Below are 114,642 nucleotides of genomic sequence, written 5' to 3'. Positions count from 1 at the left end.
AAATAGCAAATGAACTCATTTCCAAATGCATTTTTCACCTGTTCTAGGACACGTATACTTTACATGTGTTATTTTTCTCCAACGGCTGCCTGAAAGGTTTATCATCATCACAACGTGAGTTCCCTGCAGAGCTTACAGCAGACACTAGCTCTCCTTTCCTCCAGACCCTGCTTTCAAGGGGGGATCGAGGTGATTCTGGCTCTGCCTTTCAGCACGTCCCTTCCGCATGGCTGCAGAACTGGTGTGAGATAGGCACGGAGGATGAATCTCAGGGCTCCTCCTGGGAAGGCTGGGGTGCTCTACTTCTTGGGGAACTTAATAAAGAAACATGTAGCCCCAATAGCTGCCAGCAGTTATCTTGAGACCACAAAGAGAGCAGCCCAAACTGGAGTGGACAGACAGAAACTAGGTCACCAAGCCACAGCATTGGGCCTTACCTGAAGTTATCCCTCCCCATGGACTTTCCACAGGATTAAAGCCAATTAAGTATTTAAGCCGGTTTCGCTCAGTTTTTCTTAACTTTTCTGACTCCCAGTCAGAAGCACCCTAACCGATGCTGCACAGGCATTGACCATGGAACATAAACATAGATGAAGAAGGTGCCTATAATGTAAGCTTATGAAAAGTTTATAATGTAAAATAATATTCCATTTTCATGCCCTCTCGACTACTAAATGACTCTGCTCTGAAATTATCTACTCTTTTCAACACTATCAAGTTCTCCTTTCCTATTGGATCATTCTTGTCAGTACACAAACATACAGTACTATTTTCTATCTTAAAAAATCATTTTAAATAATAATTGGCCTTACAGAGGCCCTCATCTAGATTTCCTTTTCGTGTCCTGCTCCTTGGACACATCTTCTCTCTAGCTTCTAAATGCTGGGTTACCTTAGTGCTCCACCCATTCTCTCTCAGTAACCGCTTTCTGGGTAATAGACCCAAAAGGGCACAGCTCTATCACCTAGCTCTATCACACCATGTGCCCAGTCCAGCTGCTGATGACTCCTGAATGTGTATCTTAGTCCCCACCTCCATCCTACAGTCCAGAGCTGCACTGTAGATTCAGCTACTTACACATCTCTACCTGGGTGTCTAACAGGCATCTCAATCTTAATATGGCCAAAGAGAATCTATAATTTCCCCCACCTCCAAAAATGTCTCTCTCCCAGTCTTTTCCATTTCAAGAAATAGCACAACCCTTGGCCTGGGCCAAAACCCATGATGCCGTCATTGACTTTTTCTTCTGTCATGCCACATTCAGTCTGCCAGCGAAGCCTTTAAAATATATCCCAATTCAAAAACTCACCTCCCCCTCTGCCATCCTCCTGATTCAAGCCACTCCCATCTCTTACTGGATCATTGCAACAGCCTCCTAGCTGGCCTCCCTACTTCCACATTTAGTTCCAACTACAGTCTGTTTTCCTCACAACTCCAAGAGGGTTTGGGGTAGGGTGGTTTGTAGTATGTCAGTTTAGCTAATCTGAAATGACATTTAACACAGTCCTTTTCCCTGCAGGATCCTAGATCAGTCACCCAAAAGAGGAATGTGCACAAGATTTGAACAGAGGTAAAGCAGCTGCCAGTAAAAGGCTGGAGAGGTTGGCATGGCAAAGGAGAAATGCAAAGGGGCCAATTCCAAGTTGCCCTCACTCTCCTCCTGGCTTCTAGCCCTGCTGACCAGTGGCCCCCAGCCCTGCGTCATGAGGGAAAAAGTCCGTAGCCTTTTCTACCAAGTCTCTCTCTGGGAGCCCAGGGAGGGAATGAGCACATTCTTCCTGGAGGATCTGCAGAGGTTTTGAGGAAGAGATGGGTGTGAGCTGACACTGGTCCTTCCACAGTCTCGCCACCTTTCAGAGTAGAGCATTCAACTCCTTGGTGGCCACCCCGGGAGCATGAGGCCGTAGTACTCCTGAGCACAGGCCAGTCCATGCACCCGAGCTGCGTGCTCAGCCCTTCGCCGTTTAGGCCTCCCTCCTGAGCCAGGAGTCTTCACGCCCTCCCCCACACAGGCCCCTGTCGTCATACAAATAGCGGCACAGAGCCCATGTGTACAATGATTGCTACTTCCTTCATGTTTCTAATGCTTGATTTCGTTTTTAATTTAGGCTCCCTTTCCACCAGATGGTAGACTACATCCTAGGCAATTTGTTGATTCCCCAAACATGTGTCTCTTCCCTGGAGCTGTGTCCAGGTCCACCCCTCCACTGCCACCGCCCCTGCCCCCCAGGCAACCTCTGCTTCCCCCTTGACACACATTACCGTGTGAGTCTTAGTGTACAGCTGATGGTTTGATCCATGTATAGTGTCAAATGATGACCACAACAGGCTTAGTTAGCGCACATCACCTCAGAGAGATGTAGTAAAAAGAAATTTCTCCTAGTGATGAGAACTCTTGCTTTAACAACTTTCCTGTATACCATACAGCAGAGTTAGCTAGAGTAAATGTGCTTATTTATATAGTAACTGGAAATTCATACCTTTGGACCACCTTCCTCTGATTCCCCCTCCCCCACACCCTCCACCTCAGGTAACCACGAAGCTGACCTCTTTTGCTATGAGTTTGGTGGTGGTGGATTTTTTAGATTCCACACATAAGTGAAATCACACAGAATTTTATCTTTCTGTCTGACTTATTTCACTTAGCGTAATACCTTCAGGGTCCATCCATGTTGTCAGGAATGGCAGGTGTCTTGCCAATGGGTTTCAGCCCTGGGCAATTTCACTCTGGATTCAGAGAGACTGAAATATTACAATGGAACGTTCTTGGGGTGGAAGGGGTATACTAAACTTTACTCCCACGGTGGCAGGTCACCACGATCCTGTCCACTCAGAGCGAGTTTGCCTGCAGCAAGCTGGCCTCTGCCTCCGGGCCTCTCTGCCCCTGCAGCCGTCTCAGTCTCTGTCCTCGGCACTGCCACCACTCCAGCCTCCGCTCTCCTGCAGACTTGTAGTCCTGCAGCAGCCCAGAGCACTGGGCAGAGCTCTTTAATATAGAGTCAATAACGACATATTGCCCACATGTGTATAGTAAGCTAGCCGACCAGGGCCAGGTGAGAATCCTGGCCATAGGAACTTTTGTTTTTTCTACATCCATTTTTTAATTGGATTTTTAAAAATATTGAATTGTATAAGTTACGTTTTGGGTAATAGCACCTTATCAGATACATGATTTGCAAATATTTTTCCCCATTCCGTACTGTCTTCATTTTGCTGGCTGCTTTTTTCACTGTGCACAAGTCTTTATTTTGATGTAGTCCCATCTTGTTTATTTTCAGGGTTGTTGTTTGTCTTTATGTGTGATTTCCAAAAATGTATTACTGAGACTCATATCAGGCCTTTTTCCTTTTGTTTTGTAGGAGTTCCATGTTTCAGGTCTCATTTTTAAATCTTTAATCCATTTTGTCAATTTTTGTGAGTGGTATAAGATAGGCATCAGCAATCTATGCTTTAACAAGAAGACGTCAGGTGATTCTAAGGCCTGATAAAGTTTGAGAACCAGAGGATTACTTTATTATTTACGGCGAGAGACTGGGGGTAGCTATAGACCCAAAGGGGGCATTCTCAGCTCTTGGGGAGCTCAGAATGCAGCCCACTGTCGAGTCAAAATCAAATTAAGCATACATAAAGTATAAACAAGATTCTCCATCTGTAGACTGCATACCCTCTGTAGACTCTCACATATGGATCTGTAAGGATTTTTCATGCTGCAAGGACCAGAAACTCTTCCTAGAGAACTTAAGCAAATTGGGAAGACTGTTTTCTATTTTGTCAAGCGAGCTAATTGGTCAAGCTCTTCAGCCCCTTTTAGCCTAAATCCCATGCCTATATGTTATCAGAGCATCAGTAAGTAACAATTATAAATAACACTCTTACTCTGGGGAAAATGAAAATACTCAAAAAAAAAGAAGGTCCAGGAATTTTGAAACTGAGAAATTGAAAATCATCTTGAACATACACATTAAATAAACTTTTAAAACACAAGCCTGAAAAGCCTTTTAAGAAAAAAGTTCTTAAAAATCTTTATCCAGATTTTCAAAAACCACAAAAAATGTGTGCTCAACTGCAAAGTAATTTGTCTTCTCTGAGATTTTTATCACACCAGAGAAATTAACATTCAGAGGGGCAGGAAAAATGGTTTTCCCTTACATACAGCACTGGAACTGGAATGCTGTGTAACTAAGGTTGTGGCGCCATCTTCAGTTCCTGAGGAGGATCGACAACTTGACCAGAATGTTCACATTGGATTATAAAAGTAAAGGAAGTGTAGGAACCAAACACCTGTAAATGATTAGAATGAGGGAACGTGGCAGGATGGGTGGCCAGAGTGCCTTCTTCAAGTTGCTGCAACTCACCTGCTTTTCAATTTCAAGATGATTTTCAATTTCCCAGTTTCAAAATTCCTGGACCTTTTTTTTGGGTCTCTGGTCCAGAGCTAGAGCTCCCACCCCAGGTCCTGTTACTAGGAGACAGCAGCTTTAGCACCATTTGAGAACCAGAAATAGAAATTCTAGGCCCTACCACAGAACTAATTAATCAGAATAGGCATGAGTCAGGTGCTGTGTGCATTTACTGACATCTGAGCAGCTCTATGTGCTTTCCCCAACCATTTAGCCAACTATTCCTGACTTCACAAAAGCAGGGTGGGGGAAGAGGGGTAGAGAAGGCAGACAGACACCTCACCAATGGATAGAACTGCACAGCTTTGATGAGATGTCACTTATTAAATTTAAATATTGGCAAGTTATTAAAAGCCATGCCCAAAGTAAAAGCAGAGCCACGGTAATATTACAAATATTACACATTTCCCCAAAACAATATTTTGGGGACTTCTGCCTCAATCAACACGTCTGGGACTAATTTTTCCTTAGTTCTGTCAGTTTTTAATGTGTTTTGAGCCTGTGTTACTGGGAGGGACTTTCCTTCTCATGCAATCCTGTCCAAGTGCCACCCAAATAAAGCATGTGTGTTACTGTCTCACAACTCCTCGATCAAACCCCAAACCCCCAAACTTACACAAGTTCAAAATTTTACAGGTTCAAGGGGAGGAAATACCTCCCCTCTCCATGATGTTGTTACCATATGCAGAGAGCATGTGCAATGGGATATATATTCATGGAACCATCCTTGGAAAACACAATCTGTCACAAAGGCCAAGATACAAAAACTGCATTTCTGTTCAGTAGCAACCGTAAGAAAATGAAATGTTGGATACAATTTATACAAGAACAAGCAAACATCAATGCCTAGCAATAAAGCTGATAAAAAATATACAAGACCTCTAACAGAAACTACATTACAGATAGAAATTAAAGAAGTCATAAATAAATGGAGGGATCTATCATGTTAAGGGATTGAAAGAATTCTGCAGTTGCTGGGTGTGTATGTCAATTAGGTCAAGTTGGCTAATTGTGTTCAAGTATTTATGAGGGTTTCTTTTGTTATTGTTGGATCAACCCTTGTATCATTATGAAATGTCCCTAAATTCTAGAAATGCTTAGTCTTAAAATCTACTTTGTCTGATATCTAGTAAAGGACTCATATCCAGAATATATAAAAATCTCTGTAACATGAACAGGACAATTTATAAAAGGTGGTCCAAAGATTTAAATGCCCACTTCAAAAAAGAGGATAGCCAAATGGCCAATAAACTTGAAACAAGTTAAACTTCATTACTGATCAGGGAAATGCAAAATGAAACCACAGTGATTTACTGTTGATGGCTATAAACATGTAACTAAAATAAAAAAAGAAAGAAAACACTGACAATACTGAGTATTGGCAAGGACTGGAAAAATTGGAATTCTCCTACACTTTTGGCGGGAGTGTAAAAATGGTACTACTTTGGAGAACAGTTACGCAGTACCTAACAAAGCTAAACTGTTCCACTCCCCAAATGCATAATATGTGCACCAAAGACATGCATAAAAATGTTCATATAAGGACTATTTGTAATAGCTGCCAACAGAAAAGTGAATGCCCATCAATGGTTAAGATAAAGTATGGTCTACTCATGAAATTAAATATTATGCAACAGAAGTGAAGGAATTAGTATACCTACAATGATCAGTCTCCAAAGATGGAGAAAGCAGCTGTACACAAAAGGGAATCTATTGTATGTGTTCAAAATTTTTGTATGTAAAGGCAAAGTAATTTATATGATAGGAGTCAGAATAGTGGCTAATACCATTTAGGGGCTAATAATTGGAAAACAACATGGAGGTCTTCGAGGTGTGCCAATGCTTTTTGCCTTGGGAGGTCAAGAAATGATAAGCATGCACTTTCTAAACTCACTTAGGTTTATGGACTTTTCTGTAACTTAACTATATACAGAAGATGTGGCAGGAATATGGACAGTAGGGAATGTTGAAAAACTGATAAATCAAGAAATAGCTATATAGCATATTGTTTAAAAATTAAGTAATTAAAAGTTAAAAATGGTTGTCCTTAGGTGATGGGAATTGTTTTTCAGTAACTTTTGGTACTAGATTTTTTTTTAAGTGACATGCATGTGTTTATAGGTCAGAACATTTCTTTACAAAGGAAAAATTAATGATGTAGGTAAAAATATGTTTCCTACAATGCTAAAGTCCATCTGATGAAGAAATTCACTGTTTTAGGCAAATTATAGTTTAAAATACCAAGTTTAAAAGTTAAAAACTATACAAGGAAATGATAGATGCTATATTTCCATAGTTTTAAGACAAGTGCTAATAATTAAGAAAGGGGGAAAGAGGTGAAGGGAGGCAGAACATGTCACCCCAAAATATGCCACTTAGGCATAAGGACTATTATGAGATAAAAGGCACTTTAAAGAACAGCAGGTACAAGAAGGGTGCTCTGACTCTTCCCTTTTTTCTTCCTGAAAACAGGAGATAAAACACCCATATAGAAGACGTCTTCCCTATTCCAGAAGAAACTACCATTCTCATCAAGGACAGGATGTTGAGACTGACTCCTATACAAACAAACCTTATCTTTCTTAATTCTTCCACAATTCTTATCTTCCTTTAGTCTCCTCAAAGAGTTTCCTTTTCCATAAAGCTTGCTTGTTTTGCCACTTTTTTTGGGTCATTTCCTTATGAGGGCTCCTGTCACACAGAACTTACATTAAATAAACTTGAATGATTTTCTCCTGTTAATTTATTTTGTCAATTTAATTCTCAGACCCAGCCAAAAACCCTAAGAGGTTAGAGGTTAAAAATTTGCCTCCTCTCCAGAAGCAAACTCTCGGTACATTTTATTCTATTAGTTAGTGGACAGCAGTTCACATTTCTATTTTACATACAAAGTAGAAGTTTGGTACTGGAACACAGTGATACACTTGGTATTCAGTGTGCTGCTCAGGGACAAAAGTTCCTACTCTTTAGCTCATTCTTCAGTCAGTTCAAACTGCCATTTCCCAGTGCAGTCTATAAAAGACACTAATAGGAATTACGTGGAAAAAGATGTTCTGTGGTCAATCATGTTTTGGAAACAACAGATTTCTTTATTGTAGGCCTTCTTAGAACCATCGTTATGTTATCGTACACTGATTCTCCAGGAAAAGGATCTTCCTTTATGCCACGGTGAGGTATTTTAATTACTTATTAAATCTAAAAAGGAAGAAAAAATGAAAAAAAAAAAAGGTTTTTTGGATGGTAAGAATCTATTACAGAAAGAATTAGGAGGCAGCTATTAGTAGGTTTAAGGTAACCTAGAAATCTGAAAATCTCAAACTTCCCCTATACCTTAAGATCTTTCCCAGGACTGAGAATACCTTTTAAAGTCTCCTGGTTATTTGGTAGCATTTGTGAAGGTTTTATCAGGCTTCTCTAAAAGATACTCATTGTTGAAACCACATTTGACTAAACTTTTTAAGGAACTACATTGGGTGCTAAAAGGGCTTTTTGAATGTTCTTTTTGTGTTTTGTAAGTCAAGACTACATGACCTATCAAGCATTTAGATACCAGAATAAAGAGAACGTGCAAAGGTTGTATAGGATATCTTTTTTTTAATCTGAACAGAAGTTAAGTATACAAGTTTACTAAAGAGAGTGGTAAAAACTGAATATGTATTATGGCATCAATACATCAAGTTTTACTTCGGTAGCCGCTGATTCTTATAGTTAATTCTGCAAAAAAACAAAACCAGTTATGCAGAAACAAGAATATAAAATGCTCATTTCCAAATCCCAGTTTGATAAAACTGCTTCACATCCAGCTTAATGGTAATATTCAGTTTCAGTTCTCCCTGTGCAAATAATATGTGTCATCATTAATGGTACTCTGCCGAGGTGAAATCAATTTTTCTTAAGGTAGCTCAACATAATAACCCCAATATAAAAGTTACTAAAGATTTACAGAGATAAACCAGTGCCTAGGAAACATGATTCTCCCATGTACATAACAATCTTATAATGTATTTTTTAAACACAAAATCGCAGAGACAGGGTCACAGTGCATGCGCAATGCGCTGCTTCACGTAGTGCATTCCTATGGCTCATCTGGAGTTTACCACCATGTAACCACCATACTTCAAATGAATGGGCTTCTAACATACACACATTCTTTAAAAAAATCTAAAATCTTGTTAAGACCATGAGGTTGACATATTAAAGATTTCATATTTTAATATCCCAACATTGAGAAGACAAGGTGTGAAACATAGTGACAACTACTTGTAAGCAAAACAGCACATATACTTCTGTTCTATTACCACAAAGAACCCTCAAAACAAGTCAATACTGCAGACTGAGAAGGGCACATTTATTATTTAGGCAAAGAAAATTCAAATGACTGTCCTGGAGTGAAATGAACCCCAAGACATATACAAGGAATGAGTATAACTGTGGCAGCTAAAGAAATCTGCCACTGTGTAATAAATGCTATTATGCAATAATGCTGTACATTTTTGAAAATACACTGATTTGTTTCCCATAATCATGGGGCACAAGAAAATGAAACTCAGGACTAACTTGTTAGAACAGGACTAGTGATGACCCCAGTTTTAAGTAGGGTTCTTCATTGAAGGAAAAGATAGAGCCATAAAAGTCAAATTAGCTGACTTCAAATGGTTTACATCCCAGGAGGAATCAGGTTACACTGATTTAAGCCCAATTTAATTTAGGCAGGTTTTTAACCACAAGAATAAGGACATTCTTAGTACATATTAATAATTAAACCAACATATACACAATTAGCAATATCCTATATCATATTAAATGTTTTAACAACTTGTTCTGATTACTTTATAGCTAGTTAATTTGTCGCTTTAGGAAAAAAACCCTCAACTTCATTTTATAGGGTATTTTGTATTCCTAAATGAGTTCTGTGATTATTTCATTGAAGCAGGTGCAGTTCTCCGGATTTTAAGAGCCAAACTCAACTGTATCTTCTGTTATCTGTTTGAATTCATAATTGCCTCTGCCATCCATATGCAGGTAGTACTATGGGGAAAAAGCAGAAGAGAAAGAATCAATGACTAAGAGAATTTACTTTTTGGCACGAATTTATGCAGAGGTTATTACACTAGAAAGGGACTAGAAATGACTATTTTAAGCCATTAAAACCTTCAAAATTTTATATTCAGAAATGCACACGGTTCTCCAAGTAAGTCCAAATGAAGAAGTCTTCTCTTTTTAAAAACAGCAACAATATAACTGTTTGGAGTGGATATAGTACTTCCCACTTATGATAACTAAAATGCCGGGCTTCTCATTATTTCAGAAGACCCAATAAGCATCCCCCAAATAAGAAAGCTTGTTCAACTCCCCCACCACGTGTCTGAGCTACCATAGGCTGAACTGCCCTAAATGCAAGCCTGTTCAATAGGGCAGTCTTTAATACTTCCTTTATCTGGTTTTCCAAATCAACTCCGACCTCTAGCTGAAGGCTTTTTGTCTATTCTGAGATTTAGCAGAAGAGGAAAAGAGGCCTATATATCACATCCTATGAAGACTGTTAGGGCAGCAATTACAAAGCCTTCTGTTGCATTTAGTGGCTTTTTGTATTGCCACTAAACATGGCTGACATTATTCAGTTTCCCCTTTGCAGCCATAATCGCCATTAAAAATGGCACTAAACTTTTTGCCATCTAATGCTTAAGACTTTTTCCTCCTCTGTCAATACTGGATGGTAAGAAAAAGTTTACTTAATCATAGTTATATAAGATCATGCAATTTTTAGTCAGTTATTACACAACAGTTATCAAACTGAAGAACCATACACCGGTTCTCCAGTATCTCTCATATCCAACTAGGGATTGTTTACATATACTGTAGCTTTCAAAACTGACAGCTGTAATATTTAAGAAAATCCTCTTTTATTTTATAAAGCTGTAACAGAATCACCTTTTTCTTAAGGTATATGTTTACGAGGGAATATACACCAAGAAACTGTAAACCATAATCACACTGAGTTCACAAATTTAAACAAACTTTCACTATCAATATAAGAAATACAAACCTCATGGTGTTTCCAAAGAGACTTTCTATGTGACACAGTGAAGAGGGTGATGCCAACCTAATACAAAGAAAATGATTGAGGTTTCTACAAAGAACACAGAGCTGCATATTAAACGAGCATACATATTTTAAGCTATTAAGATGACTGTCTTTGGCAGCTATAGTTCAAAATCAAGGTCAAAGAGAAAAAGATGACTGATGCCAAATGTTCAAGGTAATGCAAAGAATAGGCCATCAACCACATAATAAAAACAAAGTTCTTTAATCAATTTTAAATCAATAAAATCATTAAGAGAAAAGCTGAAGAGAATTAATAGGCACTTTCATTATGTGTGTTATTTTGTTTGTAGCAGAAAATATATACCCTAGCACATTTTCTATTTCACTGAAAAACAGATGGAAAGAGTATAAGGATAGTAAAATTAGCAAAAGGCCAAAATCAAGAAAATTAAATCAGTATAGTACTGTCTATAGTCAATTTGTTTTTCAAATATATGGTCATAATCTTCTATTGGAAACCCTTGTTTTGGAATGTCTTGGAATTTGGATTTTGGAAAAGTAGTATTTATCACTCCCAAAAGTTTCTGGTGCATAATTCAGTTTAAACACATGAATGCTTCTGCAGCGAGATATATGGACATTGATTTGGGACAAAAGAATTTACATACACATCTTTTGTTAGCTTAGGCCAGGTTTTGGCTACCCAGTCAGTTTGCTATGAAACAGTGAAAACTCTTGGTTTTAAAAGCTTGCTGGATTTTAGACTGTGAATAAGGGCTTATAGTCCCGTACTTTAGATTTTAAAAAAATACCCCTACTTGATACAACTGTAGACACTCTGGATCAGTGGTTCTCACAGTGGCGGGAGGGGGGTCACTTAGGGGACAGGCAATGTCTGCAGACATTTTGATTGTCACAACTGAGAGCGCTAATGGCATCTAATGGGCAGAGGTCAGTACCCTACAGTGCAGAGGTGCAGAGGACAGCCCCCAACAGCTAAGGATTACCAGCCCAAAATGGCCGTAGTGCTGAGGTGGAAAAACCCTGCTCTAGATTCTATTTCTCAAAGTGGCTCTCTTGGGGCTGAGAGGGCTACATGCTAGGGTATCCAGGAAATTTCCATCAAGAATTCTAAATTTGAGTTTCATTTTGATAATTTTTTAAAAATTAGCTTAAGTATATTCCATATCATTTCTACCATGAGGTTTAAGTGCTCAAGTTTGTGCTTACACTTCTGCTGATACCAAGTAATGACCAAAGTGACATCACTTACAACTTTTAATGTGTCATAAGTTTGGCTGCCATATAGAAAGTTTCTCAAATTTGTTAGGAACTGCATGAAAAAGTGCTTTATTATTAATAAAGCATACATTTCTACAGTACAACAGTTATTGATTTTTGAGAGCTCACGTCAGATATTTCTTTTTTTAATGATTCTATAATAATTGGATTAGGTCTTACCTTAATGAAGGCATTCTTTATAACAGAATGACTTAAGTCAAAATACATAAGCAAAATTCAAAATACAAGATCTAGACCTCATATTATACCTTTTCATAACTAAATCCCAAACCAGTGGTTTAGTTTCAGCAAAACAGTATTACAAGTCTCTCTACTGTTGCAAACATGAAATTGTATTTTGTGTGTACTTAATTTGTAAATTTATTTTGGTTTTGTAGCTATAAATGAGCTCTAAGCTTAAGGAGTTCATACCTTGTTTTACATTTATGCATATTCAAATGCTACTATAGTAATATAATTTAAATTATCAACTGGGAGGTCCCAAAAGAATTTTCTTCTTTTAAATGGAATCTATACAGGAGAATTTCATCTTAAGTGGGGACATGTGATAGCTAGACTATCAGAGGAAATTGCAGGTTAAGCCTCTAAATCACTGATCAAATAGAGACTACACAGTTTTATGTGTAAGAGAATACCACAAACACCTCTAATACCTATACATCTGAAAATCATGAACAAATACATAAAAATTACGAATGACCAAAACTAACTCAAGAATAGAAAACAAGCCATTAAAGATATAAAATAAGGAAAACGTCCCCACAAACATGAATGCAGCAAATTCATTCTTTTATCATTATGCCAATGCTTCTCAAACTTTAATGTGTATGTGAATCATCTGGGAATTTGGATGAAATGCAGACTGATTTAGTAGGGTCTGAGATTCTGTGTTTCTAACAAGCACCAGGTGAGAGTGATGCTGCCAACCCATGGCCACACTTTGCCTAGCAGGGGATTCACACTGTATATATGCAACACGGTGTTTTATATTTACTGTGAACTCCCAAAGAACAGTTAGATAGTGTTGTCTCATATACTTTATTTACTTAAATGAAACTGTAGAACAGGTTGGATATACTGCTCTTATTCTCAAAATCCAACAAGAATATAGAAAATAGTAACAATTCCTCACAGAAAAAAAACAACAACTGATACTACTGAATAATTACTTAAAGAATGGAACCAATCTAGACAGTCACAGAAAAATGAATGAAAGAAGCTTTGGTAAAATACTGCCCAAGTCAGAGAAAAAAATGGATGAATTAAAATTACTAAATGATTACTATTTTCTTGATTGAAAGCACAGATGATATGTAGGTAAAGTAAACAGAATATATCAGCTTGTTAACTGAGTACAGAGAATGAGGTAAAAGGGAAATAAATTTAAATATATTACGTTTCAAATCTAAGATTAGGCTAAAAAAGTACAGAATCCATTTACCATTCTTTTGCTAATATCTATTATCGGTTTAAAAACTTTATTATAGATATCATCCTCTGATAGTAATTTCGTTACTTAATAACTCAGAATCTTCTCTTTGGACAGGTATTTGGTTGGACAGAGTAAACGGGGCAGGGGAACATGGACCCTCAAACTGAAAACCTACCACACTTACCTTTCGACAATGAATGTATATGTAGCCTTCCACATCCACACTAACTGCACTTGTACATTCATCCAAAATGGCAAACTGGGGTTTATGATAAAATAATCTTGCCATCTGAAGCATAAAAAAAAGTAATTTTTGTAATTACAAAAAAATGAATGAGCTAAAACAGACTTACTTTAAATATGCATTTACAGTCTAACAAAGCAAGTATGAAAATTCTTCTAACTCAAAAAAATTTACTTCCCAGGAATAGAAACAATATCAATAAACCTGTTTTATTGTCTTTCCAAACAAAGGGGAAAATTTTACATTTACAAGAGTAAACAACTCTTAAGACTGATGTGAGATGAAGTTGCATTGTAAACTAATATTAAATAAAGCTCTCTAAATAAGACTAACGGGTACATATTTTAATCAAATCTATAGATGACTCAGGTGTAAAAATGTATCTATTTTAAAACATTTTGTTGCTTAAGTAAAGCCAGTTAATAGTAAAGCTGCCAATTGATATTTCCAACAATAATTTCTAAGTGCATCTGTTTTATATTCCTGTGGTTGGTACTGGGTGTGCTTATATTGTAAAGCCTGTTAATTTTCTAAGTGAAAATCAACATCAAGATTGTTACAGCTTACATTTGATTACCAAGAATGTTGAACATTTTCTCGTGTTTATTTTCTGGGATTTATTTATCCTTTGTCTAACAGGGGCAACCTGTCATCTGCTCCTAGCAATGGTTTTCCATGTTGCAAGACCAACAGACACTTTTCTGCCCTTACCCAATTTATCTCCTCTGCAACATTCCACTCAGATGGCCACTCCCTCTTCCTTGAGAAAGTGACAGGAGACCATGGTCTTAACTGTTCTCCCACTTCTTAGGCTTTCTCAGTTTCTTTTCCAGCATTTTCTCTTCCATTTGACCATTAAATGCTGGTGCTCCTCAGGGCCAATTCCTAGGTCCTTTTCTCTTTTCCTATATTGTATCTCTCTGAGTTACCTCATCGAATCTCCTGATACCAGTTTTAATTTGCATTTGTAAACTTCCACTATAGCTCTCTCGCTCATATTTCTCTTCTAATTTCCAGATTTATATACAAAAATTCCTATTTGATCTTACTACTTGGATATCTCACAGGACTGATACTTTAAAAAATCCAAAACTCAAATGGATTTTCTAGATTTTCCCCTTAAAATCCATTCATTCATGCCCCATAATATCTTAAATATTTCAGTAAGTAACACTACCAAACAGCTGCTCAAGCTAGAAAACCTTGAGTCCTCCTTAATCTTTCCCTTCTCCCTTTCATCTCTACTCCCTCATTTTTAGTCCATTCACATTAAGTCCGTGGAGTTTGTAGTCCACTCTCTTTTCCCCATCTCCACAATCAAGCTCGCAGTCCAGAACACAATCTCTCAGGCATGCATGACCACAAGTAGCCCCCTACTTTCTCTTGTGCTCTTCCCAAATCCATTCTCCATGTAAGCAGAGAGGAGCTTTCAGAAATGTAAATCAGAGAATTTCACTTTTCTGCTTAAAACCCTTCAACAACTTCCCATTTCACTTAGAATAAAACTCAAACTGTTTACCGTGGCTGACAAGGCCCTGCCCAATCTCATCTCTACTCTCCACATTCCAGCCAATACTGCCTCCTCTCGACTACCATGACACAAAGTTTTGTAGGCCTTAGGGCCTTATTATTAGCACCTTATGTTTTCACTATCCTTATGTTTCAAACACCTTACTCTACTTCTTGCATTTTTGAAATTTCTGCTTAATGTCACCTCCTCAGACAAACCTGCCCTAATAACCACTCCCCCTCAATCCAAGGGGGTCTCCTCTGCAACACCTCTGCAGCACTTCAAATACTGTAGGTTGTATGTTTCCTTGCACCCCTAGGATATAGCATTCACATTAGTAAAGACTACATTTTAATCACTACTGTATACCCAACACTTGTGTATAAGAAACATTCAAATATTTGATAAATGAATGACTAAACCATGTAAACAGCTTTCCTGGAGATCTTAATCTATTTGCATGAGGTAAAAGAAGGGAAAGCAGCAAAAACAGACTACCAAGACATTCAGCTGTGCAGAGAATGAAAGGTACAGACTATAGGGGACCTTTGGTGAAGGCAGAGCCTGCACTTTATATCAGAGACCGGAAAATACCTAAGAGAAGAACTAGAAGAGATTAAAGGGGGGCTGGAGGTGGGGTGGGGTGTGCATGCACATAACTGAAGGGAAGGGATGTGACAGACTTAGAGGAGAGAGGGTCCAAAAACACAGACGGAGATATGTAACCTTTCTAAGAGGAAGGATGACATATCCTCTATGGATAGTGGAAGGAGGGCAGTCAGGATAGCCCACTGCAAGGTTAATTAAGAGGAATGGTTATTTGAAAGCATTGCACAAGCACCCCTCCTCTGTGTTCCCATGGTATTCTTTGCGAACCATCATCACTATACTTACTTACCACATTATCTGGAAATTTTTTCATCATGTTTCTCTCTCCCACTATGCTGTCAGCTACTTGATACAATACAGGAGGATTGTAAAATGAGTAAGTACGTGAACACTGCAGTCTGCCTGAGCTTGACCAGCCATCCCCACCAGCTTTAACTTTTACTAGCAAGCTACTTAAGTATATTGCACTTACAGTGCATCTTATTTCCTTTGTAAAATGGGCATTCACAGTTTTATCTCACAGGACTGTGAGAATTAAATGAGATGACCTGTTAAAGGGCTGAGCGTGTTGCCTATCATCTGTTAAGCCCTCAATAAAAACTAGCTGCCATTTAACGGAAAGAACAGATGCTTTCTGTTGTTAAGGAGATGAGTTATTCTTCTAAAAGTGGTACACTAGGTAATGAATGAGGTAGAAAGCTCATGATTAGTAGTTTTTAGACGACTATCATGCAAAATGAGAGTTTTTAAATGACTGTCAAGAAAAATGAGAGAGGGGGCAAAAATAAATGATTTCCAAGCCATGCTATGAGTCCTTGTAAAACTGGAAACCATGGAATTGTGGTAACACCAATCCATACCATTCTGATCTTTTCAACTGTGTTCAGAAACCTATGTAGAGAAACACCAAGGCGAACAACTGTTCTTGGGTTAAGGTTCAGGTAATAGGAGCAAACAAAAAGTGGGAAACGTAGTTAAGGTGAAGGGATCATTCATTTGCTCCTTTAAGAAACACCTCCTGAGTACTTCCTATGTGCAAGGCCCTGCGCCAGGCCCTGGGCGACTAAATCAGTCCTGGAGAGGAGAGGAAGCAGAGTCAAAGGGGACTGATGAACTACAGAAAAGGGAGGGGTCCCTACTCAGGAGGTCTCAGTGAGGCAGAAGAAAGAGGACAGTTGCCAAATGAGTAAAAGAAAATGAATTACAAAAATGGATTTGAAAAACACGAGAAGTTTTATGACAGCGGTTGGTATCTCAGGTAAGGGGATTTTGGCCCTTTATACTTTCATCCATGTTCCAACTTTTCTATTACATATTCTTTTTTGTGACTCAAAATAAGAAAAACCATTACTACACAAGCAGAGCATGAATAGTGAAGTGGAAAAAGTAACTATTGGTCAGAGAAATAAGACACCCCAACCTATGATATTTGGTGCAGGAACCCTGGCTGATGATAGCTGGGCCCAAATGGGTGTAATGGCGGTAAGGGGAATGTCAGCTGAGACTTCAGAGGAATAAAGAGAGAGGAAACTGGGTAGACAGTCCACCTGCACATTGAAGGCCAGATGATGTGCAGGTTCAGATCAAGTGTCCTGCTGTCAGACCCACCTGCACTTGAATCTCAGGTTTGCCACTCAGTAGCTGTTTGGCTTTAGTAGGCTGCTGCTTAAGCCCCATTTAGTAGATTGCTTAAGTTCTTTAAGTCTTTCCTTGTCTGTACCTTACTTCACAGGGCTGTCAGGAGAACTAAGTAGGACCTGCTGTTCAAAATCAACCCCACCCTCATCATTAACCCCAGTGTACTTTCCCGGAAGCTATAACTGAAGACTGCCTTATATTTCAGTTAGTTGAGAATCTCAGGATCTCTGAATTAGATTATAAGGGCAGGCAGCTAGTTTAATGGCTTGCACAGATTGGATTCTCAGCTAATGCTGAGAAATTATGTCATAATTAAGTTTTTCACTGTTTAAATAATGGAATAATAATCTTATTTCCCTACATTTATACTTTTCTCAGTAAAGTTTTATAAATGTGCTCACAGGGCCTCCCTTTATTCAGTAGTACTATTCCATTCCCTCAAATTCAAATCTTAACTCTCCTTTCCCAAAAGTTCCTTTGGTTCATTGATTTTACACCAACCTTCACTCCTATACAGTTTTCAGTTGGTAGACCTTTCCAGTCTGTTCTTCCTAAAAATTATCATTTTTGAAATTATAATTTATAAAATTATATAATTTTATATGCAATAATATATGGCATTAATATTTCATTAATATTATAAAATTACATGATTTATAAAAATTGTGTCCTCTTGTCTTGCCAATGTGTTTTAACCCCGGGCAAGTTCACTATGGATTCAGTGAGGCCAAAAATATGACAGTGGAATGTTCTTGGGGTGAAAGGGTTTATACCGAACTTTATTCCCACAGTGGCAGGTCAATCACTAGAATCTCGTCCACTCAGAGTGAGTCTGCATGCAGCAAGCTGGTCTCTGCCTCTGGGCCTCTCCGCCCCCACAGCCATCTCAGTCTCTGTCCTCGGCGCTGCCACCACTCCAGCCTCTGCTCTCCTGCAGCCATGCAGCCCAGAACACTAAGCAGAGCTCTTTATATAGTCAATAACAAGGTATTGCCCACACGTGTGCAGTGAGCAAGCCAATCGGGGCCAGGTGAGAATCCTGGACATTGGAAGCTTTACTTTCTCCACACATCTTTTGCTGCAACTTTTTACTTTGAAAATTTTCAATTCAACCAAAAAACTGAAAGAACAGTAAGATGAACACACATACACTCTTCACCCGACTTCTCTCTCTCCTTACAAACCCTCTGAAAGTAGCAAAACTATACATCTCTTTAAAACTTCACATTCAATTCTCCAAACACTGGCCTAAACAGAACACACCCTGTCAATGGCTTGGTCAGCAGCAGTGTCATGGGTGAGCTTTCTCCATTTCTCAAACAACTCCATCAAGGTTCATCTGGTTTTATAGGATCCTTCCCCTACTCCCTTACTCTTCCAAGATACTCCTCCAGGCCTTGAATTTTTTATCTTCAAATAAAAGCTATCCACTCTGTACCTTTTACCACACACACAGGATTCCTTAGTTACGCATTTATTTTTCTTTCTCTGGGTTCCACTGTGCCCACTTGTAATCTTGACTTATCCTTTCATTTTCTTTGAAGTCATGGTACAGGAATTTAAATTTGTTCACTTGACTTGCAACTGTTTCTAAGGTCATCTTCTAAATTACTTCCAGAAATGCCCAATCACTTCAAATTCTTAGTTCTTCAGTCCAATTTCCATTTTTGAAGGTATGGCTGATACATCTCTTTTATTTTATGATTCATTCTCACTCTAAATTAATCTCATGTTATAGCACTAGCTAGACAAATCACAGTATTAAATGGGTATTTAAACAGAATGGGTATTAGTTTGGGAAAAACAGCATGCAAAATCAGGGAATAGGAGGCAACAAAAAGGTATGATATAAACTGAAGATAATGAGTAAGCAATTCTGCAATAAGCCATTTCTGCTGTCTTTCCTTAGCTACAGTTTTCTCTAATTTCCACAAGGTTAACACTCTGGGGAAAAAAATTGCTCTGTATCTGCTCAAGCTATGGTATGTATGTATAGTTAGAAAAAGAGTTCTCTCTCTTAACAGAGGGATATTGAAAGTATCACTCTTAATATGTAGTATTTTGTAGTCATGTTTGATCAAGGTAAGTTTAGTCAATCATAACATTAAAATAGTTTCTTTTGATTACTTCTTTGTATTATAAAAATTTTTTAATTCTAAGTAACTTTAGGTAGTTGATACTGAGCCCTAATACAATGATACATGTAACAGCAGAAGGAAAGAGCAAGACCATTATAAAGAATAAAATGATAAAAATAGGGATAGGGGTGATCATCTCTAACACCTTCAGTTACTTCAGATAGAACAGCCTGAATAAGGCAGAGAGGTTTATAGAGAAAAGATACTGAAAGAGATCTTTTAACCCAGGATTACCATATAATATCCCAGGATCAATGTGGTGGTTTCCCCAACCTTTAGAAAAATAGATTATGAATTTATCAGAATTGTACATTTTCTGAATGTACAGATTTTTCAGAAAAGTTTTTAGTTCTTCAAAATGGAAACTGGACTGAAGAACTAAGAATTTTTCTGCACTTTTATTAGCATTTAAACTAATCCATACTAAAACAATTGCTAAATAAAAAGAATAAAATGAAACCGTGTGCCCTGACTAATCAAAATGCTGGACTCCAAGAGTGACTTCATGGGAACCAGTTGCATTATTGTACAATGTCTTCAGGACGTACTTACCGCCATTCTTTGTTTCTCTCCACCGCTGAGTACATCCATCCAATCCTGAACACTGTCCCAGCCTCCTTCACGTTCAAGGATATGACCCAGCTGAACATTATCTAAGTATTCCTTCAGTACCTTTCAGCAGAATGATTAAGGATGAAATCAAGTTTATTTTTAACTAGTACTGTAGTTCTGTTGCAAAAATCACTTAAAAAAAGGTACATTTCACAAAAGAGTGTGGTACAAAGACAGCACTGAACCCTTTATTTCCTATCTATACTGACTTTGACAAAATAAATTTAGTAGCTTAAAGGGAATAACAATATTGTACATAATTAAAGGATGAAGGAAATAAGGAAACAAACTACAGGGTAAGAGACAAGTTTAAACACCCATCAAGTCATATTTAAGCAAAGTGGTTAACACTTGCCTCAACTTGGAAAGTTGTAATTAATGACAAGGCTTTAGAAAATTTTGTAAGTTAGGATAAACTACCTGGCATTTAAAGTGTGTAACTGAGTAAGATAAAGAATCCGTACTGTAGTATTTTCAGTAGGTCTAGGACATAAATATTTGCTTACTAGGTCAGATATCCCCTTCCTTTTCTGATCTTCTCTTCCATCTGGATATATCACTTGGTCTCGAAGTGTTCCAAGGGTCATATAAGGTCTCTGATAGTAGGAGAGCAAAAATCATTAGAAGTGGATTTTTAAAAAAAATAAAAAGATCTTTAAATCCAAGATTACAAAATAATACAAACAAGGTCTTACCTGAGGAACGTAAAATAACTTCCCTCTCTCAGGTTTAGTTAGACGTCCCCCAAAAAGAGGCCATAGCTATAAAAGGAAAGGTATGGGGGAGGAGCAGTTGTAAATTTCACAATGTGGTAGATTACATAGCAAATAAAACCACCAAATTTTTAGTTTGATTTGTACATACTTCACCAAGAACACGGAAAAGCGAACTCTTCCCACAGCCATTTGGGCCACAAATCAGAACATTAGCTCCAGATAGAACCTGAAGGAAAATGAATCTATAAATTAATTAAGTAGAGTGAATACATACTCAATGAATATTTCCTTAGAGTTCATTAGTTCTTTGCTAATGACAAGCTTTCTATTTTGTCCATAAATGTGATACTAGGTAAAAGCAGTAGAAGATATGGTTGAAGAGATCTTTTACTTTTGGTTCCTTTCAAATTTTATTCAGCTATTTTTTTCATTTAAGAATCATTATTGATATCATCAATCAGAATACAAAAGGGCTAAAGCTTTAAAAAAACTGAGTGTTCTTGAAAACAATAAATGCTCAGTCTTTTTCTAAAAAACGGAATATGTGTTCTACATTCATTATTATTTAGCAATATACCACAAATACTCTTCCAGGTCAGTATATTCAAATTTCCTCCCATTCTTTTTTTTAATGTTTGCAGTGTATTCCATTGGAAGGATGCACCCTACTTTAAACATTTACCTTTTGTTAAATATCTAAGTCATCCCCATTTTGTTTTACTTTTCTGCAATGAACCTCTAAATCACTGAGCAAATTTACACAGTAGTAAGGAATGTTTCTATAGATGAGATTCTTCGATATTAAAAGTGCTGGATCAAAGCACAGCATAAATGCATTGTAAATATTTATAAGTGCAACCAAATTGCTCAACAACATAACTTTAAATGAGAAAATATAAAGAATGGTTAAGTTCTAAGTTTATGGTCTTACGTAAACAATCCTATGCAGAATCAGAAAACCTGGGTTAATTTTAGCTTATAGCATCACACAACAATGTGTCGCAGCAGGAAAGACAACAACAGAGAGGTAAGAGTTGCATTAGCTGTGAAGCCTGCCTTTGACAAATTTTTTAAACTTAGTAGTGATGGTTGCACTGTGTAATGTACTTAATGTCACTGATTGTTCAATAAAAAATACTTAAATGGATAAATTTTGTTATATGTATCTTATAACCACAATAAACAAAACTATTAATGGTTGAAAGAGTAAATTTTATGCTATGTACATTTTACGACAATAAAAAAAAGAGAAAGAATTAAACTTCTAAAATAGGTTGGGAATTACTACCCTATCACATAGTTGATCTATAATAAAATACATCTTATGCGGATTAATGTTAGAAAATGACCTTTCCAAATGAACTGTGCCTTCTTCTGAGAAACTATTTTAAAGAATCATTTTGATGGACTTCAAAGCTATTACCTATTTCCTTTTCCTGTTAAAGTGAGTATAGCAAATATTCCTGATAATGCAAGATTATATATAATTTTACTCTTCTATAATAGTGATGTCATTAAGAGCTTTTTAAGTTCAGAGAGCTGTTAAGTGGTTTTTTTATTACTATGTTTTATTTGAATAATGTCAGCTATATTAGAGCTTTACAGAAATGTATTTTTTTCTGAATTGACTTAAGAGTAAAGCCAAGGGTAACTTTCACTGAAAATTAAGTTCTCAATAACACTGTATTACTGAGACTCCTGGAATGATTTAATGGGAAAAAGAATGCTTTGAATCACTGTATTTTTACCAATTAAAAATATTCCATGAGAAATAACACTTCTTGATAAATCCTATTTCCTACAAATTTATCATAAATCCTCAAAAAATTCTACACAAAAATATGATTTAAATAAATGAGAGATAAAATTACACTGAAGATTTTATAGGCTGCTTTAAACACTATAAATGTGCCTTACTGAAAAGGTAAAATAAACACCTGAGTAAGTTACAAAGTACTATTTTAAAGCCCACATTATAATCTACAAGTTGTTCTCTTTTAGGGTCCCTTCAGTCTACATTTAGATAGATGAATGACTGTGCTGGGGAGTTTATAAAGGAAATAATGCATAAAATCTCCCATCTCAAAGAAGCTTATATTATTTGGTTACTATGTAACCCAAAAGACAAGGAAACATTTATTTTTGGTGGCCAAGTCTGTTTCATTATGTCTCTTCCCAGGAGATAGCAGTCCTGTGTTTCAGATGGGCAGAAAATAACAAGGTTACAGAACTGAAGGATGTTTGTTCAATAAAAGAAGGCTATGTTAAGAAAAACAATAGAAAGACAAAATTAATGAGAAAAAGCCAAAGTTAATTTAAAATACCTTATGTCAGAAAGAGACTGAAAAAGAATTCATTACATAGACTAAAAGGACAGAAGTCAAAGAAACAGCTCCCAGTGGAGGAGAAAACAAGAATCACAGGACAGATAACAGGTAGTATGGAACGTGGTCACGAAGCAGAAAACTTGCTCAAGTACGGTGTAAATGGGGACTCGAATAAGATTTTCTAAGTAAAACCAAAATAAGGGGAAAACAGTAATAGCTTATCCGAGACTGTAAAAGTAAAGCTATAAGACCTGGCTAGAAGTATACAAAATCCAAAAATAAGGGCTTTAAAGAAAAGGGCTTTTGGACTTAAATGAAAGTGCAGCTTTTTAGTGTGTTAGGCTTGTGAGAAAGTGAGTACCACAGACCATACCCACAATCTTAATCTACTCCATGTATCTATACAAAAAATATCCCAAATCTCTTCTCACTATGCTTAAGCCATGGGTACATCTGTATTGTTGGTGTAATCTATTTCTGCATAAAGACAGACTGAGAGAAAATGCAAGAAAAGACCAAGAAGATTCTTCAGTGGGGAAATCTCACGGTTAGGTTGTGGCAATAAAGGGGTTTCTGGAAATGTAACAAAGATGGGGTCCTGAGCTCTGTTTTAATCCCTAAAATCAAGCCTGATAGGTGACTGCCTGAGCCAAGGGAACACACTGAACTGACTGGAGTACCTAGAGCTAAATGAGAAAACATTTCCTTAATACTTGAAGTCATTCCATATTTACCAAATATATTTACATTTTCTCTACTTCCTCTTGTGCTTTCTGGCTTTAAATTAAATATGATTATACAATACTCATTGTTGAATAAAGTCAAAGTACTTTGTGTAAGTAACATTTTTCCTTTTTTATCGTTCCTTAAAAAGAAAGTGGAGGTGTACTTAATATATTCCTAAGAATAGGAAAACTAAAGACTTACTTAAGATTATAACAATTTAAAAACAAGTCCAATAATTATATTCCTTATTTTATAAACTATCAGACAACATTCCTTCAGTGGAAGCAGTTGAAAAGAATTCCCACACACAATGCAAATTACAGAAGGCACTCCCTCCCTCCCCACCCCCTCTCTCTGTATATATATATATATATATATATATATATATATAGGCATGTAGAGAATTCTGGAGCCATGCTGTCCAATACAGTAGCTACCAGTCACATGTGGCTACTTCAGATCAAATTCATTAAAATAAAATTTGAAATTTAAAATTAAGTTCCTCAGTTGCACTAGCCACATTTCAAAAGTACACAATATCCACATGTGGCTACTATATTAGACAATGTAGACATAGAATATTTCCATTATCACAGAAAGTTCTATTGGACAGTGCTGTTCTAGAGAAATGGTATCTCAAATTCTCAAATTGGGGAGAATGCCTACATGATAGGCAGTTACTTATGTAAGTAACTACACGTTATTTATCGCCAAGATTTTCAGATGTGAACTATTCATAAAGTAACAATAGACACAGAATCCAAATATTAACCCTTATGTCTGAGAGCCTAATGAATTATAAAAATACTTATCTTTTCTTCTTCTTTTTAATTTGGTCTGTCATACACCCAATAGTTAACAGACTTTATTGAATCAGCACCACTGTTCACTTAGCATGAGTTGTTACCTGTTTTGGGTGAGTGACTATCTGTACTGCTATTGTGCTGCTCTTCCACTATTTTCATCAGTAGTAAGAAAGTTTTTGTTTCTATAGGTTTTTATAGATCCTCCTGCACAGTCAAGACAATACCAAACCATAATTTTTAAAAATTTAAACAGACTAAAATTTTATTTCAGGTTTAAATAAACATTCTACACAGCAAATTACAATTAACTCTATCTTCCATGGCCTTCTTAAGATGGATTGTATTTGCAAAAGATTTGTTGATAGCAAAATGTGAAACTTTACTAAAGTCTTGTCAATTAAGAAAGATTCCTAAGTGTTTCAAAAGACTGACTTTTCAAAGCAATTTTGTGGACTCAGAGACTAAGTAAAGCCTTAAAATTATTTTTCATTTTACATTTTGAAGACTATTTAGGCTTTTATAAGATCATTTAAAAACTTACTTCAAAATTAAGGTCTCGGATCAAGATATCTCCATTTGGCGTTGCTAAAGGAACATGATCAAATCTACAGAGGAAATTAATAAAAAAAAAACAGCATAATTTTACATTAAACACTACGCAAATGCAGCTGAAAGAAAAAAGCTACTAAGTAGTTTAACAAATGTTTATGGTGTTAAAGAACCTTTTTGTACATACTTTATAATGTTATCAGCATTGATGATTTCTCCGGCACCAGGTATCAAAGGAATGACTTGTGTTCCTTCATTACCTTAAATGGAGAATAAGTATTAAAGCATCATATTATGTCAGCAAAAACCTAAACTACATAACCTAATATATTTATATTTACCCTTTTCCTGTTGCGAGACCATTGTGCGTTCATATTTGCCATGACTTAAATCCTTTAGTACTTGCGTTAATTCTGTAATCCGAGCAGTAAACCTGAAATTTTGAAGGAAAGCCATAATCAAAACTCCAAAGTCATATCTTTTACTTTTATTTTTGTTTTATTTTTATTGATATAATTGACATACAACATTAATTTCATATCTTTTATTTTATACAAACTTAACTGAAATTTCTAAAATTATGATTTAGTTTCAATGAAATAACCTAAAAGAAGTGTCATCACCATAATGTATTAGTGATAGTACACACGTTTCAGCAGGAACATGGGAAAAGGGAAGAGATTTCATAGGATCCCTACCTCAACAGATACTTATTTCATTAATAGGTAAGTCAAAAAAGCTGTTTGCTATCAGAATTTTAAAGAAATTTCTAGTAGATACTACAGAAAGACTAGTGCTAGTATATTCCTTAGACCCAGTGTAGAGAAAATGGAAGCTTCTGAACAGGAGATTCGCAGGGCCCTGGTATCACCCATTGTGTACAATGAGAGCTGTTTGCATATTATGGGCAGCAGGATGTTTACAAGGTACAGAGCAGCTCGTCAGTCAAGGGAGTACTGGCCCAAGGGAACGATGGAGGGGAAACATCTATTCTCTCCTCTCCTGAGTTCCTGGCACATAATTGGTCAGGCGTCTGCCAGTCACCATAGAGACCCACCTACAGAGTTCCTCTCAGTGCTAGGGGCGGAGAAGGGAGGGAGAACAGGGAAGAGTGGAGAAGGGAAGCCTAGAGGGAGAGCCAGGAGAGGATGGAGGCTGGCAGAGGGAAGCTGGGGAGCCCCGGTGCTAGGGAAGAGAGGATTAAGCCCATGCTGGGGAGCAGGAGCAGCTGCACAAGAGCCAGGCAAGACTGAGACCTATTGCTCTGAAAATAAACGTGGTATGAACCCCTTTTAAACCTCCTCAACTTGCTCATCTTCAGTTGGTCTTACCAAATTCAAAGTGAACCTGCGTGGAGCAGGGAACCCTCTCCTTCAGAGCAACACACAGGAAGTATGGACCCTGCGTTCCTGCTGGAGTAAACTGTAAAGCCACGTATAAAGCTGTCCTTTTTATATGAAGACGGCATTTATTGTATGTATACCAAATGCATGCTATCTCCCTGAAAACATGAATTTGGAAGATTCCCATCTTATGCTGAAGCAGGGAAAAGATGAACTGTTCTTAATACTAAATGGAAATCACTGTAGCAACAGTGAGAAATCAAAACTAATGATATGAGTTTGAGGAATATAAGAATGACATGCTGGTTAATGAGAAAGCACTCTACATCAGAGAAGCAAAACAGGATTTTTTGTGAATAACAAACAGAAATCTCCTAAAGGAACAGAAGTGCCCCATATGCCATTAATTGTAAAGGCATGAGAAAAGTTATTAATAAGAAAGAAGAATGTCAGCATTCCTAAGAGAAAGAGACTCCTCTAGTTTACAACTTCTTCTATCTTGCCATGAAGACCTTAACTGCCATAGGAGGAGAGAAGGAACAGAGAAGAGGAAATATGCAGATGAATAGCAGGCCTGAGTAAGATCTTGAGCCATCTAATTTCTTCATATGACCTGAAAGTTAGTGTTTTTTACATCATAGTGATTTTTACACTGTTCCATGCCCTTATATTACAGCTTGAAATACTGAAAATTTTCATTTTATGGTTCAAGAACAATTTTGCTAGACAATTGTGACCATATTTACAACTGCACCTACAGGTACCACAAGGTTAACTTTTCATTTTTTCCCTTAAAAATCAACTTCAACTTCATTCATCTTTTGCTAGGTTGCTGGTATTAAAGTTTTAAGGAAAAACAATGTATGGGGGTGTGATTTAATGAGTTACAAAAAATACATATTTGGTCATTCAGATGACCAAATTTATATTTCCCAGGTATATTTGGTGTTCATCCATAGTTCCTAAAGATACTGCAGAGCCTTAAAAGCGAAATGGGTGTCTTGTTACGTTAATAAGACTTTTGGACCCCACCCAAGGCCAGGGTGGAGGTTGAATCAGCCAATAGCCAGTGATTTAGTCAATCATGAATATGCAATGAAACCCTCATAAAAATCCCTAAGAACTTGGGCTCTCTTGGACCCTGCTTCTCTATCAAATACAGCTTCCATACTTGAGGAACCAGAAAGCTTCCACATGCCACAAAGCCAGGGCCCAAGTTCCACAAGGACAGAAGCTCCTTTATTTGGGACCTTGCCCTATGTATCTCATCTGGCTGTTAACTTACATCCTTTACAGTATCCTTTATTAAAATGGTAAACTAAGTGTTTTCCTGAGTTCTGTGAGCTGCTGGAGTAAATTAATCAAACCTAAGGGGCAAGTTTTTGGAACCTCCAATCTTTAGCGGGTTGGTCAGAAGCAGAGGTAACTGCCTGGGACTTGTGACCGGCACAAGTTGGGGGTGGAGGGCAGTCTTGTAGGATGGAGCCCTTAACCTGGGATATCTGGTGCTGTCTCCCAGCAGACAGCATCAGAACTGAGGAGAGTCCCCAGACGCCCTGCTGGTGTTCAAGAACTGCTTGGTGTTGTGCTTGGGAAGATCCCCCCACCCCCACCCCCAGACAAACCTGCACTGTAATCAGGTCTGGGAACCAGAAAGGAGTACTACTGCTGGTAGGAAAAAAATCAAAGGGGATACAAAAAAGTTCAAATGAGAAAATTCTATTCATTAACTTCATTTTCTGTGAATTAAGACAGCCATGAGTCAACATTTCCTAACTTACCAAATACTAGTGTCCATGAGCCAGACAGTTTGAGAACCACTAACCTAGTTTAATACTCAAAACAGCTATCTTCAGGAAATATGAAAAGTTCACTATCAGAAAAATCTTCCTTAATTTTCTCTCAAAATCAGCTTCCAGAAGAAATGAACTTCATTTCCTTATCTTAATCTTATCTTAATGGGCTTCCTTATCTTAAACTCAACTGGGTAGCACAATCATTAAGGAGAATATATTTTTAAAAAGTATTATTCTCTGCAATTGCTTATTATTACTAATCTTACTTACCCAGCCAATCTTGTCATTTCACGGCCAGCCAAAACTATTCTACCCAAAGCTTGAGACATTCGCAAAAGCATTCTTCCACTTTGGTAGTAATCCTTAGACAGAAATAAGAATTAGTTTTCAATTACATTTCTAAGATTAAAATCTGGCTGTATTTTTATATTTAAATTTTTAATTTATTATTATTACTACTACTACTACTTTACCTCCAGAAGTTCTGAATGTGTACTCTTGAGATGTCGAGAATGAGACAAATCTAGGAAAGGACGACTCACAACTAGGTAACCAACTACAGTGGCAAGATCTGAAATAAATCAATTAAGATTTAAAACAAATTAATACTTCACTTTTTCCACAAATCTTATTCTACCATCTCTTTTAAAGCATACTCACATTTGGCAATTATGCTATCAATGAAGCCCATAGAAAACCGAAACAAAATGAAACTATGTAGGTGTTCCACCTGGCAGAAAGCAAAAACAAAGAAAAATATGTATATAAATATACATATATATATTCTGTGTATAAAAAAATCTACCATGAGAATAAAAGAAACTATATAATTTATTCAACAAACATTTACTCAGTGCCTATGATTTCTAATTACATTGTATGTAACATTTCCCTGAGCACGAGCTGATCAGAGCAGGTGCCAAAGACTTCATAAAACTATTTGTATGCAAAAAGAATGGAAATTATATAAAGAATGCTAATGTGGTGTTCTTTCCATGTAATAGGATGATGCTACAGTATTGTGATTACAGTATTCATAAATACTGCCAGATATATAAATGCCAAAGTGATCAACAATAAAACAAAAAACAGATTGATAAGCTAATTTAGGTGAAACACTTACTGTCTGGGCCAGTCCTCAATGCTTTTTGCTTCAGTTGGAGATACCTGGTCCGTGTTTTCCCTAACACTCAGTCTGAACCAAGTGCTATTGCAAATCAATGCTGCACAGCCCTAGTTTGTAGCTTTAATCTGAGCAGGCATTATCTCAAAATTTTATGTCAAAAAGTGCTTTTCATTCTGCATTTTCAGTGTCCTCGAATTTTCCATCTGTCAAAGTATCCAACACCCTGCATGATCTGGTGCTGAGATCTGTTTTAAACTTCATGTGTTACTACTTTGCTCCTCACTGAGCTCCAGAAATGCTAATTCCTCAGAAATGCTGCTGCCTTAAGGCTTTCCTCTTGCTGTCCTCTCTGACAAAAATACAGTCTTCTTAAATACTTGTATTTTGTGACTTAACTCCTTCACTTCATGTGGGTTTCTGCTAAACCTCCTCAAGAAAGACCTTGCCACCCGAGCTAAAACAGCTAGGCAAGAGCCCCCATCATACATTACCATTTCATTCCATCTTACTTTTGGTCACAGAATGTATTACTACCTGAAATAATATAAAATATCCAGTTGTTTACATGTTTATTGTCTCCTCCACTAAAATGTGGGTTTCCTGAGTATAGGTAGCTTGCTGTTACTGTGTTCTGCAGAAGAACAATGACTGAAACACTTATTCAATGAATGCCATATATTCACATACTGTGTACTCTGTGCTGAAGATACAATGAATAAAACATACAAGTTCCCTGAGCTCATGGAGTTGGCATTCAAATGAAAGAGACAAACTAGTGAACAAAGAAAATAATTATAAATAGCAATATACCCTTTTAACAACACAGATCATTAAAATGGGAGGTAACTAGTAGAGGCCACTTCAGGGAGACTAATCAGAGAAGGTATGGCCTCAATTAGCTGTTAACTTTTAGCCTGAAATCCAAAGGATGAGAATAAGCAAACCATGTGAAGAGAGAACTGGTGAACAGCAGTGCCCTGGGAAATTACCATATATGCTTTATCATCAGTGAGGACGATTAAAGTTCAGTCATGTTAAATGTATACAAGGCAAAAATACACTTTCTGAAACAATTTAAAATTATTTCTTTAACCTTTTAAAATCACCTCCAATATTTGATTTCACAAACTTCCACTAAAATGTAAGCTCCTTAAAGGCATGATTTTGTCCATTCACCACTGTTATCACTAGCACATGGAACAAGCGCAGACAACCTAGATGGCACTCTAACTTTTGAATGAAAAATGAATAAAATTACTTGAATCCAAATTTGCCAAGTGCAAGTAAACAAAAACTGTTAGTTTTCACAAGAAACAATGTTTATATTCTAAATCAAGGGTCAGCAAACTATGGCTCACAGTCCAAATCCAGCACGCCACTTATTTTTGTAAATGAAGTCTTATTAGAACATAGCCACACCCATCATTTACATATAGCATGTGGCTACTTTCAAGTAGCAGAGTTGAATTGTTGCAGAGATCATATGGCCTGAAAAACCTAAACTGTTTATGTACTACCTGGACCTTTAAATAAAAACTATGCTGAACCCTGTTTTAAATAATAATCTTCATAGTATTTTCATGACTGCTACAGGAACAAATTATTTCTGTAGGAATCACTAATTATCACTAAATAAGATTCCTAAGCAACCTTTGTAAAAATACAGATAATTTTAATAAATTTATCCATTTTATAAATGGACAGCTTAATATATTTTTATTTTCATATTTTTAATGAAAATACAGTATAAAAATCCTTTATAACTATTTAAAAATAAATACCTTAAAGATTATAGAAATATATATATGTATCTTGTCATAGGTTCCCCCCCACCAAAAATCTTCCCATAATATATGAGTCTCAAGCATATTATCTTACCAGTTTTCCGAAGACTGAGTAAATTGTTTGCTTTTCTCTTTTATTCCCATTATAAAAGGCAATTTCTTCACTGTTAAAGAAAATAATATAACAATTAATTTTAATTTACCTAAACCTGAAAAATAAATGAAATACAGTATTTGATGACTGAATATTTGTATTTAAATGGACATTTTACAACTAAAGAGCTTATCTGGTATGTCTCAAGCCATGGACTTAAGATCCTGTGGGTAAAATTGCAACATTTCCAGAATCTCTTGCCTGGCCTCAGTAAATCTCGGTATCAATAGGTGTTTGTTTCCAAGGGGTGGAGAGAAGTAATATCTCCATATTAATAGGTAATTACAAGGGAGAGGGGGAGAGCATATCTGGACCACAGAGGTTGGAGGTGCCCCTTTTTCCTTCTGCAGCTGGGTCATGAGAGACATGGGTGAGCTAAAGTGGACTACTGTATGTAAGCAATCAATGGGTTTCTCCCACTTTATTTCTCCCTTTGACTGATTTCAGTTTCAAAGATATTTTGCCCTGGGATTTTCCATCGGAGTTACATCTGGTGGTAGTCAGCAGGACTTCTGAACCCATAGTCTGTCTACATGGGTGCAACCCTTGGGCGGGCTGCCTGTATATAGAGATGGTGGGGACATACCTGGAAACCCCCCTGTGGATGGTGGGGAGGCCCCAGTGTATGCAGTGGCGGAGGGTGCAGCTTCACCCAGGAGCCCCCCATCTGTGGGGGTTTCCAATTTGGGAGGCCCTAGTGGGGAATTGGTCTAGGGTAAAGCACCTCCCTAGATGGGTGGGCCCTTCCTCAGAACTGGGGACTGGTGGAGATACCAGAAGCTGTCCCCATCTGTGGGGTTTCCAATTTGGGAGGCCCTAGTGGGGAATTGGTCTAGGATAAAGCACCTCCTAGATGGGTGGGCCCTTCCCCAAAACTGGGGACTGGTGGAGACACAAGAAGCTGTGGTATTAGCCCTCTGTGAGAAAGAAGACTGCTTAGAAGCCCTGAGAAGCTGTGTAAGCAGCCAGGATGTGGGATGTCTTTTTCTCAAGGTAGTGGAAAGAGTTATGGAGACTTCTGCAGGAGAGAGAGGTACTTCAGCATAGCTTGGATGAGCTGTTCGATGACCTATGGGATGCCCTTAAGAAAGAGAGACAATTATTGAGATGGACCTTGCTAATGCTTTGTTCTCTATTGACATAGCACAGGAAACTCAGGAACAGTTTGCCTTCAAGTGGGAAGGCCGGCAGTTGGACATTCACTGTCCTACAGGGATATCTCCACAGTCCCACCATTTGTCACAGACTTATAGCCCAGGACTTGGCCACATGGAACAAACCGTAAATAGTGCAGCTGTATCACCACATTGTTGATGATATTATGCTCACGTCTGACTCTCTTGCAGATTTAGAAGGGGCAATTCCTAGACGGCTGCAACATCTACAGGAGAAAGGATGTGCTGTGAACAGCACCAAGGATCAGGGATTTGGTTTGTTGGTAAAGTTCTTGGGGGTTGTCTGGTTGAATAAAACTAAAGTTATCCTAGAAGAAGTCATAGACAAGGTCCAGGCTTTTCCTAACCCTACCACTATGGCAGTATTACAAGAGTTTTGGGGTCTTTTGGGCTACTGGAGAGTGTTTAACCCATACTTGGCACAAATTCTGAAGCCCTCATACTGGTTGGTACGAGAGGGCATCAGGTGGGACTGGAATGAAACACGTGCAACTGCTTTTACTGCTGCTAAGTGAGCAGTCAAGGTCCGTACAGGCCTTGAGTGTAATGGACTCATCAAGGCCCTGTGAGATGGATGTTCATGTAACTGAAGATGGTTATGGGTGGGACCTTTGGCAGCAGCTTGAACAGACATGCCATCATATTGGATACCGGTCACAACTATGGAAAGAAGCAGAAGTCCGGTACACCTTGATAGAGAAGCATCTAACTGCTGTGTACCATGCCTTGCTGGCTACAGAGCTCATCACCAGAACAGCTCCAGCCAAGGTAATAACCACCTATCCCATCGTGGGGTGGGTGCAAGACTGGACCCAAAGGCCACGGAGTGGTGTGGCACAGATGCCTATATTGGCCAAATAGGATGCATATTTAAAGCAACATAGCATCCTCTCTACTAGCTCCTTAAGTGGAGAACTCCAATGCTTATTGGGGCTGGTGACCTACACCAGTGGAAAACAGAAAGAACTTGCTTTTGAGCCATGGGTAGCTGAGAGTCCTTATCAGGAGAGAAAAGTCCCTATACCTGAAGATGCTTGGTATACAGACGGTTCCAACTGTGGGCAGCCCCCAAAGTGGAGGACTGTGGCTTTCCATCCTAAGACTGAGACAATATGGATGGAGGATGGAGAAAGGAAGAGTAGTCAATGGGCTGAGTTGCAGGCAGCATGGCTTGTGATTACCCAGGAGCCCTCCCCTACAGTTGTCTGCACTGACAGCTGGGCCGTCTATTGGGGCTTGACCCTGTGGCTACCTACATGGTACCATGCCAACCGGCTGCTTTGGGGGCAAGAGTTGTGGCAAGACCTATGGGCCTCTGGTCAGACTAAGACAGTTACCATTTATCAATGTGACTGGCCATTTGCCTTTGGCATCCCCAGGGAATGATGCAGAGACACTGGCCCAGGTGCATTGGCTAGAAGGAAAGCCTGACTGATGTAGCCTAATGGTTACATCAGTGTTTGTTACACATGGGGCAAAAGACAATGTGGGCTGTAGCCTGTCGGTGGGGCTTGCCGTTGACCTTTGAAGAAATCAGCCAAGCCCAGAAGGAGTGCCTTGTGTGCTCTAAGAGGGACTTACACCAAGTCCTGCAGCAACATGGGCCAAGAGTAAAGGGGCCGATACCCATTGTCAGGTGGCAGATAGACTATACTGGGCCGCTGTCCATATTAAAAAGATATCAGTATGCCATGACTTGTGTGGACACAGCTACTGACCTGTTGGTTGCTTTTCCTGCACGTTGTACAGATCAGCATACCACCGAAAGGGGCCTAGAGAATCTCTTTGCAGCCTATGGCCGGCCACAGGTGATTGAGAATGATCAAGGCACCCATTTTACTGGATTACAAGAGTGGGTGCAGCAATTAGGAATAAAGTGTTAGTTTCATGTACCATATAACCCTTCCAGGGCAGGCACGATAGAGAGGTTCAATGGTTTGTTGAAATCCGGCCCGAAGTTGCAAACCATTACCTACAGGGCTGGTCAGTTCACTTACAGACAGTGCTATGGCATTTGAATAAGAAGCCCCGAAAAGGAGCCTTGAGCCCTGTGGACATGCTAACACACATTGCTGCCTCTCCTATACAATGGTATGTGCAAACCAGCCAGCAATGGCTGGCCCTTCTGGCACCTTGGGGAAAAGGCCTGGAAGGTGGCTTCCTGTGTATTCCTGGAGTAACAGCAGAGTGGCCCCCAAAGATCATGGTAGTGTACCCAAAACATCTGAAGGCAAGAGCATCTTATGGGGAAGTTTTGTTTTATCTTTATAGCCACTGCATGTACCTCCCGTAGCCCTATATATTGACCCATCTGTAACTCCCACAGGGAGGGGGGTGGAAGTTGGGTATACTAGACCAGGATGAGACCCCATTCCTGCCACTGTCCTATCACAGGACCACTCTCTTGCATGCATCCTACCTGATGGACAAGATTTGCCTATGCTGGTGTCATTAAAACATGTATCTTATCACCCTTAAGGTTCTTTTCTTCTACAGTCCCTGTGGCCTGGACCCACCCCTGGCTGCAGATGCTATGTGATGATTACTCTGAACTCCCTACCCATTCAGCTATTGACCACCTGTGGAATGGATGAGCTATGGACTAAATCAGCAAAGGACTTTGAATTTAGCTGAATCCTCCAGCTTGAGGATACTTTTATATAAACCTTAAGGATCATGATTTTATTGCTGTTGTTATTGAATGTTATTAGTCTGGTTACAGTGCTCGTTTTCTCGCACAGGGGCCATTGTGGAAGATGGGGAGCAAGTAGATTGTGAGGCAAGATTTCTGAAAGGGTGGGCTATGGGTAAAACTGCAACATTTGCAGGATCTTTCGTGGGGCCTTAGTACATCTCCATATCAATAGGTGTTTCCAAGGGGTGGAGAGAAGTAGTCATCTCCATATCATTAGGTAATTACAAGGGGGAGGGAGAGCATATCTGGACCAGAGAGGTTCGGTGGGGTCCCTTTCCTTCTGTAACTGGGTCGTGAGAGACATGGGCAAGCAGAAGTGTACAACTGCTTGTAAGCAATCAATGGGTTTCTCCCACTTAATTTCTCTCTTTGACTGATTTCGATTTCAAAGGTATTTTGCCCCAGTATTTTCCCCCAGAGTTACAGACCCTGCTCCTAGATCAGCTGACTGGAGCAGAGAAATACACACTTGACTGGATCACAGATTGGACTGCAACCAAATGTGCATATGCCATATGAAACCTGGCTGGAAAAGATGTGCTGGGCTAATACTCAGAAATTCAAATTAAGAAATAAGAAGGACACTGCCATGATACATAGGCAGGCAGGGCTGGGGTAGCTGTTATAGACCATAAATTGAGTACAAATTCAGAGGGAGTGGAGAAAACAACAGCTAGAAAAAGGTAGAGAGTGAGGCTATGACATACAGCCTTGAAAGACAGAAAAACAAATTAAGTCCTGATGGTTTCAGTGCCAGCTGCCAGGATGCATAGTCCTTATTCTTGGAACCCCACCATATCCTCACAACTCTCTTTGTCTTGAGCTGGCTTTAATGGGCCCACACAGACCACAAGAATCTTGATTAAATGGAGATCCAGCAATATATGGAAACAAACGACAACAACAACACTAAGCCCCAACTTCTGTGGGACACAGCAAAAGCAGTCTTAAGAGGAAAGTATATAGCAATCCAAGCATATTTAAAAAAGGAAGAACAAGCCCAAACGAATGGTCTAATGTCACATTTATCAAAATTGGAAAAAGAAGAATAAATGAGGCCTAAGGTCAGCAGAAGGAGGGACATAATAAAGATCAGAGAAGAAATAAATAAAATTGAGAAGAATAAAACAATAGCAAAAATAAATGAAACCAAGAGCTGGTTCTTCAAGAAAATAAACAAAATAGATAAGCCTCTAGCCAGACTTATTAAGAGGAAAAGAGAGTCAACACAAATCAACAGTATCAGAAACAAGAAAGGAAAAATCACGACGGACCGCACAGAAATACAAAGAATTATTAGAGAATACTATGAAAACCTATATGCTAACAAGCTGGGAAAACTAGGAGAAATGGATAACTTCCTAGAAAAATACAACCTTCCAAGACTGACCCAGAAAGAAACAGAAAATCTAAACAGACCAATTACCAGCAACGAAATTGAAGCGGTAATCAAAAAACTAACCAAGAACAAAACTCCCGGCCCAGATGGATTTACCTCGGAATTTTATCAGACATACAGGGAAGACATAATACCCATTCTCCTTAAACTTTTCCAAAAAATAGAAGAGGAGGGGATACTCCCAAACTCATTCTATGAAGCCAACATCAACCTAATACCAAAACCAGGCAAAGACCCCACCAAAAAAGAAAACTACAGACCAATATCCCTGATGAACGTAGATGCAAAAATTCTCAACAAAATATTAGCAAACCGAATTCAAAAATACATCAAAAGGATTGTACACCATGACCAAGTGGGATTCATCCCAGGGATGCAAGGATGGCACAACATTCGAAAGTCCATCAACATCATCCACCACATCAACAAAAAGAAAGACAAAAACCACATGATCATCTCCATAGATCATGAAAAAGGATTTGACAAAGTTCAAAATCCATTCATGATAAAAACTCTCAGTAAAATGGGAATAGAGGGCAAGTACCTCAACATAATAAAGGCCATCTATGAAAAACCCACAGCCAGCATTATATTGAACAGTGAGAAGCTGAAAGCTTTTCCTCTGACATGGGGAACTAGACAGGGATGCCCACTCTCCCCACTGTTATTTAACATAGTACTGGAGGTCCTACCCACGGCAATCAGACAAAACAAAAAAATACAAGGAATCCAGATTGGTAAAGAAGTAGTTAAACTGTCACTATTTGCAGATGACATGATACTGTACATAAAAAACCCTAAAGACTCCACCCCAAAACTACTAGAACTGATATCGGAATACAGCAAAGTTGCAGGATACAAAATCAACACACAGAAATCTGTGGCTTTCCTATACACTAACAATGAACCAACAGAAAGAGAAATCAGGAAAACAACTCCATTCACAATTGCATCAAAAAAAATAAAATACCTAGGAATAAACCTAACCAAAGAAGTGAAAGACTTATACTCTGAAAACTACAAGTCACTCTTAAGAGAAATTAAAGGGGACACTAACAGATGGAAACTCATCCCATGCTCGTGGCTAGGAAGAATTAATATCGTCAAAATGGCCATCCTGCCCAAAGCAATATACAGATTTGATGCAATCCCTATGAAACTACCAGCAACATTCTTCAATGAACTGGAACAAATAATTCAAAAATTCATATGGAAACACCAAAGACCCCGAATAGCCAAAGCAATCCTGAGAAAGAAGAATAAAGTAGGGGGGATCTCACTCCCCAACTTCAAGCTCTACTATAAAGCCATAGTAATCAAGACAATTTGGTACTGGCACAAGAGCAGAGCCACAGACCAATGGAACAGACTAGACAATCCAGACATTAACCCAGACATATATGGTCAATTAATATTTGATAAAGGAGCCATGGACATACAATGGTGAAATGACAGTCTCTTCAACAGATGGTGCTGGCAAAACTGGACAGCTACATGTAGGAGAATGAAACTGGACCACTGTCTAACCCCATATACAAAAGTAAACTCAAAATGGATCAAAGACCTGAATGTAAGTCACGAAACCATTAAACTCTTGGAAAAAAAACATAGGCAAAAACCTCTTAGACATAAACATGAGTGACCTCTTCTTGAACATATCTCCCCGGGCAAGGAAAACAACAGCAAAAATGAACAAGTGGGACTATATTAAGCTGAAAAGCTTCTGTACAGCAAAAGACACCATCAATAGAAAAAAAAGGAACCCTACAGTATGGGAGAATATCTTTGAAAATGACACATCCGATAAAGGCTTGACGTCCAGAATATATAAAGAGCTCACACGCCTCAACAAACAAAAAACAAATAACCCAATTAAAAAATGGGCAGAGGAACTGAACAGACGGTTCTCCAAAAAAGAAATACAGATGGCCAACAGACACATGAAAAGATGCTCCACATCGCTAATTATCAGAGAAATGCAAATTAAAACTACAATGAGGTATCACCTCACACCAGTAAGGATGGCTGCCATCCAAAAGACAAACAACAACAAATGTTGGCGAGGCTGTGGAGAAAGCGGAACCCTCCTACACTGCTGGTGGGAATGTAAATTAGTTCAACCATTGTGGAAAGCAGTATGGAGGTACATCAAAATGCTCAAAACAGACTTACCATTTGACCCAGGAATTGCACTCCTAGGAATTTACCCTAAGAATTCAGCAATCAAGTATGAGAAAGACCAATGCACCCCTATGTTTATCGCAGCACTATTTACAATAGCCAAGAATTGGAAGCAACCTAAATGTCCATCGACAGATGAATGGATAAAGAAGATGTGGTACATATACACAATGGAATACTACTCAGCCATAAGAAAAGGGCAAATCCTACCATTTGCAGCAACATGGATGGAGCTGCAGGGTATTATGCTCAGTGAAACAAGCCAAGCGGAGAAAGAGAAATACCAAATGATCTCACTCATCGGTGGAGTATAAGAACAAAGGAAAAACTGAAGGAACAAAACAGCAGCAGAATCACAGAACTCAAGAATGGACTAACAGGTACCAAAGGGAAAGGGACTGGGGAGGATGGGTGGGTAGGGAGGGATAAGGGGGGCGGAGAAAAAGGGGGGTATAAGATTAGCATCCATAGGGGGGTGGGAGAAAGGGGAGGGCTGTACAACAGAGAAGACAAGTAGTGATTCTACAACATTTTGCTATGCTGATGGACAGTGACTGTAAAGGGGTATATAGGGGGGACCTGGTATAGGGGTGAGCCTAGTAAACAAAGTATTCATCATGTAAGTGTAGATTAATGATAAAAAAAAAAAAAGCAGTTCCTGTGTGGTGACCTCCAATGAGTTCTACACAATGATATAAAGGGCATATAAAAGTGTAGGCAAAGGGTCTGTTTGTGTTTATACAGAGGATCAAAGCTTAATTTGGCTACCCCAAAAATGAACTAAGATACGATATGAAAAAGAACTTCCAACATCAGCACTCTCGGGAAGACTCATGCCAGAAGATGATCATCAAAAAAACCCCAACGAAGATCCACGCACTGCTACAGCTGTAGATGCACTCATCCCACCAGTTCCTGGACTTGCCATGGGAATGAGGAAGGAGATATCTAAGCTGGCCTGTGCATACAGTAAAACAACAAATTTGACTGGATCTATACTGTTGGAACTCAACCAAGAATTAGGAGAAGTGCAAACTGTAGCACTCCAAAATCTTACAACTACAGACTATTTACTGTTAAAAGAACATATGGGATGTGAACAGTCCCCAGGAATGGGTTGTTTTAATTTATCTGAATTCTCTCAGACTGTTCAAGTTCAGTTGGACAATATCCACCATATTATAGATAAGTTTTCACAAATGCCTAAGGTGCCTAACTGGTTTTCTTGGTTTCACTGGAGATGGCTGGTAATTACAGGTATGCTTTGGTTACGTAACTGTACTCCTATTATGTTAATGTGTGTGCACAATTTAATTAGTAGTTGAAAACCTATACATGCTGAAGTTACTCTACAAGAAGATATGTCAAAGAAATAATCAATCTTCCCAGGTTTTCTTCCGCCTGCTACTTCTATAGCTTTTCTTCTTCCTACCTAATTACAACCCTTAAATAGAATTCGTGCCACATGTCGAATTTACCGAGTATCATAATTCTTCCAAGTGGTAAAGACACCTCAAGACAAATGCTGGGCATAGAAGCCACAGGGCATAAATACGCAAAGAAGTAAAAAGCTAACCTTTTCAAACAATAAGGCTTCTCTCTCACTTACCAACTTAACATTTCCCTGTATGGCCCCGGAAGATGACTGGTTAGCCAGAGACGGGTAAGATTCCTCAAGGGAGGAACAACCTAAGACAGGCACAGTCGCAGGGGGGCCATCAGGTGAGAAAATGGGGATCAACAGAGGTGAGGCTTAGAACCTCCCCCCCCTGTTCTGAGAGAAATCTTCTGCATACGTGGATGTTTTATTGCCCGTGTCTAGCTTGGATTAACACATAGTCTACAGGCACACACCTGATCATCTACATTTGCTCTCTTACAACACTAAACTCTGTTTTCTACCTTTATCTCGTATCTACCTACCACTTCAGCATTTTATTAAAAATAATAATAATAAAGAGAGAAATGTGGTATCCACATATAAATCAAGTATAAAAATCAAATGAATATTCATATTTGAACTGTTTATAGTTCATAATGCATGAGCAAAACCGAAAGCTTCTGTGATAACTGCCCTTGTAATGTTCACCATGTAACTTATTAACTATGTAAGAATTTGTACTCCATGTAAGAACTTGTTCGTTATGCTTCAGAAGATTGGAGACTGACGAAAATTAGGCTTGGGGTGGATTAATGATTGTGCATTGAGCATTGACCCCCCTATACGGAATTTTATTGTTGTTAACAACCATTTGATCAATAAATATGAGAGATGCCCTCACAAAAAAAAAAAAAAAAAAAAAAGAGCATGTTAAATTGTCTGCAGTTATAAAAGTAATATTACAAAATAATGCTTGAAACTCTAAAGGATGTTCATGACATATTAAGCAAAAAGGTTATTATGTAGTTTTATTTTGTAAACATATATATGTGCGCATATATCTATATTCATCAACATGTGAAAAATGGTTACATCTAGTTGGTAGGATTTAGGGATAGATAGTTGGTTTTTTCTTCTTGCTTTTAATAAACTTGTATTCTTCTTTATAAAAAAAAAAAAAAAGAATCTTGATTAGAAAAAAAGGGCATTTTTATAGAGGAAGAAACCTTCAGTATAGTTAAGTAAATCTGTCAAAGTCATACTGCCAAGCACCTGAGAGTAAAACTTGTATGTGACCCTGAAGTCTAGTCTTTCCACTCTGTTCAGTATGACGTCAACTTTCCCAGCAAAGTACCTCTTACTGCAGAGGAAAGTAAAAATTTGTAAAGCAGTCTAGAAGGTACAGTTAAAACAATCTTCAATAAATAACCAATACTTCTTTAAAGTCTTTTTTTCCTTTCAGAATTTACATAAATTTTATGTTGTACTCCAAAATAAACCTTTTTTTTCTATCATAAAAAATGTAGCTCTTCAGTCAACTCTTTCAAGTAAAATAAACTTTCCATAAGATGCATCACATTTGACCTGTATTTCCTGGTTTCCTTGACAGTGATACATAGCATCAGGGTAACAGAATCCCAGTTTAAGAAACACAGTTCTACACCTGTAATTACTCTTCTTTCTTCATTCTATCTACTTTGTATGGAGGAAGATGAGGTGATATTCTAATTCTCCTGAACTGAAACACTTTAGCCCCTATCTAAAACCTGAAAGGACCCAATATCTTTGAATACTGATAGTTGCTTCTCCAAAATCTTTCTCTTCCATGTATTCCCTTCTTCCAAATATTTTTAAAGTTACCTACTCTTTTCTGTGCACCTAAATGGTTTAGGAATGGCCTCCATCCCACAAGGGATGAGTTCCAAATGCTCTAAGCCAATCAGTTTTCTGTAATTGCTTTAGGAATTGGCCAAGTTATAATTCTGGCCAATGTGATGTGCAAGAAAGTCAGCTGTGAGGCTTCTGAGAAAGTTTCCTTGCTCTCTTACAGAGAAAGCAGAACAGAAAGCCTGTTTTTGTTTTTGGACTTTTTTCAGGGGAGGAGGGCTGGAGAGATCTAGAACTGTTTTTGCCATTTTATGATCACAAGAAGAATCAGTCTAATGAAAAGAGCAACTTACAAAGGAAGGCAAGGCCAAAAGTACATCAATGAAGAAGAGCCAGTGCCCGGAACTGCACTACCTTAACAGTTCTTAAGTGAAGTAGTAAATGTCCTTATTGCTGGAGCCATCTGAATCAGGGTTTTCTGTTTCTTGCAACAGGAAGTATCCAAGCTGACATTATCTTTCATTCTCTTGGCAAATCACCTCTTTACTCAACTGTCTCTTCCTCTGCCTCCCTACAGCACAAAACCCTACTTAAAATTGGTACCATTTTAGCAATCTAAAGAAATAAAGGAAGAGGAAGCTGTTAAAAGAGAGTAATTTCCTCAGTAATTTTGTAAATACCTGTAGGGTAGTAAATAAATCTTAGGACCCTCAAAATTAAGGTTGACTTAAGGTCGACAGATCAATATATGAGAAAATTTACTGAGCACCTGCTACATATCAAAAATTGTGCTGGAAGCTTTGTATATATTTCACATTTTATCCCAACAAAAGCCACGTATTACCTATCTGTCAGAAACAAGCAAAGTGAGACTATAAATAATCTGCCAAAAGTTAGTGTAATATATAATTGATAAGTGCAAGAGATGGATTTTGAAACTATTCACTCGGTTCCAAAACCCAGTGCTTTTTCTCCTTATTTTGGATTTCTGAACTATCTGGAAAATAGGGAGAGACACATTCAGTGAGACTGAATTATTGAGCATTCTAAACAGTCTCAAAATAAAAATATTTGTGGACAAATTGAAACAAAATTTAAAGTAGTGTTATAAGTAAATTTGTATTTGAATTGTATTCTGCCTACATTTAAAGTGAAATTAACAGAAAATGAATCAACAGAAGACATGAAAAGGTTGACCAGGGATACTACAGTTAACAAGAAAAAGGTTTAGTTTATTACTTCATAAAACTGATATCCTTCACAATGCACTTCCCTCATTCCTATCTACATCCTATGTTCTATCATACTGAAAAAACTGTTTCCTGCATTTACCATTCTGAAATTACTCTTACGTCTCCCAAATCTGATGTATCTAATGGATGCCTTCTTATCGCCCTCAGAGCAGCTCATACATCACCTCCAACTCTTCCAGACACTAAGTACTTTACTCACACTTCTATTAGGGAACTTGTGTATATTTTCAAAGAGGTAAATACATTTACACTCACATACACACAATTTCAATATTGGTGTTACTGGATTTTAGGGGGACAACTTACATGACATCAATATCCATAAAAATGAATTTTTTGGTACAGATAGGTATATTTAATACATTTCTCCTCACCTGTTTGTGATAAGCCGGGAATTAACAAATCTATACTCTCCTTCATACTTTTGCTCAGTTATTGTCATCTTACCAATGGGTCTTCTAAGTCGAGTTAAGAATAGCCCAGAAACAACCAAGTAAGCCATCATGCTTGCTGGGCCCTATTATTATTGGGAGAGAAAGATATAAAAAGTTCAAGGATATTATAGCAAATTCACTGAATGTAACATGCACAGTTTCTATAATTAACTCCAGTGACTTTGAGAGAAATTGCTCTTTTGAGTAATTTTTTCCCCTTAATTGCTTCTTTTCTGAGAAAATACATAGTAGGCCTCTATGTTTTTACTACTCGTGTACTCCTCCTCCCACCGCTATAGCTCATCCCCCAGCTCTCCCAAATTTGCTCATCTAAGAGCTCCTCATTGCAGTCCTCACTCTTTCTATGCATCTAAAACTCTCTGATGGAACTCTTCTTGATATTATCTTGATATCAAGATAACTCTCAGACCTCTTTTTCATCCTCTCTTTGAATGCCAATATTCCAAGGATTTTTCCTGGGCTCTCTTTTCTTCCTAAATTTATACCTATAATCACACCACTCATAAGAATCTAAGATATTATTTCCAAATAAGTACATCTTCACCTCACTACTCTGTAGAGCTTCAAAACTCAATTCCCGCAAATGAGCTCTAGCTTCTTTTCCCTTCTCCTACATGTTGCCTCAGCTGCCATACTTTCTAACTTGGTAAGTGACTTCATCACCCATCAACTGTCCCAAGAGAGAAGCTTCAAGCTTACTTTTCCAAGCTCATTGCAGGCACTTCCCTCATTCCTAACTATATACTATGTTCTGTCATACTGAAAAAACTCTTTCCTGAATTTAGCATTCTGAAGCTGTTCTTATGTCTGGCAAGCCTGACATATCTAATGGAAGCCTACTCATCCTCCTCAGAGCAGCTCAAACATCACCTCCAATTCTCCCACACCCAAAATACTTTATGCACACTTCTTTTACTGAACTCAGCACTCTGCATAGTAATTGCTTGACTATCTACCGTTTCTCACCAGATCATATTCCTTCTTCAATAGGAACTGTGTCTTACTCATCTTTCCACTCCTACTACCTAGCATATATACCTAGGTGGAATATAGTGTGTATTCACAATTTTTTAATTTAAATATGATTGATTCAATGCATTTCAACAATTACTGAAAGTATGGACAAAAGAGATAACTAAAACATAGTTTTTACCTTCAAGAAATGTAGAATTAGGTAACAGGAATTTATGGGATATATTTTAGGTATTATGAAAATGTATTAAGTACCATAAAAATATAATAGATAGATGTAAGAGGGACTAGGCCTATTCACCTGCTTTTGGTAAAAATAAGCTGTAAGTATGATTAATTCTAATCATATTTAATTCTAATTCTAAGAATGCTTAAACCTGTATCAAGCAGAACAAAAGCTTAAGAAGATAGACAAGGAAGTTCACATAAAATCTGCTTTCCCCATTGTTCTGGAAATGAACAAAAACCACTATATAAATTAATCACTGTAAAATATATATACACATGTACATATATACATAGAACAACCACACTGTTATAGGCTTGTGTTATAAATATGTAACAATATATTACATATTAAATGACTGAAGTCAGATTTCAATGAGAATACTCAAAGGAAATTTAAAGGTCATTCTCACCAACAGAAATACCAGAGAGGCAGGGTAATAATGGTTATGGGCTAGTCAACTGTTTATATTATAAAATATTCTTGAAACTTATAGCTATTCTAAAGGTATTTCTGATATTTATATATTCAAATTTCATTTTAAAATAGCTATCAAACCTCCTTTTTAGACGGTATTTTGCAACAATTAGTACATGTATGTTTCAATGTTCAAGCACTTGTGGTCATTAATGCCACAAAAATTTTCCAAGTATCTGACTTAAGGAAAACTAAAAAGTCAAATTAGAATACTTTTTAGGTCTCTAGAACAGCATTACTTTATAAGCAGATTTTGTTAGATGCAGGTTCTTTGAGATAATATGAAAATTCTTACAAGCTATCTGGCTAGTTACAAGTATTATAGCAATTAAAAAAAATAAAAGTAAACTTACCTGAGCTCCTATTGCACTTGTTAACTTGAAGATATACAAAACAATGTCTAAAAATGGCTGTAAAATAAATATTAAAAGATACAGAATTAAAAAGAACTAAACTGCCTAAACTGATAGCTAATACATGTTAAGTACAAAATGCTATCAACACTTAACCATAACTATCAGCATGGAGAGATCCCACTCTGTATAATGTACCTTAACATACATAGATCAATTAATACAGAAAGACACAATTCTTATTCTCAAGAAACTTAAAATGGAGACTACTCACTATCAAATGGTAAAAACATTTATCACTTTCGGTGAACTAGAAGCCCTAGTATGATAATTAGCCATTAGTAACTTAGTAATTTCTCAATGCAGTATAAAGATACTGAATTAAATGACCTGAGGTATAATTCCAAATGTGTTCCCAGCTTTTCTGGTCTCTATACTTATTCAGCTGTAAAATGCGAGGCTCTTCCTGCTCTTAATACTGTTTGATTTTACTACTTTATCACAACATCTATGTGTTGAATCTAATTTTCTGACACAAAACTGAAGCTTCGAGAACTAAAATAATACATTAATGTGCTGCTCCTCACACAGAGACAACTGGCATGCCTAAAGTTGTATATATTTTGAAGTGTTTATCATAAACCCAAATTGTGTTCATTCATTTTGTCTTATACCCACCCCTTTCTAACTAGTATTTGCATTATTACTAGAACAGATGGCTTGGTTCATTAATTGGCTTGTACCGAGATGAACATTCTCTTTTTTTGTCTTTTAAATTATCAAGGAGCAGGACATACTTGTAAAATTCAGGTACATTAAAAAGTACTGACAAAAGTGACTCACAATTTAAGTCAGAATTCAAACAATTAGATGTTAAAAACAATAAATGTACTGTGGTGCACAGGACCACATTATATCTCTTGCAGCTCTGAGAAGACCTGAGTAATAGACTTGTTCAAGTGCCAAGATGTAAAGAATACATACCAATGTCTACAGAATAACATGAAAATTTTTATATGCACCCGCAATACCCTCTCACACACAGAACAAACTTTACAATGTGGTAATGGGAGCAGAGAAAAAAGCTGAATTACAGAATATTTATAGTTGCCACAGTTCCCAGAGTTTGGGTTTGGTTGGTAAAGGCTTCTAGAGAACTGAATAAAGAACAAAATGTAGCAGGAAGTGAAAGGGCATCTTAGTCGTAGGCCCATCATGAAATGCTAGAGGCTTTTGTGGATACCTAACACTTTTCTAAGAACTGCCTATCCTCTCTCCATCCACATGGTTGAAGCAGGAGCATTATTACTCCTACAGTGTGACCCAGTCCTTGAATATAGTTTTTGTCTTAGGATGCAGTATCTGGATCAATTGTGGCCAAAGGCTAAGATACAAGCTCCCACCCTAGACCAAGAGCAGTCATGTGGATGAAGGTAGGAAATGGGGCACCTGAGATAAAGAGGGAAAGGAATGCTGGGTAGACAATCTTACAGGTGCCCACTCCATGCCCTACTTAATGCAGGAGGTAATAGCAGAGAAGATGGTTCAATGAGAAACTACTGCAAAGGTTGAAAGAGTGGTGAGATAAGTAAGATAAGGAAAAACTGAGAAAATGGAAGGAAGAAGACTAGTTAAGGCCTTTCAACAGAGACAAGAGCTTTGACGACATTCTAAGAAGTGAGGAAAATAGTAATTAGAAACTGAAATAAACTAGTATCTTGTAATTTTTTTGACTATTACTTAAATGACCTATTAAAATTAGAGATACTGAAGCAGAGAAATGGGCAGGAAGCAGTCCTAACCTAGTGTTATGGATATGGAAATATAAATATAAATTGACTTTTAATCTGTAATAATTGTCAAAAGTACACAGGCCAATTTTTGTTTTACTGAAATCAGTCTACAAGATTCCTATAAAATCTTTATAAGACACTTAATTCTCAGTTCTCTGAGGCCAAAGCACCTCAAAAATTAAAAAATTAATAATTGTGGTTAAAATTATTATAACTATAATTTTCTTATGAAAACATTTTTTATATGCCACTGTTATGTCCATCAAATCAATTCCACATAAATTTGATTAGATTCAAAATTCAACAAATTAACAAATTTAAAAAAGAGAGAGAGAAACTTACCTTACTAAGATTTGAATATAGATCAACTACACTGTTACAAAACTTTTCTACATCTTGAGTAAGCAGCTGGTCTGGATTAGCTATTCTGTTGTCCAGGTTTCCCATTTTATAGTAAGTGAAAGCTCTAAAATTGAAATAAAAAAATGTCTTTAAAACAAATGATTTTAAAAACAAAAAAAATCACATTAGACTACACAGCACAAATCATAGAAACAAAAAAGTCTAGAACTAGAAAAGGCCCTAAATATTGTCATAATTTATTTTAGAGATGAGAAAGCAAGTCCAGAGGGATGACTTGCCAGTTAATGGAAGAGCCAAGATTAGATTCCAAATAGTTGGGGTCTTTCACTATATGCTTCTGGGTTCAAGAGCAGTTTTCTTCAGAAACCCCCAAAAAGGGGGGAAAAACTGCATTTCAGTGCCCTAAGTATTACTGTTCAATTTAAGTATCTTTAATATAAAAATAAGTTATCACTTACTGGAGATACTCCTCATAGAGGTATTTAGTTAGTCTTACTCGGAAGCATAGTTTGAGTTCATTTAACCCAAACTTCAAGAAGTTATTAACCAGAGAGATCTAAAACAAACAAAAAGACATTACTGATTTTGCTTCAATTCTACTTACTAAATTATAATGTATTTCTCTGTCATTGGCTATGTCCCCAAATGCTGATTTTTAAAACTGATACTCCAAACTGATATAATTTTGTTCTGTTTCACTTAGAATTTACAAAGGTCCAAAGAGAATATAATAAACATGATAAATTGACTATATTACTCTGATAAAACTTTTATTTGGAACTTAATGTTAGAATATGTTGACATCATTAAATATGAGAAGCATCCTACTACCTTTTTCTTTTTTGTAAACAAACAAAAAGCCAAATGTGTCACCTTTCTAGCCAATGTAAAGAGCCTTGCTTTTAGGAGTCTTGACATTTATGTGTTTATCTTGTTTCCTACTACCAGCACTACAACCCTAGACAATGAAATTCTATCTATGCTGCATTTTACATTTGTTAAAAATAAATATTGTAATTTTTAATAACAACTAATGCCATTTCCCAAATTATTTATAGGGTCATCTTTACAACTCCTTTCCATCATTATTTTGAAATTAATTCTTCCATAGTCCCAAGCTCACATTTACATAGAAATATTCTCAAGAAAACACTGGTCATCTGATGAAAATCTTTAACTGATTATCTGTGCTGCTTATCTCAGTATTTTAAAAGGTCTAAAAACTGTATGTCCATCCTCAAGCTTTATTAAATCTCTGACATATTTTCTAACTGGATTTTATAAACTTCTCCTGTTTACTCCCATTTATAATGCTAAAATTCTTATAGTATCAATATAATAGAATAAAGATAAGAACCAAGCTAAGAAAATCACTTAATAAATTCCAATTTAACTTAAATTATATTAATGGTTCAGGTTACTCTAATAATTTCTGGCCTAAAGCAATGGTTCTCAAACAGTGAATTTTGCTGCAATTCCCCTCTACCACTTTGCCTCCAGGGAACATTTTTTGTTGTCTCAACTGGGAGGGACACTGCTGACATCTAGTGGTGTGTTACTAAACATTTAAGAAACCCTGGCCTAAACGTTAAAAATAAATAAATCACTCACATATGTATACAATGAAATTGAATCAAACATAATTCCTTTTAATTTTTCTATCTCATGTAAAGGTTTACAGCAAGGAATTTGGCTAGAAGTTACAAAACTAGCATTGAAATAGGAACTTAGTGCCACAAATCTTCAGAGAACTTAATAAGTAAAAATAATTTAAGATTTTAGTAACATGCAAATTTTCCCTATGTAAAGATTTTTAAAGAATCACACTTACGAGAGGCATGGCAGCGATGAAGTTGAGTAAGTATCTCTTGAAATCTTTTCTGCTACGACCAATGATACCACTGCAAACCACCACATGCAGTGCATTAGTTGCAAAAGAAGCGATATTTAACCCTAAGAAAACTAAAAAGCTCTTAAAATTACACTGAAATGTCTACTGAATCAAAAGACTAAAGAAAAAAAAGATGCTAGCAAACATTTTCTTACAAAAACATGTTTCCAACTTATGAAATTTTATCATTTAAATAGCTTGCTTGAAAATTACTCTAGAAATGGCAAAATTAAATAAGAACAACTAGTTCTTTCCTTAGTAAAAATGGTAATTTTTGAAAAGATTTAGGCTGCCACAAAAGGGGTTTAAATAATAAAACAATCAAGTTTATAGACAGGAATGGATCACTATGGATAAAACAGTATTTTTTGTTTGTTTTTAATAATTTTAATATCCTGATTTTCATTTGTATGAACTAATGACAGGCAGACAGACTAATGAGAGATAAGTAAACTATAACTATAAAAAATCAAGAGTAAATACTCTAAGCTTTTGTGGGCCATAAGGTCTCTGTTCCAACTACTAAAGTCTGCTACTATGGAGCAAAAACAACCAAGAATGAGATTGGCTGTGTCCTAATAAAATTTTACCAGAACTATCAGTCCTACTTTGCTGACCATGGAACTAAATGATAAATCACAAAGTACAATCAGTGTGGGTGCCTAAGAGTTTTGGAATGGTTCTGTAGAAGTTTCAGATCTGTTAAAGCACTTCAACTAAAAAAACTCCTCTATTATGTCTTTGTAATCTCTTTTACATATTCATCTGTTTTTTAAATATCCTCTAAGAACTTAAAATTATGGGTTCCACCATTTATTTTAAAAGTTTGAAAACCACGTACTATATAAGGGTTTTTGAGTACTGTATGTCTATGATCTACTAGAAAGACATAATGTACTTGATCACACACTGTGTTGTCAAATAATACTTAATGAACATTCACAAATGTAAATATAATATATTTTGGAAAACACTACATCAAATGAAATCTAGCTCTACACAAAAATGATTGGTATATGATAAGGATATATTTACTTTTAATGAGGAAGTAGGTGAACAATGCCAAGTAATGTTAACTGGTCTTTTAAAGCAAAAAAGTTATATGGTCAAATAAATTTGGGAAAACTAGGTTAAACAAATGTATAACATATGCACTGTAAGTCTCTGAGAGGGCTTTGTAGCTAGCATGTAGTATTTCCTCTGTCATAGCTAGGATTCCACACAACATACTTTGGGAAATGTTACTTTAGACTAATTAAAAAAAATAATAGTCCAATTTTGATATAACTGCTAAAAAGTAAAAAACAAAAAAATTAGTTGAACTAGAAGTTCAATGAAAAAAGAATTGCAAAAATTTTGTTTATAGCAATAAGATTATTAAAGATAAGAGGCAAATAAGACAGTACAAAAAGTTTAGAGATTTAAGTTAAAACTGTTTCAAGCAACCTTTATATAAAATCAGACTGCTTAGTGTTGCCCAAGCTGTAGAACACACAGGATTATAAAACTTTGGTAAAGCACATGCCATCATTCAGCAATGGTTTACCATTGGAGTAGCAGCTATAAATTTAAAAAATGGTTTCTTGAATAAAGCTTTATTTCTGCTTATTATTCCGCTGCAAAAGAAAAATAATGAGTAATTTTACAGTAGCTCCAATCATTCTTTGCTTCCAAAACATTTAAAGGATCTTTACAAAAGATAGTTTGGTAGTTTTAAAATGCTGCTGTAGTGGACACCATCAGTAGAACAAAAAGGCATCCTACAGTATGGGAGAATATATTTGTAAACAACATATCCGACAAGGGGTTAACATCCAAAATATATAAAGAACTCACAAGCCTCTATGCCAAAAAAGCAAATAACCTGACTAAAAAATGGGTGGAAAAATGAACAGACAATTCTCCAAAAAAAGAAATTCAGATGGCCAACAGGCACATGAAAAGATGTTCCACATTGCTAATTATCAGGGAAATGCAAATTAAAACCACAATGAGATATCACCTCACACCAGTTAGAATGGCCAACATCCAAAAGACTAGGAACAAATGCTGGTGAGGATATGGAGAAAGGGGAACCCTCTTACACTGTGGTGGGAATGTAAGCTAGTTCAACCACTGTGGAAAGCAATATGGAGGTTCCTCAAAAACTAAAACTAGAAATACCATTTAACCTGGGAATAGCACTCCTAGGAATTTACCCAAAGAAAACAAGTTCTCAGACTAAAAAAGACATATGCACCCCTATGTTTATCGCAGCACTATTTATAATAGCTAAGATACGGAAGCAACCTAAGTGCCCATCAGTAGATGAACGTACAACAAAGGTGTGGCACATAAACACAATGGTATACTATTCAGCCATAAGAAGAAAACAAATCCTACCATTTGCAACAACATGGATGGAGCTAGAGAGTATTATGTTCAGTCAAATAAGCCAGGCAGAGAAAGACAAGTACCAAATGATTTCCCTCATTTGTGGAATAATGATGAAGCAAAACTGAAAGAACAAAACAGCAGCAGACTCATAGACTCCAAGAAGGGACTAGTGGTTACCAAAGGGGAGGGGTTGGGGAGGGTGGGTGGGTAGAGACAGAGAAGAGGACTGAGAGGTATTCTGATTAGTACACATGGTGTGGGTGGTCATGGGGAAGACAGTGTAGCACAGAGAAGGCAAGTAGTGACTCTGTGGCATCTTACTACACTGATGGACAGTGACTGCAATGGGTTATGGGGGGGACTTGATGATATGGATGAATGTAGTAACCACATTGTTTTTCATGTGAAACCTTCATAAGAGTGTAATATCAATGACACCTTAATAAAAGAAGACGCTGTTGTAGCCAAATGAGTGAAAATAAAATATATCTTTATGATTACATACAGCAGCAATACGACAGGAAGGAGTCCCCTCCATGTCATGGAATTACCACATTTTCTACCTTACTTAAAGAAGGGGTATTGTCCCATTAAAATCTGCCCATACTCCAAAGTCATTAGCCACTGCTAAAAAATAAGCTTAAAAGATATAAAGGATATTAAAATGAAGTACATTAAGAAGCATAACAAGTCTTTTTGAGACTCTTTTTTAGCAGAAATACACAAATCTAAACCTACTCCTACTCTTTTAAAGAGGCAAAAAGGAAAAGACAGATAAATCAATTTACAATGTAGCTTTAGCAGCAAAGTAGAGAAATGAGTTAACTTTTTAAATAAAATTATTCCATATTATGGAATCACAATATTTAAAAATGTTTAATTTGACCAAATACCAAATATACATAACAGAAGCTCAGAAATATTTATTAAGGAGAAAGTTAACAATTAACTTCAAAATAACCATTTCACAATTGGTAAATTTGGATTAAGAGTATAAGGAAGTTCCTTGAATTGTTCTTGCAACCTTTTCTCTATATTTAAATATTTAGTATCAAAATTTATTTTAGAAACTCTTAATAAATTATTTTTTCATTTTTTCTACATCTCAAAACTGAATTTTAAAATGGAGTACCCACAGCAGCAGACTCACAGAACCCAAGAATGGATTAACAGTTACCAAAGGGAAAGGGACTGGGGAGGATGGGTGGGTAGGAAGGGATAAGGGGAAAAAAAGGGGCACTACTACTAGCAGACATAATGTAGGGGAGTGCATGGGGAGGGCTGTACAACACAGAGAAGACAAGTAGTGATTCTATAGCATCTTACTACGCTGATGGACAGTGACTGTAATGGGTTATGTCGGGGGGACTTGACGATGGGGAGAGTCTAGTAAACATAATGTTGCCCATGTAATTGTAGATTAATGATACAAAAAAAAAAAAAATGGAGTACCCAAAAAGTTGATTACTCTATCTAGCAGAATTACAAGCTGGGTCATGCTACATAATAACTTTCCTCTTGTCCACCATCACCAATTAAATTAATGCACCATCTACTCTCAGCAATGCCTTTTTTCCAGGGCATTAAGTCTTTGAGAAAATTTAAATTAGCATCTATTCAATTTGTTAAAAATTCCTAGTTTAGAAGGTATTTTTGGATTACAAAAACATGAAATCACAAAATCTGAATGAAAGGGAAATTAAAAAATAAACTAATCTTCTATACTTAATCATGATTGTGAAGAGTTCTATGTATATATTACTGTTTCTACATATATTTAGCATGTTGTTAATACTGGATATAAACTATATATTTTTGCTACAGGTAATTAACAATGCCATAGTTGGGGAGTCCATATCACTATTAACATATGGCATTTAAATAATAAATTTATCAAAAGAAAAAATACAAAATTCTAAAATTATGTAAAAGGGCATAAATGTCCCCTCTACATTAATTATACAAAAGACTCAAATTACTTGAGCTCATACAAAGCAAAGAGCTCATAAAAACAGAATCTAGCAATAAAATTGACCCTCCTGAAGGTGACATTCTTGGGCAAGGAACAAACATTTCAATTATGCTTATGCTTAAGATAAATTTGTTAGAGAATTCCTCAGCAGAGCACACACACACACACACACACACACACACACACACACACACAAATGACAAAACTCCCCCTACAAACACCCTTCAAGGGAGACCAGACAATAAACTAGCCCTCACTGTGTCTTCTATAAATTTTTTAGGCCTTCACTTTTAAATATGAATACACAGCCAAGAGTGACAGACTGCTTGAGAAAAGCTTCTAACACTAATGCAAAGGATCAAAACAACAAACGGAAGACCTTGAAAAAACAGAAACAATGCAGGGAGCTTAAAAAAAAAAGCCACAGACTTCAAAGAATGATTGCTATAAAAATGAACATCCATACAAAAAGATAAGTCTTGGAAATGAAATTTTAACAAAAAACAAGTTCACTGGATGATAAAGTTAAAAGATATAAGATCTCCTAGAATATAGAATAAATTATCAGAGATGGAAACAGAGAATTCATAAGATTATCAGATCATCAGTCCAGGGGGTCCAACACTCAACTAATAAAGATTCCAGGAAAAAAGTGCAGAAAAAAATGAAAATGAAGAATTTCCTTTTGAACACAAGAAAATTTCTCAGCATGAAGAATGAGCTTCTAGTTTGAGAAAGCTCATCTAGTGCCCTAAAAAATGAATGGAAAAAAAAATTCACACCTACATTCAGTAAAATTCACAAACACTAGCAATATAACATCATCAACAATAAAAAAATGATCATAAAAGCTTCCAAAGGCAGTAAAAAACCCATCGGCTGCTAAGGAAAAAGCAGTCAGCACAGGAATGTGCCTTAACATCCAATGTGGAAGCTAGATTAGTATTTAACCTTGGCTGCATATTAGAATTACCTGGGATGTTTTAAAAAGTAGTGACTAACTGAATCAAAATCCCTTATTCTTAAAATTCACCAAATGATTCTCATCATCTTGCAGCCAAGGGTGAGAACCACTGAACTCAACAGAGTGAGAAGACAAGTAAGGCTTTCAACATGCTTTCCAAATTCCAAGTTGGAATATATGAATACAGCTAATCATCAGTCAAGGTGCAAAAGAAAGACTTTATCAGATCCACAAGACTTAGAAATTTACTTGTACCCTTTCTCAGAAAAAAGCTGCCATTTGCCAAAATGAGAAAGTAAACTGAGGAAAACAAAAGATCCAGAAAACAGGTTATTTAGTGCAGAGAAAAAAATGAAAATATTCCCAAGATCATGATAAAAGTAAATTCAAACATGACTGCTACTGAGTGGGCCTAAAGTGCAATCAATCCTGATGAGAGCAGGAAGATGAGAGACTAACAAGAGATATGGGTGGGGTGGTAATAGAGAGATAAAAATTGATAGATTGATTATGTGGTGCATTTGACCATATTACAATACTGAGGTTTTATAATGTTGTCCATAAGCTTGAGATGAATTAAAAATAAGCAGGCAAAAAACTAAAGCATACAAACAGAAACTTGCAATTTACAAATGCCAGGAAAAACAAAGAGCTGTATATAAAAGAAATTACCAAAGAAGAGCATGTGACTCAGCTATAAACGATAATCAAAATCATGTAATTAATAAACTCTGACTTAACAAAAAATGCAATAACCACCTTGACAGGATGAACATGGCAAGACTGTAGTTTGTCCTCATATTTCCAAGTAGGAAAGAAACATATACTCTCTCAAACTAAAAAATCTAGAAACAGTAACACAAGAATGTTACACTAAAATGCAGAAATAAAGTAAGAGATGAAATAGTGCAAAGAATAGAAAATAATTCGTTTGGGAATGAAAGAGAAGAATGGGGCAGAGAACAGATGTGATCCCGATTAAGTCCTAAGACTATCTGACTTTAAGTTATGTTCATGTATTACTTTTCAAGCTGTTTACTTCGATTAAAATAAAAGGCATGGGACTGATGACAGGTTTCAGGGAGATCTATGTTGAATTCAAGAACCTACACAATTACACATATTCTGAGGCATGTGGTCAGGGCTTTAAATCTATGAAGATATCCTTTTTATTCTCTGAAAGAAAGAAGTCAGAAAATGTGTGGATAAAGCATTCTTCCTCATCCTACAAATCCTCTAAGAAGCAAATCAAGTATATGAGGAATAAAATCTTTATTTCAAATTTGGGAGCACTTAAAAATCTTACTGTCATTCAAAGTTTAAATTTTTTAAGAAATTTTCTGAAAAACATTGTATGTCAGAAAACAGAATTTCAAGAAAAATGTTTTACTGTGATATTCAACTTGGTATCATAAGGAATAAATTCTTTCTTAACAAATAAATGTTAATATCCCAACTAAAAGTTTTAAAATTCATAATGATCAATTACACTGATTAATGACATAGTATGTAGAAGACTATAATGAAAAAATACACACAGCACTAACTTCAGAAACTGAAGGAAATGTCTAAAAATTTTTTTTCCTTCTAATAAATATTCTCAATATAAGTCCCTGAAATGCTTTGACATTTTCCTCCAACTCACCTCATTAATTTCAGACATCCAACTTAGTGACATTTTTTAAACCCCCACTATGGCATTTATTTATACTGCATTTAAATTTTTCTGTTTATTTGTTTCTACCCGTCTATAAATTGTCAGCTCTGCAGGGCTTGGTACAGGGTGTCTCCTGTTCACTGTTATGTCTTTATCATAGAATAGCACAATGCCTAGCACATGGGAGACACTTGATAAATATCTATTAAGTAAATGAACAAATACATAATTTGACTTAATACTTACACCTAATTTAGAACCTACTTTCTCCTTATTAAGATAATGCTTAAATATGAAACAAATTATTTTCCATACATGTAGGAGGAAAGTGAGTAGAAATGTACCTTTCAATGAGTGTTCCATTTTGAATCATCCAAACATCACAGTATGTTCGAGACACCAGCATAACAGCAATAAGTACCAAGTAACCTGTCTAAAATAAACCAGGTATAATAAATTAAATAAATTTAGAAATTATAAGAAACACGACCTTGTTAAGAGTTTCTGGTTTCTAAATTCTAAGCTTTATTTTAGCTTTAATATAGTTGGGTGATATTTTACCTATTAGGCAACTCTTTACAAATTTAAAAATATAAATAGAAAAGGATAGATCATTTTGTCTTCCAGAACTCAAAAGTGAATCCCAGGCAGATAAACAACTTTCATACAATTAGTAAATTACAGAAGCTGGCAGTATAATGTAGATTACCTGAATCACAGTGTATTGTGATTGCCTTGTATTTTTAATATACAAGCCTAATAAAGAAAAATGACAATAACTCGATATACAGTTAAACTAACAGCTACTGAAGCCTAAAATTTTGCCTAAGTAGAATAAATTTGGTGTAATTTGTTAAAAAGTCTCTAATAGTGGCTCTGTCCTCATAGTGCTTTCAATTTAGTTATTAAGGCAAGATTTACACATAAAAAATAAGAAAATAGCAATTCAAGTAAATATACTTGCATTGCTTCATGTAATAACTGGAAGGATGAGAAGGTCTGGGGTAACACAAGAGGATTATGCCATTAGAAAACATTAAATAGGCCAAGCAAAACAAAGGAGAGAATGAAGATTATGAGTGTAAAAAAGGTGAAGGATCTATGGAAAATAACAGATCAAAACCATATGAATTACGATATTGCATATCCAGCAGAATTTTGGCAATATAAAACTACTGCAAGCTTCCAGAGAGAACAAAATGTTAAAAGGTGTTTGGGGAACATTACTTAAGCAATGCTACAGAAAATGGATTATCAAAGGGGATGGAGGGTGAGTAAGAAGTCAATTATCCCTCTGTGTGAAAAGAAAATGTACCCTCCAACCTTGCACACACACACACACACACTCAAAGGTGACCTTCAACTTTCTAAATAGGAAGAATAATGACAATAACATAAAAGCTAAAGTCAGGAAAAAGGGCATGCGGTAGGGAGGATATTTGTAGGATAAAGTGTTTCATTTCAAAGTTATGGGATTCAGCATTTGTTTCTTAGGCAATTTTTACAAAAACAAATATTGTTTTAAAAAATATGAAGAAACTGAAAATACAGCCCTTTAAGTGAAAGATAAGGCAGGGAGTCATAACGTGAAGTACTAAGAAAGTCGTAAAGAAGACAAAAATATCAAAGAAAATCTGGGTAACTGAGTGGTGACAGCTGCTACCTTAGTGTTTGTCAGAGTTGCCAGCAAGGTATTCCACCATCTCAAAGTTAGGTATTAAACTAAATTACATTAAATTAAATTGGTAAGAGAAGAACCTATTAACTTTAATAAACGCTATCTGTAGGTGGCACTTTAACTGTAATGTTAAGTGTTAATTCAGACAGTCTCAATCCTAAATTAATCATTTGAGGTATAAAAGTAACATTAAACAAAGATTTTTTATTTTTTCCCTTCATCTTACATTCTTGATTTAATTTTCCTTAAAATAAATACCAGATTTACTTGTTTCACTTTAGCAAAATCTGACAAACTGATTACTGACAGTCCTGAAATGTCTTTATACAAAAGATGTCCTTAGAATCATCACTATTCCCATTATTAATGGGTCCACAAAACATGTCAGAATCTAAAGATCTGCACAGATTTAGGCAGTCCTTCACCTTATGATATGTATGAACTTCTCCATATTCATATACAGTATTTTCATTTCTGTTCACAAGTCAATTAATCTCTCTATAACTACCTGCATTATTATTTGACTTTTAAGGAAGCTCATTACATTGTCTTGAGCTGGAGTTAAACTTAGATTTTTGTATCTCTCAAACAGATTACAAAATAACTCTGTGGCATGGCTAGACGTAGATAAAACTAGAAGGTTGACCAAGTTAGGCCCTTCTACCTTCCTTACTAACTCCAGAGATCTACTCAATGTCTCAAATTCATTTCATGCTCTGCAAACCCCTGCTAGCAGGTTAAGTGAGCATTAAGCCATTAACTGATAGGACTCTTTCCATAGAAGCTTACATTTTAAATAAGGATTCTTTTAAAGCCAGGTGGGTTATAAACTGAGAAAATGATTAATTATGCCTGAAGACACATGGAAATTCTTCACAAAGATCATGAACATTAAGCTCTTTTTTAAACAAATTTGTTTTACTGGGGAAGGGGGTCAGATTGTCACAGATATGAGGTCATTAGAGCATAAGAACACAGAGCCTAAGCATAAAACAGCAAAGAAGTGTCTGATGATACTGAAAGGAAGGTCCCAGTAAGATTGTGGGCTACCCTATAAGAAAAATGAAGCCAAATGTTTTCATTAGGGTTTTAGAAAGAAGGCTAGGGGAAGAAGCAAAAAGACCAATTAGGAGATTACAGTAATCCAGGCAAGACATAGTGAGAACAGAGGAAATGGAAAGATAGAAACTAAGAGAACTCAAGGATACTTGGATAAAACATTTAAAATATAAGGGAGGGAGCAAATTTACAGAGTGGCAGTGTGATCTCATTTTTATTAAAATATATGCTCTCATACAAGAAAACTATACACTAAAATAATGATAGAATTCTAAGTGGGAGGCTAACAGGCACCAAGATGAAAGATATTTATATGTATTTTCCAATTTTTATTCAAGGACCATATATTATCTCTAATTAGGGAAAAATAAAATGTTATTAAATTCTTTTTAAGAGTTTCTTAAGGTGCAGGTACCCATGTTGAGTACCTTCAACAAGCATGGTGCTGAAGTGAGGGAAAAGGAGAGCAAGCCTGATGTGATGAAGGAATGTGCATTCTCTGCAGGAATCACAGGGTTTTTGGGACATCTTACCCTTTTCCTACTAGTAACAGATCATAAGGCTAATGCTTTCTAAAATTTAAACAGTGGGCAACATTATGTTTTAAGAAGAAAAATTTGGTAGAAAAGATTGAACAGGAGATTCTTTGAAGTGAGACTAAAAAACACTGTAATACTGAGGAAAGACTATTTAGAAAGAAAAATTATCAGATCCCAGTAACGAAAAGAATGAGGTATGGGGAAGAGAAATCTTTGTCCAAAGATGATATTTCTGGCTGTATAAAAGGTGATTAAAGATGGAGTACACTGCATCATTTTAATATTTTTTAATCATTAAAAGTTATCAAATATGATGATCTTAATAAAAGGACAAAGGAAAAGATAATAAAGCTTATTCCTACAACAACTTTATTTCCTGAAAATACTTGAAAAATTCAGATAGCATTCTGGTTATCTTAAAAATACATTTAATAAACATATTCCATGTCAATGTGACTCATTAACATCTCAATAAAAAGATGTCATTTTAAATATAATCCTGTTTTTATTAATAGTATTTATAATAAAGCAATAGCATTCAGAGTAGCTGCACTGAAGTACTCCAGTATTTCACAAAAAATATTATAGCATAACATTTCATAAACAAGAGAAAACTAATTAAGAACTGGCACTCAACATGGGTACCTGCACAATAGGCAGTGACTTAAAGAAAAATATTTAGTAGTCTTCACTATGTACATAGAAAACATTTGACCTGAGCATAACAAAAGTTTTATAACTGTACTGTTCTGATCTCATGTAATCTTGAAAATCAAACACTTATCATGGTCATTTCATATGACTCACCTCTTTACAAAACGTTCTAGGAACCATGATTTTCAGAATCCGTGCGAGCCTTAAAAAAAACACTTTGTCCACCACAGCACGTTCTTTTTTTCCCTCTTTCTACATTAAAACAAAATAAAAAGCTTTTAAGAATGGTATAATAAATCTACAACAATAAAATCAAAGAACTATGTTTCATTTAAATCAATATAAACAAATATCAAGATGGATACTGCATTTACAGAGCACAGACTTGTACTTCTCTTCATATTCATACATGCTTTTAAGAAAGTAAGATGCTATCAAAACCTGAGTGAGGAGCTCCGGAGCCATGGGACTACCTGAGAGAAGAACACCACAAGCAGAAGCAGCAGCAAGTGCAAAACACCAAGGTGAAAGCCTGCTTAATGTGCTTGAGGAACAACACAGCAGCCAGTCTGGCAGGAGCAGTAAGCAAGATAGAGTGTGGAAGACGAGGTCAGAGAGACACAAACTTACTGTTTATCACCCACTTTCTGATTAACAGCATAATTTTTTAAAATCCTGAACAAGAATTTCCCTGATACTAATTACAGGAAGCTTTTAGATTCCTAATTTTATCGTTTATCATTTCCAATATGCAATCTGCCAGTTCACTCTCTCTCATAAATTCAAAGACAGACAAGCTTCCTTCACTCACACAGCTCATACTTTATCTGGGGAAACAGATAAAAATTAACCAATAAGGTGAGGTCCAGAAAAAAGATGGTGGAATAGGAAGGAAAGGTGGAAACCTCCTCCCAAAAACACACACAAAAAGTAAATACAGCAAATACATCTCAACTTGAAAATGACTTGAAGACTGCAGAACAGACCACCTATACCTGAGGAAGAAGAGAAGTCCACACGGAAAAGGGTAAAGTGGCAGAACCGAGATTCAGATCTGGACCCAGACCCTCACCGCTCCCCAGCCTACAGCCAGGAGAAAGAGGAACAGAGTGGGGAGAGTGGAGGAGCACAGCCAGGAGCCCTGCACACCTGGCCCTGGAGATCTGCTCCAGGAGCATGAACCCATACTACACTGGGTTCCAGTGATTAGTGGGGCTGGACACCAGGGACAAGTGGAATACTCCAGGAGGCTGAGGCTCCAGCCATTGTGAAGGCCAGGCATGTTCCGCCAGCCCTGAGACCCAAAGCAGAGTGACAGTTTCAAACTCTTGCCAGCAGTGGGAGGGAGGCCAGAGGGACGAGAGTTAGATGGAAATCTCTCCTCAGGAGAAAGGCAGGTGGAGGATGCCCCTCCCAGCCCTTCCTTGTCCCAAGAGATTAGGGACTGCCGGGAGGCCAGATGCTCCATCCCCCTTGCTGGCAACACAGCCCCAAGGATCTTCCCTGCATGCACTGTTTATATAATTAAGATAGACTATTATACAGTAAGAAAGCTATCCCTGAACCTTTGGCAACCACAAAATTAAAGCCTACAATAAATACACACATACATACCTACATAAAAGAGAAATCCAATTACAACACTAAAGAAAACCATCAATAACAAGAGAAGAGTATAAGAGAGGAGGAGACGAACAGATAGGAGTTATAAAAAACAGTCAGAAAACAATTATTAAAATGGCAGTAAGTACATATCTATCAATAAACACCTAGACGTAAATGGACAGAATGCACCAATCAAAAGACACAGTGGCAGAATGGATAAAGAACAAGACCCATCTATATGCTGCCCACAAGAGACTCATTTCAGACCCAAAGACATGCAGAGACTTAAAATGCAAGGATGGAAAAAGATACTCCATGCAAATAATAGGGAGAAAAAAGCAAGATTAGCAGTACCTATATCAGACAAAATTGATTTCAAAACAAAGTAACAAGACAAAAAAGTATATGACATAATGGTAAAAGGCTCAGTCCCATAAGAGGATATAACTGATACAAATATCTACGCACCCAACATAGTAGAACCTAAATATGTAAAACAAATACTAACAGAATTAAAGGGGGAAACAGATTGCAACACATTCATTGAGGAAACTTTAACACACCACTCACATCAATAGACAGATCAACCAGACAGAAAATAAACAAGGAAACAGAAGAACTAAACAATACATTAGATTAAATGGACTTGACAGACATCTACAGAACAGTCCACGCAAAAGGAGCAGGGTATATTTTTCTCAAGTGTACATGGAATATTCTCCAGAACAGATCACATACTAGGCCACAAGAAGAGCCTCAATAAATTCAGAAAGATTGAAATTGCATCAAGCAGGTTCTCAGACCACAATGGTATGAAACTAGAAATAAATTACACAAAGAAAACAAAAAAGCCTACAAATACATGGAGACTAAATATAATCAATGGATTAATGAACCAATTAAAACAGAAACCAAGCAATACATGGAGACAAATGAAAATAAAAACACAATGACCCAAAATCTGTGGGCTGCAGCAAAGGCAGTTCTAAAAGGAAAGTACATAGCAATACAGGCTTACCTCAAGAAACAAGAAGAATCCCAATAAACAGTCTAAAATCACAAAGAAACTAGAAAAAGAAGAATAAATGAAAACCCAAAGTCAGTAGAAGGAGGGACATAATAAAGATCAGAGCAGAAATAAACAAAATAGAGAATAAAAAATAGAAAAAAAAAATCAATGAAATCAGAAGCTGGTTCCTTGCAAAAATAAACAAAATAGATAAACCCTAGCAAGACTTATCAAGAAAAAGAGAATGTACACACATAAATAGAATCAGAAACAAAGAAGGAATAATCACAATGGACACCACAGAAATACAATTATTAGAGAATACTATGAAAATCTATATGCTAACAAACTGGACAACCTAGAAGAAATGGACAACTTCCTAGAAAAATACAACCTTCCAAGACTGATCCAGGAAGAAACAGAAAGTCTGAACAGACCAATTACCAGCAATGAAATTGAATTGGTAATCAAAAAACTCCAAAAACACAAAATGCCAGGTCCAGATGGCTTCACAGTCAAATTCTATCAAACATTTTTAGAAGAGCTAATACACATCCTTCTTAAGGTATTCCAAAAAGTACAAGAGGAGGGAATATTTCCAAACTCATTCTACGAGGCCAGCATCACTCTAACAGCAAAAACAGACAGAGACACAACAAAAAAGAAAATTACAGACCAATATCCCTGATGAACATAGATGCAAAAATCCTCAAAAAAATATTAGCAAACCAAACTCAAAAATACATCCCAAAGATCATACATCATGACCAAGTCAGATTTATTGCAGGGATGCAAGGATGGTACAATATTCATAAATCTGTCAGTATCATATACCACATTAACAAAAAGAAGGATAAAAACCACATGATCATCTCAACAGATGCTGAAAAAGCATTTGACAAAATTCAACATCCATTCATGATAAAAACCCTCAACAAAATGCGTATAGAGGGTACTTACCTCAACATAATAAAGGTCATATATGACAAACCCATAGCCAACATCATACTTAATAGTAAAAAGCTGAAAGCTTTTCCTCTAAGATCGGGAACAAGACAAGGATGTCCACTCTCACCACTTTTATTCAACATAGTACTGGAGGTCCTATTCACAGCAATCAGACAATACAAAGAGATAAAAGGCACTCAAATTGGTAAGGAAGAAGTTAAACTGTCACTATTTGCAGATGACATGATATTATACATAGAAAACCTCAAAAACTAGTTCAGAATAACTGAATCCAGCAAAGTTGCAGGATACAAAATTAATACACAGAAATCTACTGCATTCCTATATACTAGCAACAAACTAGCAGAAAGAGAAATCAGGAAAACTCCATTTACAATTGCATCAAAAAGAATAAAATACCTAGGAATAAACCTAATAAAGGAGGTGAAAGACCTTTACTCTGAAAATTACAAGACACTCATGAGAGATATTAAAGAAGATACCAATAAATGGAAATGTGTCCCATGCTCATGGATAGGAGGAATGAATATTATCAAAATGGCCATCTTGCCCAAAGCAATTTACATATTCAGTGCGATCCCTATCAAAATACCAAAAGCATTCTTCATGAACTAGAATAGTTCTAGCATTCATATGGAAACACAAAGGACCCCAAATAGCCAAAGCAATCCTGAGAAAGAAAAACAAAGCTGGGGAGATTATGCTCCCTGACTTCAAGCTCTACTACAAAGCTACAGGAGTCAAAACAATTTGGTACTGGCACAAGAACAGACCCATAGATCAATGGAACGGAATCAAAAGTCCAGATACAAACCCATTCATCTATGATCAATTAATATATGACAAAGGAGCCATGAATATACAATGGGGAAAAAACATCCTCTTCAACAACTGGTGTTGACAAAACTGGACAGCTATATGTAAAAAAATGAAACTGGATTATTGTTTAACTACATATACAAAAGTAAACTTGAAAGGGATCAAAGACCTGGATGTAAGTCATGAAATCATAAAACTCTAAGAAGAAAACATAGGTAAAAATCTCTTAAATATATGCATGAGAAATTTTTCCTGGATACATCTCCTCAGACAAGGGGAACAAAACAGAAAATGAACAAGTGGGACTGCAACAAACTAAAAAGCTTCTGTACAGCAAAGGACACCATCAGCAGAACAAAAAGACAACCTACAGTATGGAAGAATAAATTTGTAAATGACCCATCTAATAAGGGGTTAATATCCAAAATATATAAAGAACTCTTAAGCCTCAACAACCAAAAAACAACCCCATTAAAAAACGGGCAGAGGACCTGAAGAGACACTTCTTCAAAGAAGAAATACAAATGGCCAACAGGCACATGAAAAGATGCTCCACATCACTAATCATCAGGGAAATGCAAATTAAAATCACAATGAAATATCACCTCACACCAGTCAGAATGGCCACTATCCAAAAGATAAACAACAAATGCTGGCGAGGATGCAGAGAAAGGGGAACCCTGCAACACTGTTGGTGGCAATGTAAATTGGTGCAACCATTGTGGAAAGCAAACTGGAGGTTCCTCAAAAAACTAAAAAGAGAAATACTATTTGACCCAGTAATTCCACTCCTAGGAACTTATCTAAAGAAAACAAAATCCCTGATTTGAAAAGATACATGCACCCCTATGTTTATTGCTGTACTATTTGCAACAGCCAAGATATGGAAGCAACCTAAATGTCCATCAGTAGATGAATGGATAAATAAGATGTGGTACATGTACATGACAGAATATTATTCAGCCATAAAAAGAAAAGAAATCCTGCCATCTGCAACAACATGGATGGATCTAGAGGGTATTATGCTCAGTGAAATAAGCCAGGCAGCAGAAAAGACAAATACCATATGATTTCACTTATTTGTGGAATATAAAAACAAAGCAAAACAGAAGGAACAAAACAGCAGTACACTCATAGACACTAAGAAGTGACTAGTCATTACCAAAGGGGAGGGGTTGGGGTGGATGCAGGAGCGGAGGGGAAGGGGGATAAAGGGGTACAACAATTTGCAATCACAATATAAGTCGATCACAGGGACTTTTGAACAACTGTAATATCAAAACCAATATTAAGATTGTATATTAACAACATATTAATTAAAAAAAAAGAATGCCAATTTGTTATAAAATGAATACATGCATATGCTTATAAAAATATAAATAAATAACAAAGCAATAAATAAATAGTTACAGAACGAGTAGGCAGGATCATAAGTAAAAGAATAACTCAAACAAGATGACAGGAAAGGTATTTTTAGGGAGGCGACATTAAAGCTGAGGCAAAGTGAAGCCACATAATCTAGTGGGAAGGATAGTAAAGCAAACAGGACACCAAGCAGTTTACTATGCTCTTGACAAATACACTATAGTAAATCCTTTCAGACAAACTTTAGTCTAAGTATGCTTTCATTAAACTAATTCTAACTTGATGAACCTCATTTGAATAGTTTACATACTGAATTAGAATAAAAATAAGCTACTGTCTGCATGTCAGACACTGTGCTAAGTAGTGTATATATAAAATTCCAATAGGCACTAAGTGTATTACAGAACTGTAAACCAAGAAAGGAAGTTTGAAGGCACTGTGTTTGTAGAGTTAGATCGGGAAGACCAAGATAAGAAGAACTGGGTAAGAATCAGCTGACCCTGTAATTGTTGGAACAAGAGTTCAGATCTTTCAAACCTTACGAAGGTTACAAACCTCACCCTACTGAGTTACAGCCCAGTCTACTTCATTCACACATGCATGTACTTATTCGTTCAGTGCTATTTACTTGGTCTCCAAGGCACTGTTCTAAATGATGGTGACACAGCAGTAAACAAAACAGATAAAAAAGCCCTACTCAGTTTATTTACTTCAGCTACCCTATTCTCCCCAAGCTAAACCTTTCAACTTCAACTTAAATCTCCCCTTTTACTTCCCCCAACTGGGAAATAAAGGAAAAAAAAAAAAAAGAATAAAGAGAAGGCAATACAAACCAACTACCTTTTAAAAAAAAAATTCTACTCTCAAGTTTTTCCCCTCATTACCGCCTCCCTACCTCACTTCATACCATCTGCAGTCAATAACCTTTCTCCAATCCTAGCTTGAACTGTAGGGCCATCTTGTGACTTAACACAGAGGAATACTAACAGCTGCTCTCAAGAAATGATCTAGGGCAAAAATGAGGAAGCTTTTTTTTTTAAGTTCATTCTAAGAAAATAACATTGAAGCACTTTAAAATATTAGCAGTAACCTAGTATATAATTATTCTTCCTCTTTTTTTTCTGTTGCTACTGTCATTGCACCTATTTCTTAAGCTGTCTGAAAGCCCAACTTGATTTACATTACATTTCAATCCATGAAGGGAACTATATACTTCCTAATGTAATCATAGCATTTCCTGCAAAGAAACACCTGGATTGGAGGGCTGGCTAAGAAAGGCTGGAGAAATAGCAACACTCTATCATTTCTCACATAATAAAATTCGTATTTGAAATCAGTCTAAATGAGAATACCTACAAAGATAGTGTATTTCATAAACACTACTAGGCTCTCCTGAAAATTCATTTTAATTTCACAACTGACTTTTCCCCTCTAAACTTCATAGTACAAAAATCATTTTAATGACATAAATTAATATGTGTATTATAGAAATAGGAAATAAACCATTATGAGGTGACAAGGTCAAAGGATAATAAAAAGTTCCTATTGATGTGTCAATCAACCTAGAAAGGTGAGATCAACCAGACTTGACTGAAAAAGGCAGATGTGTGAAACAGCAAACAGAAGGCCATATGGTGCTGACAAGAATGTAAACATTCCTGTACACTGTTGAGGTGTCAACTGGTACAGTATTATATAACATCTATCAAAATGTAAAATACATATTGACTGTAAAATATAAAATAACCCAGTAAATTAACTTTTAGGAACTTATCCTACAAGTATTCCTGCACATATAGACACATAAGTGAAAAAAACTCTCACACTGTTTGTAATATAAAATATAATTTTAATATACAATTAAATTGTATAATACACAATTTAAAATTATACGATTACATAACATGCAATAATAATATATAATTAAAAACTTAAGTGTAAATCAATGAGATATCACATAAATTATAGTAAATTTATGCAATGAAAATTCTACACAATTGTAAAAAAGGAAGCAGCTCCTATTCATACAACAGAATACTATAGAGCAGCTAAATAAACCAGATCTACAACTATGAATGTACAAATCTAAAACACATTATGCTGAATTAAGAGTAGAATGATACATATAATTATTCAATTTATAAAATTCTTCAATATGCAAAATAGTATAACTATATGCAAGGGAGTACTAAGTACCAAACACAGCAGTGTTTATCTTTACAGAGTCTGAATTTTGTACCATGTATATTACATTAAAGTTAAATGAGTAAGTATTTTAAAAACAAGTCAACTCTTTACCCTCTTTTCTAACTCTTAATTTGTTTTCTTCTTAAATCTCAGGTCTTGTGAAAGCTCTTTCATCCCACCTCATCCCACTAAAGATTATAAAGAATTTTAACGAAAAAAAACTTCCTCTTTAACTGCTTTCCTTTATGTGACACATTCACTGTGAAAACATTAGAAAATTCTGATAAGCAAAAATAAGGAGTCTATACCTTCTATTTAGAGATATCAACTGTTAATATTTCTCACATGCTACCAAATTTCATTTTAGCATGAATATATATGCATCTGTATTCACTTCCCATAAATTTTACAAATGTGTTATCTGTGTGCATACTGTCTTGTATCCTCTTTTTTGCCAACCATTTAATCTAACCTAAATTCATCTTGCTCACATACATGACCAATAAATAAGTATACACTAAAAAAAGGTACAAAAAAATAGGAATTAAAAAACAAGTGAATGAATTTAGCTGTACTGACTAGTTTCAATGATGTCCTAAAACCTAAACATATGAAAATATGCAGATAGTGTACATAACCAACATAACTAAGGTTTGATTACTCAGATATAATTTAAATAAGATATTATGAAGATGGAGATATGCCACCAGACTGCAGATAGACATATCTTGCCCCATTTTTTAACACCTAAAAAAAGATTATGGAAACTAAAACAGCAATTTTTATGTCAATCTCCAGGATATAGTAGATTAGTGGTTGCCAGGGGCTAAGAGGATAGAATAATGAGGAGTGACTGCTAATGAGTATGGGATTTCTGTTTGGAGAGTTGAAAATATTCTAAAGCTACATTAAATAATAATAATAACTCAATTATAAAAAGGGCAGAGGACATTAATAGACATCCTTCCAAAAGAGACATGCAGATGGCCAACAGACACACAGAAGATGCTCAACATCACTAACTGTGAGGGATTGCAAATCATAACTACAATGAGATATCACCTCATACCAGTCAGAGTGGCTAAAATCAACAAGGCAAGAAATAACAAGTGTTGTTAAGGATGTAGAGAAAAAGGACCTTCATACACTTCTGGCAGGAGTGTAAATTGGTGTAGCCACTATGTAAAGCAGTATGGAGGGTTCTCAAAAAACTAAAACTATCATATAACTCAGTAATTCCACTTCTGGGAATTTATCCAAAGAAAACAGGATCATTGAATCAAAAAGATATATGCACTCCTATGTTCCTCACAGCATCACTTACAAGAGCCAAGATATGGAAACAACCTAAGGGTCTATCAACAGATGAATGGATAAAAATGACATGGTGTGTGTGTGTGTATATATATATATATATATATACACACACACATACATACAATGGAGCATTACTCAGGCATAAAAAGAATAAAACCTTGTTGCCATTTTGACAACATAGATGGAACTAGAGGGTATTATGCTAAGTGATAAGTCAGACAAAGAAAGACAAATACTGTATGATTTCACTTACATGTGGAATCCAAAAACAAAATCAAATGAATAAAACAGAAATAGACTCAGACACAGAGAACAGACTGGTGGCTGCTATAGGGGAGGGGGTGAGGACATGGTGAAATACGTGAAGGGGGAAAATACTGTCTGATATTTTGATCTAGGTGATGGTTACATGAGTGTATACCCATGTCAAAATGCATGGGGCTATACACTAATATTTGTGCATTTTATTGTACATACCTCTATAAAAATTTTTTCTAAATAAATAGACCTTGAAAATATTACCAGGAAAAAAACTAAAGATGAAAAAAAGAATCAAGCTAGATAGTGGTGATGGCCACATAACTCTGCGAATATAGTAAATCCACAGAATTGTACATTTAAATGGCTGGCTTTTATGATATATGAATTATATCTCAACAAAGCTATTGAAAAAAAAGAAAAAAACCAACTAATGAATAATATGTAGGGGATGTGTCAATGAAGCTGTTTTTCAGAAAGATACCAGAAAGTTATAATTTACCATAAACACTAACAGCAGTTATCGCTAAAGAAGTAAAAGCAATTTTTGGCTGAATTTTAGCAATATGTGTTCATATCAAGAGATGTAATCATGCTGACGTAATTCCATGTTAGTCAAACCACATCTGGACAACTACATTCTATTCTAAGTGTAATGTCTACAGAAAACTAACTAGTACAGGCCCAGAAGAATATATACAGAACTGAAAAAGGATCAGAAACCATGTCATGTGAGAAACACTTGCAGGAATGAGGGTTGCTCAGCATAGGAAAAAAAAAAATACTTGGAAGATAAAAACTATTTTCAAACAATATGAAAGTCTATTAGAGAAAATAGAGCAGACGTCCTCTGTTGCCACAAAAGACAAAAATAGAGTCAATCACTAAGAGGGCAGAGGGGGGAAGATTAATCTTATCATGGGCTAGAACTAATACAATTATGGCTGCTTCCTAAGATGCTGCATCAAATGAAGAGATTCCAATAAAAGCTAGAAGGGTCCTATTTCGAAAGAATTCCTACTGGATTCTTCTAATAATCCATCTCTAATATGTAGTGGATTAGAGATGATATTTAAGTTCCCTTCTAATTGTAAAACTCTATGATATTATCCTAATACAAGATTATATAATGGAATAGATGCATGAAATTCCAAAGAGTAGATGATTTGAAATTTTACCTCATTGTTCTGTAATGGTGGTTTTCCAGTTTTCTTACTGTAGAGAAAAAGAAAGGAGAGAACTTTATTTGAAAACTGTTCCCATCAAAAAATTATTTTAAGATATCCAAAAAATTTACCCAATTCTCCAAATGAGTCTCTTCTTCTTCATATATACAGAGATAGAATATATTAAATATATATTAGGTCCAGCTGCCTCTTACTAAGTGTTAATTACAGAAAGTGCTCAATAAAATGTCAGCTACTACTACCATGTATCAAGCATTATGTGGTAAGTTCTGCATACACATACCCAGGCACTTATTTAACACATTCTACCATAGAGAGCTGGAGTCTACTTGTCCATCTGTGAAATAAGTTTGCCACATGAACTGCTTTGGCCAGCAGGACATTAACAAACCAACACAAACAATGGTATGAAAAATATTTGTGCATTAAGCCCCTCTCTCTTGCTTCTGGGAAGGAGCAGGAATGAGCCATATGAGCAATCCCAGGTTAGTTGTCTAAAAGATGAAAGCCCATGTGTCATTCCCATGTTACAAATGAAAAAACTGGCATGGAAAAAAGTACGATGCCCAAGGTTCATGCTACTCAAAGTAGTTAATCTGGCACTTGAACCCTGATTACTAATTCAGGCTGCTTCTCTAAACATAATAACCAGGTTTAGGTTCTTTATTTAACACACTACCTTAATACCCTATGCTGCTATACAACATTGATCACATTTAAAATCTTGTTTGATGTATACTTCCTTGCAGTAAATTAGTTCTATGAGATCAGGAGCTATTGCAGGTTGGTTTCTCCAAAGTAGAGATGAAGTGATGTTTGGGGTAAAAAATGTTTATTGGGGATCACAGCTGTGAAAGGAAGGCAAAGAAAGCAAGATTGGATATAACTCAAAACTATGACGCAGGCCTAACCAGGTGGGAAGCTCTGAAGCAAATACTGTCCATCAGAGTACTCTGTGATAGGTTGAAAGGGCCAGGTCTTTGTATCTCTTCCTTGCTCAGTGTGCAAATGCAGGCTAGCTCCATGGGGGTCATGACCTCAGGGCAGGTGGCTCTGCAGCTAAGGCAGACTCTAAGATGTGGGCAGAAGGGATTCCCTGGTGATCCAACTCCACACATCAAGACACTGAACACTTCTTTAAGGGGAACCTGGGTAGCACATTTCCATTTCTACTTCAGGGGTCATATATTCGTCAGCCCTCCATGTTCAACATCTAGCTGGATCCAAGAATCTGTAGAATGAACACTTTTAGTAATAAGATGCAAGGCTAAAAAGCCAAACTTAACTACAATTCAGTAGATGCTCTTATTTTAAAAGTGCTTACATTTACTATTGTTTCTCTTTTCAATTGTATTACAGGATTGCTCATCTGTTTTAAGATTTTTATGAGGCTGTAAAACTGTTGCAGAAACTATATATATATATATATATATATGTATATACACACATATATATATATATATATATACAGGCATGCCCAATTAATTATGAGCAACCTTTTATAAGGCTTTCTAAATTCCTCTTTCTAAAGAATTCTTTGATGTTTCCCACAGGTCCTCAATTTTGAAAATACTAGCTATAGAAATGTATATAGACCATTTAGGTTAGATGAGAACAGCATAGTAGAATCTTATTTAATGGTTACATTTTTTCACTTGAAATGTCCTACTGAAGACTTTAGAGAAGTTCATTTACTTCCAAAAATATGATCTACTAGTATGCAGATTCAAGTCTAAAATATATTCAGTATTTTCCTTGTTTTGATTTTTAGCCTATGAAACTTTAAAAAGGTTCCACAACTGGTATGTCTTCTACTCTTGTGTATTCCCTTTGGCTATTGAAAATATTAATTTATCAGTTAAAGTACATTAAAATAAAGGTATTCAATATATCAAAGTATATTACTGATAGCACACTAAAGGCACGGTATCTGTAATATCTACAACAATCACTAAATGTCAGTTGTCTTACTACATTTCAGGGAATAACACACTGAAACTATTTTTAGTTTTAAATTTCGTGACTATGTGAATCATGACCACTTATATAACCAGTTATGCCAACAGTGATACAATGTTCAGTCAGGAGCTGCTCATCTATTTTCTTCTTGTTCAATTAATCAGCATACATTTCAAAATATGACAGCAGTCCCTGCACCTATCTTTTCATTGCCTGCCCAATAGCCCTGCCTGAGCAGAGGTACAGAAAAGAGAATCTCAGAACTAGGACAAGACATGGAAAAACAACTTCGTTGCTAGAGTTACATAAAAGAAACAAAAAATACAATATTAAATACACATATTACTGACAAGATAGACAACTTACAAAAGTGAATGATCAAGAATCATTCAAACATTCACTAATTACTTATACGCCAGGCACTATTCTACATCAGCATTTCTCAAACTTGTAGTCTTAGGATCCCAAAAAACTTCAATGTATTTGGTGTTATACTATGAATATTTATCATATGGAAATTCAATCTCAGAAACTTTAAAATTTTTATTCATTTAAAGATAATACACATATTACACATTGAATAAAATTTTTATAAAAATAGCTATGTATGACAGAGGATTAAAGATGGCGGTGTGAGAGGTGAGACAGAGGCTTCCTCCTAAAACTGCATGTAATATGAAAATATAATTAATGAAACTAATCCTGAGAGAGCAACAGGAAAGAGGACTGCACCAGACTGCATACACCTGGAGAAAAGAGCAGACCTCACAGAACAGGGTAACGTACCAAAGCGGTGGCCCGGCAGGACCCAGGCCCTTCCCCCACCCCAGCTCACCAGCCGGAAGAAGAGAAATTGAGCAGGGAGGGAGTGGAGGCCTGGGACTGCTGAATACCTAACTCCAGAGATCTGCTCTGGGAGCACAAACATACATTTCATGATGTTTTCATGATACTCTCATGATTACGGGGTTGGAAAGCTAAGAGAGGCAGAATTCCTGGAAAGACTGAGATTCCAGCCACTGTGGAAAGCAAGGATCCTTATCTGGCTGCTCTGGAACAAAAACTTACACTTGTGTGCTCGGCCCACTGGTTCAGGCAGTGAAGACAGGCATAGCAGCCAGGAAGCAGGAAACAGCTCTTTCCTCCACCCAGGCACCAATCCCACTCCCCTGCGACCCCCAACATTGCCTCAAGGGGCTGAGCAGCTCCACAGAGTGGAGCTTCTGGACACTAGAGGGCGCCATACACAAATATGAAACGCCAAAGGAACCTGGTACAGAGTAAAATTAATATAACCCCTGAGAAAGATGACAAGGACCTCATGATTCTTCCTGAAAGGGAGTTCAAAATAACAATCATTAACGTGCTAATGGAGGTACGGAAAGACATTCAAGAACTCGAGAATGAATTCTGGTCGGAGATCCAATCATTGAGGAGCACAATGGAGGGTATTAGAAGCAGGTTGGATATGGTGGAGGAGACAATAAATGAAATAGAAACTAGAGAAGAGGAATACAAAGAAGCTGAGGCACAGAGAGAAAAAAGGATCTCTAAGAGTGAAAGAACATTGAGAGAACTGTGTGACCAATCCAAACGGAACAATATTCGCATTATAGGGGTACCAGAAGAAGAAGAAGAGAGAAAGGGACAGAAAGTGTCTTTGAGTTGGTAAATGCTGAGAACTTCCCCAGTCTGGGGAAGGAGATAGTCTCTCAGGCCATAGAGATCCACAGATCTCCTAACACAAGGGACCCAAGGAAGGCAACACCAAGACATATAGTAATTAAAATGGCAAAGATCAAGGACAGACAGACTGTTAAAAGCAGCCAGAGAGAGAAACTAGATCACATACAAAGGAAAGCCCATCAGGCTAACATCAGACTTCTCAGCAGAAACCTTACAGGCCAGAAGAGAGTGGTATGATGTATTTAATACAATGAAGCAGAAGGACCTGGAACCAAGATTACTTTATCCGGCAAGATTATCATTTAAATTTGAGGGAGGGATTAAACAATTTCCAGATAAGCAAAAGCTGAGAGAATTTACTTCCCACAAACCATCTCTACAGTCTATTTTGGAGGGACTGCTATAAATGGAAGTGTTCCTAAGGTTTAATAGCCGTCACCAGAGGTAATAAAACCACAGTAAAGAAAGTAGAACAGCTAATTACTAAGCAAATGCAAAATTAAATTAACTATCCCTAAAGTCAATCAAGGGATAGACAAGGAGTACAGAATATGACACCTAATATATAAAGAATGGAGCAGGAAGAAAAAGGAGGAGAAAAAGAAAAGAACCCTTAGATTGTGCTTGTAATAGCATATTAAGTGAGTTAAATTAGACTCTTAGATAGTAATGAAGTTAACCTTAAACCTTTGGTAACCACGAATCTAAAGTCTGCAATGGCAATAAGTACATACCTATCGATAATCACCCTAAATGTAAATGGTCTGAATGCACCAATCAAAAGACACAGTCACTGAATGGATAAAAAAAACCAAGACCCATCTATATGCTGCCTACAAGAGACTCACTTTAAACCCAAAGACATACACAGACTAAAAGTGAAGGGATGAAAAAATATTTTTCATGCAACAAACGGAGAGAAAAAAGCAGGTGTTGCAGTACTAGTATCAGTCAAAATAGACTTCAAAACAAAGTCACAAGACACAAAGAAGGACATTACATAACGATAAAGGGGTCAATCCAACAAGAAGATATAACCATTATAAATATCTATGTTCCCAACACAGGAGCACCTACATATGTGAAACAAATACTAACAGAATTAAAAGGGGAAATAGAAGGCAATGCATTCATTTTAGGAGATTTCAACACTCCACTCACTCCAAAGGACAGATCAACCAGACAGAAAATAAGTAAGGACACAGAGGCACTGAGCAACACATTAGAACAGATGGACCTAACAGACATCTATAGAACTCTCCACCCAAAAGCAGCAGAATACACATTCTTCTCAAGTGCACATGGAACATTTTCAAGAACAGATCATATACTAGGCCACAAAAAGAGCCTCAGTAAATTCAAAAAGACTGAAATTGTACCAAACAGTTTCTCAGACCACAAAGGTATGAAACTAGAAATAAATTACGCAAAGAAAATTAAAAATCCCACAAACACATGGAGGCTTCACAACATGCTCCTAAATAACCAATGGATCAGTGACCAAATAAAAACAGACATCAAGCAATATATGGAGACAAATGACAACAATAATTCAACACCGCAAAAATCTGTGGGATGCAGCCAAGGCCATGCTAGAGGAAAGTATGTTGCAACACAGGCCTACCTCAGGAAAGAAGAACAATCCCATATGAGCAGTCTAAACTCACAATTAATGAAACTAGAAAAAGAAGAAGAAATGAGGCCCAAAGTCAGTAGAGGAAGGGACATAATAAAGATTAGAGCAGAAATAAATAAAATCGAGAAGAAAAAAACAATAGAAAGAATCAATGAAAGCAAGAGCTGGTTCTTCGAGAAAATAAACAAAATAGATAAACCCCTAGCCAGATTTATCAAGAAAAAAAGAGAATCTACACACATAGACAGAATCAGAAATGAGAAAGGAAAAATCACTACAGACACCACAGAAATGCAAAGAATTATTAGAGAATACTATGAAAAATTATATGCTAACAAACTGGATAACCTAGAAGAAATGGACAAGTTTCAAGAAAAATACAACCTTCCAAGACTGACCAAGGAAGAAACAGAAAATCTGAACAGACCCACTACAGGCAATGAAATTGAACTGGTAATCAAAAAACTACCTAAGGACAAAACCCTGGACCAGATGGCTTTACCACTGAGTTTTATCAAACATTCAGTGAAGACTTAATACCCATCCTCCTTAAAGTTTTCCAATGAGTAGAAGAAGAGGGAATACTTCCAAACTCATTCTATGAGGCCAGCATCACTCTAATACCAAAACCAGGCAAACACACTACAAAAAAAGAAAATTACAGACCAATATCCCTGATGAACATACATACAAAAATACTCAACAAAATATTAGCAAACCAAATTCAAAAATACATCAAAAAGATCATCTATCATGATCAAGAAGGATTTATTCCAGGGATGCAAGGATGGTACAACATTCGAAAATCCATCAACATCATCCACCACATCAACAAAAGAAGGACAAAAACCACATGATCATCTCCATAGATGCTGAAAAAGCATTTGACAAAATTCAACATCCATTCATGATAAAAACTCTCAACAAAATGGGTATAGAGGGCAAGTACCTCAACACAATAAAGACCATATATGAAAAACCCACAGCCAGCAGTGAGAAGCTGAAAGCCTTTCCTTTAAGATCGGGAACAAGGCAAGGATGCCCACTCTCTCCACTTTTATTCAACATAGTTCTGGAGGTCCTAGCCACAGCAATCAGACAACAAAAGAAATAAAAAGCATCCAGATTGGCAAGGAAGAGGTCAAACGGTCACTGTTTGTAGATGACATGATATTGTACATAAAAAACCCTAAAGAATCTACTCCAGAACTAGTAGATCTAATATCTGAATTCAGCAAAGTTGCAGGATACAAACTTAAAACACAGAAATCTGTTGCATTCCTATACACTAATGACGAACTAGCAGAAAGTGAAATCAGGAAAACAATTACACTCACAATCGCATCAAAAAGAATAAAACACCTAGGAATAAACCTAACCAAGGAAGTGAAAGACTACACCCTGAAAACTACAAGACACTCCTAAGAGAAATTAAAGAGGATACTAATAAATGGAAATTCATCCCATGTTAATGGATAGAAAGAATTAATATTGTCAAAATGGCCATCCAGCCTAAAGCAATCTACAGATTCAATGCAATCCCTATCAAAATACCAACAGCATTCATCAACGAACTAGAACAAATCATTTAAAAATTCATATGGAACCACAAAAGACCCCAAATAGCCAAAGCAATCCTGAGAAGGAAGAATAAAGCTGGGGGGATGACACTCCCCCACTTCAAGCTCTACTACAAAGCCATGGTAATCAAGACAATTTGGTACAGGCACAAGAACAGAACAATAGGCCAATGGACCAGACAGAGAGCTCAGATATAAACCCAACCATATATGGTCAATTAATATACGATAAAGGAACCATGGATATACAATGGGGAAATGACAGCCCCTTCAACAACTGGTGTTGGCAAAACTGGACTGCTACATGTAAGAGAATGTAACTGGATTATTGTCTAACTCCATACACAAAAATAAACTCAAAATGGATCAAAGACCTGAATGTAAGTCATGAAACCATAAAACTCTTAGAAGAAAATACAGGCAAAATTCTCTTGAATATAAACATGAACAACTTCTTCATGAACATATCTCCATGGGCAAGGGAAACAAAAGCAAAAATGAACAAGTGGGACTACATCAACCTAAAAAGCTTCTGTACAGTAAAGGACACCTTGAGGTCAAATGGCTTCCTACAGTATGGGAGAATATATTTGTAAACCACTTATCCAACAAGGGATTAACACCCAAAATATATAAAGAACTCACATGCCTCAACACCCAAAAAGCAAATAACCCAATTAAAAAATGGGTGGAGGATATGAACAGACAATTCTCCAAAGAAATTAAGATGGCCAACAGGCACATGAAAAGATGCTCCACATCACTAATTATCAGGGAAATGCAAATTAAAACCACAATGAGATATCATGACACACCAGTTAGGATGGCCAACATCCAAAAGACAAACAACAACAAATGCTGATGAGGATGCGGAGAAAGGGGAACCCTCCTACACTGCTGGTGGGAATGTAAACTAGTTCAACCATTGTGGAAAGCAATATGAAGGTTCCTCAAAAAACTAAAAATAGAAATAACATTTGACCCAGGAATTCCACTCCTAGGTATTTACCCAAAGAACACAAGTTCTCAGATTCAAAAATACACATGCACCCATGTTTATTGCAGTACTATTTACAATAGCCAAGATATGGAAGCAACCTAAGTGTCCATCAATAGATGAATGGATAAAGAAGCTGTGGTACATATACACAATGGAATATTATTCAGCCATAGGAAAGAAACAAATCCTACCATTTCCAACAACAAGGACGGAACTAGAGGGTATTATGCTCAGTGAAATAAGTCAGGCAGAGAGGGACAAATACCAAATGATTTCCCTCATTTATGGAATATAACAACAAAGCAAAACCAAAGGAACAAAACAGCAGCAGACTCACAGACTCCAAGAACGGACTAGTGGTTACCAAAGGGGAGGGGCGGGGAGAGTGTGTGGGGAGGGAGGGAGAAGGGGATTGAGGGGTATTATGATTAGCACATGTGGTGTGGGAAGAGTCATGGGGAAGACAGTGTAGCACAGAGAAGACAAGTAGTGACTGTGGCATCTTACTAGGCTGACGGATAGTGACTGCAATGGGGTATGGGGGGGACTTGATAATATGGGGAATGTAGCAACCACATTGTTTTTCCTGTGAAACATTCTTAAGACTGTATATCAATGATACCTTAATAAAAAATTTAAAAATTTAGAAAAGATGCTTTAAATAATGACAGGCAGTGACATACATATACAACATGCTGATTAAACTGAATTTTTACTTACCTACAGAAGTTGCTGCACTCCCCCTAGTGCTTTTATTTTTAATGCCAACAGGTAACTTATTAAGCACAAAGTAAATCACAAAGTGCACTATTATGTCTATAGTGTTATGGTACCATAATAATGCCTACATCTATTCACAAATATCAAATTAGCTAATTGTGCTTTGATGGGCTTTATTTTAAATTTTATGCTTTATTAATTTAATTGCATTAATTCAGGACTGTTAATCTAGCAAAAGGATAGCAAGTGAATGTTTAAGAAAAAAACCTTTTAGCACACTCACTACAGTTTTACCTAAAAAGGCTTCTAACTAACCATCTTAATATGCATAAAAGTTCCCACTGAAGAGCACAACCATCAGCTATCCAAAGCATTTTATCCTTCAACTCATGGGAGATTATATTCTTTACAGAGATGCTTAAAACAGAAGTGATTTCCTCCTAAAAAGAGTGTTATGATGAATGCCATGTTCTTAAGCTAGGGCCTAATGCCTAATCTTCTGACATTCCATAAAATCATTCCAAAAGAAGTAACAATAGAGAAATACAACAGCCATTTTGCATAAAATTTAATTTGTTATATATAATTCCAGAGAAAATTGCAAAGAGCCTATCTCTCTTTTTCATAATTCCAGCTTATATTTTATTGCAACAGATTAGAAGGTGATGATATTTTTCAGGTTATGGATGAGATTAATGTTGAACCTAGGAAATCACAATTGATCTAAATGGATAGGATGGCATAAGCACTTAAAGGAAAGTGGTAAAAATTATAGGAGCAGGCAGGATTTCACCAAAAAGTCATTTCAGACCGAACTTATTCTCTTCTCTGAAGGGATATTGAAAAATCTATATACTTAAGTTTATTATGCTACAAAGGATTTGATGATGGACCAGATCAGGGGTTCTCCACCTTTTCCATGTAGAGAGACCAATTCCACACATAATTCTAGGGTCTCATCTTCACAACTCCATGACCAGAAAAGAATGGCCCTTCCACAACAGCTCCAGCAGAAACATCCCAAAGTAGGATTCTGACTGGCCCAGTATGGATCAGATGCCTAATCCTATTGTCAGAGAGCCAGGTCATTATGAGAAGGAAAGTTGTAAAGAAGCGCTAGGTAAGTTAAAGATGAGAACCAATACAACACCCAAAGGGTATCAAGTAATTGAAAGGTTAGAGTGATCTAAATACACTGTTCTGTATTTAGTCCTGTCCAAAAATTTAATTTATTGGGAAAATATACAGAAGGAATATTAATTAAATATGTAGGATCAAAAAAAAATTTGAAGGGAAGAAGTGATGTGCCCCAAGATAAGTGTAAATACCTGCACCCAAGTTAAAAAAAAAAAAATCAAACACAAGTTGAAGAAAGGAAAGGGAAAACAACTGTGTAAGCTAAACATGACTGAAGAATACAGACTGTCATAAATGCATACAGCCTCACCTACTTTAACAAAACCTTAGGATCTACAAAGCAGGCAGCAGCCCATTCCATTCTGTCAGTCAGACCACACTTAGAATAATGAATTCCATTTTGGACCTCTTCTTAAAGAGGTGAAGAAATAATGAGTATCATATTCAGGAAGCAGGAACTGAAAATATACAGAGGCCTGAAACCCACGTCACATAAAAATAACTGAAACACTTCTAACTCTGAAAGTAAATTATTCTACCAATTCAAAAAGGCTTCTTTAGGGAGATGTTCTTGAGCACATTTGAGAATTTTTAGGAAGGCTCAACAGTTTTTGAGAACCTACCAAAGGGCTGTTTCACTATTCTTTTAGTTTTCTTGTAGCAAGCATGAGGAGAGCTAAAGCTATCTTTTATTTATAGAGCTTTGTTCCTGTTACAGAGTTAAGACATCTTCTCATTTAATCTTCCCAACTACTTAGGTAAGAAAATACTATTATTATTCCTGTTCTACAGATGAGAAAACAGAGGATCAAAGAGGTTGAGTAAATTGACCAAGGTCAAAGATCTAACAAATAACTGAGTAAAAACTGAAACTCATACCTAACTCCAAAGACTATGCCAACCTGCCTCCATAATAAAGATCAAGTTGCTGCATATAAAAATGTACATTCTTGCCAATTAAAGTAACCCTGAAACATTACTTTAGATATATACCTCTAAAGTACTTATCTCAGCATGGTGAACAGCTTAAAGTGGAGACATTCTTTTACTTACAAGTTCCTTGGCCATCCCCACTGTTGGAAATTTGTTGACTATTTTTCCCTCGGCCTCAGCCCTGTGGCCTGTGGCTGGGTCTTTTATTTATTCCCACAACTTTCCTGTGTACTTCAAATTTAGCTTTCTTTTCTGAGATCTGCTCCTTCCAGAAAATCAAAGCCCTAGAAGGGGCTGCTTTACTTTTCTCAATTTCAAAGGCCCACTAAAGTACAAGCATGAGCCAGGTGAGGGGCTGGAGCTGTATGAGACCCTTAGGATGAACCATCAGTGGATGTTATGGCCCCATTTGGATGCTCAGAAAAAAAAGGGGATGCTTAAGCAACCACAGATGAAGAAGACCTTAACGGATTTGCCAAGAAAAGCAACTATGTACTGAAACCAACTGATGCAGATCAGGTCCAGAAATAGTATTCTGGTCAAGATTTAAGTGGGATCTAAAAGAGCAGAAACAAAGAAGTGAAGTAAAGCATGACTAAGAGAAACACAAGCTCCCTGAAACTCCTCAGAAATATTTGGGGGAGTTAACTGTGTTCCCACCATCTACAGACTGGGCTTTGAAAAAGGACAAAGGATCGTCCCATAAGCAGGTGGACTTGACTACATCCTGATGTCTGACAGCTAGATCACACCCAGTCAAGCAATTAATAGATAATACAAGACAGGCATCTAAATTGGTGCTTCAGAAGGTTAAAAAGGGAGGATGATCATCAGTGAGATCATCAAGAGTTGTTAAATAATACTGCACAGAAGGGGTGACCTTCACCTAACCCTTAAAGGATAAGAGTTGAAGAACAGAGGGTACAGAGAGAGACTGATTCCAGGTATGGGTAATATGAGCAAAGCTCCAAAACCAGGAATGAGGGTGGGCTGTTCAGAGGATAGTACGGAGCGTGGCCTATTTGGACCAGAGTACTCACTGGCAGGCAATAGCATATAAGATCAGCCAGGTAAGATGAGACGAGATGGAGGCAAGACTCTGAAGCCCAGGATGAGAAATCTGAACTTTGACGAGCATTCACGCAAAGGCAAGGAAACTGCTTTGTTCTGGTTTTGGTTTTTGGTTTTTCTTTAAGATGGTAAAATACTTTGGCAATGTAGACAGGTCCCTTTCCCCATCTTCTAAAACTGGCCCGCAGACTTCCCATTACTCAATTCATGTTATGAAACCTCAGGTACACAACTATCACTTCTATGAAGATAATGTCTCTACTCATGTTTGTACTGGTCCCACATTTTCAACTGCCTGTCAATTAGCCTTAAAAGTTCTTAATCATCCTACCTCATCTGTCCACCCTATAAATACTTACTGAGTATCCTGTGACATGTGCAAACTCAGAATTGAAAAATGACTTGGTCCATGCCCTCAAGAAACTCAGAAAGTCTGACATAGTACAATGCAGAGTGGTAACTACAAGACCACAGGAATGCTTAGAGTATCATGAGAACAGAGGACAACAACATCTGTTTGGAGATCCGGAAAAGACAGAAAACATCTATGAGAAAGTGTTGACTGAACTGAGTCTTGAAGGGAAAATAAACATCAAAGGGTGATGAAAAATGATAGGGATACCAGTAATTACAATCAGATTGCAAAGCCTGGGAAGAACCTGTCATACTCAGACTGTTAAGCCCATATGGCTAGATGAGTAGAAGTAGTAGTAGTAAAGGACCAGATCATGAACACCATCCTCTTATACTAAGAATTTTGTATTTTAGAATAGCTGAAAGAATTTAATGAAGGAATAACATGATCATATTTGTGTTTCTTGAAAAGTACCCTGGTGGCAGTGGAAGACAGAATGTAAGGGCATTGCAAAGCTTCTTATCATAAAATGTGATAAAAATATGATAAAGGCTAATATTAACATCCAATTTATCATCATTTATTCATTCTTACCCCCCCTTTCCAGTCTTAGTTCATATCCTTCATAAAGCCTTCCCTAACTCTTCCCAAACACATTAATCTTTCCTTTCTCAGAATTTCTAAGGCGTATCTGTGTACTTCATTTGTCATCATCTTACACTTTTAACTAATTTGCACTTAAATTCCTTCTTCCTAACAAGAATATAAGCTCCCTGAGAAAAGATGTCATTTTTTTAAATGTATGTGTAATACACACACACCTCTCCATCCGATAGCACCTAGCACAATATACAACATTCTGAAACAGATACTTCCTTTGAACTGAAATGGTCTCCTTTACCCATGAGTAAAAAGATTCCACTATTCCCCATAAATAATAAACAAAATAAGATGTTTGACTAGGCAAAGCTAAGGTGAAAACATAGTACAGTGGTGGTGGGGAATGAATACAAAGGAACTTTCTGGGGAGAGAAAAATGTTCGAATAGGGATATTACACTATTGTATACATTTATTTTTTAAATGTGTAAGATTTATACAGTTCAATATATATAAATTTAATCTAAAGACCCATAAATAAAGGGTGGGAAGCAAGGAGCTACAGATGAAACAAGAAAGGCAGAATGATGATGGTACCTCTTTGGTAAAGGGTATAGAGAATTCACTATTATTCTAATTACTTTGAATTATGTGTGAAATTTCTCATAATAAAAAGTCATACATATATGATTTAACTAATGAAAAAATTCCATTAACAAAACTAAAAAAAAAAACTCAGAAAGTTAAATTACTCATTATTCTAAAGTTTGAAATAATGTTACAAAGTTACAAAGTAACTTTTAAAGTGGTTATACTAGCTCCATTACATATCTGATTCTAGGGAATATCTTTTAAGACAAACCTACTGTTCGCATAGTTGAAAAAAGGCCAAGCCACCATAGGTTCCTCAATGAAGCACTAGAGCACAAAATTAGCCCTGTTACCAACGATACCCCCAAAAACCCTGCAAAATGTAAAGTTAGAATTTTCTAATCTTCAAACTGTGCAGCTAGAGTCTGAAAGACATCCAAAAGTTTCTGGAAATGTAACACCTACAAAGTTAGATTCAACACCATTCTCAATGGTTTTAAAATAATTCAATCATTTTATCTCAGTAATGAAAACTTCATGTTAATCTGCTTATAATTTGCATTCTCCTCCCACGAAGTATTTAATGTATGAAACATTTTCGTATGCCAATGCAAAAGATTAACAATCATTTGTTAATCACAATCTTTTTGTTCAGTTAATTAACTTGCATCATTTAATCCCCCCAATGTTTACAAAACTTCTTAAAGATTTTTAAGCATTTTACAATATGAATAAACACCTAAGTTATCTGAAAAGATTATTATTATATATTAGATATACTGTTTTGCTACTATTGCCCATTAGATTATTTAAAACTTTCCTTAGTCAATAATCTCGTTTTATAACTCAGCAGCTCACTGCAGATGTGAGGGATGATTACACAGGTGAGTTCAACTTGTGAAAATTCTTCAAGCTCTACACTTATGTGTACTTTTCTCTTTGTGTGTAATACTCCAATAAAGCAAAGTTTTTTTTTAAAAAATCACATAAGAAATTCAGAGCTGCAAAGAAATAATCAATCTTCCCAGGTTTTCTTCTGCCTGCTACTTCTATAGCTTTTCTTCTTCCTACCTAATTACAACCTTTAAATAGAACTCGTGCCACATGTCGAATTTACCGAGTATCATAATTCTTCCAAGTGGTAAAGACACCTCAAGACAAATGCTGGGCATAGAAGCCACAGGGCATTAATATGCAAAGAAGTAAAAAGCTAACCTTTTCAAACAATAAGGCTTCTCTCTCACTTACCAACTTAACATTTCCCTGTATGGCCCCGGAAGATGACTGGTTAGCCAGAGACGGGTAAGATTCCTCAAGGGAGGAACAACCTAAGACAGGCACAGTCGCAGGGGGCCATCAGGTGAGAAAATGGGGATTAGCAGAGGTGAGGCTTAGAACCTCCCCCCTCATGTTCTGAGAGAAATCTTCTGCATACATGGATGTTTATTGCCCTTGTCTAGCTCGGATTAACACATAGTCTACAGGCACACACCTGATCATCTACATTTGCTCTCTTACAACACTAAACTCTGTTTTCTACCTTTATCTCGTATCTACCTACCACTTCAGCATTTTATTAAAAATAATAATAATAAAGAGAGAAATGTGGTATCCACATATAAATCAAGTTTAAAAATCAAATGAATATTCATATTTGAACTGACTGTTTATAGTTCATAATGCATGAACAAAACCGAAAGCTTCTGTGATGACTGCCCTTGTAATGTTCACCATGTCCTAACTTATTCACTATGTAAGAATTTGTTCTACATGTAAGAACTTGGTTGTTATGCCTCAGAAGATTGGAGACTGACGAAAATTAGGCTTGGGGTGGATTAATGATTGTGCATTGAGTATTGACCCCCCTACACAGAATTTTATTGTTGTTAACAACTATTTGATCAATAAATATGAGAGATGCCCTCACAAAAAAAAATATATATATATATATATATAAACACCCTTCCAATTGTAAAATAAATAAGTAACCGGGATGTAATGTATAGCATAAGGAATATAGTCAAAATATTGTAACAACTTGGTATGGTGATAGCTGGTACCTAGAATTATCATGTATATAAATGTTGAATCACTGTGTTGTACACCTGAAACTAATGTAATACTGTGTGTCAACTACCCTTCAATAAAAAAAAAAAAAAAGAAATTCAGAGCTGTTAGGGCTGTCCTCAAATCCCCTCTCCCATACTGAAAACACCTGTTCTATATGCACTGAAACATTCCCTGCAAAAATGTAATTCAAAGTTATTTTATAGCATTTAACATTTTCCTTTGACATATTCCCAGATAACAAATAACATTCATTTGCAACAGGGAGCCAGGAAAGCATACAATCCAATTGGGAAAAAATAAAATTGTACTTTTCAGAATAAATCATTTTAAAAGCAAATTAAATTTTAAAAAGTGAACAGGTACTGTATTGTCCAAACAAAGATGAACATCATTTTCAACGCTGTTAATCAGACTTAGGAAGAAAAAGAAAGACCATTGCTTCAGACCTTATTAAGATAAGGAGGACAGGAGAAAGGAGAAAGTAAGAACTTCATGGAAAGGAAGGCTCCTCGTCAGCGTTTTGGTCCGAAGTCTACTACTAATCAGACATTTTAGGCAAATCAGGAACAGGAGGTAACAGTACCTGCCCAAAGAGATGAATGAAATAAAATGCCTGAGACCAGTATGCCAAGATTTAACACGAAATATCTAATGACTGGCAAGAATGCTTGGGAAGTAACCTTTTCTCATTCATCTGCGGAAGACAAATATCTCCCAGCAAATAAAAAATGTTTGTAATCTGATTTGTAAATCTAAACACGGAAATTCTCTCGAGGGGGACCCAGTGGAGTGTAATCAAAAACAATCTTGATCCTCACCGGAAACATTCTGACCTTCTACCTACAAAGCCAGGGCAGGTACCTTGCCCTCCAAGCGGGCCACACAGCCTTTCTGGATAAAATGCCAGGACGTTCGCTGACCTACTGCAAGCGGACACCACTCCATAAAGCAACTCTGCCAAAGGACCCTGTATAATTCACAATAACCATCCTCGCGACTTTCAAGAGCAACTACTAGGGAATCGTGCCAAACCTCGTCCAACTGACTTAGACAACAGGCTCCAGCCTAGCGAGTCATATTACCATCCTCAAATCACGCATACACGTCCACAAAGCAAATCCACGGTCTGTCCGGAGATGAGAGGACAAAACTTAGAACATGCTCAGAAAGTTAATACAAAAAGAAGGTGGTTTAATTTTGCTCATGTGAAACCTTCATAAGATTGTATATCGATACCTTAATTTTTAAAAAAAAAGGTTTGGGGAGGAGGGAGGGGGCCACAACCTCGGGGCAGAGGCACAGGTTTGCTAGCGGGCGCAGGGGAGATTCGCACCCCCGGGGACCGCGCGAGGGGCCGGACAGGCCAGGGGGACGCAAGGAGCCCGGCAGTCGCCGGCGCCGCAGGGTGACCCGCACACCCTGACACTGAGCCTGGCAGCCGCCGCGGTCGGTCCTCTCTCTGCCTGACCCCACAGGGCAGAGGGACCCCGACGGCCGCCAGGCGAGATGCGAGAGGGCGCGAAGCGCGCCCTCTCGGGCCGGGAAGGCGGAGTGGCCACCGGCCTTCTTACCCGTGCAGGCCGAGGGCGCGGCGACGCTTGTGGAGCAGGCAGAGCAACAGAAACGCGGCCCCCGCCAGCGACGAGTTTCGCGCCGTCAGGTACTTGCTGAAGGCCGCCATGGCACCGCCTGGGTGAGCGAGGCAGAGAAGGGGAGCCGGCGGCGACTGCCTTAATGCAGGAAGCGCAGGGGAGACTGGGAGCAGAGGGTAGCTCGGAGGAGGGCGGTGCCGGCCGCGCAGGACCGCCCCTGGAGCGCGCCGCTGCGTCGGCCGCGCGCCGCAGACCACCTAGGGCTTTGGCTGGGCGGGAGCGCGCGCGGGCGCCACGGAGGCCGGAACAGCCCCGGAATGCGCTCTGCGCACGCGCCGATCCCCGCGGAGACCCTGCAACTGTGGGCGCAGAGTTGCTGCGGGTCGCTGCTCTGCAGCTCCTCACTTCTCCGAACTTGGTGGCTGTCCCTCCCTCACCCCTACTCCCACCTCCGCACACCCACATCCAGGCTTTCACAAGAACTGGAAAAGCGTGCCTGGCCTGCGCTGGGGATTTAGTGGGACCTGCCACTCCACCCCCACTCCCCTGTGAAGGGCTGTTACCATCCTCTTAAAGGAGACCACGGAGCAGCCCCATCACAGAGCACTCACACAAAACTGAGGGCGCTGTCATCGTTTAGATGAAAATCCAACAGTCGGAGACTACGAAGAGATGTATGGAAATGTGGGAAGGATGTCTACAAATTAAAAACCTTTTTCCAAGCCAGTAGTTTTCCAAACGTGGGTTATAAACTTTAGGGGATTGTGAAATTAGTTTGGTGGATAGAGAGCCCACTTTTTATTAAAAAAAATAGAATCAGGAAGAAAAGAACACAGAAAAATATCGAGTATCACAACGTTATTTTGAGAAATTTGTATTCCAGTCTTTGTATCTGAGTCCCAAGTAGTGATATAAAATGTATTTATGTGGGTCTGATCAAACAGAAAGTTTGAGAAACAGTTCTTCGTAAAGGAACATTCAGAAATAACAATCGTACACTGTATTAATGCTGGCCTTACTCCCAGAATCAGAAAGACAGTACAGTTTACAGCATTCTTCTTCTGTCTGACCCTATGATGTAGAAATCATTATCCCTAGCATTTGACTGGCATAGGTACAGTAACTTAGGAGTCCCTGTCTTCAGTAGAGGAAACTGGAGAAAACCAAGTGGTCAGTCAGAAAATAAATAAAACCTTGCATTATGCACACACATAAAGTGGCTTATGTGTTAAATTTGGCCCATATTAAAGTATCCTGCAAAACAGTGGATTCCTTTGTGTTTTCTCAATATAAATTGGTACTTGCCTAACAGAGATTATAACAATCACAGGGACCAGTTATAGTAGTGTGGTGGAGGATGGGGGGGATGATCTGCTGTCTAAATTTTGCTGAAGTGGAGCTTCTACAAAATTCTCCATTTGCCATGTGGACATTTTCATAACCTTATTCAACAATTAGGTAATTAGGTAGGCCTGGCACAGAGGATACAGTAATGAACAGATCATAATCGCTATTCTCCAGAGGCTGGTAGAGAAAAAAAATATGAATAAAATAAACATGGTAAATATCATATTAGAGGTATGAACAAGGCACTCTGACAACACAAAAGAGAAAATACTTAGTTTTGTCTAGAGCTTTCAGTTAACTCTTGCCTCAGAACATGATTTTGGTAGCTGAATCCTAGGACCAAAGCAGTCACTCAGGAGGACAAAAGGGAAAATCACTAACCCACTAATAAATTGAATTAATAATGTAGAAGAGTTAGGAACCTTGGAAGAAAGTAACTGTATCATCTTGGAGTCTGTAGCAGTGAAGGAAAGGCATGCTTGGTTAGTCCAAAATACAGTCTATGTAGGAAATAAATTATATTTCAGAGGAAAGATATATTTAGGAAATAGACAATAGGTCAGAGGAAAGATAAGAATGACTCATTGAGCAAGATATTCTAAAAGGTACCCTTGTTCAAGAAGCATCAGTAATTCTAAAACAATGAAATTAGTTAATATGAGCTCAGATAGTTTCATCTGTTCATAAATCCCATCAGATAAAGACCACCAAGGACAATCCTATAACCCCCAAAAATTAGGTTTATTTACTTGCTGCAGCAAAGGATACCACATGCAGAGGAATTGTGAGCCTGTCTCCAAAAAAGGGAAGAAATGGGGCATGGTGGGGAGGGGGCAGAGGGCAATGGTCATTATAGGTAGAATCTAAATGAAAATGTTTTAACAAGCTCATAGCAAATCAAATCTGTATGTAAAGAGGTTAATATCAGACCTTAGTTGAGAAGTAGACTCGGGGTTCTATTTCACTGAAAACATACATTTAAGATTAATGTAGAAGACTGTGTCCAAAAATCCCTAATCTGAACCTCTGCACTGTACATTGTTGCTTGTCTAAATCAAAGTGACTTGGATGTTTTACATCTCCCAGGCAAGAAAGAAGTGCTCTATTCTCATTAATAGGTGTTCCAAACAACAGTTCATAGCCTAGGGGTTTGGAGAACAAGGTTCCTCAGCACCATGTCCTTTGATAATTAACCAAAGGACTTTCTCAGGTTTACATTTTATAATACTAACTAATGAAGAAAAAAGGTGATTTTATTGAGAGATCTTTGGGAGCTCTGATTTTTAAAGAATTTGAGCTCTATTGAGAACAGGGAGAAAAGGGGCATATGGAGTTAAGAAATCTAGAAAGGCTCTTGAAGAGATAGATGTTGTGTTAGCCAGCCTCCAACACTGTCCCGGATGATCCTGGCTTTTTGGTATTCATGCCATTGTGTGATCTCCCTCACATGAGAGCTGATCTGTATGGTAAAAAGCGTATGGTGAAGGTGATGGCATGTGACTTCTGAGACAAGATCATAAAAGGCATTGTGGCTTCCATTGGTTTCTTGGATTGCCTGCTCTTGGAGAAGCCAGCTGCCACAGAGAACACTCAGACAGCCCGGGAGAAGAACTGAGGACTCCCACCAAGAGCCAGTTCCAGCTTACTAGCCTTGGGAGAAGATCTTCCATCTCCAATCAAGCCTCAGATGACTGCAGCCTCATGAGCAATCCCAAGCCAGAATGCTGAGCCAAGTACTCCTAAATTCCTTCCCACAAAACTGTGGGAAATAATACATGCTTATCATGGTTTTAAGCCACTAAATTTTGGGGTAATTTGTTATACAGCTGATATGGTTTGGGCCAATCCTTGAAAAATAGATGGAGGAAAGGGGCTTTAGGAGAAGATGTAATAGGAGCAAAGATACAGACAAGAAGGGACAAAGCAGATGCAGAAAGATAATTAAGCCTGGTGTGGATGGAGGTTCAAGAAAGGATGTGAAATCAGAGAAAAGTTTGAAATGCTTAATGGAGGTCAACTTGTAGAAGGTCTAAAACACCAAGCTAGCTAGGTGAGATTTTATTCTGAATGTAAGAGGGAGTCTTGCACATTTGGAGTAAGGGTAGTGACCTCGGCTTTTATTTAAGGAAGACCATGCTAGTGGTAATATGTAGGATGGATTGCAAAAGAAAATGTCAAGCAGAGAGACCAGTTTGAACACTCTTGAAATAATCTAGGTAAAAGGTTGTGAGCATGAGAGCCAGGGCAGCACACAGCAAATAGGAAAGAAATGACTTCGTTCAAATTGGATGGGAATGGACAAGATTGTTATTTAATGGGAAGAAAAATTTTTAATTGATTCCGAGATTTACTGGTTGGGTTCCTGAGAGGATGATAATATTTACCTGAGGTCAGGAGCACAGAGGTGATTCATGCATGTCAGGAAAGATAATGAGATGCAAATGAATAAATTCCTCACTAGTTCCTCATGGCCAAAATAAACTCTGAGATCCTTAGCATCCTACACAGAGGTAGTCATGACATAAGCTCCGCCTGTCTCTGAATTCCTGTCTTGGCACTCCTCCTTTCCAACACATATATTCTACCTCTGCCCCAGCAGATAAATGCACACTACTATTCCCCTCTGTGGTCTTCTCTTGAATATGCTTTTCCTTCTCCCTAAATTCCAATCACTTCCTCCCCTAAATTCCAAACATCCTCACTCCCAACTCTGTTCCTCCTTTAAGAAGAAGCTTTGATGGTCTCCTGCTACAAACATCTTCGCTGACCACTTATCCCCCAACCCCACCCCTGCCAAGTCAACCACTCCTTCCTTTGTACTACTTGTTTCATATATCAATTTATTAATGTGGAGGCAAATCTTAAAACTCTTTAAAGAGAAACTACCTATCATTTCTCTGACAAAGTAGACATCTGCGAAGACTGGGAAGTGTTCATCTTTGTCGAGAAAAGAGGTACTTGAGAAGCTCCTCTTACTGATACAACTAGGAGAGTTAGGTACCCATCGCACCAGGGAAAATATGTAAGAGAACATCCTGACAAGACCATTTCTCCAAACAGCTCTTGTTAGCCCCAACCAATAATGGTAACGTTTGCCTCGGACAGCCTCCTGGGAAGAAAGAGATTGAGATCTCAGCCTCTTTCCTTTTGAGGTTCAACATTACCAGAATCTTTCTGATAGATTGAGATAGTCATGTCTCACTAACTCAGGGCCCAAAAGAGAAACTCTTCGGGAAGAATAGAAAGTCTGGGCTGGTGAACTAGTTCCAAAACAGAGATTCATGGCCATAGGCTGAGCTTGTTCCAGCAAGGTACATGGCTATGCCACGAAGGCCATCCCAGTTTAGTCACCTAGGAACTACCCTTGTTCTTTGGGAACAGTTTCCAAGTATGGAGAAACCTTGGGGCTAATTAGTGGTAGAATCAGTATAATCTTCCTTATTGCATCATTTGTTTCCATAATTTTCCCACTTCTTTCCTCTGTAATAAAGTTACAGAAAGACAGACCCTTTCAGAAGAGTAGTGTAATCAACATAAGTACCCACTTGGATTCAGAAATTTCTGTTTAAAGATGTTAACTTGAGGTTTTAATAATTAAAACAGAATTAATAGAAAATAAATTTAAACTGTCATCACAGATCACTAATAATGAGATTCATTAAACAATTTAAGATTATTACTAATTAAATATATCTTAAGACAACTCTACATACGAAGTTGACTTGATTACCAATCCTTGATCATTAAGGTGGCTTTGAATTCTTTGTTTCAGTTTTTTGGTTTTTTTCTGCTTGCAGAGTTAGGTTCATCTTTCGTCTATTTATTCTATTCTCTTAGCCTTAGTTAATTATTCCCAAATGTCCCTGCATCTTGGAGCATTGTTGTCTATTTATTTAAGCTACAGGAGTGGATGGGTATTTTTTCAACATGATAAAATATATATACCTTACTCTTAAAGTCAGCCTTTTACTTAATGAGAAAACTCTAGCAGCATTCACACTAAAGTCAGGAACAAGGATGCCTGCTGTCTCCACTACTATTTAATATTGTCTGGTTGTACTACCCAAAGCGATAAGACTACAGAAAACAATCAGAAGCAGAAGAACTGGAAAAGCAATAAGACTACAGAAAACAATCAGAAGCAGAAGAATTGAAAAATAAGAAGTAAATCTCTCTATTTGCAGATGACATGATAGTGTACCCTAGAGTAGGGGTTGGCAAATTGTGGCCCACAGGTGAAAGTCAGCTCTTCACCTGTTTTTTAAATGAAGTTTCTTTGGAATATAGTCATATCTATTCACTTGTGACTTATCTATGGCTACTTCTGCACTACAACAGCAGAGTTGAATAATTGCATCAAAGGCCATTAGCCCCTCAAGTCTAACATATTTACTACCTGGCCCTCTACACAAAATATTTGCCAACCTCTGCCCTAGAGAATCAACAATAAAATTACCTCACAGAATTAAAAAATTGTAAGTAACAAGATATAAAATTAGCATGCAAGAATCAATAACATTCATATATACATATAACAACTGGTTAGAAAATATAATGGATGAGAAAGCCCATTTACAATAGCAAGAAAAAATAGAAAATATTTAAGACTGAACATGACAAGAAATATTCAAAACCTACATAAAATTGAATAAGATTATAAAACATTCCTGCAAGGTACAAAAGAAAATTTGAACAGAAAGATTTGGTTAGAAGTTTCAACATCATCATATGTCAATTCTGTTTAATTAATAAGCTTAAGGTAATTGCAAGAAAAATTCTGCTGAGCTTTTTTATGGAAGTAGATAAATTAATCTTAATGACAATATGGGAAAATAAAGATGCAAGAATGGCTGAAGAGAAAGGTTCTAGTTCTATCATATATTAAAACATCCTAAAACATCTGTATTTTTAAAAGTGTGGTGCTGGCACAAAATAGACCAATGGAATAAAATAGAAAATCCAGAAATGGAGCCAACTGCATATAAAAGTCTACTATATGATAAAAGTAGTATCTCTTATCACTAGTGTAAATATAATTTTTTAAAATAAATGGTCTTAGGACAACTGGCTAACCATTGGAAAAAAGAGAAAGTTAAATCGATTCCTTTACATCATACACCAAAATAAACTTGAAATGGATCGGGGATCTAAATGTAAAAAATGAAACTAAACAACAACTACAATAAAACATGAGTGTATTCTTCTATAACTTAGGTATCAGAAAAGACTTTCTAACCATGACTAAAAATTCAGATGCACTAAAAGCAAAAAATGACAAATGTAAGGAATAATAATTTTAAAAGTTTGATATGGTCAAAAACCAGCAAGCAAAGTCAACAGACAAATGACAAACTGGAAGAAAATATTTGTAACCTACATTGCATATAATGGGCTAATATCTCTAATTTATAAAGAACTTATAAAACTGGAGGAAAAAGGCAAAAATGCCTATAGAAAAATGGGTAAATGACAAAAATAGACAATTTACAAAAAGAGATATAAAAAATGGCCATTAAACATATTGAAGGATGGTCAACCTCACTCATAAAAAGAGAAATACAAAATAGACTACACTAAAATTCATTTGTTACCCATAACATTGGCAAGAATTCAGAAGCTTGATAATGTTACTCCGCGGAAAGGCAATGGGGAAAACAGACACCCTCGTACATCACTCTGAGATTGGAAAATTTAGGGGGGAATTTGGCAATACAGATACTAATACAAATTATACATGCATTCACCCCTCAGCCCAGCAAATCTATTTCTAGAAATTTAGATGCGCAAGGAAGTCAGTACACTTCCAGGAATATAAAAATGCATATGCACAAGATTATTTTTTGTAGCATTATTTGAAATTGCAAGTTATCGGAAACTCATCAAATATTCAAGCATACGACATTGATGGAAAAATCTTTGGCACAGACATACAATGAATCCTATGCAGCTGTAAAAAGTAATAGAGAAGATATGTATGAACTGAAATGGAGTAATTTCAGGAGGTACATTAAGTTTTAAAAAAGGCAGAAAGGCATATATAGGATGTTACTTTAGATTTACAAAAGAAAAAATAAGGATGCATACATATATTTGCTTATCTTTACAAAAAGAAACACTAAAGGAGAAACAAGATAACATGAAATTGGTGGCAAAAAGAGTGGGAGGAAATAAAGTAGAATAATGTGAAGGGAGTACCACTTCTCTGAGAATATCTTTTTGTGTAGTTTTGAACTTGAAAGCATATTAATGTTCTACATATTCCTGTTCTATGTACTCAAAAACTAAATTCAACCCCTAAGAATGGAAGGGGAGAGGTAATGAAAAACTGAAAGCAAAACAAATGAATCTAATTGTATTTCAGATGAATACTATAACCACACTGCAAGGAAAGAAATGAGGGATAAAAGAACTGAGGAAGGAAGGAAAAGAAGGGAGGAAGCCAAGTGACTTATGAATAAATATTTGATTATATTTCTTGTCAATGGGTTTCAGCCCCAGACAAGTTCCCTATGAATTCAGTGAGATGGAAAAAATGACAGTGGAATGTTCTTGGGGTGAAAGGGTTATACCCAACTTTATTCCCACGGTGGCAGGTCAATCACTAGAAATCCATCCACTCAGAGCAAGTCTGCATACAGCAAGCCAGTCTCGGCCTCTGGGCCTCTCCACCCCCACAGCTGTTTCAGTCTCTGTCCTGGGCACTGCCACCACTCCAGCCTCTGCTCTCCTGCAGCTGTGCAGCCATGCAGCCATACAGCAGCCCAGAGTGCTGGCAGAGCTCTTTATATACAGTCAATAACAACTTATTGCCCACACATGTGTAGTAAGCAAGCCAACCAGAGCCAGGTGAGAATCCTGGCCATAAGAATCCTCACTTTATCCACATTATACATACTCAGTCTAGGTCAGGGTGGAGGCTAGGAAAGAATTACAAGTTAACCCTGAGCTCATTTTAGGCATTTGTTATTGTAGTAGAAAGTGATTCGGAAGCTATTTTAGAATATACTGTAGGATTGAGCAAATGTATTGATGTTTTTGAAACTAGAGATCCCCCAGAACAAGAGACATACAGATATGAAATGAAATAAGATAAGGAACAACCCTGAGGGGATAGACTGGAATTGGAGAACTAAGGTGTGAATTTATACATATTTCTAAAATATGTATTTGATGTGTGTATTCATGTATAAGTGCATGGGCATAAGTATGTATGGATATGTATTTGCAGGTATACATTTATATATTTATGTTTATAAGCATTTATATATTTCTTAATTCTGTCCCTTGAAAGGACCAAGAAACAAACTCTGACAGCAATGATCACACTTAGTACCTAGACCTTGGTCTTTAATATCATTCTTCACTAAGATGAGCCAGAGCTCCTCAAAGAAATGACAAATTCCAGAGATGGAACAGAATACATATAAAATGAGTTTGTAACATCTAGTTAAGCCAGAAATTAAGGGGGTGATATCACAAGAATACAAGAGTCATCTTGAAGAGTCTCCTCTTGGCCAAATTTGGGATAATTTGTGCACCAAAATAAAAACAGTAATGGATTATAAGCCATTGAAGAAATAGAAATTAATGAATTTATACCTGTATGTGGGGAAAATTGAGGTTCCTATGGCCAGGATCCTCACCTGAACCTAAACTACTTGGATGTCATACTGGCCTACTGCTGGGCTACTGCTTCCACACCCATAGGCAATAAGCTATTATTGACTGAGTCACTATATGAAGATCTCTACCCAGGGCTCTGGGCAGAGGCAGAGATGAAAGATTACAGAATTACAGACTATTGGATGCAGTTGTAATTCTAGTGCTCGACCTTATCTCCAGGAGAACAAGCCGGGTAATAAACCCTTTCACCCCAAGAACATTCTACTGTCATTCCTCAGTCTCAACTAAATTCGTAGTAAACTTGCCAAGGGCTGAAACCCATAGGCAAAACACTATAAAAAATAAATTAATAATACTGCAGAAGAGAGGGCTCTTGATTACACTTGAATGTTGTGAGCCAACTAGTAAATGGGGAGGAATATGCAAGTTGAAAAATTGTCATTTTGCCACAATCATAGTAAAGATTGATCAGGCAAGAATCACCAATGAATGCTAAATATAAGAGGAAATTTTGATAAGGAACAGAATATTTTCATAGTCCTAAATTATCTCCCTACCCCATATACTATCTATTAGTTACTACAGAGAAAAAATGGTAATTTTATAGTGAATAAATTAGAAAACATCTTGACTGGGCAATTCAAATTAATATAATCAGTGCAGGACAAATGGACATCTCATGTCTTGAAATGTGCTACCCTGAAAAGGATACCACATCTCCTACATAGTATTCTGATCCAGAATGCATTATATGAAACTAACATGAAAAAACATCAAAACAAAATGAGAATGTAGGGAAAATGGAAGTTCCCATGGCCAGGATCCTCACCTGATCTTAATCTACTTGATGATATAATTGGCCTACTGCTGCGCTCATGCTTGCACACCTGTTGACAATAAGCCAGTGTTGCCTGTGTCCACCCAGGGCTTGGAGCAGAGCAGAGACTGAAAGTGAAGGCAGAGCCTGGAGCAGAGGGAGAGCCTGGAGAGAGGCCCAAAGTAAGAGGCAGAGACTGGCTTACTGCATGCAGATTTGTCCTGAGGTGAACAGGGTTTTAGCACTTGACTTGCCATCACAAGAATAAAGCTGGGTATAAATTCTTTTACCCCAAATGTTCCATTGTCATTTTTTGGTCTCACTGAATCCATGTGAACTTGTCCAGAGCTGAAACTCTCAGGCAAGACAAGGAACTTTTTTTTAAAAGAGAGGGGGTACTGTATTTGTCAAGATGTCAAGGTCGTAAAGACAAAGAAAGGCTTTAGCCTTCCAGATTAAAGAAGGCTAAAGAGAGATGATAATTAAAAGCAATAGCTAATCCTAAACTGGATCTTGTATTGAGGAGAGTAGGGGACTTTGTTAAGGAGGTTATTGGGTCAGTAACTGACATAACTCTGATATGATTGGTAGATCAGAGTATCATATTGATGTTAAATTCACCCAAATCAAAAACTATACACAATGGTTTAACTTAGGATTTTTTGACTTCACAATCATGCGAAAGCTATGCATATTCAGTAGAAATGATACTTTGAGTTTTGAATTATACCTTTTCCCAGGCTAGTGTTATGCAGTATGATCCCCTCTTGTGATGCTGGGTAGTGCTAGCAAGCCACAGCTTCCACTCAGCCACACGATCATAAGGGTGTCTTGCCAATGGACTTCAGCCCCAGGCAAGTTCACTATGGCTTCAGTGAGACCAAAGAAATGACAGTGGAACTTTATTGGAGTGAAAGGGTTTATACCCAGCTTTATTCCCACAGTGGCAGGTCAATCACTAGAATCCCATCCACTCAGAGTGAGCCTGCATGCAGCAAGCTGGTCTCTGCCTCTGGGCCTCTCTGACCACACAGCCTCTCAGTCTCTGTCCTCAGTGCTGCCTCCACTCCAGCCTCTGCTCTCCTGCAGCCACATAGCCCAGCGCACTGGGCAGAGCTCTTTATATAGAGTCAGTAACAATGTATTGCCCACACGTGTGTAGTGAGCAAGCTGACCAGGGCCAGGTGAGAGAATCCTGGCCACAGGAACCTTCACTTTCTCCACAGAAGGTAAACAACTAATATATTTACAACCATTCTACTTTTCACTTTCAGTTCAGTATTCAATAAATTATGTGAGATATTCAACACTTTATTATAAAATAGACTTTGTTAGATGATTTTGCTCAACTGTAGGCTAATGTAAGTGCTCTTGTGAGCATGTTTAAGGTAGGTTAGGGTAGGTTAAGTGTATTAAATGAATGTCAATTTATGTCATGTTCAACTTATAATTATTTATCAGTATGTAACCCTATCATAAGTTGAGGAAGATCTGCATTGTGATTATATTACAGAATACCCATGTTCTAAGGAAATATACAATGACATTTTCAGGAGTAAAGGGCTACAATTTTGGAATAATGGGCCTTTGAATGGTTCATGAAAAGACTCACACAGACAAAAAGAACACACACACAAATAATAAAACAAAATTTAATTATTTACAATAGATAAATCTGGATAAAGGGTATATAAGTTTTTGTGCCATTTTAATTTTTGCAACTTTCAGTAAGTTTGAAATTATTTCAAAATAAGCATTTTTTTAGAAAGACAAAAATTAAAGTCTAATTCAAGAATGTCTATAGCAGCCTTATTCATAACAGGTCAAAGCTGGAAATCCTCAGTGTCCATCAACAAGAGAACAAGTAGACAGATTGTTGTGTATCCATACAACAGAACACCACTCAGCAATGTGCAGAGAAAGTGAAGGTTCCTATAGTCAGGATTCTCGCCTGACCCTGGTCGGCTTGCTCATTGCACACATGTGGGCAATACATTGTTACTGACTCTATACAAAGAGCTCCACCCAGTGCTCTCTGGGCTGCATGACTGCAGGAGAACAGAGGCTGGAGTGATGGTAGCACCGAGAACAGAGACTGAGAGGCAGCTGGAGCAGAGAGGCCCTGAGGCAGAGGCTGGCTTGCTGCACGCACACTTGCTCTGAGGTGAACTAGATTCTAGTGACTGACCTGCCACCATGGGAATAAAGTTGGGTATAACCCTTTCACCCCAAGAATGTTCCATTGTCATTCTTCAGTCTCACTGAATCCATAGTGAACTTGTCGGGGCTGAAACCCACTGGGAAGACAAATAAAAAAGAAGAAAAACTGAAAGTACAGCAACATGGATGAATCTCAGAAACACTGAGTGAAAAGATATACACACACATTACCTGATTCAATAAATATGAAGCACAAAAACAGGCAATTTACAATAGAAGTCAAAAGGTGATTTCATTTGCAAGCAGGGTAAAATTGACCAGAAGATAGCATGAAGGAACTTTTCTGGAGTGATGAAAATGTGCTATGTTTTGTTTGGGGTGGTGATTTCATGGGTATTTACAAACAAAACTCATCAAACTGAACACTTAAGATTTGTACTTTTTATGGCATATAATTATAACACTAAGTAAAATGAATGAATGAATAAACAAACAAATAAGCTAACTGTTTTTAATAGGGAGATAGATGAAGGTAATTTCAGTTTGAAAGAGAAGTTGCATCCACTTAAACATTCCTGGAATTTGTTCCAGTGTTAAGACCACTGTGTCCTGAGAAAGACCCAGGGTATCTAAAAATATTTCAAGAAGAGCTAGGGTATCTGAAAACATGGAAGGGAAGTTTTCTTAACTTTCCCTCAAATAACCTTTAGAATATTTAAGAATACTCTGTGAGATGTACAGTTAATTTCAAAACATAATTAACCAGTTTGTAATCCAGAAAGCTGCTTAGGTATTGCTATACTAAGAAGGACTTCTAGATATTGCTGCATGGGTTGTTTATTTCGGCATTTAAGGAGTGACACATCTCCATGAATTGGGGCCTGCTTGGGCACAATTCTGTACTGGGCATGTTATCCCTGTCTGCCCATGGTGGACACTATCCAGGGCTGCAACTATGTATGCTAGTAATTTCCGACCAGTTCAGGAATCTGTCTTTAACAGCACACTAAGGAGTTCATTTTATTTAAGCAATAAAAGGATTAGTTCAGAAAAACTAAATTGCCCAATGGAAATAATGTAAGCTTAAACATTGGTGCCCTTTTTCAAACACTCACAGCTTTAGTCATAGTGATACCGGGTTCTTGTTCACAGAGTCAAAAAATGAACTTTGCAAACACTCCAGGTAGGAGAGCAAGGTAGAGGCTTTTATTTACAGATAAAGTGAGAGAACAGAGCTCCTAGCTTAGGCCAGGAGGGGTCAAGAGAGCCCATGGTGGTGCGTTGTCTAGGGATTTTATGTGCAGTTGAGGATTTTCAGGAATGGAGGTAAAGGGCTAGGGGTGCAGGCTTGTTCAGTGGTCCCAGAGTGCTCATTTTTGATGAGTAACAGCAGAAATTTGCTGCTCTGATTCCTTCTCAGGATAGCAACTTCCCTTTGGGAACATAGCAATGAAGACCGCCTGCCCTGCCCCCGTGTGTTTATAGTTGGGCTTGCTTACCAAATTAATCTTTTGCCCAGGTTGCAGATTACTTGATTTGGATTCGAGAAGGAAACACAGCATATAGGTACAGTTACAAATAAACTGGGCCTTTTAGCAGGCTAAGGTAAATTTTACAGTGTCACAATCTGATACAATGAATTTGTGGGTTATGCTGAGATAATCTTCTTTATCTGCAAAACACTCAAACATTTCAGGCCAAGGTGCTCCTGGCTTTTTGAGCTTTAACTGATTTCAATGAAGAATGTCTATATTCCTAGTCTGGTATCTTTACCCTAGAGAATTAGTGTGACTCTGACTTTGCGTAATGCTTAACACAGAGTTTCAGAGTTTCAGAGTTTCAATAAGGACTTCTTTTCACATTGTTACATTGTTCTCACTGTAATTATCTTGCTTTGCTTTTTTCCAGAGGCCCTCACCCTACTCCGCCTAAAGCCACAGTTCCTGTCTCAGTAGTACAGTTTTAGAGCTGCAGTAGCTCATCTCCTGGAGATGCTGGTGAAGCCTTCAGCCAGGAGACACAAGGGTGACTTCCTGTGCCTGTCCCATGTCAGCTCTGCATCTTTAGTCAGGCTGGCTTTGTAAGTTCTCTCCTCAACCCCTTTTGCATAAGACACATCCAGTCAGGGGACCACTTCCTGTTATCACAGCTAGTATACGAATTCCAAAGTTTCTCATTCTCCTCAGTTCCTCAAAGTTCAGTTTCAAGGGCAAAGATTTTATCAATGATTCTTTTATTCTAGAAAGTTGTGCTTCTACTTGCTACTGTTGAAATTATTGCAAAACAGGGATTCCCATAAGAAAATCTTTGTTGATTCCATCCTTCTACAAGCTTCTCTGTGAATCCCTGCTGCAGACAGAGTGAAAAAAATTTTTTATAGTCCTCTAAGACATCACCTAGAAAACAAAAATCACCTAGGTTAAGATACTCCCCCAACACATAAATGCCCCTTTATCTACAGCTGCAGCCCAGCTAAGGACAAAACAAAGCAGCCTATTTACCACCTCCTGGGTGTTTTACAAGTTATCCATTTCACACGCAACCATTTTGGGGTTGCAGATTGATCTGAGTGCATGCCTTTGAACAAAAACACCAGGAAGTAGAAAGAACAATGGGTTGGGAGTTGTGAGTCTGAGTTCCATCTCAAGTTTTGTCATGAATAACTGTGTGACCTTTTTCTCTGTTTCTCAATTTTCTCGTATGTGAAATAAAAGGACCAATAGTGATTACCTCTGAGATTGGGGCTTGGAACCATTAGCTATTAGGAATGACTTCCAGATTTAAAGGTCCAAAACTGGGCCAAAGAAGGAAATAGCAGTGGAGATTAAAAGAACCCAGAAGTAAACAAGCACTTGCATATTCACACATGCAAACAACTGAGGGAGAATTGTTTTTCATAGTATACCTTTCTCTACCACTAAACAATACATTTGTGCATTATTTCTATATATTTTTTAAATGCCAAAAATTATATAATAGAAAAGTTTGGGGCAAATGATTCCTAATCCAACTTGAATACCACAGTAATAATTATTGTGGACAAGATTCCAGGTGAATACTAAAATTAGTGAGTGAAATGTATATGATTGAAAATGTTAGGGCAGGGGAAGGCATCACCACAGAGGGGCTGCACAAGGGAGATTTATGGTGATGAAACTATTTTATATGGCACTTGAGGTGGTGAATACATGACTCTATGCATTTGGTAAAACACACTGAACTATACAACAAAAAATAAACTTTACTACCTGCAATTTTTAAAACTGAATCTGCAAGTTGGAGGATCCCCAGATGGAATGCAGACTGACTAGGACAAATGAATTTAACGGTATGAAAAATGTATGACATACCAGCATGGGGATGGGGAGAAGAGCTGACCCAAGTAATCTGGGAAAACAGTGTTTTTACTGGAAACTGTAAGACTGAGGACAGAAAGAGCTGACAAAAACACCGTATTCTGCTTAGTAACTGTTTCACACAAGAATACAGGTTAGAAATTTTGATACTGAATTACAAGTATACCAGGGTTGAGCAAATAAGTAAACAAATTTTAGATGGGAGTTTAGGAAGTCTTGTTTCTCAGAGTCAGAGAAAGTAAATTACAAATAAGCAAAGGAGGGGAGGCTAGAATGAACCCTGTAGACTTGAATGAGTCAAAGATACCAGTATGTACTCAAATAGATGATGGTGATGATGAAGATAGATAGATAGATAGATGATACAGAAATCAAGAGATTTCATTAGCCAAACCTGAAACAATTTGAGCAAGAAAATTAATAACAGTAGTATTGGATTATAACCCAAAGAAAAAAGTAAGTATCCATTAGTTCACAATGATATAAATAAATAGGGAATAAGGGAAAACACTTCTTGACAATAAAATTTCAAAATTACAAATAATAAATATAGAAGGAATGAGAACAATAGAAAAATCACTTGAATACCACAGTAATAATTATTGTGGACAAGATTCCAGGTGAATACTAAAATTAGTGAGTGAAACTTTAAGGAGAAACAAAATAGTTGCCTAGCCTCAAAGTTATGTCCCCCCAGATGTTTATTAAACCCTTTGGTAGTTTTAACATATGTTCATAAATTCTTTGATACTCCTTCCTCCAGAAGTGTTACGTATTTTTCACCAGCTCTTGAGTGTAAACCGGAATTAGTAACTCACGTCTAATGGATAGACTATGGAAAAGGAAAAAAAAAATTTTGCAGTGGAGAAACCTGGCAGACACCACCTTAACCAAGTGATCAAGGTTTACATAGCCAGCAATAGGTTCATCAGTACATGTTGACATCATGTATCCCTGATATGATACAATGAGGAGGGCAATTCATCTCTGTGGTATTCTGAAATACCCATAAGCCAGTCTAATCATGAGAAAATATCAAAGCCAAATTGAAGGACATTCTACAAAACACCTGGCCAGTGCTCTTCAAAAGTATCAGGTTTATGAAAAAAACAAATTTTAAACCAAAAATTAAATTTGTGAAAAGGACTCAAGAAATGGAATTGTTCCTCATAATAGAAAAGTTTGGAGTTCTTAAGGGAACCCAGAAGGGAAAGGGAGGAAGTAAGAGGAGAAATGGGAAGAATAAGGGGGGGAGAGAGAAAAAGAGAGAGAGAGAGAGAGAGAGAGAGAGAGAGAGAGAGACTGCAGGGTGATGAAGAGCCTGGTGCCATGTAGGGTCAAAGCTTCTTTTTTTTTTTTTTTTTTTTTTTTTTTTTATTTTTATTTTTATTTTTTTATTTTTTATTTTTTTTAAATAATTATTTTTTATTGAAGGGTAGTTGACACACAGTATTACATTACATGAGTTTCAAGTGTACAACACAGTGGTAGAACATTTATATACATAATTCTAGGTTCCAGCTATCACCCTACCAGGCTGTTACAATATCTTGACTATATTCCTTATGCTATACATTACATCCCGGTTACTAATTTATTTTACCATTGGAAGTCTGTCCTTCTTTTTTTTTTTTTTTTTTTTTTGTGAGAGCATCTCTCATATTTATTGATCAAATGGTTGTTAACGACAATAAAATTCTGTATAGGGGAGTCAATGCTCAATGCACAATCATGCACAATCATTATTCCACCCCAAGCCTAATTTTTGTCAGTCTCCAATCTTCTGAGGCATAACAAACAAGTTTTTACATGTAGAACAAATTCTTACATAATGAATAAGTTACATAGTGAACAGTACAAGGGCAGTCATCACAGAAACTTTCGGTTTTGCTCATGCATTATGAACTATAAACAGTCAGTTCAAATATGAATACTCATTTGGTTTTTATACTTGATTTATATGTGGATACCACATTTCTCTCTTTATTATTATTATTTTTAATAAAATGCTGAAGTGGTAGGTAGATACAAGATAAAGGTAGAAAACATAGTTTAGTGTTGTAAGAGAGCACATGTAGATGATCAGGTGTGTGCCTGTAGACTATGTGTTAATCCAAGCTAGACCAGGGCAATAAAACATCCACGTATGCAGAAGATTTCTCTCAGAACAGGGGGGGTGAGGTTCTAAGCCTCACCTCTGTTGATCCCCAATTTCTCACCTGATGTCCCCCCTGCGACTGTGCCTGTCTTAGGTTGTTCCTCCCTTGAGGAATCTTACCCGTCTCTGGCTAACCAGTCATCTTCCGGGGCCATACAGGGAAATGTGAAGTTGGTAAGTGAGAGAGAAGCCTTATTGTTTGAAAAAGTTAGCTTTTTACTTCTTTGCATATTTATGCCCTGTGGCTTCTATGCCCAGCATTTGTCTTGAGGTATCTTTACCACTTGGAAGAATTATGACACTCGGTAAATTTGATATGAGGCACGAATTCTATTTAAGGGTTGTAATTAGGAAGGAAGAAGAAAAGCTATAGAAGTAGCAGGCGGAAGAAAACATGGGAAGATTGATTATTTCTTTGACAAATCTTCTTGTAGAGTAACTTCAGCATATATAGGTTTTAAGCTACTACTTAAATTGCGCACACACATTAACATAATAGGAGTATAGTTACATAACCAAAGCATATCTGTAATTACCAGCCATCTGCAGTGAAACCAAGAAAACCAGTTAGGCACCTTAGGCATTTGTGAAAACTTATCTATGATATGGTGGATATTGTCCAACTGAACTTGAACAGTCTGAGAGAAATCAGACAAATTAAAACAACCCATTCCTGGGGACTGTTCACATGCCATATGTTCTTTTAACAGTAAATAGTCTGTAGTTGTAAGAGTTTGGAGCGCTACAATTTGCACTTCTCCAAATTCTTGGTTGAGTTCCAACAGTATAGATCCAGTCAAATTTGTTGTTTTACTGTATGCACAGGCCAGCTTAGATATCTCCTTCCTCATTCCCATGGCAAGTCCAGGAACTGGTGGGATGAGTGCATCTACAGCTGTAGCAGTGCGTGGATCTTTGTTGGGGTTTTTTGATGATCATCTTCTGGCATGAGTCTTCCAGAGAGTGCAGATGTTGGAAGTTCTTTTTCATATCGTATCTTAGTTCATTTTCGGGGTAGCACAATTAGGCTTTGATCCTCTGTATAAACACAAACAGACCCTTTGCCTACACTTTTATATGCCCTTTATACCCTTGTGTAGAACTCGTTGGAGGTTACCACACAGGAACTGCCCTTTTTTTTTTTTTTTTTGCTATCACTAATCTACACTTACATGACGAATATTATGTTTACTAGGCTCTCCCCTATACCAGGTCTCCCCTATAAACCCCTTTACAGTCACTGTCCATCAGCATAGCAAAATGTTATAGAATCACTACTTGCCTTCTCTGTGTTGTACAGCCCTCCCTTTTCTCCTACCCCCCCATGCATGTTAATCTTAATACCCCTCTACTTCTCCCCCCCTTATCCCTCCCTACCCACCCATCCTCCCCAGTCCCTTTCCCTTTGGTACCTGTTAGTCCATTCTTGAGTTCTGTGATTCTGCTGCTGTTTTGTTCCTTCAGTTTTTCCTTTGTTCTTATATTCCACAGATAAGTGAAATCATTTGGTATTTCTCTTTCTCCGCTTGGCTTGTTTCACTGAGCATAATACCCTCCAGCTCCATCCATGTTGCTGCAAATGATTGGATTTGCCCTTTTCTTATAGCTGAGTAGTATTCCATTGTGTATATGTACCACATCTTCTTTATCCATTCATCTATTGATGGACATTTAGGTTGCTTCCAATTCTTGGCTATTGTAAATAGTGCTGCAATAAACATAGGGGTGCATCTGTCTTTCTCAAACTTGATTGCTGCGTTCTTAGGGTAAATTCCTAGGAGTGGAATTCCTGGGTCAAATGGTAAGTCTGTTTTGAGCATTTTGATGTACCTCCATACTGCTTTCCACAATGGTTGAACTAACTTACATTCCCACCAGCAGTGTAGGAGGGTTCCCCTTTCTCCACAGCCTCGCCAACATTTGTTGTTGTTTGTCTTTTGGATGGCAGCCATCCTTACTGGTGTGAGGTGATACCTCATTGTAGTTTTAATTTGCATTTCTCTGATAATTAGCGATGTGGAGCATCTTTTCATGTGTCTGTTGGCCATCTGTATTTCTTTTTTGGAGAACTGTCTGTTCAGTTCCTCTGCCCATTTTTTAATTGGGTTATTTGTTTTTTGTTTGTTGAGGCGTGAGAGCTCCTTGTATATTCTGGACGTCAAGCCTTTATCGGATGTGTCATTTTCAAATATATTCTCCCATACTGTAGGGATCCTTCTTGTTCTATTGATGGTGTCTTTGGCTGTACAGAAGCTTTTCAGCTTAATATAGTCCCACTTACTCATTTTTGCTGTTGTATTCCTTGCCCGGGGAGATATGTTCAAGAAGAGGTCACTCATGTTTATGTCTAAGAGGTTTGTGCCTATGTTTTCTTCCAAGAGTTTAATGGTTTCATGGCTTACATTCAGGTCTTTGATCCATTTTGAGTTTACTTTTGTATATGGGGTTAGACAATGGTCCAGTTTCATTCTCCTACATGTAGCTGTCCAGTTTTGCCAGCACCACCTGTTGAAGAGACTGTCATTTTGCCATTGTATGTCCATGGCTCCTTTATCAAATATTAATTGACCATATATGTCTGGGTTAATATCTGGATTCTCTAGTCTGTTCCATTGGTCTGTGGCTCTGCTCTTGTGCCAGTACCAAATTGTCTTGATTACTATGGCTTTATAGTAGAGCTTGAAGTTGGGGAGTGAGATCCCCCCTACTTTATTCTTCTTTCTCAGGATTGCTTTGGCTATTCGGGGTCTTTTGTGTTTCCATATGAATTTTTGAATTATTTGTTCCAGTTCATTGAAGAATGTTGCTGGTAGTTTCATAGGGATTGCATCAAATCTGTATATTGCTTTGGGCAGGATGGCCATTTTGACGATATTAATTCTTCCTAGCCACGAGCATGGGATGAGTTTCCATCTGTTAGTGTCCCCTTTAATTTCTCTTAAGAGTGACTTGTAGTTTTCAGAGTATAAGTCTTTCACTTCTTTGGTTAGGTTTATTCCTAGGTATTTTATTTTTTTTGATGCAATTGTGAATGGAGTTGTTTTCCTGATTTCTCTTTCTGTTGGTTCATTGTTAGTATATAGGAAAGCCACAGATTTCTGTGTGTTGATTTTGTATCCTGCAACTTTGCTGTATTCCGATATCAGTTCTAGTAGTTTTGGGGTGGAGTCTTTAGGGTTTTTTATGTACAGTATCATGTCATCTGCAAATAGTGACAGTTTAACTTCTTCTTTACCAATCTGGATTCCTTGTATTTCTTTATTTTGTCTGATTGCCGTGGCTAGGACCTCCAGTACTATGTTAAATAACAGTGGAGAGAGTGGGCATCCCTGTCTAGTTCCCGATCTCAGAGGAAATGCTTTCAGCTTCTCGCTGTTCAATATAATGTTGGCTGTGGGTTTATCATAGATGGCCTTTATTATGTTGAGGTACTTGCCCTCTATTCCCATTTTGCTGAGAGTTTTTAACATGAATGGATGTTGAACTTTGTCAAATGCTTTTTCAGCATCTATGGAGATGATCATGTGGTTTTTGTCTTTCTTTTTGTTGATGTGGTGGATGATGTTGATGGACTTTCGAATGTTGTACCATCCTTGCATCCCTGGAATGAATCCCACTTGGTCATAGTGTATGATCCTTTTGATGTATTTTTGAATTCGGTTTGCTAATATTTTGTTGAGTATTTTTGCATCTACGTTCATCAGGGATATTGGTCTGTAGTTTTCTTTTTTGGTGGTGTCTTTGCCTGGTTTTGGTATTAGGGTGATGTTAGCCTCATAGAATGAGTTTGGGAGTATCCCCTCCTCCTCTATTTTTTGGAAAACTTTAAAGAGAATGGGTATTATGTCTTCCCTGTATGTCTGATAAAATTCCGAGGTAAATCCATCTGGCCCGGGGGTTTTGTTCTTTGGTAGTTTTTTGATTACCTCTTCAATTTCGTTGCTGGTAATTGGTCTGTTTAGATTTTCTGTTTCTTCCTGGGTCAATCTTGGAAGGTTATAGTTTTCTAGGAAGTTGTCCATTTCTCCTAGGTTTCCCAGCTTGTTAGCATATAGGTTTTCATAGTATTCTCCGATAATTCTTTGCATTTCCGTGGGGTCCGTCGTGATTTTTCCTTTCTCGTTTCTGATACTGTTGATTTGTGTTGACTCTCTTTTCTTCTTAATAAGTCTGGCTAGAGGCTTATCTATTTTGTTTATTTTCTCGAAGAACCAGCTCTTGGTTTCATTGATTTTTGCTATTGTTTTATTCTTCTCAATTTTATTTATTTCTTCTCTGATCTTTATTATGTCCCTCCTTCTGCTGACCTTAGGCCTCATCTGTTCTTCTTTTTCCAATTTCGATAATTGTGACATTAGACCATTCATTTGGGATTGCTCTTCCTTTTTTAAATATGCTTGGATTGCTATATACTTTCCTCTTAAGACTGCTTTTGCTGTGTCCCACAGAAGTTGGGGCTTAGTGTTGTTGTTGTCATTTGTTTCCATATATTGCTGGATCTCCATTTTGATTTGGTCATTGATCCATTGATTATTTAGGAGCGTGTTGTTAAGCCTCCATGTGTTTGTGAGCCTCTTTTCTTTCTTTGTACAGTTTATTTCTAGTTTTATGCCTTTGTGGTCTGAAAAGTTGGTTGGTAGGATTTCAATCTTTTGGAATTTTCTGAGGCTCTTTTTGTGGCCTAGTATGTGGTCTATTCTGGAGAATGTTCCATGTGCACTTGAGAAGAATGTATATCCCGCTGCTTTTGGATGTAGAGTTCTATAGATGTCTATTAGGTCCATCTGCTCTACTGTGTTGTTCAGTGCTTCCGTGTCCTTACTTATTTTCTGCCCAGTGGATCTATCCTTTGGGGTGAGTGGTGTGTTGAAGTCTCCTAGAATGAATGCATTGCAGTCTATATCCCCCTTTAGTTCTGTTAGTATTTGTTTCACATATGCTGGTGCTCCTGTGTTGGGTGCATATATATTTAGAATGGTTATATCCTCTTGTTTGACTGAGCCCTTTATCATTATGTAGTGTCCTTCTTTATCTCTTGTTACTTTCTTTGTTTTGAAGTCTATTTTGTCTGATATTAGTACTGCAACCCCTGCTTTCTTCTCGCTGTTGTTTGCTTGAAATATGTTTTTCCATCCCTTGACTTTTAGTCTGTACATGTCTTTGGGTTTGAGGTGAGTTTCTTGTAAGCAGCATATAGATGGGTCTTGCTTTTTTATCCATTCTGTTACTCTGTGTCTTTTGATTGGTGCATTCAACCCATTAACATTTAGGGTGACTACTGAAAGATATGTACTTATTGCCATTGCAGGCTTTAAATTCGTGGTTACCAAAGGTTCAAGGTTAGCCTCTTTAGTATCTTACTGCCTAACTTAGCTCGCTTATTGAGCTGTTATATACACTGTCTGGAGATTCTTTTCTTCTCTCCCTTCTTGTTCCTCCTCCTCGATTCTTCATATGTTGGGTGTTTTGTGCTGTGCTCCTTCTAGGAGTGCTCCCATCTAGAGCAGTCCATGTAAGATGTTCTGTAGAGGTGGTTTGTGGGAAGCAAATTCCCTCAGCTTTTGTTTGTCTGGGAATTGTTTAATCCCACCGTCATATTTGAATGATAGTCGTGCTGGATACAGTATCCTTGGTTCAAGGCCCTTCTGTTTCATTGTATTAAATATATCATGCCATTCTCTTCTGGCCTGTAGGGTTTCTGTTGAGAAATCTGACGTTAGCCTGATGGGTTTCCCTTTATAGGTGACCTTTTTCTCTCTAGCTGCCTTTAACACTCTTTCCTTGTCCTTGATCTTTGCCATTTTAATTATTATGTGTCTTGGTGTTGCCCTTCTTGGATCCTTTCTGTTGGGGGTTCTGTGTATTTCCGTGGTCTGTTTGATTACTTCCTCCCCCAGTGTGGGGAAGTTTTCAGCAATTATTTCTTCTAAGATACTTTCCATCTCTTTGCCTCTCTCTTCTTCTTCTGGGACCCCTATAATACGGATATTGTTCCTTTTAGATTGGTCACACAGTTCTCTTAATATTGTTTCATTCCTGGAGATCCTTTTGTCTCTCTCTATGTCAGCTTCTATGCGTTCCTGTTCTCTGATTTCAATTCCATCAATGGCCTCTTGCATTCTATCCATTCTGCTTATAAACCCTTCCAGAGTTTGTTTCATTTCTGCGATCTCCTTTCTGGCATCTGTGATCTCTTTCCGGACTTCATCCCATTTTTCTTGCGTATTTCTCTGCATCTCTGTCAGCATGTTTATGATTCTTATTTTGAATTCTTTGTCAGGAAGACTGGTTAGGTCTGTCTCCTTCTCTGGTGTTGTCTCTGTGATCTTTGTCTGCCTGTAGCTTTGCCTTTTCATGGTGATAGGAATAGTCTGCAGAACTGGGACGACTGGAAGGACTTCCTTTCTTGTTGGTTTGTGGCCCTCCTCTCCTGGGAGAACAGCGGCCTCTAGTGGCTTGTGCTCTGCAGCTGCGCGCAGACAGGTTTCCTGCTTCCTGCCCGGCTGCTATGGAGTTAACCTCCGCTGTTGCTGTGGGCGTGGCCTGGCTCTGGCAGCTACTCCAAAATGGTGGAGTCGCGTTGGAGCAGGAGCTGCTGGGAGGCTATTTATCTTCGTAAGGGGCCTCCCTGCTCCCTGCAGCCCAGGGGTTAGGGTGCCCAGAGATCCCGGATTCCCTACCTCTGGATTAAGTGACCCGCCCTGCCCCTTTAAGACTTCCAAAAAGCACCCGCCAAAACAAAACAACGACCACAAAAAAAAAACAAGAAAAAAAATTTTTTTAATTAAAAAAAAAAGGTGGTCGTTCGTTTTTCTTTATTCTCCGGTGCCAGCCTCAGGCCTCTGCTCACCGGTCTTTCTGCCCTGTTTCCCTAGTATTGGGGTCCCTGTCCCTTTAAGACTTCCAAAAAGCGCTCGCCAAAACAAAGCAGCAAAAAAGCAAAAAAAAAAAAAATGGTCGCGCGCTTTTCGTATGTCCTCTGTGGCCCAGCCTCCAGTGCCCGCTCACTGTTCTTGCTGCCCTGTTTTCCCAGTATCGAGGGCCCTGCACTCTGGCCCGGATGGCTGGGGCTGGGTGTTCCGCAGCCCTGGGCTCCGTCTCCCTCCCGCTCTGCCTGCTCTTCTCCCGCCGGGAGCTGGGGGGAGGGGCGCTCGGCTCCCGCAGGGCCGGGGCTTGTATCTTACCCCCTTCGCGAGGCGCTGGGTTCTCTCAGGTGCGGATGTGGTCTGGATATTGTCCTGTGTCCTCTGGTCTTTATTCTAGGAAGGGTTGTCTTTGTTATATTTTCATAGATATATGTTGTTTTGGGAGGAGATTTCCGCTGCTCTACTCACGCCGCCATCTTCCGCCCCTCGACCCAAAGCTTCTTTTTGAAAATGTTTGGGCATTTTGTTTACAGCTAGCTGTCAGGCGGCAGGGACTCCAAGAATTTGTAGGAACAGAAATAGCTATCTTTCAGTGCCTTTTTTTTGGTTCTATTCCTCTAGTGAAATCATACAACTACCACTAGTCTTCAAGATACCAATAGTAAGTGATAGATGACATGGATTATCTCAAACCATCCAAGGCCAGTTATTAAATAGAAGCTCAGCTGTGCGAAGTGACCCACTCAAGATGACGGAGTGGTAAACAGTGGCATCAGAAACACACCCAAACTGTCTTACTCTAGAACTTGACAGAAACATTGGGGAGAGCATCAGACTTTCCTTAAATTGTGAAATGGAGATTTAAGCATATATTAAAGAATAAGTTACATAGAAAAAACATTTGCAAATATAGAACCAAAGGTAAATAATTTCTCTGAGCACATCTACTAAAAATGTTGATAAATCAAAGAACTAGTTAAACTTCTTAGAGCAGCTCAAAATAATAGTTATAAACTCTCTGAATCACTTAATTCTGAAAATTAAATCAAATGAAAGAAATGTTGCTCATGGAAAATCTTAATTGTTCAGTGAATTTCTTTAATGATCAACTATTCAATTGACTGCTCAGAAAACCCAAATAGTTCTATTTATAATCCTTATAATGACCCCAAACAACTCAGAAAGTATAAAAAGTTTTATGAGCATCCTATAGTATTTTGACTGCCTCTGCTGAATTGATTATATTCTGACTTGTGGTATATTTATGTACTTGTATTTCCTCTTCCACTGCATTAAAGTTCAGCTTTGCATTCCTTCAACTGCCTTGTACACAGGAAGTGATGAATATGTGCTGAATTGAATTGAGAGTCTTTCCAGTGCTAAGCACATACAATAGAAGAAAATAAAACCTAAAATACCTTAATAATTTAGCATTTGCTTTGAAAAGGGTGAGAATGCGTTTATGAAATTCTTAGACATTTATCATTTATTATGAAATTAAAATATAAGTTAGAACCACCTGACTTGGTGTCACATCTTTCTCCTAAAGAACTCATTGCTCATCATAGCCTTCAAGGCCACCATTTAAATAACAGATGACCACTGCCCATCCCACAGACTTCTACCCACCCCTGCCCAGAGAGATGTTTTGCTTAGAAGGGAGAAATGACTCCTGCAGGTGGGAGCAGAGCCGGGTGGGGAGGGAGAGGTGGGAAGGGAGTGTGGTTGATTAAAAATTAACCTATTACCCCCTAAAAATCTGAAAACTGCAAATGTATCAAATAGGAAGAAGAAAATGAACACAACCTCTGTAAACATTTCAGTGAATATCTTTCCAGTCGTTTTTTTCCTGAACTTGTTTTTTTCATACTTATGGTTATACACTACACATTCTATTAGGGTGTGTGTGTATTGTTCCCCACTGAAATTTCAGAACAAATCCTTAGCAACACTGATAAACATCTCTTGAAGTTGGATCAGGGTTACATTTCTCAAGGTGTGGGCACGGTTGAGCAAAGCTGTATAATTTAGACGTGGGATTCTGAAATGCAAAGTTCCTTGAAAGATTAGTTA

The 114,642-nt window shown here is 37.2% G+C and overlaps 1 protein-coding gene across 3 annotated transcripts; it reads right to left on the bottom strand.

Moving 5' to 3' along the window:
* Nucleotides 1-7,974: 7,974 nt before the first annotated feature.
* Nucleotides 7,975-88,670, bottom strand: ABCD3 (ATP binding cassette subfamily D member 3). 3 transcript variants are annotated; one of them, XM_036906504.2, is made up of 23 exons: nucleotides 88,222-88,666; nucleotides 71,305-71,341; nucleotides 60,751-60,849; nucleotides 57,012-57,100; nucleotides 49,639-49,708; nucleotides 48,266-48,363; nucleotides 47,787-47,910; nucleotides 45,652-45,708; nucleotides 43,543-43,685; nucleotides 31,198-31,267; nucleotides 28,854-28,923; nucleotides 28,667-28,764; nucleotides 28,464-28,555; nucleotides 25,396-25,487; nucleotides 25,242-25,314; nucleotides 25,047-25,110; nucleotides 20,795-20,872; nucleotides 20,626-20,691; nucleotides 20,437-20,526; nucleotides 19,871-19,990; nucleotides 13,364-13,468; nucleotides 10,447-10,503; nucleotides 7,975-9,428 (listed from the first exon to the last, which is right to left on the bottom strand). In XM_036906504.2, the coding sequence occupies exons 1-23, from the start codon at nucleotides 88,329-88,331 to the stop codon at nucleotides 9,351-9,353; spliced, it is 1,980 nt and encodes a 659-aa protein (XP_036762399.2). In that variant the 5' UTR covers nucleotides 88,332-88,666; the 3' UTR covers nucleotides 7,975-9,350. The 3 variants fall into 3 exon arrangements, with proteins under 3 accessions (XP_036762399.2, XP_057356422.1, XP_057356421.1); XM_057500439.1 differs by lacking the exons at nucleotides 7,975-9,428; nucleotides 10,447-10,503 and adding an exon at nucleotides 17,647-17,731 and having other exon boundaries at nucleotides 13,365-13,469; nucleotides 88,222-88,670; XM_057500438.1 differs by lacking the exons at nucleotides 7,975-9,428; nucleotides 10,447-10,503; nucleotides 13,364-13,468 and adding an exon at nucleotides 17,759-19,591 and having other exon boundaries at nucleotides 88,222-88,670.
* Between the last annotated feature and the right edge of the window lie 25,972 nt (nucleotides 88,671-114,642).

This window comes from Manis pentadactyla, chromosome 4 (assembly GCF_030020395.1).
Source record: "Manis pentadactyla isolate mManPen7 chromosome 4, mManPen7.hap1, whole genome shotgun sequence".
Lineage (NCBI taxonomy): Eukaryota > Metazoa > Chordata > Mammalia > Pholidota > Manidae > Manis > Manis pentadactyla.
The sequence above is the reverse complement of the archived record's forward strand: the minus strand, read 5'-3'. Positions and strand labels throughout refer to the sequence as shown.

What these genes read in the sequence shown, in the direction of transcription:
- ABCD3 (XM_036906504.2), bottom strand. Translation starts at nt 88,331, where the DNA reads ATGGCGGCCTTCAGCAAGTACCTGACGGCGCGAAACTCGTCGCTGGCG. An exon ending in ACTCAGTCTTCGGAAAACTG is followed by an intron (nt 28,924 to 31,197) that starts GTAAGATAATAT and finishes GCTTTCTGCCAG; the next exon opens with GTGGAACACCTACATAGTTT. An exon ending in TATACATTCATTGTCGAAAG is followed by an intron (nt 10,504 to 13,363) that starts GTAAGTGTGGTA and finishes TCTTTGTATTAG; the next exon opens with GTTGGCATCACCCTCTTCAC.